The sequence below is a fragment of the Nycticebus coucang genome, chromosome 3, assembly GCF_027406575.1.
Source record: "Nycticebus coucang isolate mNycCou1 chromosome 3, mNycCou1.pri, whole genome shotgun sequence".
Classification (NCBI taxonomy): Eukaryota; Metazoa; Chordata; class Mammalia; order Primates; family Lorisidae; genus Nycticebus; species Nycticebus coucang.
Window position 1 is genome coordinate 75,282,697 of NC_069782.1, and position 144,179 is coordinate 75,426,875.

The following is a 144,179-nucleotide window of genomic DNA, read 5'->3' on the forward strand; positions in this document are numbered from 1 at the left end:
CTCCCTCACACCCCCTCCTGCTTCCCTATACCCTCTTACTAGACTATATCTGTGTCTTATTTTTCATATGAGCATGCAATTTTCTAAATATTGGTTTCATGTTAGTATGGAGTACATTGGATATTTATTTTTTCATTCTTGAGATACTTTACTAAGAAGAATGTATTTCAACTCCATCCAGGTAAATGTAAAAGATGTAAAGTGCCCATCTGTTTTAATGGCTGAATAATATTCCATGGTATACATATACCACAGTTTGTTGACCCATTCATGGATTGATGGGCACTCTTGCTTCCACGACTTGGCAATTATGAATTGAGCCAAAATAAATATTCCAGTGCAAATGTCTTTGTGGTAAAATGATTTTTATTCTTCTGGGTAGATGCCTAGTAATGGGATTCCAGGATCAAACAGAAGGTCTACTTTTAGATCTTTTGAGGATTCTCCATACTTCTCTCCAAAAAGGCTGTATTAGTTTGCAATCCCACCAGCAGTGTAGAAGTGTTCTCTTCTCACCACATCCATGCCAGCATCTGGCATTTGGGGACTTTGTGATGTGGGCTAATCTTGCTAGGGTTAGAGGATATTGTAGAGTGGTTTTGATTAAAGATAGTGAGCATTTTTTCACGTGTTTGCAGGCCATTGTCTGTCATCCTCAGAGAAGTTTATAGAGGGGGTTGTTGGCACTTTTCTTATTGTTTAATTTGAGTTCTCTGTAGATTCTAGTTATCAGGTCATTGTCATTTTATAACATGAAAAAATTTTCTTCCATTCTGAAGGCTGTTTGGTTGGTTTGTGGTACCCTTAGCTGTGTAAATGCTTTTTAGCTTGCAAATCCCAGTTATTTATTTTTAGTGTTGCTGCAATTGCCTGGCAATTGACATTTTTTTAGATACATATTTAATTTAACACATAAAATAGCTATCATAAGCAATGCAGAAAGAACCTTAAAAAATGAGTTGGGCAAAATTTGGAACAAAACGAAGAAAAATAAATGTAGATTCATACTTCATATCATATAGCAAAATAAAAATCAATATTGATAGAATAAAAAATAACTAAAATAAAATTATAAAATACATTTAATTGTAAGGCTATAAGAATGAGAGTTTTCAAAAGATTAAAACAATAGAAAAAATTTAAAGAAGTTAAGCAAACTTAGGATCACAAAAAAATTAAAAAGTTCTGTTCCACAAACACTAACAGAGTTAAAATAAAAAAAAGAATTGTGGCAACTATGACAGACATAATTCTGTTAAAATCTTATATAAAACTAGAAAACTCTATAAACTCAGAAATGGACAAGAATTTAAAGAAAATAACACAATGTTTTACTTAAAATAAATAAAATGTACTATTTAAAGTATACTAGAAATAGCACACATTAGAGAATACAAAAGTCAGTTCAATGTGCTTATTAATTAAACCAATGCAAAGTATAATTTTATTCAAAGGGATTATACGTTTAGTTCAAGTCTCTTATTTATCACACCACCTGGATTGATTCCATTTTAATTCTCCCATGCCTTCATTGAGTTATTCATTGATTCAAATGTGTATTCCAATTTTTCCCTTCCCGACGCAATCATGAAGATGCCAAAGGAAATATCAGAAGCTTGCCAAGGTAACCAAGAGAGCCTAGAGCTGATGTGTGATTGTATTGTCCTGAGAGATAGAAGAATAATATTCTCTTGTTCTTCCTCAAGAAAAGCAAAGCCTCAAGGACTCAGTAAATCAGAAGCAAATATATTTCAAATCCAAGTGCATTGCCTTAATATTGCTTCCCATTTGATCCCTATAAGAAGCTTAAACACAGATATAAGTGCATTTATGTACTTCATGTATACTATGATCCACTGGTGCAATTTTATTATGAAAATAGTTGTCACTGGGAGTGTGTCCAACTTCAGTGGTGGATGTGAGTCATTGAATTGTAGACTGTCAGGTGCTGGTTTCTGTCTGATCCAAACCTTTGCAGAGGACCTAGCTAGCTGCTTACCTGGTTAGGCACCCACAGCATTTCCTTGGGCATTTCATTTTCACGTCCTCCCCATAGATGTAAAGATTGTGAACAGCAGGTAGCAAGGCTCAATGGAAAGAATATACAGAGAAAAGAAGTACTGACAGTTATTTTAAGAGCAATGATGATGACCTCCATAAACGGCTGGCTATGAGTTTTGAGAGACAGGAACATGAAGTGAATTTCATGTTCTTTCTAGTTTCTGCATGGAGACACTTTCCAAACTGTGACGTACTCTCTATTTGGAGCCAAGTAGAGAATTGTGCCCTTGATAGTCAAGGGAAACAGTTTGCTGTTCAGGGCCATGGAGGGGGCTAGAGTTTGTGGGGCCTAAAACTGGAGAGGAGGGAACTATTTAGGTGAAGGGTACCAGTAGCCATCCCACAGGGTACCCATATTTCAAAATACCATGTCATGCACCATAATACAGAAAATTCTATTTGTTAATTTAAAGAAGATAAATAAACCATGAAAACTATAAGGGAAGCAGAAGAAAGAAAGAAAAAGGGAACTAAAAATCTTCACAGAGGTCCCTTGGAGTCTTTGGCCCAACACTAAACTTCACGTACATAAGGCAAGACTGGGAGACCTGCCAGCTATTGGGCAGGCTCTAAGATAAGAGAAGATTTCAGAGGTCATACAGTCTGAGGGATGCTGGAGTTTCAAGATTAGAATGACCTCTTTGAATGAGATCCTACATAGGGAATGCCTTAAGAGTAGATCTATTCAAGCCCTTGAGTAAGAGCTACTCTAGACATTCCTTAACAAAGCTTAGGAGCAATCCTTGACAGGGTGATGCCTATCTATCATCAAATAGACTGCCTGCCACAAGAAAAATCAACACTTTTTGAAGGAAGAAAACAAAATTCATTTTCTCAATAGTGTAATATATAATAAAAAATTACTAGGTGTGAGGAAAAAAACAGGTAAATGAGATTCATAATAAAAAGTCAAGACAAATGGACTCAATGATAAGACATACTTTTTTTTCTATTAGCAGGTAAGAACTTTAAAACAGCTAATATAAATGTTTTGAATGATTTCAATGAAAAGGTAGGCAGAATTATTGGACAAAAGGGGAACTTAATCACAAACATGGACACTAGAAAGTGAATCAAATATATATTCTAAAACTAATAAAAAAATTTATATTTAAAGTAAAAAGTTCTATAGACGCATTTAAGACAAGGCAGTATATATTACAAAAGAAAAAAAGGGTGAACTGGAAGACAGAGCTATATGAACTATTCAAACTGGAAAAGAGAATAACTTAAAAAAAAAAAAGCGCCTGTGGCTCAGCGGGTAGGGTGCCGACCCCATTTGCCGAGGGTGGCGTGTTCAGACCCAGCCCCGGCCAAACTGCAACAAAAAAATAGCTGGGCGTTGTGGTGGGCACCTGTAGTCCCAGCTGCTTGGGAGGCTGAGTCAAGAGAATTGCCTAAGCCCAAGGATTTGGAGGTTGCTGTGAGCTGTGTGACTCTGTCTCTACAAAAAAAAAAAAAAAGCAGAGGCTCCTTATTGAGAAATGGACAAGTATTGTGTTGTGAGAGAGTACAACGTTGAAGTTGATCGGGTTTTGAAACATGACTTTTTGTATGCCTAGACACAGGATTTAACCTTCACGATCTATTAGGTAGAGATGTAGAGGAGTGAGGAGAAGGCATATATTACATAAAATGTAAAGTAAGTGAGATGTAGAGAGATAAAAGGACTATCCCAAGATCATAGAAATGGTAAATTTAGAGTAGGAAATCAAACATTTGTCTTTGGTTTTCAGGCTAGTCCATTTTCCTATAGAAACGTCACAGGGCAGGGTAATGGAAGTGCTGATGCTTTTTGGCTGATTGGAACATTTTACAATTTTCAGACTGATGTGTGTGTACATAAAGAGACCAGTATTTCCTCCAGAAATGGGACTTAAAAATTGTGACATTCTAATTACAGGGCAATGCAAAGAGCCCCAAATCTTGCTACCAGTAAATAGTAGGTAGTTCTAGTCACTGGCTTTTCTGTAGCTCAGACTGCACATATGTAAAACAGACATTATGTGCTGTCTACACAGAATTTGATGCATATCAAGTTGAAGCACATAAGAACACCCAGCCTCCATTGAATATATTTTTCCATACTCTGGGTCAAGCGTATCTATTATCCATCATCACTCTGAGTTCTTGAAAGCCAGGGATAGATCTTCTGGATTCTTTGTTTATTATGTAAAATCAAGCCCAGTATCACTAAATAAGAGCTGAAGTGAATGTGGGTAAAAGAGCACTTTTATAGCAGTTTCCAGTCCCCTGGGCCTTTGGCACAGAAACACAAGTAAATCTGCCATGTTACCAGTCTTTCCAGGACTCTCAGAGTCAAGGTTCCCTGATCCCACAGGGCAGCATCCTCATGCCACACTGGTGCTGAAGCAGGGATACCAAGCTGATCGTCATTACACATCCAGAGAGAAATATGAACTATCCACCTTACCTAACAAGAAGTAATATGTGAAGGTGGAAAGACTTTACTTGTCAGATTCCAGATCCACCTGGAAAGGCCTGGGCAGGGCTAGCCACTTCAGTGTCTGCTGCCTGCTCCAAGACCAGCAAAAGGCAGGAGGCCGGTAAGTTTCCGTTCATCATTCAATCAGCTCACATTCACTGAGCACCAGTGCTGTGCTGGGCCCAGGAGATGGGAGTGGATAGAACAGACTTGCTCTCATGGTCCCATCTCACTGTGACTCAGTCATCATTCTAATAATCTGGGTACAGGAACAAGAACTCCAGACCTATTAAGCAAAGCTTGTTTCTGATATTATTTACTTCCTCCTGTCAGACCCAAGAGGTCTAGGGGTACAGAGAAGTTTCAGTGTCAAAGATTTTGGGGGGAGCTGGAGGTAGTATATATTTGAAGGTGGTGTATGTGGATGTAATGTACTTGGAGACAGTCAATTTGGAGGTGGTGCATTTGGAGATGGAGAATTCAGTCTCCACACCTGTCCTCTTTGGTCTCAGCAGAGCTCAGCCTCTCAGGGACACTTGTGGGGGCATTGGTTCTTGGACCCCTGTGGGAGCGCAGAGCACCGGGAGAAAGTCCCTTGGCAGAGCTGAGCGCCCTTCTGGCAGCTTCTGCGCTAATTCTGTCTTCTGGGCTCAGCGTGGCTTGGACCCAAGTCTGCACATCCCAGGTTCCCCACACACCCGGCGGGGCTCTAGAGACACAAATGAAGGAAACGTGCAGGAAAGGAAACATATGCCAAGGGTGAGACAGGCCCCTGCCGAGGGTTGGATGCAGCCAAGGAAAGGCTATTTGCGTTGGGGGTTTCCTGGCCGCGTCTGACTCACAGGGAAGGCTCCGCACCGCAGAGGCCCCTGACTCAACTCCATGTCCCTCCAGCTGTGCTGTCCACAGGCGCTTCAAGCTGCCTGCGGACTCAGTGAAACGCTCATCTTGGTGGCCAAGGGTCCGCAGTGATGCACTGGGCAAGAGGCAGATGCAGGGACCCGCCAGGCTCCTGCCCCCAGCCTTCCTCTTTCCCTGGGTGGGCCCGCGGCTGTGGCTTCTCCCGCCGGGGCCTAGTCCACTCTGCAGAAGGGAGCAGAACATACTCCGGGGCTGATGCTGCAAATCTGACAAAAACATGGCTTTTATTTGGGCCTCCTGCTCAGATCCCATTTTTAGCCCTTATTCTGGGTGAAAGAAACAAGAGCTTGCACCAGTCCAGCTGGCGCCCTCCGCGGTGCTGGTCGGCTGCTCCCCAGGGAGCAGCATTATGGGGCCCATTGCGTGCTGGGCCAGGTGCCAGGCGTCCGTTCCGCGCAGGGCTGTGCCACGGCCCCGCTTTCCTGGAATTCAAAGAGTAAGAATAAGACCCGCTCCTTATTCACTCAATTATTCTAGCCTCATTTTTCAGGCACCCCATAAGGCATTGTTTTCCCAGGAACTCTGAAGCAGTGAAACTATGAACCATTCAAACGCTATGCATGGACTGTTTATCAAGAAAACAATCATAGAAAAAAGATTTTGCCAGTTTGCCCAGTGAGAATTTCAGGTGGGGGCTGAGGAGATGGGAATGGGGAGGGTCAGATTTCCCTGGAACACCGACAGGCTGGACAAGTCGTGGGGTGGTGTCTGTAAACACACCCACATGCTCACATGCACACAGTGTCACACTGTGTGTTTCCTGCTGTCTTTGTGGGACTCTTCTAACAACTAGAAAGATTCATATTTCCTTGTAGATATTTTATGAAGTACTTCTTTTTTTTTTTTCAGTTTTTTGGCTGGGGCTGGGTTTGAACCCGCCACCTACGGCATTTGGGGCTGGTGCCCTACCCTTTTGAGCCATAGGCACCGCCCACAAAGTACTTTTAAACACACCCACTCCCTTGGGGGAAAGAATTTTCAAGCAACTATCTAACTATTGCTGATGGATTTTTGGCTATTAGGGGATATTAGTTCAGTTTGATATGTCTGGTGGTTTGAGAGGCAGAGGCCCAGCCTGGTTCAGTGGACAGAGCATTGGGCTGAGAGGGGCCTGGGCTGAAATCCCTTCCCCAGGCCCTCCCAAACTTCTTGGCCAGCCAAGCACAGGCCTGGCTAGTCCTCCCAAAGAGATGTCGTGTCAGTCGGTGTGGGGGGATTCTCTGCCTCACTCTTTCCCTGGTGTTTGTTCCTGCCATATTCTCACCCTAAGCTCCAGGCCAAGGTGGATAACAGGTCCCTGGGCCTTGCAGGCTACAGCATCTGATGCAACTTCCCTGTGAATGGCCCATGGATGTTGGGAGAGCTCAGGGCCTGGCTGCACCTAGTCACTGTCTACCTTGGGGTCTGAGCACCGCGAGAGTCAAAACTCTGGACGTGTTCCAGCTCCATCCATGCAAACATGAAAGAGGTAAAGTCTCCATCTGTATTTAAGGCCACATAATATTCCATGGTGTACATATACCACAATTTATTAATCCATTCATGGATCGATGGGCACTTGGGCTGGAACATATTCTTCTTAGTAAAGTATCTCAAGAATGGAAGAAAAAGTACCCAATGTACTCAGCCCTACTATGAAACTAATTTAGGGCTTTCACATGAAAGCTATAACCCAGTTACAACTTAAGAATAGGGGGAAGGGGGAAAGGGAGGGGAGGGAGAGGGGAAGTGGGTAGAGGGAGGGGGATTGGTGGGATTACACCTGCGGTGCATCTTACAAGGGTATATGTGAAACTTGGTAAATGTGGAATGTAAGTGTCTTGGCACAGAAACTGAGAGAATGCCAGGAAGGCTATGTTAACCAGTGTGATGAAAGTGTGTCAAACTGTCTGTGAAGCTAGTGTATGATGCCCCATGATCATACCAATGTACACAGCTATGATTTAATAAAAAAAAAAAAGAACTCTGGAGGTGGTTGGACTGGTCACTTGGATCCAGAAGAGGCAGAGGTTGGGTGGGATTTCCTCCACTGGATCATCCCTCTGCCCATCTGTGCTCAGTCTTTAATGATGCCGCCCTTGGTAGGCAGCTCAGCCACTGTAGTAAACGTATGTGCGGAAGATTTTTACCAACACATTCAGCAGGGGTCTAAGGGGCCCCCAAAGAAGAAAAGAAGGAAAGGAAAAAGAGGACATGCCCAGGAATATAATTAGGAGGATGCTAACACCCCCTCCCACCCCAATAGTCATTCCCATCTAGGCCCCAAGAGGTTAAGTGGGCGAGAGGAGGGCGCAGGACCACAGAAACACACATTTCCTCTGTGAGTCTCCTCAGTCACGTGGCTTTAGCCACTATAAGTCTTGGCCTCCTTCAGAGGCAAATCCAGATGGCCTGTGTGTTGTTCCCAGACCCTGGGGCAACACAGGGCTCCAGCTGCTGTTTCCTCATTTGGGAGAAGGAAAACATGGGCTTTGGAACCTTTCTGAGCTTTCTAATTGGGCCACAGCTGATCGTCTTGCCCTTTTTTCTTTTGACCAACTTGACCTTGTAACATGAATAGGGAAATGCCTATTTGTTTAAGCTTGTGTTTTCCATAGTTATATAGCAAAATCCCATTTTTATAAGTGGAGTTTAGCTTACAACATAATGAGGCCTGATTAAACTGTCCCCGAAAAGCCAGTTGGGCTTTCTCCCACTTTGAGGGCAAAGATTCTGGGAGGAATGGGGTCCTGGGATAGGGGTGGCTCCTCTGAAAAATGTGTAAGGCTCCGCTTCCACCCTGTAAAGAGGGGACATTCATCTCACATGGGTGAACCTGGGAACCATCGTGCTCAGCTAAATAAACCAGTCAGGAACGGGCAAGAGCTGTGTGACTCCACTTCTATGAGGTCCCTAGGGTGGAAAAGCATAGAGGCAGAAAGGAGATTGGGGTTTCCAAGACAGGGGGTGGGGTGTGGAGTTGTTTAATTGGGCAGAGTTTCAGCTTTTCTAGGTGGAAGCCCTTCTGGAGATGGCTTGCCCAGTAATGTGGATGAACCTGTCACTACTGAACTATACACTTAAACAGGGTTAAGATGGCAAATTCTAAATTATGTCATTTTTACCACAATAAAAAACATAAAGGGGGATTCAACCCAGCAATCCATTTTACTGAGGGGTGTGGAAAACGCCCACCAGGCTTTCTGAATTTGTAGCTCTGAAACCTTTGAGGAACCGACTGCTCTCTGCTTCTTCCCAGTGGGGATGCTGGTCTGGTAAATCATCGTTTCTTGGGAACACTCATTTCTCATTCTGGCATAAAATAAAGGCGAAGCATCACTGTGACCCTCATCCAGGGACTGGAAGTGGAGCCTGCTTGGTTTGGTCCATGTTTTGGCTTCAGCACAAGCTGCTGATCAGGAGCTAGTTGTATCTTCTAGTCACTTGTTCCTTCTTTCCTCCTCGGTCACAAGCTCTTACCGGGAACAGTTTCTGGACTAACATTGTACTAGGCCAGTGTTTTTCAACCTTTTTTTTTTTTTTTAATCTCACAACACACTTGAACCTATAGTTAAACTTCCATGGCACACTTAAAGTCTGTTGATCAAAAAAAAAAAAAAAAAAAGACTAACAGATCAAATATACTTATTGTGCTTTAGATGTCTTTTGAAAATAATTTAATTAATGGTCTTTAAAAATTTTTGCGGCACACCTAATATCCTCTCACCGCACACTGGTTAAAATCACTGTGCTAGGGGAGCTCAGCAAAATGTCTCAGTCCCAGATGGGAAGGTGGAGTCTGACATTCACTCACCCCGTACAAGGCTGTAAACATTTGACTTGTTTAACTTGTTCATGGAAGATAAATAGGACTTTACAGGAGGAGTCTGAAGAGTAGAGAGCATGTGCCAGTGGGTGCCTATGTCCCTGCAGGGAGACCTGTACATGAAAGTCCTTGCTACTTCATCTGCTCCCCTGCCCTGCTCTGGGGTGGTGCAGGGAGGCAGGGCAGTGAGGCTGAGCAGCCTGCAGGGCCTTGGTGCCTTTCCTGTCACAGGTGTCCAGGGAGAGAGAACAGGCAGGAATGCTTCAGGTACAGGCTGAGGAAGGGCATGCGAAGGGCTGGTTAACACATGTTCAGCATAAAACCTTACTAATCACTGTGAGCAAGACTTGGTTCAGCTAGCAGGAGCCAAAAAATCCCTGGCAGGCTCTCAGTTGGAGCTGGCATCTGCTCAAGTGGGAGAGTTGCTTCTTTGAACACACACGCATACACACGCACATGTGAATTGCGGGAGGCAGACCTGGCTCCCAACACCTTTATCAGGCTACAGCTCCTCTGGGTCCAGGCAGGAAGGGCAAGGAGTCGCAGGACTGTCTGAGCCAGTAGAATCTTGTCCTTTTGTGAGACTGGCTTTGCCAGCATGGAGCTATGCAGCCATCCCACAGACAAAATAGGAAACACACATTCTCTATAGCAGGAGGCAACAGTGCATTTCTGTTGGTTTCATCAAATGGACCTTAGTCGCTTCACCTTTTCAAACGTTAGAGAACAGGAACATTTATATACCATGTGAACCTTGCCTTCTCGGCACACAAAGGCCAACTCCAGAAGCTTAAAATACCCGCAAACCACTTTTGGCAGAAATCTCCGTTCAGAGCAGGAAGGCGGTGTTTATATTCTTCTATCTAGACCAAAGGCTCTTGTGGGGCTGCTGTTTATTTTTCTGGCTCAAAGAGCAGAGCCTCCAATATAATATAAAATAGGTAATATAATAAAAGTGCTTTATAAATCAGAAGCTCTGTCCGGCTGGGCCCATGCTCTGTTAACTCTGAAATAAACACAAGGAGCCCTTGCTGACTTCATTTCCTCTTGGTTTCTTCATCAGCTTGCTTGCCCGCGTCTCCCCTCTGCTTGTTTTCGTTAATTCCCGCGGCCCATCCCGCACCAGGTTGGTCCTGCTGCAATTACGAGTGAACCTTGTCTTGATCTGCAATGTGGTGCGGAGGGATGTGTTTTCCTTCCTTCTCCTGGTGGGGTGGAGGGCATGGGCCAGCACAGCAGACGGCACCACCGGCCAATCAAACACACATCCATCATCCCTGCTGGGGAAGGCCTGGTTCTCATAATAAGGCTTCACTTAGTAAAACTGGCCTCCCTACACTTTCCTTTAGAAAGTGGTACATGGCGTAAGGGACAATGTTGGCCAATAAAGGACACCTTGAGTGTGAAGCCTTCAGAGGAACCAGCCTGCCTATTTAACGGGAGGACAATGAGAGCCAGGAAGGGAAGTGATTTGTCCAGGGTCACTGAGCTGAAAAAACCTGGACTCCCACGTTTGAAAAAGAACTTTGAGAACATCTACCCTAATCTCCCAGGCACAGTGGGGCTCTCCCCAGTAATGCAGACTCTGGTTTCAAGTCTCTGCCATCTCCCTGACACTCCTGTGGTTTTGTTCTGCAGACAACCTGGTTGGAACTTCTGTGTTAATCTCAGATCTGTCCCATCTTTAGTTACCCGCTGCTACTTCTCGTTCTGTTGTTTGAATGGATTAGAATAAGTGCATTCTTCCTTCCCCGTGCTTGCTCTTCAAAAATCCAAGGACTTCTAGAATGTTCCTCCAAGTCTTCACTTTTCTAGGTCAACCACATTTCTTCAGTACTTGGTCAAACTCTCAAGACCCTTCTATCTTTTCCTCTAATGTGTTGGAGCCTGTTAGTCATCACTCTTAAAACTTTGTGTCTAGAATGGTCCACGGTATTCCTGACAGTGAACCTGACCAGTATTGTTAAAGACATCTGGTGCCGTCTGACTGGTATAGACACATCAAACTTACTTACACCCTCTTTAGTTTGCTGTATTATCTGTATTTATTTATTCAATTATCTGTTTCTTGTCTTTGTCATTCCTAAAAGGATTTAAGGTGACTTTTAAAAGTATAATACAACCATATGTAAAAATATTAATTGATGAAACTGGCAAAGGAATAGTATGAATAGGAAAATTAGAGAAAGATAAAAGTTACATTGGCAGGTAAGATGCATTCCAGGAGGTTTTACAACCCAGCTATAGGAAGCCACACATGTGGCTGAGTTTCCTAGCAACAAGGGGAAAGATGGTAACACTGTTTTCATGTAAGAATGCACAGAAAGGAAGCACCAGTCAGTGGCTTAGGACAAGCATCACTATTGGTGGTACTGAGACCTGAGAGAAATATTTCCCGTAATCCTGATAAAGGACACTGTGTAGCCCTCAGTGACATTCCTGTGTGCACTGCCAGGGAATTCGGATTGCTTTCAAAGTCCCCGTACTGCTATTAATCTATACCATTTCCCATACGATGCTCTTTGGCAACTGATATTTTTGTAACAATATCTCTGACACATTTTAAAAATGTAATTTGGGGGAATTCTAACTGAGAAAGGAAGATGAAGAAACTGCATAAGATTATCCATTTAACTTAGTCTCCTAACAGGGTGCCCCTTGATTTTGGAAATGCTGTGATAATTCAACCCTTTTGCAACTGGATTGCATTTTTGTAATATTTTCCTAGGGCCCTATTATTATTGTTGTATTTGTGAATAAAATGTGTTTTGAGGTCAGAGACATTTGCAAGAGCTGTTTGGTTCTGACGTTTTAATTCAAGGCAGGTCTAGCTGGGAAACCTGGGGCGATGCCGTGTATTGGTCCCTCCAGGGTGTGGAACAACCTCAACTCTCCCGAAGCCCCAGATCCCAGGTGTCTCCCTATCTAGGGGTAAAGAGGGGAGAAGGGAGGGGCTGTTTCCATGTGTTCGCCTGAGAGGCTCCAGTGACAGGGAGAAAAGGCTGTCTTGTGGATAGTCTTTCAGTCAAGTATGTGGGTAAGAATTCCCTCATGGACTGGAGGAATCCACTGGCCTGAGCGAATGATCACATGTCTGCCTGTGCTGGACTCCGGGCACCTCCCTCGGCTCCCCCAGCCAAGTCCACTGGCAGCGAGGCTGGGTCGCTCCACCTCTGTGGCCCACAAAAGCTACTCACATGCATTCACATCCCAATGTAGCTGAGTCACTCAAACAGCTTTTTTTTTTTTTAATCTTAGTCCATGTTATGGTTAATTTTATGTGTCACTTTGATTGGGCTATGAGGTGTCCAGACGTTTGGTCAAATATTCTTCTGGGTGTTTCTCTGAGGGTGTTTTGAGTTATGATTAGCATTTAAAGTGCTAGAGCCAGTAGAGCAGATTGACTTGTCTGGTCTGGGTGGGCCTTATCCAATCAGTTGAAGGCTAGAAAAGAAGAGAAAGGCTGACCCTCCCAGAATCAGAGAAGTCCTCCTGCCTGGCAGTCTTTGTCCTGGGCCAGTGGCTTTTTCTGCCTTCAGACTCACACGGAAGCATCAGGTCTTCCTGCATCTTAGGTCTGCCGACCTTCAGACCATAACGACATGCCAGCTCTCCTAGGTTCCAGCTCACAGATTGCAAACTCGGGACCTCTAAGCCTCCCTGTGGACCACTTCTCCGTAATAACTCTATGCGTACGTGCTAGGTATTCATACTGTTGGTTCTGTTTCTCTGGAGAACCCTGATTATACAGTTAGAACTGGTAAAACTGACTGCCTTTGTGGACTCCTTGACGCCCCCTCTCCCCGTCACATAATCCATCAACACCCTCCAGCATTGCTTGTGGTCAGCCAGTGCCGAGGGAGAGGTTGGGGTTGGGTTTTTTTTTTTTTTTTGGCCGTGGCTGGGTTTGAACCCGCCACCTTCGGCATATGGGACCGGCGCTCTACCCCTTTGAGCCACAGGTGCCGCCCCGTGGGGTTGGGTTTGGAAACATTTTTCTTTGTCATCCAGCACCTGATTGCTGTGCTTCTCTAACTTCCTCAATTTCTACTTGCAAGGGTCTTTCAAGGCCAATCCTAAAGCATTTCATCTTTCTTCTTAGTATTTATATTACCAACGCAGTAAGCATTTGCACTTTCTCTGGAAAGTTGCCACAGTTTAATTTGATAAATTCTAACTCTGACCGTCAGTATCTCTAGACCATTTTATTATATTGGTACATCTCTGTGATTTTCTGAATGCTTCACAAATATTTCATTTAATATAGGCCAATCAGGGCCTATGAGAGGAGTTCAGTTCCAGGGGCTGTCTTGAAGGAGGTGGGGGGACCTTTGACTTCTAGGGTTTTGGCTCCCTTGTGGTAAAGAAGTTAACACAAAAGGGTACATAGCATTTGAGTCCAGAACTTGGGGTGCTCTCCTCCAAACAACTTGCCCTTTTTCCAGTAAACATGGCCACAACTTTACATTCCATTCTGTAGATAGGGGCACTCAGGCACAAATCATTCAGGTGATTTTCCCCACTCAAGTTAAGGACAAAACAAAACTCTAATAGTGTCTGAGACAGGGGCATTGAATCGATTCAATTCCCAGTCAGCACAACTCCCAACCTGCAACAACAAAGGAACAGTGAGAGACTTTATTTTGTTTTCGTTTAATCATGACCCAAACCAGAGTCAAGAGTAGAGGACAAACGGTGTGCTTATTCTGATGGAAAAGGTTGGTGAGTTTGTCCCCGTGTGTCTAAGAAGCTTTCCTGGGATGAGTCCTTAGGCCCTGGAGAACTCTGTGTGCTGGGCAAGGGTGGCAGTTTCACGGATCTACTCTTCCTGCTGGAAGATGCTTTGCTTGGGTCTTGGACATGTACATGAACGATATGAGAAATTCGGGGGGCATCATTCATCTAAGAACATCACGCATGCACTAAGCACATAAACAGTAGTACCTATAATTGTAAACACATCAGCATGTAGTGTCTCAGCTAATCATATCACAACTCTGAGATGTAAGAATCATTATTAGTAGTAGCATGAACCCGGCTTCCCAGATGATGTAACAGAGGTTTGAAGGGTGTAAGTTATATTTGCAATAAGGAGCTTGAACCTGACCTGAGACCGTGTGGCCTCGTTTGCACAGAGAATCACCCCTGATGATTGTTCTCTGTCATTTCTAATACTCCAGGCCTCAGGCCAGGACCACCTGACATCCATTAATGGCATGTGGTGACCTTTACCGTGATGGTTGCCACATTCAGACACTACGAGGCTCTCAGAAGCAGCAGCCTCAGCTCTGAAGAATGGAGTCTGTGACCCGCTGATAGCTGTCTACCTAGAGGAATGGGGGTACAGTGGGAATTTTTAAAAGATGACAAAGATGACACATTCTTTATTATTTCAAGTGCTGAATTTGTTTCAGCTGAGTAAGCACAAGCGACTCAACTTTCAGGCACACCATATACTTCATCTCACCGGTGTGGAACATTTAAGGGTTATTGAGTGTTCTCTTCATGGCTCCTTCAGATCTGTGAAATAAATCTCTGTCCTTGGCAAATACACTGAGGACTTCCAGTGTCCACGCCCCATTGAAATGTCAAAGGTGTGACAAAAGGCATAGCTTCTCTTGTTTGGGAAGTTGGATCGAACAAACCAATGCTTTATGCAAACCAGCTGAAGCTTCACTGGGCATCTCTGAAAAAATACATAGACTTCTGTCTAGCATTGATTTTTACATGTTAGCAAGGAAACTGGCTTAGTTTATAAGTCTAAACATCTAAGCGGACATGTGGGGTCATTCACAGTGGGTCCCAAAATAGCAGACTGGGTTATAGTCTTCTCTCTGCATGAAAGGCCTACCCAGAACTCTTCTTCTCAAGGTGTGATCTGGGGTGGGCAGTGCATTTGGCTTCCTCCCTTGCAGACTTTAGAGCTGGGAAATACTGTGTCTGAGTTTACCCAGATCTTTTAAGTTGCTATTTTATAGATGAGAAAAATGGAGACCAGGAATGCATTTCTTGCTAAGACAGAATCCATATGGGAGGCATCCAAAGGGCACAGGTCACCTCCAAATAGGTATTGGGCCCGGGGACTGCGAGCCAAGTGAGCACAGGGCCGCTGGTTGTCATAGTGGTGTGGGGAGACATCTAAGAGAAGACGGTGCCTGCGGAGAGACATGGGCAGCCCCTCTTGTGCTTGGGTGTCCTCTGAGCCAGCATGGGTGGCAGATAAAGGTATGCAGTTGGCATCAGAAGGGCATAGGAGGCATTTGGAGAAGTGGGCATGACCGCTGACAGGGTAGAAGTCAGTAGTTCTCAACCAAAAATCAAGTGACTCCTTCCCCTTCAGGGACATTTGAACATGTCTGTTCTGGTTACCCAAACTGGGTAGAGGGTGCTGCTGGCATCTAGTGGGTAGGGACAGGGTGCTGCTGGACATGCTACAACCTTTAGGATGGCTTTCCGCAGCCATCCACAGGCAGAGGTTAGGAAACTCTGATTTAAGAGTTTGTGTCAGTGAATGGCTCCATTGATACACAATGTCAGTTTTCACTTATATTTATCTATCAATTCTATCATCTTGATTTGAGATTTATTCTGTCATGCTTTACAGAGTCATTTTCCAGAGAAGACAATAAGTCATGACAAACAAGGAGAGTGTTTAGAAATACTCAAGTGCATTCTTTTCATGAACCAACACGGGGAAAGGGAATGAAACAGAGTGGGGAAGGGGAACAAACCAGAGTGGAAGTGGCAGAGATTGAGGAAAATACAATATAAGAGAAGACACAGGGAGGAAAGAAGGGATCAGGAGGTCTGATCGAGCTGATGGCTACAGACAGCACCAAAACACAAAATCAGCTTTATTTTATGGTATCTGTATAGAGTTGTCTATGGAGAAGTAGCATAGACAAAAGACATTATCATTGGTCTTATAGCATGATTGGAAAATGTAAATGACTTTAATAAAGACAAATCATCCTGTTAATGGTTCCTACTTAACTTCATTAACATATGATAAGAAGTGAAAAGGGAAAGATCACAAGGATCTTTGCGTAGTTCTTAAACATTAACTAGACAAAGAAAGAGCTACATGACTTCTGGAAGAGGGAGCATGAAGAAAAGAATATGGTTGATTGGGGAAAGGAGAAGTAACAGTTGGGGGTTCATTCCCTGAATGTTCCCCAGGCTGTGGGGACCCCGCTGCTTTGCAGCCAGTTCTCCATACATTCTGCCCTAGTTCATGGCCCAGATCTTCCTCCCAAGCTGGTAGAAAGCTCCCCCTCCTAGCACTCTCTATTGTCTATCTTAGGGACAGTGACACTTTACCTTACCTGAGCTTGATTAATTCACCTCCTGCCATGGATGCCAATGGTTTGTTCATAGGGAGTATTTGATGGGTGCCTGCAGCCCACTTGTACCCGGGCCTTCCTGAGGCTGGAACTCAGGGCAATAATTCTACTGTGCTTCCCTTTGACTTGGGAAGAGTAGTCAAAGGAACTTTCAGGAGTTGTTCCATTGGAAAAACCAGAGGAAGAAGGGCCAGAGTCTTATTAGTAGCCATCCCCATCTCAGCTATTTGCCTCCCTGAAAGTCTGGTAACCTCTCACATTTATGGCCTTGAGACCCCACTGGGAACAGAAAATGACACACTGTTCACTCACCCACCCTCTGTGTCTCTTGCACAAATGCAAGTGTGTGCTGTATGCTTCTCACGCACTCAGTACATGGTTCTGGGTAAATGGGCATCTCTAATGCTGTTCTGAGAGGCCCTTTGTGGTGTAATGAGTAAGAAATCCCCAACTTAGGTAACGTGTGGTGGAAACACGACCAAATGTTCTCAACTGGGGCTGAGTTTGTCATGGCCATTCCCTGTTTGGAAAGCTTCCTTCTCCTTGGGTGATTTTTCTTCCTGTCAAAGTCATCTTCCATTGGAATGTCAAAGTCTACTTTTTCCATGCAGTGTTTCAGCCTGGTCTGGTCGGTGTCATTGCTTTTGTGATCTCATCCCACTCAGATTTTGCATCATGTCAGTGCTGAGAATGTTCAGCTCTGTCTCTTTCCCTCACGTGATCCTTGAGGCCATGCATGTTATTTTAAAAATATCTTTGTATATTCGTAATGAAAGACTTGGGGCAGGACCCCCCACTCTGCCCTGAGCTCTGACGACCCCAATCAACCGCAAGAGACAGCACTTGATGCAAATAGCAAGAGGATTTTATTCCAGCATGCTGGGGCTTGACTCACAACTCTTTTAGGAGCCGAGGAGTCAAGCCCTGAACAGCAGGTTTTACAAGCTTATAAAGGCAAAAACCATAAAGTAGGGAGGAGTAGCAGACATAGCAGGGGCTTTAGGGAGGGGTAGCAGACATAGCAGGGGCTTTAGGGAGGGGTAGCAGATATAGGAGCTTTTCCAGATAAGAAGAACGCTGGTTCATTACTCATCTGTCTTAAGACAAGATCAGCAGTTAAACATTTGCTTAGCTTTTTTCTTTCAGAACCAGTTACCGGTTATCTGCTTCAGCTCGGGGCTATTTCCTAGGACAGTTACAAAAGGTCACATTCTTATGGTAGGGGGCGAGGGGTGCTGCTACATATCTGGTCCTCCCCCCCCTTTTTGGATTTGGTAGTACTTTCCTTCAGTATCGCCTTGTCTGCATGGTGAACTTCAATGTTCACGTAGTAGTCACTGATTTAATGTTCATTATTGACGAAGATGATAAGTAGTACAAAAGTTTTATTATATTTTTCAGGAATGAGTATGCATTTACCAATAGGACTCCAGTGCATTAGTCAAAGAAATCTTGAATCTTTTCAATCTATTCAAACTCCACCATCATTCAGCTTTTAATGGTGTTCCTAAACACATTGACTCCCACAGTGCAGAGGGGATATTAAAGTACAAAGAGATACAGAATCAGGTTGAAGATGGTAAGTGATCAGACTCCTAAGAGAGTAGGAGCATTTCCTTATTTTTGGACTGGAGGAGAAATGCCTATAATCCAGATATTTAAAACTCGTCTGGGTGAAGAGGTGGGGGAGGCATCAAGGAATAGCTTGGAGTACAGTCCTCGAGGATGAAGTGGATGTGATTGTAAAGGTCATGTCTAACCCCAGTGCTTCGGATTCCATGATAGCACATCTGCTTTTGATTGCCGTGGGTTGTGAGCCCAGGGCTTAGGGCACGATGCCATCTGAAGGAGGTAATGCTAAGCCTGTCTGCAGGTCTGCTTGTTCCCACAATGGGAGACCAGCTAAGCCCTGTGGCTGCGGAAGAGACAGTGGCACTTTGTCTGGAGCTTGGGCTTGTTCTCTGAGGCCCCTCACATGGAGGCCTTTGCAGCCCATGTGGGCCTCCACCAGAACAAGTGAAACAGAGCAGCAGAGATGGGAAGCCAGGGAGAGTGAACCCAATAGAATAACTGATAATCGTGTAAAAAGTAGGACATCATGGTGGCTCAAAGGGAAGGTTCTGGAAGTATCCCCTCATAATCCTGACAACAGCACTCACGGGACCTAGAATGACCTAGGAGTTTCCCTGTTTGTAAAGTGGGAGTTTACTGAGATATTATATGAAAAGCGTTTAGCTCTGTACCCAGGCCTTACCATTCAGTCACGTCTGGCAATTGTTATTTTATGATTTAGCTCTGGCTCACTTCATCTGGGGGAACACAGTGACTCTCAATGCTTTCTTTTCTAAAAGAAAGAAGGAAAAAACTCCACCCCAGAGTACTGTTTAGAATAGCGGAGGCCTTCCTTGGGTGAGCAGTGCTAGCTCCCTGCTGGGCGCAGATGTGCAGACCCTGAGTACACTTGCTACTCAGCGAGAGCCAGGTCTACTGAGTCACATGAGCGGAGGCGGCCAAAGCTGCAAAAACACACGTGGCGGGAACAGGCACCAGGAAGTGATGCAGCCCCAGGAGGTCCCGAGGCTGCCTGGGACATGGATTCCTTGGAACGCTGCAGAGAGAAAGCCTATATAAACAAGAGATCAAAACAACAGCCTCTCTGGCCCTTCAGCATGATGAATGCTTGTCCTGAGTGTGCAACAGAAGTCAGACCACCACCGTCTTTTTGTAGTCTGAATTGTAAGAGGACCCTGGAGAAAACTCACTGGTGTGGGTTCTGGGGGGATCCTTTCAGCTGGTTGGTGCCCTTGGTGGCTGGACCTATCTTCCAGGCAGACAGCCCCCTGCGTTTTCAAAGCACGCAGCCTGTCTGCATGACCCCTCCTGAGTGAGGTGCAGGAGACAAACTGCTGGGGGTCTCTCACGGCCCCACCCCCATGGCATGGGAACCAGGGGGCTGCCTAGGCCAAACTATGCCCATTGTCTCAGGACCACTGATGGTCTGTGAGCTCAGCAGCTGGGAGTTTAATAATGGGCAGGAAAACAGCAAGGCCAGGTGTGCCCGGGGGTCATAAAACCCAAATACGTTTCCATGGCTCTTCCTTCATGTTTGCCACTGAGCATGGTCACAGTGTCACCAAAGCCTCTTCCCTTGGCTCTTCCTGAGTCAGCCTCATCTCAGGCATCTTCTTGTAAAAGCAGAATATGCAGAAGAGAATGTGTTCCTTGTTAAGTGTCTGAAAACGTGTGGCTTCTTTAGGGCCCACTGTAGAGAGGCACTGGCAGTTTGTTATGACTCAAGCAGTCTCCCTGGACAGATAGACGGACAGATGAATACACACACACACATACACACACACACACTGTGGGTCAGTTGGTTGATAACATATGGGATGAAGAGATCCCCGGGTGGATGGAAACGGTTCCCCGAGATCTGTCCCCTCCTGCTTCATCATGGACCTCAAATCTTACCCATCTCTCTCTGAGTATTTAGACTCCATCTTTTATTTCAGAGGCACCAAATTAAAGTTTGAGCCCTTGCTCACGTTTGGAAGGTATTAGTGACAAGGCCATTTGTCTGAGACAGTTTGACTTGCTATGCTTTGGTGTCTGACACCTCCATGGCAGTGTTAAGTTCAGAAGGTGACACCTGACATGGTGTCGGAGAGAAGGTGCTCAGACTGACCCAAACAAACAAGTGCCGAAAGGGGAGAGCAAGAGCTGTCCAGGGGGACCCCGGGGTGGGTCAAATTGAAGGTCTCAGGTGAGGGCTGTGGACTGGGAATGTCTGGGAGGATCTCAGAGATGTGTGTGTGCACCATGTGTGTGCACTATGTGTGTGTGCACTGTGCATGTGCACCGTGTGTGTGCACTGTGTATGTGTGCACGTTGTGCGTGTGCATTGTGCATGTGTGCTCTGTGTGTGTGCACTGTATGTATGCACTGTATGTTGTGCACTGTGTATGTGTGCACCATGTGCATGTTTACTGTGTATGCATGCACTGTGTGTGTGCACCGTGTGTGCATTGTGTATGTGTGCACTTTGTGCATGTGCACTGTGCATGTGTGCGCTGTGTGTGTGCACTGTGTGTGTATGCACTATATGTTGTGCACTGTGTATGTGTGCACTGTATGCATGTGTACTGTGTATGTGTGCTCTGTGTGTGCACTGTGCATGTGCACTGTGTGTGTGTGTACTGTGTGCGTATGCACTGTGTGTGCACTGTGTATGTGTGCACTTTGTGCATGTGCACTTTGTGCATGTGCACTGTGTGCGTATGCACTGTATGCTGTGCACTGTGTGTGTGCATGTGTACTGTGTATGTGTGCACTGTGTGTGCACTGTGTATGTGTGCACTTTGTGTGTGTGCACTGTGCATGTGTGTGCTGTGTGTGCACACTGTGCGTGCATGCACTGTATGCTGTGCACTGTGTATGTGTACATTGTGTGTGTGCACCATGTGTGTGCACTGTGTATGTGTGCACTTTGTGCATGTGCACTGTGCATGTGTGAGCTGTGTGTGTGCACTGTGTGTGTATGCACTGTATGTTGTGCACTGCGTGCATGTGCACTGTGCATGTGTGCACTGTGTGTGTGCACCTTGTGTGTGCACTGTGTGTGTGTGCACTGTGCACGTGTGTACTGTGTGTGCACCGTGTGTGCACCGTGCGTGTGTACTGTGCACGTGTGTACTGTGTGTGCACTGTGTGTGTGCACTATGTATGTGTTCACTGTGTGCATGTGCACTGTGCGTGTGCATTGTGTATGTGTGCACTGTGTGCATGTGCGCACTATGCGTGTGCACAGTGTGTGTATGCATGTGACAGAGCTGAGGCTCCCCGAGGGTGATGAAGCCCGGGACCAGGTTCACATGAGTATTTGTACAGGTGCCCATCTGTGGTCAATTCAGAGTGTCTGGGTGTGCCAAGGCCCCGGGATGCTGCCCACACACATTCTGGTTTCTTTGTGGTGCCTGGTTGGGCAGCACTGGGGACAGGATGCTTGAAGCTGGAGCTTCAGATCTTAGCTGGAGAAGGGGCTCGTTCAGCCCCAGGCCCCACCAGGCTACTGGTCACATCTGCTGAGTGCACTTTGTACAAGTCCTCCCTCCTCTCTGTGCCAGTTTACTCACCTACTTCTCAGAAATAAAATAATACATGCGACCCCTTTTCAGAAAGTAATAAACATTGTTCTGTATTGGGATTTGTAAAGGACAAAGGTACACATACTGAAATCCAGACTTCAAGAAGACACACCTGAATACTGGGGAGATGGGTGTCACTGCACGTTACTCTGCTCCCTCCTTCCAGGAATTTGTCTCTAACCCCCGCCTGAGGCTTGAAGGGTTCCAGTGTGAAGAAGGAGACCTGAGTCTCGGATTCCAAGGCATTTTGGTTTTAGTAAGCCAACAAACAAGGTCAGAAAACAGAAGATTTATGGCTATTCGTTGTGTTAGGGAATTGTTAGGGTTAAATTGTGCCCCCCTAGTAACTCCTATGTTGAAGCTCTAACCCCTAGAACTTCAGGATGTGACTGTATTTGGAGACAGAGTCTTTCAAGAGGGGATGGAGTTAAAGTCATTGAGGTGTCCCTAACCCAGTATGACTGGTGTCCTTATGAGAAGAAGAGATTGGAACTCAGACACACACAGAGGGAGGACCATGTGAGGACACAGGGAGAAGTTGGCTGTCTGCAGGCCAAGGAGGGAGGCTCAGAAGAACTCAACCCTGATGACAGCTGAACATACGGACACAGGGCTCCCCTCTCCTCTGGTCATGGCTCTGTCCTCACCCTAGCCAAGGTAGGGTAGGAAGGGTAGGAGCCAGCCTGGCTGGCAGTGTGCAGGGGCTGAGGGGCAGGTGTCTGATGTACAAGGATCACTTGTGCAGGGGCTGAGGGGCTGGTGTCTGATGTACAAGGATCACTTGTGCAGGGGCTGAGGGGCTGGTGTCTGATGTACAAGGATCACTTGTGCAGGGGCTGAGGGGCTGGTGTCTGATGTACAAGGATCACTTGTGCAGGGGCTGAGGGGCAGGTGTCTGATGTACAAGGATCACTTGTGCAGGGGCTGAGGGGCTGGTGTCTGATGTACAAGGATCACTTGTGCAGGGGCTGAGGGGCTGGTGTCTGATGTACAAGGATCACTTGTGCAGGGGCTGAGGGGCTGGTGTCTGATGTACAAGGATCACTTGTGCAGGGGCTGAGGGGCTGGTGTCTGATGTACAAGGATCACTTGTGCAGGGGCTGAGGGGCTGGTGTCTGATGTACAAGGATCACTTGTGCAGGGGCTGAGGGGCTGTTGTCTGATGTACAAGGATCACTTGTGCAGGGGCTGAGGGGCTGGTGTCTGATGTACAAGGATCACTTGTGCAGGGGCTGAGGGGCAGGTGTCTGATGTACAAGGATCACTTGTGCAGGGGCTGAGGGGCTGGTGTCTGATGTACAAGGATCACTTGTGCAGGGGCTGAGGGGCAGGTGTCTGATGTACAAGGATCACTTGTGCAGGGGCTGAGGGGCAGGTGTCTGATGTACAAGGATCACTTGTGCAGGGGCTGAGGGGCTGGTGTCTGATGTACAAGGATCACTTGTGCAGGGGCTGAGGGGCTGGTGTCTGATGTACAAGGATCACTTGTGCAGGGGCTGAGGGGCTGGTGTCTGATGTACAAGGATCACTTGTGCAGGGGCTGAGGGGCAGGTGTCTGATGTACAAGGATCACTTGTGCAGGGGCTGAGGGGCTGGTGTCTGATGTACAAGGATCACTTGTGCAGGGGCTGAGGGGCTGGTGTCTGATGTACAAGGATCACTTGTGCAGGGGCTGAGGGGCTGGTGTCTGATGTACAAGGATCACTTGTGCAGGGGCTGAGGGGCAGGTGTCTGATGTACAAGGATCACTTGTGCAGGGGCTGAGGGGCTGGTGTCTGATGTACAAGGATCACTCAGAGCAGAGAGGTCCGCTGCATCTGGATCTCCAGAGTCTCGAAAGGACAATGCATTTGGGTTTTACCATAATATAGGGAGTTGTCATCAAAACAAGCATGTTAGGCATGGGATGAAGTGACGGGTTTTGGATTCAGAAGGAACTCTGGCCGAAGCATATTCAACAGGGGACTCTGGGTTTGACCAACCAGGAAGGTGGGCTAGGTGGAGTCCAGGAACAGAGGCCTCGGATTTCCCCCCCATCTTCTCTTCTTCGATGGGCAGCTGTGGAAGCCCAGAGCCCAGTCTCATCCTCATGTCAGTTAAGCTCTCTGAGAGCCACTGACCTCTGGTGAAGACAGATTGGACCTGCCCTGGCCTCAGGACGCTCATGATTTTGTAAAAGGCTCGTGCTTCTTCAGAAATGTGGGGAAAGGGATCAAGGGAGAGAGGAACATAAAATATTTTTGTCTTCAATCATTCCCTCTCCAGAGAAGTCTTTGCTACTGTGCCACAGTCTTTGCCTGTGTCTCCTCAAAACACAGCCACCTTCAGATCTCACCACTACAGGTTGTTCTGTGGAGAAGCCCCTCCTCAGGGGCAGGATTCAGTGGCCTCCACGTCTTCCTCTGTGTAAAGACATGTGATCATCTATTTTCCAAAGATTTAGCTCCACCACCTGCTTGGATGAAGGGTCTTGGTCTGGTAAATAGATAAGAAAAAAGTCAAAGGTCATTTCTGAGCCTAGGATCCAGCAGGGAGGGCCCCGGGAGAAGGTGACTGAGGAAGGGCTGGATGTCTGGAGGCGTCCTAGAGGAGAAGAAGGGTGTTAAAGGCACTTGGGCTATAGCAGGACTTGCTCTGGGTGTCCGCAGTGGGCTGTGGGGTGCAGACCCCTGGGGAGTTCACAGTAGAGATGACCAGGCCCCCACACCCTGAGGGAGGCCTGAACCTGAGCATGGTCCAGCCATCCGGGCCTCCCTACCCTCCCACCCTCAGAGGTATCCAGTGGCAGGGTCCCACAGTGCTGTCCCACCAATTCAGAGCCAGGTCAATCTCCTTTCCTGATGTGCTGACTCCTGGACGCTGATGTCCAGTCCTAATGTCAGTGCTGCTGTGTCAACAGCTCAAGAGCCAGGCCAGGTGCAGACTTTGACACTGACCAGGAGCTGAGACGGCATCTGGTTCTGGAACTCAACACCCACCAATAGTCCAGAGGAGAAAGTTCAGGCTGCAACTGGGTCCCAACAGCACCGGGTTCCTGCTGCTGTCTGACTCTGCAGAGTTCCACAAAATCACAACAAAGTAACAACAACCCACAGCAAAGGAACCTTAGGCAGACCCCTTCCAAATACTGAGCCCTTGAGTTATTTAATTTGAATACAAAAGAATTTTGTTTGGGGGCTGTACTCGTGAACTTCTGGTTACTGAGTGGTGTCTAGGCTACGAAATCTGAAAGATGAAGGACAGACATCACGGTTAAGAGCACTAGAGTTGACTCCAGGCTGTGGCCTCCCAGCCGCAGGGCTGGGAAAGAAAAGTCATTATTCCAAGTTCTTGAGGTTTCCATCCTGCTAAGCACCATCCACTTGTCCAGAACTGGAAACCTATTACAATGTGTCCCTTGTTATTTTTAGAATTTAAGATGGTATTTTCCTATTTTAATTAATGGCTTGAGAATGAGATTTGGGTTATTTGTAATAAATTGCCTGATTTGGAAGTATTGGTGCAGAGGGACTCTATAATATTTTGGGGGCTTTTTATAGCGTTTTTTTTTTTTTTTTCTTTTCCTTGTCTGGAGAATTCCTTTAATCAGGTGGTGGAAGTGATTAATGACTCCCTGTGTCTGTGTGCACACGGGGGCTCACGCGTCCTCAGAATGAGGAGCTGAGGGATCACAGGCTAGGAGTCCTGCTGTAGAAAGGAAATCCCAGGACCCGCATTCTCCACCCTGAAAATGCCTGTATCCAATTAAAGCCCAGCCAAGTCCCACCCACATACAAATAGGGCTGAATAGATTAATTGATGGAATGTGCTCAAGGCCAAATCCTCAATTGTATTGGCCAGCCCAACATCCTGTCAGCCCCAGAAAAGCAGAGAGGGAGTGGAAAATTTATTCCTTTTTTTCTCTTTTTTTTCTACTGATTATTTCAAAAGGTACCATCTTCCACCAACTAAACCCTTCTTATGGGCCAGACAGGATAAATAGCAGAAGGATAAAAGACTTTAAAGAGAAGCCATAGTCCACATTGCTCTTGGGGAGTCCACAGTTTAATGGGAGAGACTTACAAACAATAATTCCAGCAGAAGGTGGAAAAAGCCACCCAGAGGGCCATTGTGTTGTTGGACTGCCAGTGGAGGCTGGAACTTGGCAGAGGAGTTCACCAGGCTGGAAAGGAGGGAAGATTATTCTCAGAAGAACTAGCAAAAATGCAATTGCATTGAAGTATGTAAAAAAAGAAGGGCAGAGCCTGGAGGGGCAGGGACTGGAGGGAGGGAGGGAGGCGGCTAAGAGGATGGAGGGGTAGGGCAGGGACAGGACAGGTGGGTGGGACCTGGAAATGGAATATTTAATTACTCCAATAAAGAGCTTTGATTTTTTTTTCTTTCAGCCAATCAGGAGCCATGGAGTTGAGATAGGATTGATGTGTGAGAGCTGTACACATCTCATTGTAAAGACGTGAGATCCAAGGCCAGAACTGAGATAGAATTGAAGGCACACGACTCATGGCTAGTACCTATTTGAGACCTCAGATCTCCTTGAAGAAACCTGTCATCCAAAAGACCAACAGGATGGCTAAATAGTGCAAAGGAGAACTTTATTGGCAATAAATAAATAAATAAATAAACCAATAAATAAATTGGTAATCCAGGAAGAGATAGTCTTTGACATATGTCAAAAGTTCTCTCTCTTCAAAGAGGGAAGGGCAGACTGGGTTTTTATACCTCAGAGGGTCTGTATCATACAAGAGAGCAGTATTTTTCAACCCCTTTTTTATCCAACAGCAGACTTGAACTTACAGTTAAACTTTCATGGCACACTTAAATTATGTTGATAAAAAAAAAAAAAGAGTAAAACACAGAATATCCTTACTGTGCTTTGAACTTCTTTTGGAAATAATCTAATTAATGATCTTTAAAATTTTTCATGGAATGCTTCAGATCCTTTCCTAAAGATTGGGTGAAAATCACTACATTAGTCATACAGATTCAGCAGTTTGAGGGAGAATGCTGTACTTATTTATGAGGGGAGTCTAGTGCTTGCACAATAGGTAAACATATATGTAACATACATCCCAAGTTCACTTTGGGACAAGGTTTAGAATTACAGTGAGGTGACATCTGGCCTTTGTGTCAAAATGTGAACTAAAGGACACAAAGACAGTGCGTGTAAGCCAGACTGAAACTGGCTTACGGTCTGCTGTTGCTCTTCAGGGAAAAGTGTTTATAAGGCGGGTCCTCTGTCCAATCAGAGTTGTGAGGTCTGGGTTATAAGTCAGTGTCAGGAGGGGTCTGATAATTGGATAGTTTCTATTCTTAGGAAGTTTAGTAAGAGTTTATTTTATCTTGTAGCTAGAGAAATGAAAAAACCTGCCATGCTAGCCCAGTCCTATATCTTCAGCCAGAAGGTAAATTTTGCTTCCTTAACCTTAAGGTCCATTTTCATTGATAAAGATGTGTTTTGGATCATAAGCCTATACTGAGGTTAAATCTGGAGTTTCTGCATCTTTTTACTTTGTATTAATTCATTTTCTCTCATTTTTAAAGAACTACTTTCTCATTGTGTTTATCATGGTTATGTGCTGGGTGCATTTTTCTTCCTTAAGTCTCACTTCTCAAATTGTTCCCACCTTTACCCTCCTGAGCACACTAATGTGGGCTCTGGTGTTATTTATGATAAAAATCTCAAGAAACTGAACAAAACAACAAAACAAACAAGCTCTCAGTAAGCCTAACTCATATTTTTTAATGAAAACTAAGAAACTAAAAAATATCCATCCAGGCTGGCACATTGTCTGGGACAACTCCACCCTTGAATGGTCCTGAAGGGGGTTAGGTCCTACTTGGACCTGCTGGAAGCTTCCGGGGTCTCCTGGAGGCCTAAGGAGAGCCCTGTCCACTGCTGGAGGGCAGCTCTCAGTTTTGGGCCCCTGCCCGTCTCTGCTCACCTGTGTCACTTGCTCAGAGCACTCAGAGCTCACTGTTACAGCTACCTACAGGCAGTCCTTCTTGTTTATACCCTACTGACATAAAACATGAAACACGTTCTTTCCCTGATGGAAAGCAGGGACATCTTCAAGTCTGAGATGGTTTGAGAAGGGTCTGGATTCCCCAAAGCCAATACAAACTCTTTGGGTTGCTTCTCCCCTCTTCCCGTAGCCTGGATGCTCAGCCCTAACTGCAGGCTCTCTCTCTCTCCCCTGGGCTTTTGCTCCAGCCTCACCTCTGTGCACCCACTCTCAGGCTCCATGGGGTTTCCTTGACCACAATTAGCTGTTAACCTTGAGCGAGTTGGAAACTGAATCTCAGAGAAGCTTTGTCTGCTGCCCTATGGGGCACCACCCCTCCCTCCATGCCCAGGCCTGGGAGTTCACTGCCCACCATACCAGCTGGTCCTCTGAGGGGACGTGCCCGAAGCATTGCCGGAATCTCACCAAGTGGAGCAGTGGGAAGCATAAGGTTTGGGATTAAACACAGCTGAATTCAAAACCTGGCCATTCATAAATCATCAGGGCATGCAAATTAAAGACACAGGATTATACCACCCCTTCCATCTAGCTACTGAGATTAGCAGGCCTGGTGACAGCAAGTGCTGGTGAGGATGAAGAGTGACTCCAGCGCTCATCCACTGGAGGGTTAAAGGGGACGAGCACTCTGAAGTCTGAAATTATTAATATCTCTAAAGTTAAATACATACACACAGCCCAGCCCGGAGGATTCACTCCCCGCTGCACCCCCAGCAGTAAGAAGTATGTGCCTCCCAGGGGCATGAGAGACATCTTCCTGCCAACCTTACTTAAAACAGTCAAAAATTAGGAAGAACCCTAAGGTCCAACAGCAGGAAAATGGATAAATGGATTATGGTGGGTCCATGTAATAAACTACGTGGTGGCAATAAGATACGGTAAGTTATTGCTGCATGCGTCACCCTGGCTGAGTCTCACAGATGCACACAACACAGGCAGCACGCGGGCCAGTTCCTGCTTGGTGCCACTTACCCGACACTAAGGAACAAGCAAATCTCATCTGGGGAGGCAGAATAGTGGTTCCCCTTGGGGCCCTGATGGGAGCAGAGCAGGGGAGGCCCAGGGGCCTCAGCATTTGGGCCTCCTCCTGCCGTCTCTGGCTGCTTCAAAAGGCTGAACTGGACAGGGCAGTTGGCTTCTTTCAGCATCCCACCATTAATGGAAATATCAGAGCCAGAGATTAAGTCAGGAGCTCTTGCTGAGACTCCCTTTCTGCTGCTCAGCATGCCTCCTTTCGCCCCAGGCAGCCCTTCCCTGCCACAGGCCTCTGTAGCTCAGTGCTGAAGTCTCCAGTTTCACTCTCTCTTCTGCTTATTTACGGCTCCCACAGAAGGCCCGAAACAGTCGGCAGCACCCACGTGCCACAGATGCCACCTGTGTGTTGGCCTGTGAATACACAGTGTCCATGTTTGCAGAGTTTCTATGTACCACTATGGCACCAGCATGAGAGACCCCAGATTTGAGGGGAGAGTTAGGACAATTCGGAGCTCCGATGCACGAACCCTCAGGGCCCTCCTGTCCAGCCTCCAGTGAAGCAGTTCACCCCGCAGCCTGGGTGGGGTTAGCATGTCCTGATGGCAGAGGCCCCCAGGGATGAGCCCAGGCAAAGAATGACTCTGTGGCTTCATCTGTCAGCAGAAGACCTTTGGAAGGCCCCATCATGTGCTGAGATAAATAACATGTTTGTTCCCAGAAGGCAAAAAGCAACTGATGGTTCTTTATCTGCCATACACTTTATGTAACTCAGGAAGCTGAGTGAGTTCCACCTGGTAAGTAGCAAGGGACATGTGTGTTAAACTTTTGTATCTCTTTATGTATATATTTCATGTATTAATTACAGTACTTAATTGTGTACCTGAATGCAGTCATGCAATCCTTTTGAAACGTACTCAGCAAACGGAAAGGAGTTGAGCCAGTGACTATTTGTCGAGTGTCTACCCTGTCCTGGATGCTTTATGTACAGCAGTGGTTTTCAACTGATGTGCCGTGGCACGCCGGGATGCCGTGAGAAGAGCTTAGGAGTGCTATGAAAAATTTTAAAGATCATTAATTAAATTATTTTTGAAAGAAGTTCAAAGTGCAGTAAGTATATTCTTTTTTTACTCTTTGCTTTGATCAACATAATTTAAGGGTGCCACAGAAGTTCAACTATAGGTTCAAATGTGCTGTGAGGTAATAATGGTTGAAAAATACCAATGTATATGATAGTGGTTCATTCTCACAGACCTGTGTCAAAGCAGGGTTCTCAAACCTGAGGGGCTCTTATGAATCACCTGGGCCCACCCCCGGCTCCTGATTCAGCAGGTGTGGATAGGGTCCCAGAAGCTGTGCTGTCGGTCCAGCTTTAAAATGTTATCTTCGACTTGAGATGAAGGATTTGAAGCTCAGAGACTCTAAGTCATACAGCTAGTGACAGATTCTGTCAGCTTGCACAGTGGGAGAAACTGCCTCATAACCCAGCGGCTGAAAATGCTGTTCATTCCTGCTAGCCCATCTCGGGCCCACTGGGCAGCCCTGCTCAGAGCCAGACTTAACCTGTGGGAAGCTGCTCACACAGGTCGGGGCAACTGGCAGGTGGGATGGAGTCTGCCACGCGGGGGGCCTCCCCATTCGACTGGAGATGGGCTTCATTTTGGCTGAGGAATAGAGGAGACCGCATGTGAGTGTCTTGTAATCCAGCAGGTGACCTCCCTTCCTCACGAGGTGACTACAAAATTCCAGAAATGTGGGCACAGCCATTACTTGTGGGCTAAGGGCCCAGCTCAGATCTGGCACACATCCTTCATGCCCTGGTCTGTTCACCAAAACGTTAGACCAGCCAAGATCCAAGGGGTGGATCCAGGAAAGGGAAGAACGTGTGACTATTTCTAAAAAGAACTCGGCTCCTCCCGCGCCTCTATTTCTCACCTGGCCTGAAGGCGGCAGAGAAAGCGTACAGCCCTGCCCCTCCCTTTTTGCTCCCTTTGGGGCTGTGGGGAAGACAAAAATCTGTCATTGACAACAACATGCATGAGGGTTTCCCCTTGAGAAATGCGTTTTTCATTTTCCATGCAAAGCTTTTAAAGTGACGTTTCTTTGGAACCATCAGTTATAAGCGTAAATATGGAGTACAAATGGAATGTCCAGTTTTCACAGCTGTATCTGCGCTAAATTGAAGAGAACAGAAAAACAAAGAGAGAGAAAAAAATGACCTCTGGCTTTTTGTAACAGGACGAGGGAGGGGAGGAGGGGTAAGGAATCATTCCAATACCGTGCGGCCTGCTCAGCGACTCCATCATTTCCAGATTGGACTCTTAATTAATCATGGCTGGACGTTTGCACTTTTACTCTGGGACTGGTGTTTTATTTTCTTCCTCTAGTGCCCACATGAGCATCCTCCGGCAATAAAACATCCAGGGAGAAGTTATAAAAACATGTCATCTCGGTTATAACATATGGCTAATTGATTTTTGAGAATCGCTTAATTGTGTGACTTTAGTTAACTAAACAACAATGCCTGTTTTCACACCCCTGATATTAGCTCATGCGATTTCATGACCTGCCCCTGCTGAGACACACTCCATATTTCTGACAGTAAATCTGGCCTCTGACTAGGCTTGCATATTTGTTCCAGCTTTGTTGTGGTGGTTTTACTACATTGGTAGCCTTTAAAAAACAAAGTTTATATTGGGCAATAAGGATGGAGAAAGGTTTCAGGGAGAAAGGTTCCCAATCTGTGTGAACTCAATTTTTAATTTCTTCCTTAAATAAAATAATAAAAGGAGGTTTTCTTCCCTGCTTGGCCCAACGTGGATCTCTGTAGGTTCCACTTAAATGGTGTGTGAGAGAAACATGAGCTTGTGGCCTTTTTTTACAGAGATTTCCAAAAGCTCTGCTGAGTTCGATTAATTGCCTGGAGTTTCACAGGGGTCCTTGGCAGTTACATAGGGGATTTAATGTGGAAAAGTGAAGATGATAGGCTTGTGGGGAGGGATAGGAGAGGCCTGGGACCATGCAGAGAGTCGGGGGTGGGGAGCAAAATAGAGGCATTTGAGACCAGCGTGGAAAACCCCATTGGGGGATGATAACAAAATGGGACTGGGGACTGGGACTATTTCCCTAGGTTATGATTCAAGCTACAAAGATGTGGGTGAGGAAGAGAAGATCGTATTCCAGTTTTACCCTTCTGTAAGTTGCCTGATCTATCCAAAGATGGCCTTCCATAGTTATTATACAGAATCAAGATGCCAGATCTCCATATAAACACAACCTGGCATGAGAGAAGCAATCTTCCACTTGTTTAGCTTTACTTGGGACTGCTGACTTTTATTATTATTATTCTTTTTTGTTATTAGTATTAGATCATAGCTGTGGACATTAATGCGATCATGGGGCACCATGCACTGGTTTTATAAACAGTTCGACATATTTTCATCACACTGGTTAACATAGCATTCCTGCTGACTTTTAATTTTCTTTCTTACCATAAAAGAAATCCAGGGTGACAATGAAAATCTGTAAGAATAGCTGACAATCGCACGGCCCTTACCATGTGGAAGGGCAGTGTTTTAGGTGCTCTGTGGATGTTAATTCCTTAATGTCTCCCAAGAACCTTATGATGCAGTTCTCCACCACTTCACAGAGGAGACTGCGGTGGTTCACTGAGTCCTGTCGCTCATACCCAGTCATGTAATTGCTACCCGGCAGAACTGGGATTGGCCCCAGGAACCTGGCTTCAGCCTCTACCTGGCCTTCTTGTTCGGATGATCCCTAGATAAAGGCACTGGGTGCTGGGCCCATGCAGCTGTTGGTGTTAGGAAAATACCCTGAGGCCAATTCCTGAGGTGGAAGGACAGGCGTCTTTTAATTCTTTTTCTTGCCCTATTGCACTGGCTAGAACATCCCATTAATGTTGAATATAGCAGTCCTTGCCTCATTACCAACACTGGGAGGAAGGCATTCAGCCTTTTGCCTAAGGTTTGTGATGCTGGCTGTAGGGTTTTTTTATTGATACTCTTTAGTAAATTGAGGAAATTCCCTTGAATTCCTCATTTTCTGAGTTGCTTTTTCTTTAATCATGAATGGGTGTTATATGCTGTGAAATGCTGTTTTTGCATCCACTCATATGATCATATTTTTTTCTTCCATTGCTGTGGTGAGTTTTATGAATTGATTTTTCAGTACTGAGCTTGCTTTGTGGTTGCTTGCTTTCTGGAATAAACTCTACTTGGTCATGGGGCATATGCTTTCTGTAGATTGCTGAATTCTATTTGCTGAAATTTTGTTAAGGATTTTTTTCAAGCAAGAGAAGGAAAGGAGTACTCAAAATGTGGACCTTTGCCTGGGAAGTGGAGGAGCCTGGGATGGCCTGAGGTTCCCAGCTCTCCGGCCTTACCCCCACCAGCTCCCACTGAGGAGCTCCACTGTGCCTCTGGGCCCACAGGCCTGGAGCACATGGTGAAAGAAAACACAGACAAACACCATCCGTTTCTATGAATTTGACTGTTTCAAGACCTCATGTAAGTAGAATCATGCAGTATTTGTCCTTCTGTGATTAGCTTATTTTACTTAGCATAATTTCCTCAAGGTTCATCCATGTTATCAAATATGGCAGGATTTCCTTCTTTTTAAGGCTGAATAATGTTTCACTGTATGCATGTACCACATTTTCTTTATCCATTCATCCATCTAGGACCATTCAGGTAGTTTTCACGTCTTGGCTCTTGTAAATAACGTTGCAATGAATACAGGAATAAAAATATCTCTTTGAGGTCCTGATTTCCATTATTTTGGATGAACGCACAAACATGAGATTGCTGGATCACACCGTAGTTCTATTTTTTTTTTTTTTTTTTGTAGAGACAGAGTCTCACTTTATGGCCCTTGGTAGAGTGCCGTGGCCTCACACAGCTCACAGCAACCTCCAACTCATGGGCTTAAGCGATTCTCTTGCCTCAGCCTCCCGAGTAGCTGGGACTACAGACGCCCGCCACAACGCCCGCCACAACGCCCGGCTATTTTTTTTTGGTTTTGCAGTTTGGCCGGGGCCGGGTTTGAACCTGCCACCCTCGGTATATGGGGCCGGCGCCTTACCGACTGAGCCACAGGTGCCGCCCCGTAGTTTTATTTTTACTTTTTTTAGGAACCTCCAAAGCAGCTGTATCATTTTGCATTTCCACTGACAGTGCACAAGAATTCCAATTTCTCTACATTTTTGACAACACTTATCATTCACCTTTTTGATAGTAGCTACTCTAATATTGACATCTCATTGCAGTTTTGGTTTGCATTTCCTTGATGATTCTTTTCATACACCTATTAGCCATTTGTATGTCTCCTTCGGAGAAATGTCTATTCGGGTCATCTGCCCATTTTTAAATTAGTTTCCTTTTAGTTTTGCTCTTGAGTTGCAGCAGTTCCTTATGTATTTTGGATTTTAATCCTCCTTACTATGTCTACAATTTAAAAGTATTTTCTCCCATTCCATAGCTTGCCTCTTCACTCTGCTGTTTCCTTTGCTGTAGTTTACTTTGTAGTTTGACATAACCGCCATCATCTATTTTTGCTTTTGGTGCCAGATCCAAGAAATCATAGCCAAGACCGAAGTCATAAAGATTTTCCTTTATGTTTTTCTCTAGGAGTTCAGGTGTTATGTTTAAGTCTTTAATCCATTTTAAGTTTATTTTATTATTTTTTGAGACAGAATAGCACTCTCTTGCCCCAAGTAGAGTGCTGTGGCATTATCATAGCTCACAGCAACCTCAAGCTCTTGGGTTTAAGTGATCCTCTTGCCTCAGCCTCCTGAGTAGCTGGGACTATAGGTGTCTGTCATGACACTTGGCTAGTTTTTCAATTTTTAGTAGAGTCAAGGTCTCCTTCTTGCTCAGGCTGAGCTCAAGCTGCTCCAGTTTCCCAGAGTGCTAGGATTACAGGTGTGAGCCGCTGTACCCAGCATGAGTTGATTTTTGTGTATAGCGAAAGATAGGGCTTCAATTTCATCTTTTGCCAGTGTATAGCCAGCTTTTCCAACATCATCTGTTGAAGAGAATAATATCCTTTCCCCATTGGGTAGTCTCGATGCCCTCATCAAAAGGCAGGTATGTATGGATTTATTTTATGTTTTCTGTTCTAGTACCCATGTAGTGATAGCTCAGTTCGATTTTAATTTGCATTTCTATAATGGCTAGGGATGTTGGACATCTTTTCCTGAGTCTATTTATCATCCCAGTATCCACTTCAACGAAATGTCTTTTCCTGCTGTTTGATCATTTTCTAATTGAAATTGTATTTTTTAATGTTAATTTTTGAGGCTCATATTCTAGATATAAGTCCTTTGTCAGATGTGTGGTTTGTAAACCATTTCTATTAGTCTATATCTTGTCTTTTCCTTCAACATGATTGGCAGAGCAGAAATTTTAGATTTCAATGAAATCTGGTTTATCATTTTTTTTTTAATGAACTATTCTTTTGGTGTCATGTGTAAGAACATTTCACCTAGCCCTTGTCTCAAAGATTTTTTCTTATGCTATCTGCTAAAAGTTTTGCATTTAAATGTATGTTGCATTTGGGGGTAATTTTGTATGAGGTGTGAAGCTTAGGCTGAGGTTTATTGTTTTCCCTGATCAACTGCTTCAGCACTATTTGTTGAAAAGACTATTCTTTCTCCAGGGAGCTCCCTTTGCCCCTTTGTCAAACACAGGGATGTATTTGTGTGGGTCTGTTTCTGGGTTCTGTACTCCGTTCCCCTGATCTGTGTGTCTGTCCCTGGAGCATGCTTCATAGTCTTGGTGACCTCAGCTGATCATAAGACCTGAAATCAGGAAGACGGTTCCTCTTCATTTTTCTTTTTCAGAATTGTTTTTAGTTACTTCACATAGATTTTTATGTAAATGTTTGGAATAATCTTGTCTATACGGACGTTTATATTGTCTATGTCCACAAAAAACTCTTGCTGGCATTTTGACAAACCTGTATATTAGTTTGGCAGAGAAATTATATCTTTACTGTGTTGGTTCTCTTGATCCACAAATATAGTATGTATCTTCATTTGTTTAGGTTTTATTTGAATTCTTTCATCAGCATTTGGTAGGTTTTGGCATAAAGTCCCATATAGGTCTTGTGAGATTTACACCTAAGTATTTAATTTTGTTGCGGCTTTGTAAATGATATTGCATTCATAGTTTGGTTTCCATATGTTTACTGGTAGCATATAAAAGTAAAATTGTTTTAAATACTTGTGTCTGTGAACCTGTACCTTGTTGAACTCATTTATTCTAGGATTTCTTTTTTTTTTTTTGCAGTTTTTGGCTGGGGCTGGGTTTGAACCCACTACCTCTGGCATATGGGGCCAGCACTCTACTCCTTTGAGCCACAAGCGCTGCCCTATTCTAGGATTTTTTTTTTAGTTTTTCAGGTATTCTGTGTTGACTATCACCTCATCTGTAAGCAGGGACAGTTTTATTTCTTCCTTTCTAATACATGTATGTTTGCCTTTTCTTTTCTTGGCTATTGTGCTGGCTGAAACTTTCAGTATTGAGTAATAGTAGGGGAATGAAATCCTTGCCTTATTCAGGATTTTAGGAGGAAAGCATTTAGTTTTTTACCATTAAGTACAACGTTAGCTGCAGGTTTTTTGTAGATATGCTTCATCAAGTTGAGAAAATTCTCCTCTACTCTGAATTTTCTGACAGTTTTTATCACAGATGGGTATTGAATTCTGTCGAACACTTTTTTTGCATTCATTGATGAGATCCTGTGATTTTTCTTTCATTAATATGGTGAATTACAGTGACTCATTTTTCATTACTTAACCAGACTTGCATAAGCCCTACTCGGTCCTGGTGTATATTCTTTTTATATATTGCTGAATTTTATTTGATGATATTTTGCTAATTTGTAAAATCTCTATTGACAAAACATATTTACTAGTATTTTTCTGTTTTTTCCCAATCTTTATCTGGTTTTGGCATCAGGATAATATTGGCTTCGTAGAATAGGTTAGAAAATGTTCTCTATTTTCTTGAAGAGATTGTATAGATTTGATACAATTCTTAAAATATATGGTAGAATTATCTGGAGATTTCTTTTATGGGAATTTTATCATTATGAATTCTTAATAGCTTACAGAATAATTCAAGATATGCATTTCATATTGAGTAGTGCTAATTTGTACTTTTTGAGTAATTTGTCTGTTTTATCTATTGTTGCCAAATTTAGGTGTACAGAATTGTTCATAGTGTTTCCTTATTACCCCTTTGATGCCTACAGGTCTGTAGTTATCTTTTTATTTCTGATATAGGTTGTGTGTCTCCAAGCCAAAAATTCAAAATCCCAAATGATTTAAAATCTGAAAGTTTTTGAGTGCCAACATTTAAAAGATACATTTATTACAGGTTTTGGATTTTCTGATTAAGGATATTGAACTGTAAGTATAATCCAAATAGTTCAAAATCTGAAAAACAATCCAAAATCATAAATATTTATGGTCTTGAGAATTTTGGATGAGGGATACTCAACCAGTATTGGTATATCAGCTTCCCTTCCCTTCCTTTCCCTTCCTTTCCCTTCCCTTCCCCTCCCCTCCCCTCCCCTCCCCTCCCCTTCCCTTCCCTTCTCCTTTCCGCGTTTTACTATCTTGCCCAAGCTGCCCTTGTACTCCTGGACTCAAGTGATTCTTCTGCCTCAGGCTCTTGAGTAGCTGGAACTACTAAGCCCAACTTCTTTTCTCTGCGTCTTCTTTTTTTTAATCTTTGAAAATTTTACTGGAGGTCAATCTATTTTATTTTTCTTTGTAAAGAACTGGCTTTTAGCTTCATTGAATTTCCAGACTTTTGTTGTTGCTATTGTTTTCAGTTCCAGTCATTTCTTGTCTTTGTTTCCCTCTTTCTACTTGTTTTGGGTTTATTCCTTTTATTAAGATGGGAATGCAGTTATTGATCTGAGACATTTTCTCTTGTCTAATGTGAACATTTAATGCTATTCAGGGGTCCTCAAACTCCGGCCCATGGGCCACATGAGGCAGTGTGATTGTCTTTGTTCCCATTTTATTTACTTTAAAATAAGATATGTGCAATGTGCATAGGAATTTGTTCATAGTTTTTTTTTTTTTTAAACCAATAGTCCGGCCCTCCAATGGTCTGAGGGACAGTGAACTGGTCCCCTGTTTAAAATGTTTGAGGACCTCTGCTGAGTCTTGCCACAACTTAATTGCATCCTATATGTTTTGATATGTTGTATTTTCATTTTCATGTTCAACGTTTTGTTTGTTTGTTTCCCTTCTCTTAGTTTTCCTTTGTTTGACAATGTCTTTGTTTCCCCTTTGTTATTCAATGTCTTTTGGATGGGTATTGAATTCTGCCTTGACAGTTCTTTTCTTACAGCCCTTGAAAACTGTTGTGTCCCTGCTTGGGCCTCTGTGGTTTCTGATAGGAAATCTACTATAATTTAAATCATTTCCCTCTTTAAGTAATTTTTTTTCTCCTGCTGTTTTCAAGATTCTTTCTTGTCTTTAGTTTTTAGAAGTTTGACTGTGACGTATTATGGTATGAATTTCTTTGAGTTTATCATGTTTGGGATACTATCAGCTTCTTGAATCTCTAGATTATTGGTGTTTTTTTTCGGCCACATTATGATAGGGCAGGAGTCGAGGCTCCTCCCTCAACCTTGGCTGGTGTGGGTGGAGGTGAGGCCACAGATTTTTCTGTGTTTGGCTGGAGTAGAACAGTTTTTCCTAAAAGTTTTTTGTCTCGCTAGGCTCCCCCTTGCCTGGTTCTTTGGCTACAGAGAACTGGATTTTCTTGGGTCTTTTTTCTCTGCACTTCATTGGCATCTCCAGATTGCTGGCTTCTTTCAAATACTCAAAGTGGGATATATGGGTCAATAAGAAAACTCAGGAAACTCAAACTTATTTCTCAAGTCCTGAGGTCCCTGGCTCATATGCTTTCTCTCCACCTTTAAGAGTCTTCTTAAATTTGTTTTATATATAGTGATCAGGGTTTTAATTGTACTTAGCTGCAGGAATAAGGAAACATTTTTCTACCTCATCTTCCTGGAAAATGGAAATCTTATTGTCATAGACTTATTAGGCCAAAGCCCATGATTGGGGCTCACTAATCATTGGGTGGTGGAGCATTCTATCCATCTATCCATCTTTCTGTCCATCCATCCATCCATTCCACAAAGGCTCCACTCAGCAGGTCTCTCTGTAGCATCTAGGAAAATGCCCCAGTCTGTGGGGAAGGGTCAGCACTCCTTCAAGCTCACAGGGAGGATGGAGCCACAGCTTTGCTCTACTTCTCTCCACTTATTTCCCCCTTCCCCTCCAGAAAAATCCTCCCCCTCCTTACGCCATTGGACATCATGCTTTGATCATGTGTCTGGACAGGTATCAATGTGCTGAACTTTAGATAGGGCTCCTCCCTCAGGAGGGTTAGATTCCTGGCAGGGCCCAGATGCGGGTTCTAGATAAGGATGTGGCCAGATGGGAGCAGTGTGGGGCTAGAGGGGACACTTGCCTTTCCAGGACACTAAGGTCAGATGCACAGGGCGCTTTTAAAAATTAAAAAAGGCCTGGGAATATAGACCACTTTGCATTCCTGGTAACCCGTGGTAGCCACACCCCTGTGTGCCTGCGTGCTGGGGTGGTGGCAGAAGTGGGGTATGCGCCAAACCTTCCTAATAACAGCGCCTCCTACTTTGCCTGTCTTTTCCAGTTTTCAGAGCACTCAGAAGGGGAGGCATGACCCCAATACCATAGTGGAGAAAACTGAAGTTCAAAGCAATTAAATGCCAAACTAGCCAACTCTTAGGCCAAGGGGTCAGTCCCAGGTTCTGACCAATCGGAAGGTCAGCTGGACAGTTTCTTCTTGTCAGATCTGCCCATCTTGGGCTGGAACACCAGGGCCTGGAGGAATGGGTGGGAGGTAAATGATTCATTCGCTTCTCAAAAAGCCTGATATGTGCAGAGCCAGGACACCTGCAGAGATTGTCCCCGGCATGCAAGGCTTAGGAGCAGGGTGAGGCTGAGGCTAGAGAATGGCTTAAGCCCGAGAATCACGTAAGTCCCAGTTCCCAGGCTCAGAGAGCCAGGCTGGCACGGCACGCTGTTCTCATGCCATCCAAGCCAGAAAAATAACTTCTACAATCTCATGCTTATCATTTGCAAAGTGGGCACAGGGAATACTTATCTCATTGGAACGTGAAAAGAATACTGAATTGAAATAATCACCAGGCATCGCCTCAAGTTTATAAAGTGCTATGTAGAACAAATACAGAAATAAATATGGAAGCACATGTCCTTTTCCCAGGAAGTTTCTTATTTTTGTGGACTAAGAAAAAACTTAGTAAAGACTTTTGGACAACGGGTCGTCTGATGTGCAGGGCACACTCCCCTTGCTGCCTTAATTTATATACAAACCTTTCTGACCAAAGAGGTTCCCTGAAACCCTGTCTGGTAACTGCAATGTATTTGCAATTAAATGTCTCAACAGAGTGAGTGGTATTTTCCCCCCTTTATGTATAACTTGTGCTCAGATTTTAATTCCCTCTGACCCGTGGGCCATTTTATCCCTTCTGGTTTTAATTACATCTGTCTCTGATTAATCCCTTGGTGTTCTTCGCCCGTTCCGCTGCAATGTGCAAATGCCTTTTGGTATGTTTACTAATTTAACTGATCCCAAATGTAGAGGAGAAATACCTTCTGGAATGTAGATTTGGAGAATTTCACCTGATGATTAGAATTTCACAATTTTTTTCCCCTCGCGTCTTCAATGATGACTTTGGAAAAGGGCTCTGGCATTTATTTTTTTAAACTTGATGTTTCTCCGTATTTCCTCTGTTTCCATAAATAAGATCTTATATTATTTGTCTTGCTCACCCATAGTACAAGTTGAAAGTTAATCTGCCTTTTCTTCTCATGAGGATTCTTGTTAATGTCTGGTCTCTCAATCCTGCACTGGCAGAAACAGCAGCGTCCAGCCTCTGGCTTCTAGTAACTGACAGGTGGAGCCCAGAGAGAACAGGCTGGGGGCGAAGGCCTGGTGTGAACTTTGCTCAGACACCAAGCCTCTATTTGATTCTAGAAAATGTTTCAATATTTTTCATCTATCAAACAGAATGATGCTATTTATGTAAAACATATGGAAAAGCGGAAAAGCACTGTCTTTAACAGGGATTTACATATATGCTCATATACACACGTAAGTTTGAGAACATAGAGTCAGCATGCATGTGTGGTTTTGTGAGGGTGGTGATGATGGAGACAGATTTAGATATTTTTTGAATTTATCAAGACTCTATCTCTGTGTGTCTCTGTTGTTCCCTCCTCCCCTCCCCACCTCTTGCCTTCACCACGCGCACATACACACACACCTGTGGAGAATTGGGAAAATGATATCAGAAGTTAAATTTTTAGTTGCTTTAGAGATTCAATTGTTTACAGGTGTTATGCTTTAGGGAATTTGATTTGATAATAATATTTGTTTGATTTTGCATCTGCTGAAGAGTCAATTTATGTGAAAATGTTGTACCAACATTATATCTGCCAGTGACTAAGAATTGCACTACAGCTGTTAAATAATCTTTTCATAATAGTTTATTTCTCAAATAATGTTACTGTTATAATTTTACAGATTATTTCTAAATTCAGACTTTCAGATGTTTTGCGTATCAACTGGTAATGATATTACAAATTGACTGTGTTTACAATGGATATCGTGGATGGCCCTTTTCTGGCCTTTTGTTTTGTTGGTAGTTAGTGATGATGTATGATTTACAATCAATAAAATGGAAAGGTCTAAATTTTTCAGTGCATATGGATTCTTGTACTTTTTTTTTTTGTAGATTCTATAGAGTTTTCTATGTATACAATTGTCATATATAAATAATGACAGTTTTATTTCTTTGTAATCTTTATGTCTTTTATTTATTTATTTATTTTCTTCCTTGACTTTCATTAGAATCATGTTGACTGGAAGAAGTTAAGAGTGAACATCCACATCTTGTTTCAGATCCTAGGGAGAAAAAGGGTTCAACTTTGCATCACAAAGTATGCTGTTAAATATAAGTTTTTCATAGACACCCTTTATCTGGTTGAAAGAGTTCCTCTTTACTCCTAGTTTTCTGAGAGATTTTTATCACGATCAGACATTGGCTGCATATATATTTTGAATTATTGACTCTTGTTTCTTGATCATAGCAGTTGTCAGCCCCTCTTTAATTTTTTTTTTTTTTGTGGTTTTTGGCCGGGGCTGGGTTTGAACCCGCCACCTACGGCATATGGGACCGGGGCCCTACTCCTTGAGCCACAGGCGCCGCCCCCCCTCTTTAATTTTTAATTAATTTAATTATTATTATTTTTTGAGACAGAATCTCACTCTGTTGCCCTGGATAGAGTGCTGTGGTGTCATAGCTCACAGCAATCTCAAACTCCTGGGCTCAAACCATCCTTTTACCTCAGCCTTCTGAGTACCTGGAACTACAAGTACCTACCACCCCTCACCCCCCTAATTTTTCTATTTTTAGTAGAGATGAGGTCTCATTCTTGTTCAGGCTGGTCTCAAACTCCTGAATTTAAGCAATTCACCTACCTTGGCCTCCCAGAGTACTAGGATTACAGACGTGAGTAACCATGGGGGGGGGGCCTGGCGCCCCTTTAGCAGGTGACTCTCTCATTTATGATGATTCTCTTCTCATTGGGCCCTAATCCTTCACCTTCACTGATGTCAGCAGAGTCTAAATACTCTCACGATATTTTTTTTTTTTTACATGACGCTAAACATGACCCATTCTATTGGTACAGTTATTTTTGGAAACTAGATGTCAGACTTTAGATTGTTTATTGTACAACTTGGTATTAATCATCTGAATTCTTTCACTCCATCCAGCTTTTGTTCTTTTCAGAAAGATATCATTGAAATTTCATAAAATATGTCCTTTTAATATTTCACATTATCTAAGCCAAAATTTAATAATCAAGATTAAAATAAAGGAAATTAGTTCCCTCTAGCCTATTGTCCAGCAGTATCCCAGGCTCCGTGGGATAGCCATTCTTTTTTCTAAGTGTATGTTAAAATCTTACTAGAGAATTTATTTTATGGTCCTACTTTTTTTTTTTTTTTCACTTTTGACATGTGGGGCCATAACAAGAAACCCTGTGATTTTAAATTTGTAAGACATACCAATAAGAATTTATGATGTATTTTTTTCTTTAAAAAGAAGATACATTTTCTAGCTCTCTCCACTGAAAACACACAGAAATAATGCCAACTCTATCATAATTAGTACCATTGGGACCCAGTTTGTGGACTCTAATTTTGACTAAAATAATTCAAAGCTTTTTGCGGAATTCCATGCTCAGAATAGAAAATGTAAAAGATGACCTTTTATGTGCTTTCAACCTACTGGCCTGAGAAGGGATGATTTGAACACCCAAAGTAATAATGTTGCAATGGATTAAAATCCAGTATTTAAGTTTAGCAGTACCCATTGTAATTACATTAAAAACACACATTATTGGGTGGTGCCTGTGGCTCAAGCTGTAGGGCGCCCGTCCCATATGCCGGAGGTGGCAGGTTCAAACCTAGCCCCAGCCAAAAAAAAAACAACAAAAAAACAAAACAAAAAAACACACATTATCATTGCTAAATCACCAATTTATTATTTGGAAAATGTGTAATTGAAGGCAAAGAGTTAAATATTTATCCTGCATTTCCAATATAACCAAATAATTGCTTCTTTATAGAAGATACTGGCTAAAGCAAGTATCATGTTGAAAGATTAAGGAGCCAAAGATGAAAGATTATTCTGAGGCGCAAGACTAAAGGAAAATGGAAGCCCAGTTGGTACAATTAAAATGGTTTTATTCCATCTGGGTGCAGGTGGGGTAAGATTTCTAACCAGGAAGAAATCTGCACGTGGGTAATGGCCAAGGTGGGATTTTAAAGGTCGGGAAGGCAGGGGGTCTCGACATTCCCTTTCCTGGGTTGGATATCTGTTGTAAGGGTGGGGGTTGACCCATTCACCTTTCTTAAGTGGGACATCTGGTAGGAGAGGGTAGGGGGTTGATCCTTTTAGGTCGGTCCGCCCTTTTGGCAGGGGTTTGATCCTATCACATGTCTTTGTAACCCTTCATAAAAAGAACAGATTTAGACAATGGTCTAATGGTGCCAGAAACCTTTAAATGCAATTTTGGTAGGGAGTCTTAGGGAGTCTTTCCACCTTTTCCAGAGGTGGAAAAATTCACTGAAAACTTTCCATGTACTTGATGTGTCCCTGAATGATTCTTTAGTTTTTAGAAGTTCTGGGGTTTTTCTTTTTTCTAACCATCTCTTTAGTGAATTTTTTGTTCATTTCTTGATTTTTTAATTTTTTTGGTTTTGTTGTTTTGGTTTCCAGATTTCTCATTGATTCCTTTGAGTTTGCTTGCATCCATATTTTGAATTCCATAGCTGACATTTTATAAATTGCCTTTTGGTTGGAGTCCATTGCTGGAGAGCTAGTATGGACATTTTGGGGGGTATCAAAACAGCCTGTTTTTTCCTTGTCAGAATTCTTATGCTGGTTTCTTTTCATCTGGAATCTCTTCCTTCAGTGCAAAACAAAGAGCTTTGCTGTGCAGTTGTTCTGTGCTGGCAAATCTGTTACTCAGTGAAGAGAGGTAATGGCACAATGCCTTTTGGTTCATGTCAGTAGAAATTGCCTAGATCTATCACATGAACCCAGTGTGGTGTGGGTGGCAATTAGCGTCATTTGGAACTCAGACCCCTGGGAGCATGTTCGGGTGCCAGTGATGGTGGACTAAATTGTGTAACGCTCCGTTCCCAGGCCCCTGGATGGCATGCAACTTTTTTCTTTTTGTTTTGCTCCTCCAGATGCTTAAGTCACATGGATGGCAAGCTTGAGTCCTGCTCTAGAAAATTGATCAGTCAGGGGAGGGGGATGAACCATGAGCCTGTAACACAGCTGCTCTCCTGCCTCTCCCTCCCCTCGTGGTTATCACAGTCCACTCAGGTGATGGGGGATGTTCTTGTGGAGAAGTGGACTGAAAGCTCAGGTGGTGAGGCTGAGTCTCTCTCTGTGGAGGCAGCTGGCCAAGGCTGTTTGCTCATCCTGAACTCCCCCAGCAGCAGTGGTAGCACTGGCTGGGCGGGGCTACTTAGGTGGTGGCAGTGGGTGTGGAGGCCATGGGCATTTGTTCCATCCAGGTCCCATGGTGGTGGTGGGAGGGCAGTGGTGATGACTTAAGCTAGAGGCAGTGGTACTTCTAGGCAGTTCTATTAAAATACAATGTCTGAGATTTGCTTTAAGTAGGGCGTCCTAAAACTTTTTAAACAGGGGGCCAATTCACTGTCCCTCAGACTGTTGGAGGGCTGGACTATAGCTAAAAAAAAAAAACTATGAACAAATTCCTGTGCACACTGCACACATCTTATTTTGGAGTAAAAAAACAAAACGGGAACAAATACAATCACGCTGCCTCATGTGTGTTTGAGGACCCCTGCTTTAAGTTATTCCAGAGCAAAATAGGGGTAATAAAAAATGTGTGAGAGGCATATAAGGTGGCCATATACTTTATCATCTAAACCGGAACTCTTGAGAATAATGTAGATGCTATTAATGATGACTCATGCATAGGCAGGTATACATAAGCTCTGGACCTGAGTGCAAGTGTGATCAGGGCCCTGGAATGAGGAGCTCTTGTCTGGACAGTTACACTCAAGTTTCTCATGGGACATTTCAGGAAACAGTGCTCCCACAGCCACATGGGCCCAGCCAAGGTGGAGAGGGCATCTGATGGAAAGAGATATGGGGTGGGATTTGCAGACTGTGCTGAGCATGGCCTCTCTTCCTGTGTGCTTAGCTGAATTAGGGAGACCTCCATCTCACTGAGAAGGCTTAATCAAGAAGGTCACACCATTAGTGATGACTTCTTGGTTTTCTCAAGCCCTGGGGAATCTGCTGTTGGCCACTGGTTCTTCTTTGGCAGGCAAGGACAGCAGTAGAGAATAGCTGAGGATAGCTGCCTCCTGGCCCCGAGGCGGGGGCAGAAGGAGCAGGGAGGTGCCCCCAGGGCTGGTCTAGGACCTGAGACTCCTCATCAAAGTGCCCCAGCACTGTCTCATTCATTCACTTTGTGTTTGCTCTGCAAATATTTATTGAGACTTTCTTGCATGGGAGATTCTGGGCTAGGCTGTGGGAAAACTGAGAAAAGAGACACAGTCCCTGTTCCCAAATTGTGCGTGGTCTGGTGGGGCAGATGGGCAAATATGCAGACTATTTCCTGCCAAGAGTCTAAGTTCAGAGACACCGACTTGGTTTGCTGGTCCTAAGAATGCTGCTGAGTGTGAAAGCTGGAGTGTTATTTCAGACACAGGAGAAACACTTCTGGTCAATAGGGTCAGTCCCCTTCCCTGAGGAAGGCTGGCAGCAGGCCAAGAAGGGGCTCACATGGGAGTAAATGCTGTGTAGCGTCTGGAGGGGAAAAACCTGGGGAGGGCAGGAGGCTGGCAGCCCAAACAGAGAGAGAACCATGGGCCAAGAGAGAAAAGTCAAATCTTCACTCCTGGATGGATTCTGGACTTTACGCAAACAACCACATGTGCTAATTGATTGCTTTATGAGCTGATTATCTCATGGACAACCACTTCTTTCATTGAGCAGAGTGTGGGTGTGGCTACCAACTCTGTGAAAGCTCATATCCCATTCTTATGCCTCCCATAGCCTGGGAAAGAAGTCAGAATGAGCGAGATGTGCCCAGGCAGCTCTGGGCTTTCTGTTACGTGGGACCAAACCTTATGGCTAGCATTGTCTTTAAGTGTTTGCTCTGGGCTATTTTTGGGCATCAGGGAAATCGAAACATCTTTATAGGAAATGGATTCTTACTAATGAGATAGGACTGGTTGCCAATAGCAGAGTCTTAAAGACCAGAACTCATCCAAAATTGTCAAGGGACTTCCTAGTTGGCTTTTTAATTCTAAAAACATTTTTTTGAAGCTATGTTTAAAGTATAGCTGGTAAAATTGTGAGTCAGGGCTCCAGTTTGATGACTGACTCTGCAGGTAATTAGAGATGACAGGCTCTAAATGAAAAGGAGCCTCCAGAATCCACTGCTTCCGCCACGTTTCTCCTCCCATGACTTCCTCTGCCACCATCTGTTCCCCAGGATCCCATCTATTGAATGATGGTCACAGGCTCCCTGAAGATTTAGAAACGGCAAAGCAAGGGACATAAAAAGGATGCTTCGTTTTATATCAAGAATGTGGAAAGGGAATATATAACCATTTTGCGTGTATATTAAGATCCAAGTAAATCTTATTGAACGTATAAGAAAAAAGTTTATAAGCATGACTTTGGACCAAAGTTTTACCTATTGTCACTTGAGGAATCATAAAAAATGGGGCAGAGTTCCACTTTTTGCTCTGACATGTAGAGAAGTCATCCTTCCCACCCTCACAAGAAAAAAGCTAAACAAACAAAATCACCATCTCTTTTTATCAATTAGTAGATTCATCAGAGAATTGAGCTCACAGGGCAGAATGATGTCTCCAAAATTGTGGAAACAAGTGAATATAAAAACATCACAGCTTTCTGAGAACAGAAGCTGCTAGAGCCAAAAGCAGGGATTCTGTGTAGTAATAGGATACAGTCAAAAGAGCTGCATCTCTGACTCTATTTAAGAAGAAATGTTTAGGGAACTCAAAGATAGCAGAAGAAACAAAAATCAGGACACTAGAAGAAACTGATGTCCCAGACATCTGGAGCTGAAATAAACAGTAAATACAGATACAATAACTACTAACCAGCTAGAAATAAACAATTACATTAAAGACCCATGAGCTTCGATTTCTGTTAAGTAATACACAACCAGTGTTTTTCAATGAAGAATTGCAAAGCATACTAAAAGACAAGGAAAAACACAGTATGGGGAGACTAAGCAAGGAACAGAGCCAGATTCAAGTATTACGCAGATTTTGAGATTATCAGGGCAGGAATTAAAAATAACAATGGTTAATATGCTAAGGGATCTAATGGAAAGAGTGGATGATATGCAAGAATAGACAGGTAACAAAAGCAGAGAAATGGAAACTTAAGAAGAGTCTACTGGAAATTGTAGATGTCAAAAGCATTGTAACAGGAAGATGAATACCTTTGACAGGCTCACTGGTAGACTGATCAGCAGAGGAAAGAATCGGTGAGCTTGCAGATGTGTCAATAGAGTCTTACCAAATGGAAATTCAAATAAGGGGAAAAGAATGAAATTTTTAAAAGGAACAGAATATCTAAAAATTGTGGGAAAGATATAAGAGCTATACTAGATACACACTGAGGAGGCCAGGATTTGAGAAAGATAGACCTGATCAGAAGAAATAGTTGAAGTAAAAATGGCTGAGAATTTTCTAAAATCAATGAAATACTCTAAACCACACACAGATCCAGGAAACTCAGAGAACACCAAGAAGGATAAATAACATAAAGCTGCACCTCAGGTATCAGATTCAAACCGTAGAATACTAAAGCCAAAGAGAAAATCTTGAAAGAAGCAAAAAAAAAAAAAAAAAAAAAAGAAGCTTTTATTGTGCTTGTTGAGGAGCAAATATGGACTTTTCTTCCATTAAAACAAGGAGAGAGAAAGCACTGTAAAATATTTAAAGTGGCTGAAAGAAAAAAGAAATCAACCTAGAAGTTTGTATCCAGCAAAATTACCCTTCAAATGTGAAGAAAAAGTAAAGACTTTTTTAGATAAGCAGAAATGGAGATAGTTTGTTCCCAGTAGACTTGCCTTAAATATCCTCAGACATACATCAACCTATAGTTAAACAAAATAATCTAACACATAGTGTATTTTGTAATAAAGTGTTGAGTGTCTCATGTAGCTTATTGAATACTGTACGGAAGTAAAAAACAATTTTTATGGGTGTATGAAGTATGGTTTATACTGAATTTATATAGATTTTGCTTCAACATAAAGTTGAAAAATTGTAAGTCAAGCAATCATAGGTCTGGGACCACCTGTACTTCATCTGACAACAGAAGAATACAAAATTTCTCAAGCTCGGATGGAATATTCACCAAGATAGATCCCATCGTAGGACATAAAACACACTGAACATATTTTTTAAAAATAGAATTTATACAGAACATGCTGTTAGACCATTGTGGAATGGACTAGAAATCAATAATAGAAAGAAAGCTGGAAAATCTCTAAGTATTTACAAATTAAACATATGGGTCAAAGATGAAATCTCAAGAGAAATTAAACATATTTTGAACTGAATGAAAATAAATGTGCAGCTTATCAAAATGTGTGGGTTCCAACAAAAGGAATACTTAGGGGGAAATTTATAGCATTGAATACATGTATTAGAAAAGAAGGAATAAATCAATATTCCACATCTCTAGCTTAGGGAAATAGAGAAACAAGAACAATACAAACCTAAAATGAGCAAAAGAAAAGAAGCAAGAAAAAGTAGAGCAGAAATAGTGAAGTTGAAGACAGGAAAATAATGGCGAAAATCAACAAACCTAAAATGAGCAAAAGAAAAGAAGCAAGAAAAACTAGAGCAGAAATCAGTGAAGTTGAAGACAGGAAAATAATGGGGAAAATCAACAAAACCTAAAAATCTAGAAAAATTAGAGCAGAAATCAGTGAAGTTGAAGACAGGAAAATAATGGGGAAAATCAACAAAACCTAAAATCTTTTTTGAAAAGATCAATAAAATTGGTAGACTTCTAGCTAGATTAACCAAGGGGGGAAAAATAGTGAGAGACACAAAATTCTAGGATGAGAAATGAAAGCAGGGCAATCCCTATTGAGCCCATGGACATATAAAAGATGATAAAGAAATATTGGGAACAACTCTTAGTTCATTTGCATCACTATAAAGGAATGCCTGAGGCTGAGTAACTTATTAAAATAAAACAGATTTATCTGGCTTGTGTTTCTGCAGGCTGTATAAGAAACACTGTACCAGCATCAGCTGCTGCTGAGGGCCTCAGAAACTGCCATCCACGGCAGGGGACGAAGGGGAGGCGGCATCATGTGGTAAAAGGAAGGAAGCAAAAGAGACGGACAGAGGTTCCAGTCAATTTTCCCCTAACAGAGCAAAGCACCAAGCCATTTATGAGGAGTCCACCCCCACCCCCAAACAGTTCCCACTAGGTCCCACGTCCATGATCAGAGATTGAATTTCAACATGAGACTTGGAGGGAACAAATATCCAAACCATAGCAAACTCTCCACCCACACATTTGGTAACTTAGATGAAATGGACCACTTCTTTGAAAGTCTGTAAAAGAATACAGAAGACAAGAGGTAAGGCAAGAACTCGGTTACGTTAAGTGGAAAAATGGACATATTCTTCAACCTTTAAGATGCAAATACTGTCACTGACACATGGAAAAAATGTTGGCACATGATTAAACACCTTATTAGTTATCCTCTGTAATAAAAATATGATGATTAAAAGGGGGGACAATGAGCTCAGTAAAAGTAAATAATGGCTGAATATCTCCAGTTGTTTTTTTTAATATAATATAACTACATAAGGGGAAAAAAGTACTAATGCCTTAGACTGTATGTCCCAGTTTTGTAAGTGATAAAATCTCCAAGAAATTTTACAGAACTGTAAAATAAAGTATGATCTTTTCAATTCTACTGATAAAAATATATGTAAATGGTTTTTCACTCTGCCCTTGTATTTTATTCATAGCTTAGACTCAAATAAGAGACACAATACTGTATTTTGACCCTCTTATTCAAAATTCTTATCAAGCCATACTATTAAAACCTTGAAGTAAGACTTACAGATAGAACTAGTTTTTTAAAAAAATAACTGGATTGAATGGATTCTAAATGATCTTATCAGGATTAAATTTAATAGGAAAAAGTATAAAGCACCATTGTTGGGGGCTTCTAAAAACAGTCCCAGCTTCAGTGGGGGAAAATTCTCATGGCTATGACTTATTACAGTGCAAACAAACATACTAGGCAAAATCAGAAAATAGAAAGGCATATGGAGTGAAATCTGGAAGAAACCAGGTACAGGCTTCCAGGAGTCCTGTCCCAGAGGAGTCACACAGGATGCACTCAATTCCTCCCTCCATGAGATGTGACAGTGTGTGTTTATTGTTTGCCAGGGAAGCTCATTAGAAACTCAGTGCCCTCAATGAATCCCCAACAATGAAAAAAAAAAAAGAAAGAAACTCAGTGCCCAGGACTGAGTGGACTAGTGCACTAGTCCTGTGGATCCCCCTCTGCCTAACACATACCCACATTCCACATACCAGGAAGGAAAGCACACATTCGACATAAACCGTATCATTTGAAGAAGCAGTTTAAGAACAGCAAGACAACCGTTTCAGAGAATGGTGGAAACCATCCCCAATTCCTAGGCCCCGGGTGCCTTTCAAGGACTAACCTTGAAAACAAGCCTTACTAAGGGTAGCAGTCTCAGGCTTGTTGTGTTAACCATTTTCTATACAGCCCACGATAAGATGAGCACTCTATTTTTGACTACAAAAATAGAGTGTGGATAAAGTAATGGCAGCAGTTCACATGAAACAGATCTTATTGTCCCAGATGATATCAACCATGGACTTGGACTAGGATGGGAAGAACTTGGTTTTGAAGTCAAATATATCTGAGTTCAAATATCAACTGGACCACTGACTTACTTTGAAACTTTTCAAGTTACCTTAACTGAGTTTCCATGTCTGTAAAATGAGATAGCAATAATAAACATAATTAATCTTCTGAGTTAATTTAGGGATTATAGATAAATTATGTGACGAATCTGGTACTACCTAAATAGTAGCTATTACTGTTCAGCTTAATATTAATCCATATTGTAATGTTACTGGTAAAAACAAACCCACTTTTGGGCTTACTATGGGAGTGAGAAGCAGATTTTAATCAATATTTGAACATTGTTACCAAGATTTGAGTCATCAAATTATGCTATAAACAGGAGGAAGCCCCTGGAGGAAGGTGAAGTCCAAAAGATCATTGGAGTCCATTGGGACTGAAAAGCATGAATACCTCTGGTCTGAGATGGAGATTGTATCAGGAATCTTCACAAAGCACCCTTTTAGGGAAGATAAGATTATAATTTTACTTTATGGAGTTCTGATGGGCAGAATTAAGACTACTCCTTAGAAATTCCAAAAAGATGCAGTTTGGCTAAAATAAAGGTTATTTTTCTTACATTACATTTGCCCAACATTGGAATGGAGGATGACTAACTGTAGGTGGTGAGTTCTCCATTCTGGGCTGTGTTCAAGGGAAAACCAGATGGAGTATTTGGCTAGAACATTGCAAAAGACAATGAGGTGAAGATGAGGTGTCTGTTCTTGAGGACTCTTTTCAGGTACATCAGAGAGAAAATCAGTGATTTTTTTTTTTTTTTCTGCTTGGCATTCTTTTCTATTCTTTTCATCAATAGCCTTGCAATATAGCCTCTCAATTTACAAACCCTGACTCCCAGTCTATGAGGTTTTTTTTTTATAAGTGTTTTTTATTTTATTTTACTTTAGAGACAGAGTCTCGCTTTGTCACTCTATAGAATGCCGTGGCATCATAGCTCACAGAAACCTCAAACTCTTGGGCTTAAGTGATCCTCTTGCCTCAGCCTCCCAAGTAGCTGGGAATACAGACATCTGCCACAATGCCTGGCTATATTTAGAGATGGGGGTCTCACTCTTGCTTAGGCTGGTCTCGAACTCCTAGCTCAAGCAATCCACCCTCCTCCACCTTCCAGAGTGCTGGGATTACAGGCGTGAGCCCGGCTCCTAGACTATGAGGTATATCATCATAACTCCCCATCATGGCAGTGATGGGACTCAGATGTGGCTACTCAGAATGCTGCCTCCTCCTGCTTTAGTGATTGTTCTGGGGGTGGGCACCTGGACCACGATAGGCCAGTGCTAGCCCCTGGGGTGTAGGGTGAAGCCACTAGGGAGGAGAAGCTCCTGGCCCACTGGGATTGTTGAGAAGATGGCCCACAAGTTGATCCTTCTGGGACCAATTTGCCACCTTATGGAAAAGCCTACTGAGGAGGCTGCCAGGACAGAGGCAACAACAGCTAGAGCCAGAGACAGGAAATGAGAGAACTGGCCCTGATGACATCTTCTGAGAGCCTGGATCCAGCCGTTCCTTTCAGTTTTATGAGCCAATAAAACACCAATTTGTATTTTAAGTAGTTTGAATCAGGTTTCTGTTAAATGTAACCAAATGACCTTTAATGACATATATGTTCTTCTACTTGTCAAAGGTGTAGAGATATTTTAAGAAATGAAGTCCATGTGCAAACCTCATTCCAAAGAGTATGGATGCCACTTATAAATAGAAGCGGGCTTTCTAAGTTGGAACTTGAAAAGATATGCCAGAAAGTCCCATGCAGTTGTGAGATCAGGGCTGCATATTTACCTGGCAGTCTCCCAGCAGTCAACTGAAACAGGTAAAGAGCATTAGTTAAGGGATCAGCAAGGAGGATCAGTTTTGGTGGTCATGAAATACTGACAGTGTCTGGTGATGGTGTTTGTTCCCAGGCACTGACATTAGAGAGAAGTTTTTCCTGTAGGTCAGGTTGAGGAGACTCACATGCTTCCTCTGTAGTTAGTATCATTTACAAATGCAGCTAGTGGCCCCACAGCACCTCTCAGCATAAGCTGGGAGCCACTGAAAAGTAGAGAGAAATCAAAACCAACTCATACAACATCAAAGCAACTTGTACTGCAGTGTCTAATTGCAGTGCAAAAAAAAATTCTGACAATCTGGCTTCATTCAGGGAGAAAATGATCAAAGTTAGAAGAACCAATGGGTCCTGTGTCCCTCAAGTGGTGTTCTCTATCTGGAAGAGCAGGCTGATCCTTGCACATGTTTCTTGGGGAGGGTCCAGCGCTGCTCAGTGTGCTTAAAGCCCTGGCTGTATCCGAAAGGGGAAGGTGTCACCCAGTCTCAGCCACTCAAAGTTCAGTCTTCCCCTAAATGACAAAACAATCTTGGAAAAGAACAAAATTGGAGGTTTACACACTTCCTGATTTTCAAACTTATTACAAAGCTACAGTAATCAAATGGTCTGGTACTGAAAAAAAGACTCACATGTAGACCAATGGACTGGAATAGAAGGCCCAGAAATAAACACTCACATATGTGTTCAAATAACCTTTGACCAGGGAGACAGGAATATCCAATGGGGGGAAAGAGCAGTCTTTTCCACAAATGGTGCCAAGGACCTGCGGCACCCAAAAGAATGAGACTGTACCCATACCATATATAAAATTAACTCTAAATGGATTAAAAGCCTGAACATAAAGCTGAAGCTATAAAACTCTTAAAAGAAGAAGAGCAAAAGCATCATGATATTGGGTTTTATGATAATTTCTTAGGTATAACACCAAAGCCACGGATGACAAAAGCAAAAAGAGATAAATTAGACTACATCAAAATTAAAAAACAAAACAAAACAAAACAAAACTGTGCATCAAAGGACCCAATGAACAGAGTAAAAAAGCAACCTATGGAATGGGAGAAAATATGTGTAAATCATGTACCTAATAAGGGGTTAAAATCCAGAGTCTGTAAAGAATACCTTCAACTCAACCATAAACCCTGTCCCCCCAAGAAAGTTGATCAAGAAGTGGGTGAACTTGAATAGACAATTCTTCCAAAAAGATATAAAATGGCCAACAAGCATATGGAAAGAGGTTCAATTTTACTGATCATTAGGATAATGCAAATCGAAACCACAACGAAATGTCACCTCACGCCCATTAGGATGACTGTTGTCAAAAACAGCAATAAAAAATACAGAAATTAAGAAGTATTGGTGAGGATGTGGTGAAATCAGAGGGAATGTATAATAAAATGATGGAACTGCTGTGGAAAGCAGTGCGGTGGTTTATCAAAAAAACTAAAACCAGAATTACTGTATGACTCAGCGCTACCACTTCTGAATATACATAGCCAAAAGATTAGAAAGCAGGATCTCAAAGAGATATTTGTACTCCTGTGTTCATAATAGCATTATTCACAATAGCCAAAGGGTGGACGTAATCGGCAGATAAGTAGAAAAACAAAATGTGGTATACACACCCAATGGAATATTATTTTTCCTTAAAAAGGAAGGAAATTCCGACACATGCTACAATGTGGATGAAAGTCAAGGATATTATGCTAAGTAAAATAAGACACAAAAAGGTAAATACTATATGAGCCCACTTATACTGAGATAGCCAAAGCAACCAAATTCATAGAAAATAGAAGAGTTATTGCCAGGTGCTGGTGGGGGAGGGGTGGGGAGTTATTTAATGGCTACAGAGTTTCAGTTTTGCAAGACGAAACATATTTGGAGATTGGTTGCACAACAATGTGATTATACTTACCACTGCTGAACGGTACACTTAAAAATGATTAAGATGGGGTGCCTGTGGCTCAATGGGGTAGGGCACTGGCCCCATATGCTAGAGGTGGTGGGTTCAAACCCAGCCCCAGCCGAAAAAAAAAAAACAAAACAACTGCAAAAAAAAAAAAAATGATTAAGATGGTAAATGTTATGTAATGGGTATTTTGCCATATATATATATATTTTTTAATATAGTCTCCTTGCCAAGCCATGCTTCTGTGGAGCTGTCTCCATTCCAGGGATTCACTATGTCTAATTTGCATAGAGGTCTCGTGTAAGATGACAGTGATCCCGAGAACATATCATACCATGGTATTCTGGATGCATTTTGAAGAACAGGTTGATGTTATAATATGGAAAAACCTGGAGAAAATTGATGTGTGTCTCAAAGGAAATCAGGTCCAAATGTTCAAAACACAAATGGTGGGTTGTTGTATCATGAGGAAAATCATAGTGTGTGACAAGACTTGTTCCTGGAAAGAAGACCATTCAGTTCTTACTCAGCAGTGGAACAAAGGACTGCATTTGAGCAGCACTAAGAAAACAGTTCCGACATGCTGGAAACACAGAACAAATAGGGGCCACGGCTCCAGACTTCCGAACCCTAACATGCAGCCACAGTGATTCTGCACATGTTCTGAGAAAGTATTCACTGTCACCCACCGGGACCATAACACCTCCCAATAATTCACTCAGAAAATGATGAATTTTGAGCAATGCCATTTCCTTATGAAATTTCCAAGATAAATTAGTTGCAAAAATGTACCTTCTGGTAATTAAATGAGTGGACTCCACAGAGCACAGATATTAGCTCTAAGCCAGTTAAATGTTGGCAGGTGGCTAATTTGAAGTTTAGAGAAGTTGTCACTGGTCTGTTTGGCTCACTTCAAATTTATGACAATTAACGAGAAAATAGTTTCAGTTTCTATAAAAAGAGGCCTAGGTAATATTTAAGAAGGAGAATGTACAGAACACACTTCTCCTTTACTACTAGATAAAATATTATCTCATTGGTAATATTCCTATAGAATATGTTTGCTTGAGGGATGGTGCAGGATGGACAGTTTTATGTGCAAGCATCTGTGACTCAAGGACTTGCTAGTCAGTGTTTCAGTGGAAACACATTATTGAAGGATGTTGATTCTCCTTATTTTGCCATACATTTAAAACAATTCTGAGAAAATGTGCCTATGACTATTTTTCAAAAAGTAGCAAAAAGCTAAAAATGCAAATGCTACCATCTAAGAGATTATTATATGAGAATACTGGGGGAGAATTTTATTAATAGATATGAAAATGTTATGTGGTTCAGAAATAGATAGAAGGGCATTGAAAGGATTTATTCTAGTATGAAGCTGGTTGGGAGGTGAAGATGGCTTGATAATTTAGAATTCAAGGTTAACTGGATAACTATTTGGAAACAAATAGATGTAGACACCTATGCATGCTAGGTTTAATTCAAAATTGATTAAAAATTTAAACATAAAACCTGAAACACATTATATTCCAAAATAACAAGATGAGTCTTCATATAATCTTGAGGAGGTGGCATTTCTAAACATGGTCCCAAAGCAGGACCCGCAAAAGGAAGATGTTGCAGCTTTCATGGGAAATATCCAGGTCAGAACATTCTCTTCAGATGCCCCAGGAACAGTCCTGAAACAGACTAGGACTGGGGTACAAGGGACATCCCCATAAATCTCCAAGGTAGAGAACTTTGGTTCACATCCTTTGACTCTAAAACAATTATGTAATTTTACAAAAAATGCATAGACATATCTACTCTAATCTCCCCATTCCCTTCCAAAGCAAACAAACAAACAAAAAAACCCAATTCTTACCATGTAGAAACTTAAAATTAAATCAACTTTATAAAAACTGAAATTGAGGAAGAATCAGCGATTACATCCCTTAAGTGCTACGCTATGACTGTGGCTGGGGCCAGAGCATCGCAGGGGTATGTGGCAGCTTTCAAAGCTTTTAGTAAGTCATGAGGAATGATGGAAGCCAGAGCACATTCTTGGGTTCACTTTGCACATCATTAATGAAATCTCCAGGAGGACAAACCTCCCAAGGTGAAGAGGACAGAGCAGGTTTGGTTAGAGTAACTGCTGTGGGGCTTTAGAAATTTCCAGGTGAAGGAAAGAAAAAGAAGTATTTAAGCTCAGAAAAGGAGGGGAAGCCACAAACTAGAATCTGGTCCCAAGGGGGGCTGCTGCAGAGGTGGCCTCGTCCTAACATCTGCCCCAGGGCCTGAAGCTTGCAGCACCACGTTCTTCTAGAGAGACCTGGTCAGTAGCATATCCCCAACCCACCCAGCAAACACGATTTTCATTTCTCCTCCACTTCCAGTCACAGAATGAACAACTTCCCAGCATTTGGCCACCAGTCAACAAGACCAAAAGTCAGATCAGGAAGAGTGCTGGTGAAGAAAATGTAACCCAGAAGGCTGGTCCGTCCGTACACGGGACCTGGCACCACAAACCAAAGCCATCTGCATTTAAGGACCTCTGTGCCCATACCATACCTCCTATTCCCAGGTGGTGTCTCCGGGAATGAAGAAAGCTTAGCTCCCCCTCCCCATAAACACTAAAGGAAAAGATCAGAATAAACTCTTGGTTACTGTGAACACGTGAACACATGGATTCTCATTTTCCTCACTCGCTGGCAGCAAGGCTAAAAGGAGAGGCTCAATACCTGCCCTCAGTGAAGTAAAAGTCTACCAAGAAAGACAGGACTTCAATACATCATTATATTGAGAGTTAATGAAGCACAATTGCGTCAGAGGCTCTGCACATGTGTGAACAGCAAAGCTGACCCAGTAGTGATAGGCAGAGCTCAGGAAGACCTCCCTTACGAAATCACACTTTGGCTGCTGCTGACATGTTGGCAGGTGCTCTTCAGGAGAAAAGAGACGTGTAGTCTGAGAAAGGAAATCACATTCAGGAGGGCTTGGAAAGACCAGCGTAGCAGGAGGCACAGGCTGGTCACACAGTGTGGAGCACACCCTAGGACTTTGCCACCTTGCCCTAAGGGATTTTCAGTGGACATTTCCCCAGAAAACCTTCACGTACCCTACAGGCCTGCTGAGCCCCCCTCTGAAAGGCACACTCACTTCAGCTCTAGAAGGGATGATGGCAAGGTTGTCCTACTATATAGTGGAACAGCAGTCAGTGATGTCCGTCTGTCCTGGCCAACTCTGACACCAAAAGTGATTTTTAATTCTACAGAGCCTGCTTTACTCAGGGTTGCCATGAAGTCTTGTCCCCATGATGTCCCCCCCATGATCATCATGACACAGCAAACAGTACTGGGGCTTTTTAAGGGCACACGGGTGACAAAAGAACACAAGCTTGTAGTGAAGGCTTTGCCACAAGTAATCCACCTGGAAGTGTCCCCACATTCAAACCACCTCTGACTGAACAGAGGAAACATCCAACCATCTTGTGTTTACCAAAGTTGGAAGAGCCAGGGGCACTTAATCCTACGTTTATCCCGCTTCCTGGACATCTGCCTTAGTTCTTCACAATGCTGGAAGTTTCCATATTCTGGACTCCACATCTACTCTGTGGTTTTGTGAAGAAACCAGAAACCTTGGTATCTGCTCTGTTCCCCAGGGCTGGCACAGATAGAGTTGTTTCAGCCTGTTGTCACTGGGTGCCCAGCTCAATTTGCAATTCAGGTAAATGACAAACCACTTTGTAGCTTAAGTATGTCATATTGCATGAGACAGATTTATATTAATAGCAGCAAAATTTCTTGCAGTTTTTCCAAAATGCAAATTTAACTGGACAGTCTATATTTTATCTGGCAACCCTATGTGTGGGTAACATCTTATCATGGATGGGTGTGGAAAGGCTTCTGGGAAGGTTTGGAAACAGGGCCAGCATTGTGGCTCATGCCTGCAATCCTTGCCCTCTGGGAGGCCGAGGCAGATAAATTGCTTGAGCTCCAGAGTTCGAGACCAGCCTGAGCAAAAATAGCCAGGTGTTGTGGCAGGCACCTGTAGTCCCAGCTACTCAGGGGGCTGAGGCAAGAGAAAGTGTTGAGTCCAAGAGTTTGAGGTTGGTATGAGCTATGATTCCATAGCACTGTACTGAGGGTGACAGAGTGAGTCTCTGTCTCAAGCAAAAAAAGAAAGAAAGATCTGGAAGAACTGGTACAGCTGGGGATAATCCCTGCAGAAAGATCACAGGGATCTCTCAGGTCTGAAATTCTCCTGGGCAAAGAGAAGGTCTATCAGAAAACCAAAGGCCAGGTGAAGCCAGCCAGGCAGCTGCAGGGGAACACAGGAGGGTCATGTCAGTCCTGCTCGCCTGGCCCAGTGGCTTTGGAAGCTGCCTCTAGTCTGTTGCTGTGGATTTGCACCGTCCAGCAGCCCCTCATCTCTCAGGACGTTGCATAGTTGGTCTTTGCGCTACACAGATTTGAACTGCATCTTCCCTTACAAGAGATCTTTCTCAATAATCATATTGGAAAAATTTTGGAGATACGTGATAATTTGAAAAAACTTAAAGTTGAATCCCATAGCCTAGAAATATCAAAACATTAAGAAAAAGTTAGGTGATGAAATACATGTAGACACTATTTTGTCATGTACTACCATAAAATGCATACATTATGTATTATAAGAAATGAAAATGCATCAAAACTTACACATAAGCACTTATAGACTGCTGCCACTCTCAACCGAGAGAAATGTACAGCTACAGGATTAAATTAGAACTGCATAGAATCAACACTCTAATAATTTCATAGCCACCTCCTGTTGCTTTTGCAGTGAGCTCTTGTGTAGGAAGCGTCTGCATAAGACGTCATGTGACACTGATTTTCTCCATGTGGGCAGTTTGTCTTTCCAGTAAATTGCATATCACAGTAAAAAATGATCTCTCTTGGTTGTCACATAGTTTTCATCATGTTCAGCACCTCTAGGGATGCTGGAAGTGCTCCTGAGAAGCAAAGTCATGACGTTACTTAAGTAAGTTGAATTGTTTGTTATGTACCATGAATTGAATACCAGAAATTGAAATCTCTGCGGTTGCTGCCATTTCACACGGTTCATCTTGTAAACATATGATGTAAACTTAGGGTGTCTATAAATACAGTGCGGTACTGTAAATGCATTTTTTTCCTTCCTTATGCTTTTATTGATAACATTTATTTTCTCTAGCTTATTTCATTGTAAGAATATAGTATATTATACAAGGTGGATATATATATATAAAAAACCACAGAAAATATGTGCACTCTGGGAGGCTGAGGCAGGCCTCAAGGATTGGTTGAGCTCAGGAGTTCAAAAATAGCTTGAGCAAGAGTAAGACTCTGTCCTTAAAAATAGCCAGGCCTTGTAGCAGGCACCTGTGGTCCCAGTTACTTGAGAGGTGGAGGCAAGAGAATCACTTAAGCCTGAGAGTTTGAGGTTGCTGTGAGCTAGGATGCCACAGCACTCTAGGGCCGACGAAGTGAGACTTGGTCTTAAAAAACAAAACAAAACAAACAAAAACCAGACAAAATATGTGTTGATTGACTGTTTTTGGCAAGACTTCAGTTCACCAGTTAGCTATTAGTAGTTAAGATTTAGGGGAGTCAAAAGTTGTAGGTGGATTTTTGACGCAGAGGGGATTAATACTCCTAAACTTCATGCTGTTCAAGGGTCAACTATAAATGGTTCTTGACTAAAATAAAAAGAAATTGAGTGATATATACTGAAAGGAATTGGAACTTGGCTTGGTTTAAAGAATTTGAAAGTGCTAAAGCCATCAATCTCCTACCTCCTTTAACATACAATTAGAACCAATCGACATTTACTATGGGCAACCCGTGATGATGAAGATGGTCTGGATTTGTAGGAATCGCATAAGGTTTACCAAAGGCATCCCAGTTAGTGAACATTCTGGAATGCCTTCTACTGAATGGCATTTTTCATGAAAGAGAGGAAAGTGGGGACATGTTCTCATAGTCAGGCACCGTGAGTGAATTGTCCGTCTGCATCTGTGTGGTGTTTTATAATATATCCACAAACTCTTCAACACTCTTCCAAAAGCAGACCCTGATTCTCCTCTTAAATGAAAGCAGGACTCTGTGACTTTTCACAGATTTGGGCAGAAGTGACGGTGTATGACTTTTAAAACAAGGTCATATGCAGCATTGCATCTGCCTCGTCTCTCCCTTTCCCTGGAATCACTTGCTCCAGGGGGAGCTGGACGTCATGTTGTGAAGACACTCCCAAACAGCACTGCAGAGAAGCCCACAGGATAAGGAGTGGAGGCCTCCTGCCAAGAGCGATGTGAGTGCACCATCTTGAAGGCAGATTGTCCAGCCTCAGTCAAGCTTCCAGATGCCTGCAGCCTGGACTAGCATCTTGACCAGCATCAGAAGAGACTCTGATACTTGGACCACCCAGTTTAGCTGCTTTGGGAGACACGATGCTCAGATCTGTGAATGATAACAAATGCTTATTGTTTTAAGCTGCTAATTTTTGTGGTCATTTGTTATGCAACAATGAAAAATCAATACAAACAACAAAAAAAGCTATGAAGATGTTGAGTGCTAATACACGTACTATGTATGTGCCAAGGATTTTTCTAAGTATTTTATACAATTCATTTTTTTTAATTTAACTGAGGAAATCTTAGGCAGGCAAGGTTACATAATTTTCCTGAGGCAAATACATTAAGTGGTCCATATATAGCTAAATTCTTCTTTTATATGAACTTTCTCTCATCTGTTTTACTGATATACTATTTTCCCTACTAGATCATAAGTTCTGTAATGCAGGGGAAAATACACAGTCTTCTGTCCCTATCACTGAACTCTAAAAGAGTGCTTAGAGCACCGCAAGCCTGCAATAATATTTAGATAAGCACATGGGTGATGAAGAAGAAAATTAAAAAAGGATTACATACAAACTCTTCACCCGTGAGACTTGAGATTTTGGTCCTAACATAAAGCCATATTTGGAAACCTCACTACGGGGTGATAATAGTCTCTTTTCATTCAGAATCTGAAAAATTGAACTTTATTGTCTCGCCAATTTTAGATGCCCTAATGTAGCCTAGAAAGCCAATGTTTTAAAAGTTGCATTTAAATCCAAGAAAAATTGGAAATAACCTAAATACCCCAAATTGAATTTTAATAAATTATGGTGCTTTGCTGTGAACACTAATTTGTAAAACTATGTTGAATTAAGGAAATGTTTCAAACAATATTTAATGGAAAATAGCAGACATGAATTAAATTTCAGGCAAATGAATACTAGATTTATTTATAGTTATTACAAATAATAAAGTGTATTTATACTCAATGGAGTGATTTCAAAGACATATTTCTAAGTTCTAATGCTAATAACATATGGGGAGTATTGCATAAAATGATATTTTTTATTAAAAAACAAAGAAAAAATACTTCCAAGAATGATTTCTACCCTAAGTGTTAATAAACACTGAAAGAAAATTTTATGAGAAGCTTTGCTTCCATGTGCAAAGCTTCAAGCAAGCCGGGCATGTTAGTGAACATGGTATGTCGTGCAAATGGTGTGACACGTCAACCAGCCTGAGACCCAATAGGAACCAAACAACCGGCTGTTAGCAGATTTAGACCAGGAGGCTCAGCACAGGGATGTCTGGGGCACAGTGGAAAGGGGCCTCTCATACTGCTTTTACCCTACTGTCTGGTTGAACTTTTCACCTTACAAATACAGAACCCAAGGCACAGAGGGGTAAAGGGTTGGGCATCAGGAAAAACTGCTGTGGTGCGCAAGATCTGAGGCTAATACCAGGTCTGTGGAGTTTGCATAGACTGGTAGAGCACGCCCCACATCCGTGTCATACGTGCTGAATGCCATGATGACAACGTGTCCTAGTACACCTGCTTTACAGAGGGAAAAATTGACAGCCAGAGAATTGGAGTGATATAACGTGGTGTCTCACGCAACTGCCTAAGTTTCACACTTTGAACAAGTCCATGATTTGGAAAAATTGCCTAGTTTCTCTAATACTTGGAAGCGAGGGCAAAAATAACCCTAAGTGATGGGGAGGATGAAATGAGGCTGCTTACCCAGCACTCGTGGGGGAGCAACTACACATGATGGTAATTTAATCAATGTTAACTGGTGATTTTATTGGTTATATGTCAATCACAAAGATTCAGAGCTGGGATTCCAAAGAGGAATGTCCAAGGTGGACATTCTGTGTCAGTAACTCAGCTGCCATCTGATGCTAACACTGCCATAAATAAGGGTGTGACCTTGAGAGACATGTTTCCTTTCTCTGAGGGCCTTCCTCAACTTTGCAATGACCTATGGGTACTTGGGGCTGGGTTTGATGAGTTCTGAGCTTCTTCTGGGTCCAGGACACCTTCATTCATTTGTGCTTCCTTCGTTCACACATTCCTCCCTCTGTGAATTGAGTGTCCTCAGGACCCTATAGGATGCAGAGATGGGCCTGCCCCCAAATCACACTACAGAATACCGTCAGATAGAAAATGAAATGCACTGTGAGAAGGGGAGAGAAGTTCAGGGCCATGGTGCTACAGAGGGGAGTAATCTACTTGGAGCATATGCAGTTGGGGAAGATAAGTGGAAAGAGGAGCTTTTGGGAAGGGCCCTGACAAGCAAGTAGATGCAATCTCCAGAACTTCAGGTAGAAGGTATGCAGGCACAAAGGAATCAAAATACAGTCTGGACGCCCGTAGCTCAGGTTAGAGTGCTGGCCCTGTGCAGTGGGGCAGGTGGGTTCGAACCTGGCCTGGGCCTGCTAAGCAAGATATAGGATGCTCAGTAAAATTTAGATTTCTAATAAATAATTAATTAAACAAAAAAGGAAAAGAAATAGAGCCTGTGGCTCATGCAGCAGAGTTGTGAGGAGGCCAGGTGAGCAGGAGGAAGCCTGGAGAACAGGCCTGGAAAGGGAGGCAGGCCCACACCTTGGGGACTTCAAATGCAGGTAAGGGAGAAGCACATGAAATGAAAAGGGCAGTGCCTGGCCTGGGCTAGCATCCTTCTGTGAAAAGGGATGATCGGAAGAAGGAAAGAAGAATGAACCAGAGAATACTCTGTCCGTCTAACTGTGAGTCTGGGGCCTGGGGAAGTTGCTGACATGGAGTGTGAGCCCCAAGCAGGAGCAGGCTGGGGAAGAGGGGCTGCCCGAGCCCTGCTGGGGGGCTGCTGAGGGTGGGTGTGCACAGGGTGTCCACTGTGGCAGGGAGAAGAGCAGAGACGAGAAGGTGAGTCTGTATAGGGAGGCCAGGGCCGACTGCACATCTGCTCAGTAATTTAAAATTAGTACAGTTTTTGATTTACAAAAATGTTATGAACGTGGTGTAGAGAGTCCCCATTTACTCCACACCTAGTTTTCCTGTTATTGATAGCATGTATTAATGTCACATCTGTTACAATTAGTCTTTCCTGTTTTCATTAATATGATGTGTTTGCCATAATTGGTGAAATAAATTTGGTTCATTATTGTTGACTAAAGCCCATATTTACTCAGATTTCCTCCATTTTTCCTGGTTGTCCTTTTTCTGTTTCAGGATCCCATCCAGGACCCTGTAATACATCAGGTCATCATGTCTCCTTGGGCTCTTGTCGTCTGTGACAGTTTCCAGGGCTTTCTTTGGTTTTGATGACCTTGGCCATGTTGAGGAGTGCTGCTCAGGTATATTGTAGACTGGTCCTCTCTTGGTGTTTGTCTGATGCTCTTCTCATGGTTAGACTGGCGTGATGGATTTCTGGAAGGACGACCACAGGGGGAAGTGCCGCCTTTACCATATGGTGTCCATGGTCCACCCTATCAACACAGCTCATCACTGTTACCGTTGACATTGATCACCTGGAAGAAGTAATATTTGTCGGATTTCTCTGATGTAAAACTACCCGTGTCTCCCCTCTGATACCATAGTTTGGAAGGAAGTCACTATAGGCGGACACACTTAAGATGTGGAAGTCACCTTGCACCTGCTCCAGAGTCGAGTACCCACATACGTTACTTGGAATTCTTCAGAATAGTGGATTTCTTTCTTCTCTCCCATTTACTTTTTTATTCAATATGAACTTAAGGAATATTTATTTTTTGCTTTTGGTTATAATCCAATTCTACTTTATTTTAAGGCTTGACTTGTTCTAGCTGTGGCCTCTGTGTGGTCTCTTAGTTGGCCCCGTGCCCCTTTGACACACCCCATAGTCATGATTTTGTTTGTGTGCTTTCTAACTTTCTGGCACTGCAAGAAGCTATGGGCTCATCTTGTATATTTCCTGCCCTACTATTAGAATCAACCAACTATTTCCCTAAGGAATCTTAAATCCTTTTATTGGAGCATGGTTTTAGAACCCAAGATGTGACACTAGGGGTCCTTTTTTTTTTCTGAGTCAGAGTCTCACTTTGTCACCCTGGAGGAGTGCTGTGCAGTCATAGCTCACAGCAACCTCTTGGGCTTAAATAATTCCCTTGCCTCAGCCTCCCAAGTAGCTGGGCCCACAGGCGCCCACCACAATGCCTGGCTATTTTTAGAGACAAGGTCTTGATCTGGCTCAGGCTGGTCTCGAACCTGTGAACTCAGGCAATCCACCCACCTTGGTTTCCCAAGTGTTGGAATTACAGGCTCAAGCCACCTTGCCCCTGCCCCGTAGGGGTGCTTTTTGAACCTGAGATGTCCTTGTTTCTCAGTCCTTTTAGCTGACAGAGCAAGGAAATACATGTCTGATACTAATGTGTTAATATATGTGTGCGCACACATGTTCCTAAATGTTTTTATATTCTCCATTTTTATCTATTTTAAGCTCAACATTAATTCATACTGATTTCCCGAACTCTACTCCATTACTAGATGGGCCATTTGAGCTTCCTCTCCAGCTTATCTGTAAATTCTCAGTCCAACAGTGAAGCATAGGTCATCTACCCTCTATTCAGCAAAATTAGCCTTCAAAAGTTAAGGAGAAAGAAACACTTTCTCAGTAAAACAAAAGCTGAAGGAATCAACCATGGGTAGCTCTGTCCTGTAAGAAATGTTTAAAACATTCTTCAGGCGGAAGGAAAATAATATAGGTTAGAAACCCAGATATACATTTTTTAAAAAAGGAAGAGTTGGAGAAGGAATAAAGGTAAAATACAACTTTTATTTTTCTTATTCTCAATTGATCTAAAAATAGCTGTTTAAAGTAGCAAAGTCACAGTTATTGAGTGGTTGTGCACCCAAACAGGGAAAATAAATGAGCGGCAGAGCACCTCATGTTGAGAACCAGGATCTCCTGGAGTGGGGCTTGGAACACTCTTGCTCTCTGCAGAGAACTGTGTCCACTGAAGTCTGTACACCATTAGATAGCATCTGAGGTGGCACTGTACAGGAACTTCCCTCTGCTGCAGCTCTGCCCTGTGTGCAAAATGGATGTTCTGGGACCCCGGCTGAATTCGCTTCAGTTATGGGTGCCATGGTACCCTCAACTCCCTGCCATTGAGTGATGCAGGGTATCCAAGCTCCAATGTGGGAGTTGGCTGAAGGAAGCCCCCAGTTTAACCCAGTTAAAGGCATGTGAATGAGTGGTCCAAGGATGTTGTACTGCACGAGTTGGGGAGGAAGGCACTAGCTTGGCCTGCCCCCCACACAACCCACAGAGTACACGTGTTCTTAGTAGATGGAGGAGTGACCACCAGGAAGCCCACCAATCTATTAGAAGTAACAGCATTTCCAACAAATTCCTCACTTGTGAATTTTACTGTGTGGGGCTTTCGCCTCTGGTAGAACACTGAGGTCTAGAGAGACATGTCCCTGGAACTCAGGAACAAATGTTCCTTCTGAGACTCAAATGAATCAGAATAAATAAGTTGAAGAAATGTCTTCACTTTTTAGCAGTTGTTACAAGAATTCTTTACTCAGAAGGGACGTGGCTTTTTTGGGAAATGGTTTAATAAGCCCATCGGGGGATTAGAAACAAGCTTCTAAGACATGGGTTTTGGGTCAATGCCTAGTTTTCATGATGAAGAGAAAATCTTCTCTGCCTAATGAGTGGGAGGGGAGGAATCTGATTTTTCTGCAGAGACAAACCCAGGAGGGGAGGGCTGGGTCAAGAACAGGAGGAGGAAAGAAAGCAGAGCAACAAAGGACAATGAGAAATGCCTGATTGCTTTTTTAAAATCATGATGGGACTGGACTATGTAAAACCCCTTTGCCATCTCCTTCACACAATTGCTCAAGGTATGTGGTTTGGGGCTGGGGAATTATGAAGCCAAGAGATGGCTCCAAACTATAGGTTTCACCTGTGCCATTGATGCGACAAGCTCTCTGCAGAAATCATGAGGGGAAGCAAGTTGGTTTCTCTTTTGTTCCTTGATCAAAGCAGGATGAGTGAAGCTAAAAATCCTTTATGTCTTAGAGTGAAAAAGGGCTGCAACCATCATTAACTTATCTGTGCCAACTGAAGTGTGGAACCCTCGCAGTACCAGCAGGCCTCTGCCTTTAGGAGGACTGGTTAAATATTCTCTGACTTCAAGGAGAAGAATAATGATTGGCTAATTTGCCCATTCTGGAAGGCTGTTTTCGTGATCCTCTACATGAAATAGACTCACTCCCGAAAGGGCTTGGATGGAGAAGTGAGAGCTGGAGAAAGCCGAGATTTCAGAATAGAATGGTCTCCTTTCCATGGCAAATGAAGGTTAAATATGATTTCCTCTCACCTTTCCTTAGGGGAGTGGTTTTGAAGTGTATATTCTTTTTTTCTTTTTTTGAGACAGAGTCTCACTTTGTTGTCCTCTGTAGAGTGCTATGTTATCACAGCTCACAGCTACCTCCAGCTCTTGGGGTTAAGTGATTCTCTTGCCTCAGCCTCCTGAGTAGCTGGGACCACAGACACTGGCCACAACGCCCAGCTATTTTTTGTTGCAGTTTGGCTGAGGCCGGGTTCGAACCTGCCACCCTCAGTATATGGGACTGGTGCCCTACTCACTGAGCCACAGGCGCCACCCATTGAAGTGTGTACTTTTAACAGAAGCACCAGCAGTGCCTGGAACCTGTTGGCAATACAAACTGTTGGGCTCCACTCCACATCTGGTGAATCAGAAAGTCTGGGTCCCTGTCCGGGTGGGGTGGCTCACTCCCATAATCCTAGCACTCCTTTGAGTCACAGGCGCCACCCTTAATAGAAACATTTTTATAGAAGTTTATTTATAAAGGATGGTGCATGAACTTTAAATTGCACATGAACTTTATGGCTACCCTGTATATAGTTTGCATATCATACAATTCACCTATTTAAAATGTACAATTTAATAGTTTTTAGTAGAGTCCCAGAATTATCCACTGAGCACCTATGATAGTTAATTTTAGGTGTCCACGTGACTGGCCAAAGGGGTGCCCAGAGAGCTGGTGAAATATTATTTCTGGGTGTGTCTGTGAAGGTGCTTCTAGAAAAGATTAGCTGTTGAACTGGCAGACCGAACAAAGATGTACCCTAATCCTGAGCAACCACTTATCTACCTTCTGTCTTTTTAGAATTGAAGATTCTGAATACTTCATATAAATGGAATTTATAATGGTATTTTAGAAATGGTTTTTCTACTTAGCATAATGTTTTCTAGTTTCACCCATGTTGTTGCAGGAAACTGGTAAGTAAGTACATCATTGATTTTTATTGCCAAGTAATATTCCATTGAATGGTTATATCAAATTTTATGTGCCCATTCATTAATTGATGCAAATCTGTGTTGTTTCTACATTTTGGATACTATGAATAATGCTGCTAAGAAAACTCTTGTACAAGTTTTTGTATAGACGTAAGTTTCTATTAATATTTTTCCTGATTATACCTCTAGGAGTGGAATTGCTAGATCATATGGTAACTCTATGTTTAGCTGTTTGAGAAAGTTCTAGACCATTTAGCAATGTGGCTGTGCTGTTTTACATTCCTACCAGTGGTGAGGTAAAACTTCTTCACATCTTTGCCAATTATTTTCTGGCTTTTTAATTACAATCATCCTGATATGTGTAGTAGTATCTCATTATGGTTTTAATTTGCATTTCCTTGATTACTAATGCTTAGCATCCTTTCACAAGCTTATTAGCCACTTGCATATATCTTCTTTGAATAAATGTCTATTCAGGTTCTTCACCCATTTTTAATTGGGTTATTTGTCTTTTCATTATTGAGTTGTGAGAGTTACAAATAAGCTATTGTATATATAATTTGCAAATATTTTCTCCTATTCCGTGGGTTTGCATTTTGACTTTTTTTTTTTTTGCTACTTTGCCACCCTCGGTAGAGCGCCATGGTAGAGCAACCTCCAACTTCTGGTCTTAGGCAATTCTCTTGCCTCAGCCTCCCAAGTAGCTGGGACTACAGGCACCCACCACAATGCCCATCTTTTTTTTTGTTGTTGTTGCAGTTTGGCCAGGGCCAGGTTTGAACCTGCCACCCTTGGCATATGGGGCCGGCACCTTACTCACTGAGCCACAGGTGCCGCCCCATTTTGACTTTTTTATGTTACCCTTTGAAGCACAAATGTTTTTAGTTTTGTTAGAGTTCAATATACTTATTTTTCTTTGTTGATTTTGCTTTTGGTTCTGGTATCTTAGCTAAGAAATCATTTCCTAATCTAACATCAGAAAGATATACACCTATGTTTTCTTCTACAATTTTATAGGATTTTGCTTTACATTTAGATCTTTGATTTTTTTTTTTTTTTTGATACAGAGTCTTACTCTGTTCTGTTGGCCAGGCTGAGTGCGCTGGTGTCAGCTTTACTCACAGCAACCTCAAACTCCTGGGTCAAGCAATCCTCCTGCCTCAGGCTCCTCTGTAGCTGGGACTACAGGTGCCTGTCACAGGGCCTGGCTAATTTTTCTACTTTTGCAGTAAACTAGCCCACTCTTGCTTGGGCTAGTCTAAAACTCCTGAGCTCAAGCAGTTTTCCTGCCTCAAGTTCCCACAGTGCTAGGTTTACAGGAATGAGCCATTGGGCTCAGCTTCTTTGGCCTATTTTGAGTTAATTTGTTGCATATTGTGTTAGGTCGGGGTCCACATTCATTCTTTTGCATGTGGATATTCAGTTGTGTCAGTACCATGTGTGGAAAAGACTATTATTTCCCTAACGTATTCTTTTAGCATGCTTGTTGAGAAACATTTCTTGTCTCTCAACTCTGCCTTGTTCATTTCTACGTCTATCCTTATGTTAGTACAAAACTATCTGGATTATTGTAGTTTTTTTTGTTTAATGTGTAGTCTAAACATTTTTTTTACAAGATAGATATTATAATTATCAATGCTTTGTGTGAGGAAATTAAAAAAGAATTTTTTTTTGAGATAGAGTCTTAAGCTGTCACCCTGGGTAGAGTGCCATGGTGTCACATAGCCCACAGCAACCTCCAAATCTTAGGCTCAAGGGATCCTCTTGCCTCAGTTTTTCTATTTTTAGTAGAGACGAGGTCTTGTTCTTGCTCAGGGTGGTCTGAAACTCCTGAACTTAAACAATCCACCTGTCTCGGCCTCTGAGAGTCCTAGGATTAGGGGTATGAGCCACCATGCCTGGCCAGGAAGTTAAATATATATATATATATATATTTTCCTATTTTATTTTATTTTATTTATGTTAAATCATAGCTGTGTACATTAGTGCAATTAAGAGGTACAATGTGCTGGTTTCATATACAATCTGAAATATTCTCATCAAACTGTTCAACGTAGCCTTCATGGCATTTTCTTAGTTATTGTATGTAGACATTTGTATTCTGCTTTTAGTAAGTTTCACCTGTACCCATTCTAAGATGCACTGTAGGTGTGGCCCCACCCATTACCCTCCTTCCACACTAACCTCCCCCCTCCCTTCCCCTTCCTTGGCCCTTTCCCCATATTCTTGTGCTATAGTTGGGTTATAGCTTTCATGTGAAAGCTATAAATTAGCTTCATAGTAGGGCTGAGTACATTAGATACTTTTTCTTCCATTCCTGAGATACTTTGCTAAGAAGAATATGTTCCAGCTCCATCCATGTAAACATGAAAGAGGTAAAATCTCCATCCTTCTTTAAGGCTGCATAATATTCCATGGTATACATGTACCACAATTTACTAGTCCATTCGTGGGTCGATGGGCACTTGGGCTTCTTCCATGACTTAGCAATTATGAATTGGGCTGCAATAAACATTCTAGTACAGACGTCTTTGTTATATTGTGATTTTTGGTCTTCTGGGTATACACCTAGTAAAGGAATTATAGGATCGAATGGCAGGTCTATTTTTAGGTCTCTAAGTAGTCTCCAAACATCCTTCCCAAAGGAACGTATTAGTGTGCATTCCCACCAGCAGTGTAGAAGTGTGCCCTTTTCTCCACATCTACGCCAACATCTCTGGTTTTGGGATTTTGTTATGTGGGCTACTCTTACTGGGGTTAGGTGATATCTCAAAGTAGTTTTGATTTGCATTTCTCTGATGATTAAGGATGATGAGCTTTTTTTCATGTGTTTGTAGATCGTGTGTCTGTCTTCTTTAGAGAAGTTTCTCTTCAAGTCTCTTGCCCACCCTGAGATGTGATCACTTGTTCTTTTCTTGCTAATATGTTTGAGTTCTCTGTGGATTCTTGTTATTAGACCTTTATCGGAGGTATAACCTGCAAATATTTTCTCCCATTCTGAGGGCTGTCTTCTTGCTTTACTTACTATGTTCTTGGCTGTGCAGAAGCTTTTTAGTTTGATCAGGTCCCAGGAATGTATTTTTGATACTGCTTCAATTGCCTGGGGAGTCCTCCTCATAAAATATTCACCCAGGCCGATTCCTTCGAGAGTTTTCCCTACACTTTCTTCAAGTATTTTTGTAGTTTCATGTCTTAAGTTTAAATCTTTTATCCAGTGAGAGTCTATCTTAGTTAATGGTGAAATGTGTGGGTCCAGTTTCAGTCTTTTCAGATCGCCAGCCAGTGAACCCAGCACCATTTGTTAAATAGGGAATCTTTTCCCCACTGAATGTTTTTAATTGGCTTGTCAAAGATCAAATAATGGTAAGTAGCTGCATTCATCTCTTGGTTCTCTATTCTGTTCCAGGCATCTACTTCTCTATTTTTGTGCCAGTACCATGCTGTTTTGATCACTATCGATTTATAGTACAGTCTCAGGTCTGGTAGCGTGATTCCTCCTGCTGTGTTTTTATTGCTGAGTAATGTTTTGGCTATTCGAGTTTTTTTCTGATTCCATATGAAACGAAGAATTATTTTTTCAAGACCTTTAAAATATGACAATGGAGCTTTAATAGGAATTGCATTAAAGTTATATATTGCTTTGGGTAGTATAGACACTTTAACAATGTTGATACTTCCCCGCCATGAGCATGGTATGTTTTTTCCATTTGTTAACATCTTCAGCTATTTCTTTTCTTAAAGTTTCATAGTTCCTTTTGTAGAGATCTTTCACATCCTTTGTTAAGTATACTCCCAAAGATTTCATCTTCTTTGGCACTACCGCGAAAGGAATAGAGTCCTTGACTGTTTTTTCAGCTTGGTTATGGTTGGTATATATAAAGGTTACAGATTTATGGGTGTTAATTTTGTAGCCTGAGACATTGCTGTATTCCTTGATCACTTCTAAAAGTTTTGTAGTAGAATCCCTAGTGTTTTCCATATATACAATCATATCATCTGCCAAGAGTGAAAGTTTGATCTCTTCTGACCCTATGTGGATACCCTTGATTGCCTTTTCTTCCCTAATTGCCATGGCTAAAACTTCCATTACAATGTTAAAGAGCAATGGAGACAATGGGCAACCTTGCCTGGTTCCTGATCTAAGTGGAAATGATTTCAATTTAACTCCATTCAATATGATATTGGCTGTGGGTTTGCTGTAGATGGCCTCTATTAGTTTAAGAAATGTCCCTTCTGTACTAATTTTCTTTCTTTCTTTTTTTTTTTTTTGTAGAGACAGAGTCTCACTGTACCGCCCTCGGGTAGAGTGCCATGGCATCACACGGCTCACAGCAACCTCCAACTCCTGGGCTTACGCGATTCTCTTGCCTCAGCCTCCCGAGTAGCTGGGACTACAGGCGCCCGCCACAACGCCCGGCTATTTTTTGTTACAGTTTGGCTGGGGCTGGGTTTGAACCCGCCACCCTCGGCATATGGGGCCAGCGCCCTACTCACTGAGCCACAGGCGCCGCCCTGTACTAATTTTCTTAAGTGTTCTGATCATGAAGGGATGGTGGATATTATTGAAAGCTTTTTCTGTGCCAATTGAGTGAATCATATGGTCTTTATTTTTTAGTTTGTTTATGTGCTGAATTACATGTATAGATTCATGTATATTGAACCAGCCTTGAGACCCTGGGATAAATCCCACTTGGTCACGGTGTATAATTTTTTTGATGTGTTTTTTGATTCTGTTCGTTAGGATCTTATTGAGTATTTTTGCATCAATATTCATGAGTGATATTGGTCTATAATTTTTTTTTCTTGTTGGGTCTTTCCCTGGTTTGGGGATCAAGGTGATGTTTGCTTTGTAGAATGTGTTGGGTAATATTCCTTCTTTTTCTATATTTTGGAAGAGGTTTAGTAATATAGGTACTAGTTCTTCTTAAAGGTTTGGTAGAATTCTGATGTAAAGCCATCTGGTCCTGGGCTTTTCTTTTTAGGGAGATTTTGTATAGTTGATGCTATTTCAGAACTTGATATTGGCCTGTTCAACATTTCCACTTCATTCTGGCTAAGTCTTGGTAGGTGGCGTACTTCTAGGTGTTGGTCGATTTCTTTCAGATTTTCATATTTCTGAGAGTAGAGTTTCTTGCAGTATTCGTTAGGATTTTTTTTAATTTCTGAGGGGTCTGTTGTTATTTCATTGTTACCATTTCTGATTGATGAAATTAGGGATTTTACTCTTTTTTTCCTGGTTAGGTTGGCCAAAGGTTTATCTATTTTATTGATCTTTTCAAAAAACCAACTTTTGGATTTATTGATCTGTTGTATAATTCTTTTGTTTTCAATTTCATTTAATTCTGCTCTGATTTTGGTTATTTCTTTTCTTCTGCTGGATTTGGGTTTGGAATGTTCTTCCTTCTCCAGTTGCTTGAGATGTCCCATTAAGTTATTAACTTCCTTTCTTTCCGTTTTCTTGAGGACGGCTTGCATTGCTATAAATTTTCCTCTTCGGACCGCCTTTGCAGTATCCCAGAGGTTCTGATAATTTGTGTCTTGATTTTTGTTTTGTTCCATAAATTTGGTGATTTCCTTCTTAATCTCATCTATAACCCATCTATCCTTCAGCATAAGGTTGTTTAGCGTCTATGTTTTTGTATTGGTATGCAGGTTCCTGTTGTTATTGAGTTCAACTTTTATTCCATGATGATCTGAGAAGATGCAAGGAATAATTTCTATCTTTTTAAATTTGCTGAGGTTAGATTTGTGGCCTAGGATGTGGTCGATTTTGGAGTATGTTCCTTGGGCTGATGAGAAGAATGTGTATTCAGTTTTGTTGGGATGAAATGGTCTATAGATGTCTGTTAAGTCAAGATGTTGAATGGTTAAGTTTAAATCTAAAATTTCTTTGCTTAGCTTCTTTTTGGAGGATCTATCCAGCACTGCTAAAGGGGTGTTAAAATCTCCAACTAGAATGGAACTGGAGGAAATCAAGTTGCTCATGTCTGTTAGAGGTTCCCTTATAAATTGAGGTGCATTCTGGTTGGGTGCATTAATATTAATAATTGAAATTTCATCATATTGAGTATTACCTTTAACTAATATGAAGTGTCCATCCTTATCCTTAATTATTCTGGTTGGTTTAAAGCCTATTGTGTCTGCGAATAGGATTGCAATGCCTGTTTTTTCTGCTTTCCATTTGCCTAGAGTATAGATGACCATCCCTTCACCTTGAGTCTATATTTGTCTTTTAATGTAAGATGCGATTCGTGTATGTAGCAGATATCTGGCTTGAGTTTTTGTATCCAGTGAGCCAACCTGTGCCTCTTTAGAGGACAATTTAAACCATTCACATTAACTGAGAATATTGATAAGCTGTTTGAGAGTCTGTTGGACATTTTTAATCCTTCTGCGACTGTGGAAGTTGAAATTTGATCCAAATTTTCTGGGTGGGTTTACTTTTGTGGTGGAGGATTACACTGGTCTTTATGGAAGATGAGTATGAGAATATCCTGGAGAGCTGGTTTAGTTATGGCAAATTTTTTCAACATGTGAATGTCATTAAAGTATTTAATTTTTCTGTCATAAATGAAATTCAGTTTAGCTGGGTACAGGATCCTGGGTTGAAAGTTATTTTGTTTTAGGAGATTAATCATCCTCTTCTAGCTTGAAAGGTTTCAGCAGAGAGATCTGCAGTTATTCTAATATTCTTCCCCTTGTAGGTGATGGTTTTCTTTCGTCTGGCTGCTTTCAGAATTTTCTCCTTCATATTAACTTTAGTGAAATTGATTATGATGTGTCTGGGGGATGTCTTATTTGGGTTGAGTCGTGCTGGAGTTGTGAAACTGTCTGCTACCTGAATTTCAGAATCTTTTGGCATGTCTTGAAAGCTCTCCTTCATAATCTCATAGAGAAGAGACTCTGTGCCTTCTTAAGCCACTTTGTTGCTCTCGGAGATCCCTATAAGATGAATATTGGTTTTCTTTGAATTATCCCAGTGCTCTCAGAGAGAGTAATCTGTTTTTGCCCTCCATTTATTTTCCTCTTTGAGAGTTTGGGAGCCTTTGAAAGCTTTGTCTTCAATGTCAGAAATCCTTTCTTCTGCTTGCTCCATTCTGTTACTGCGGGATTCTACCATGTTTCTCAGATCTTTGAGGGCTGCAACTTCTTGTCTCGATGTGTCAAAAATCTTAGGTCATTTGGTCTTTGAATTCATTGAATTCTTGAGATATCTTTTGGGTTACTGCTTGGAATTCTAATTCAATCTTATTTCTATCCAGATTCTGAATTTGATTTCTGACATCTTAGTTATTTGTTTGTGCACAGGATCTTGTCTGCCCCATTGATCCTTGGGGGAGTTGATCTACTCTGATTATTCATATTGCCAGAGTTTTTCTGTTGATTTAACCTCATTATTGACTTTCACCATTGCCTCTGGCTGTCCTCAGAGTTGGGGAGGTATCTCTCGAAGATTAGACCCCAGCCGGATCACTCTATTGTTGCTGGATCTTTGTAGGGAGTGACCCTGTGTAGTTCCTCTGGGGCTGCCCCAGCAGGGGAGTTCTGGTTGTGGAAACAGCTCTGGAGTGTGACACACCCAGATCCAGCAACACGGCGAGGGGTGGTGCACACGTTTCTGGGAGTACCTGGCGTCCAGTGACTTTGGCACAGACAGCCCAAGGCTCCAGCAGTCTCTGACCAGTAGAAGGGCTCTGCAGAGAGGCAGGGAGGGCTCTGGAGGGCACGCGGCTACCAGAGTCCCTGGCCAGACAAGCGGCCCGGTGTTGGGGCAGGGAGGGTACAGGAGGGAGGATGAGGTATTGCGTGGCTCCTGCAGTTCCTGGTCAGGGCGTGTAGAGGCCTGGTAGGCGGGGGTCGTTGTGCAGCTCTTACAGAGCTCTGGACTGGTGCTGATCACCTATTGGTTAGCAGAGCCCACGATTCCTGGGGATGGCTGTGGGGACTCAGCTCTGACCTTGTTTTTTTTTTTGGTACTCTTGCCCCAATTCTTTTCTAAGAGCTGTGGTGAGTTAACCCGTAAGAATGTTTGTTAGATCACCTTCAGGCTTTGTATTAGTTAATCAGAGATACTGGGACATTTCTGGATTATTGTAGCTTTGCAAGAAGTTTTGAAGTTGGGAAGTATGAGTGTTTCAACTTTTGTCTTTTTGAAAATTGTTTTGGCTATCCTGTATCCCATATATTTTGATATAAATTTTACAATGAGCTTGTCAATTTCTGAAAAACAAGTGGCTGGAATTTTGGTAAGATTTGCATTGAACTCTATAGATTAATTTTTATAGTATTGTCATCTTTACAATAGTAAATCTTGCAATCCATGAAGATGGAATGTCTTTCCATTTTATTAAGAACTTGGTTAATTTCTTTCACTAATGTTTATTGTTTTCAGACTATAAGGATGTACTTGTTTTGTTAAATTTATTCCTAAGTATTTTATCCTATTTGATAACCTCAGTAGTACAATAAAAACCATAATGATGTAATAAAACTAAGTAAAGTAAATAAAATTATTAACTTCATTTTCTGATTGTTCATTGCATGTGTGTAGATATACATTGCATGTGTGTAGATATACATTGACATTCTTATGCTTTTTTCCTGCAGCTTTGCTGACTCATTTATTAGTTCAAAATTTTCAATGAGATTTTATCTTTTCAGAGAAGTTTTAGGTTCACAGCAAAAATAGGAGGGAGGTACAGAGATTTCTCATGTGCCTTTTGCTTCCACACATGTGTAGTCTGCCCCATTTCAAAATCCTCCAGCATAACAGTCCATTTGTTAAAATTAAAGAACCTACATTGACACATCATAATACCTCTAAGTCCATAGTTTATTTTAGAACCCATTGTTGGTGTTGTACATTCAGTGGGTATTAACCAATAGATTATGACATGTATCTACCATTACAGTATCATGTGTAGCATTTTCACTGCCCAAAAAATTCTGTTTTCTGCCTATTCATCCTTCTACTCCAACCCCTAACCCCTGGTAACCACTAATCTTTTTCCTGTCTCCACAGTCTTGCCTGGCAAGACTGAAACTGGCATCTTTCACTTAATAATAGGAATTACGTTTCTTCTGTGTCTTGTCATGGACTGATGGCTCATTTCTTTTTAGTGCTAGATAATATTCCATGTCTGAAAGTATCATAGTTTATTTGTCCACTCACCTACTGAAGGATATGGTGGTTGTTCACAAGTTTTGAAAATTATAAATAAACCTGCTGTAAACATCTGCATAGGTTTCTGTGTGGCTATACCCGCTCACATTTGGCTTTCATTTATGTGGAATATTTTTTTCCCTACCCCTTTACTTTGCATTTGTGTGAGTCCTTGCAAGTCAGATGTGTTTCTTGGAGATTGCATATACTTGGGTTGTGTTTCTTCATCCATTCATCCAGTCTGTGTCTTTGTAGTGGAGCATTAAGACAATTCATGTTCAGTGTTAGTATTGGGATACTGAACATGTGCATCATGTTGGAGGCTACCTAGCTGTTGTTGAGTTTTTTCCCCTCTCATGCTATTGTTTTATAAGCATGATGAGCCTTAACTTTCAGGTCTTTCCACACTAGTTGGTGTCTACACTGCTATTCCATGTATAAAGCAGTCCTGAGTGTTTCCCATTGTGCAGGTCTACTAGTGAAAAATTCCCTTAGTGTTTGCTTGTCTGGAAAAGTATTTCCTCATCATTTATGAAACTACGTTTTGCAGGATACAAAATTATTGGCTGGAATTTACTCTGTTTAAAAAGACGAAAAATGGGGCTACAATCCCTTCTGGTAATGCTTCTTTTCTGACTGGCTTCTCTTTGTTGTAGGTCAGTTGCAGCTTTCATCTCACTCTTGGTAGGATTTTCTCCTTCACTTTGACTTTGGCTGATTTGATGACTACATGTCTTATAGACTTCCTGTTTTTACGGGTCTTCCTGGTGTTTGATGGCCATCTTGTATCTGGATATCTGAATCTTCAGTGATACCAGGTTAAAAACTCCCTTGAACATATCTCCCATACTTTTTGCCTTTTCTTTTACTCCATCTGGGATACCTATAAATCATACCCAGTGGTTCATATTCTGGTTTGCTTTACATAGTCCCATATTTCTCGGACTGATTGTTTATTCTTCGTTATTTATTTTTCTGCCTCTTTCACTGACTGGGCTGATTTGAGAGCCTTGTCTTCAAGTTGTGAGAGTCTTTCTTCTGCTTGGTCTAGTCTGTTGCTGAAGCTTTCTGATGTATCTCAAAATTCCCTAAATGTCTCTTTCATTCCTGTAAGTTGTATTGCATCCTTTATTATTTTTTCTAGTACATTACTGAATTTTTCACTTTTTCCATTTATATCTTGAAATATTTTTTTTTGCTTATGTTGGTTTTCAACTTTCTCTTCAATCTCATGCATCTTATTTGCCATCCATAGTTTGAATTTCATTTCTGACATTTTGACACATTCCTTTTGGTTAGTGTCCATTTCTGTAGATTCATTTTGATCCCTTGAGGGTGTTGATCTAGCTTGTTTTTTCATGTTGCTAAAGTTCTTTTGTTTGTTTCTTCTTATCTGAAACCTCTTTTCTTAGCTCAGGGCAGATAGGTTTGTAGGGTGCCTGTTCTTTTCTGCTGGGTGATCTCTTACTTAGTGAGGTGGAGGAAAGGTGCTAGATGGCACTTTTTTGATCTACTCTAGTTGGGGGTGGGGGGATACTGATGCACTGAAAGCCAAGCTGCTCCTTGATGATCATGCAGAGTGATGCATTGTTCCCTGGCCACTGTTGGAAGTTCTGATTGGAAGCTGGGGGAGTCAATATCCACAGAGGTGGATATTGTGGGAGTCTGCTTTTCCCATGTTTCCTCTCAGTGGTGAGAGTGGCAGCTAATCAAGGCTATCTAGGTAGTGATCTTGGGTGTCAGGGATGCAGGCATTCACTCTAGCTAGGTCCAGGTGTGATGGCAGGAAGTATCAGATCCTGGTGGAGTTTTGCACCATCGAGGAAATTTCTATCAAGTAGCCAGTGGGAGCAATGTGGGTAAGACCACAGCTTCCAATATCAGTGTGGGAAGATAGGGGGCTACAGTGCTGGGACAACAGCAGAGGACCCTCAGGACCATGGCCATGAGACCAGATAGCAGCAGTGGAGCCTCACTGGGACCCAGCAGTGGCACTGGTGTGTTAGAGCTAGGGCTAGGGGGCCTGACAGCACCACTGGAGCCTTAGGGGCAGAGCTGTCTAGGTCCCTGTGTCTAAGTCTTAGGGCTCCTCAGGTAGTGTCCATGGCTTCTGTTTGATTCATATCCCACGTTAGGAGAGAGGTATGTGAGAGCATCTAGTCATCCTGCTCCCTTCTCAGCCTGGCCAGGGCAATGCAGAAAAGGGCTGCAGAAAAATGAAACCCTGTGTAAGCCTGGAGTTCTGGATCTGATAACTCAGAATGGTGTCAGTTGCCGCAACCCTGGAATGGGAGCTACCAGGCCCCTCCTGTGCCCACTCTCTGGCGCATTGTCACTTCTCAGACTCTAAGCAGCTCCCTGATCAGTGGTGTTGGGAAACCTCTCACAGCTTGGGCCACAGTGCATGCGGGGGCAGCATGGAGCTCAGTGGTTCTCTCCCCCATCCTTACTCACATGTGGATGCTTCCCTCACGTAAGCATCCTTTCCTTCCCTTCCTTTCAATCAGGCTAAATGGATTGCCTGGTCAGATTTTCATTCTCGCTGAATGTCCCTTGTCATTTATCCAGTGATTCCCAAAACTCTTTCGAAGAAGCCTATCTATAGATGGGCATCCATCCACCTGCAATGTTTCATCCAATCCTTAAGAGCAGTGTTCCTACTTTTTTTTTTAATTATTTATTTATTTTTTTAGTTTATCTTGATCTGTCTTGTTTTTTTTTTTTAATTTTTTTAATTATTATTAAATCATAGCTGTCACATTAGTGCAATCAAGGGGTACAATGTGCTGGTTTCATATACAATCTGAAATATTCTCATCAAACTATTCAATATAGCCTTCATGGCATTTTCTTAGTTATTGTATGTAGACATTTGTATTCTGCATTTAGTAAGTTTCACCGTAGGTGTGGCCCCACCTATTACCCTCCCTCCACCTTAACCTCCCTCTCCTTTCCCCTTCCTTGGCCCTTTCCCCACATTCTTGTGCTGTATAGTTGGGTTGTAGCCTTCATATGAAAGCTATAAATTAGCTTCATAGTAGAGCTGAGTACATTGGATACTTTTTCTTCCATTCTTGAGATACTTAACCCAGCAGAAGAAAGAAATAACCAAAATCAGAGCAGAATTAAATGAAATTGAAAACAAAAGAATTATACAACAGATCAATAAATCCAAAAGTTGGTTCTTTGAAAAGATCAATAAAATAGATAAACCTTTGGCCAACCTAACCAGGAAAAAAAGAGTAAAATCTCTAATTTCATCAATCAGAAATAGTAAAGATGAAATAACAACAGACCCTTCAGAAATTAAAAAAATCCTCAATGAATATTACAAGAAACTTTACTCTCAGAAATATGAAAATCTGAAGGAAATCGACAATACTTGGAAGTATGGCACCTACCAAGACTTAGCCAGAACGAAGTGGAAATGTTGAACAGGCCTATGTCAAGTTCTGAAATAGCATCAACTATACAAAATCTCCCTAAAAAGAAAAGCTCAGGACCAGATGGCTTTACACCAGAATTCTACCAAACCTTTAAAGAAGAACTAGTACCTATATTACCAAACCTCTTCCAAAATATAGAAAAAGAAGGAATATTACCCAACACATTCTATGAACCTACTTTGGTTTTAATTTGCTCTTTTCCCCCTAGTTTCCTAAGGTGGAAACTTAGATGAGTAATTCTTAGATATTTATTCTTTTTCTAATATATACGTTCAATATTCAATGCTATACATTTTCCTCTTGGCACTGCTTTTACTACATTCCACAAAATTTAATAAGTTTTGCTATCATTTTTATTTTGTTGAAAATATTTTAAATATTTCTCTGAAGATTTATTTTTTGACCCTTTTTTATTTAGAAGTGTGGTTTTTTAATCCTAGTTATTAATATTTTGTATTTTTCTGTTATCTTTCTGATATTTGTTTCTAGTTAACTCCTTTGTAGTAAATGTAGACATTATATAATTTCTATCCATTTGAATTTGTTAAAGTATTTTTGTTACCCAGTATATAAGCTATCCTGGTGAATGTTTCACGTGAACTTGGGAATAGAATGTATGCTACTTTTTTCTGGATGAAATGGTTTGTAGATGCCAATTCTATATGGTTCTTTGAGGGTGTTATTGAGTTCGACTGCATCCTTACTGAACTTCTACCTGCTGGATCTGTCCATTTATGATAGAGGGGTATTGAGTTCTCCAGCTATGATAGTGGATTTCTCTATTTCTCCTTGCAATTCTATAAAATTTTGCCTCATGTATTTTGATATTCTGTTGCTAGATGCATACACATTAAGAATTGTTATGTCAGAGGCGGAGCAAGATGGCAGCCGAGTAACAGCTTCCTTGCATCTGGGCACCGTGAGTCTGGGGAGATAGGACTCCAGGCATCTCTGGCTGGTGGGAACTGCCTATCATCACTCCTATGAAGATACAGGGAGTCAGCGAGAGACTTCTGGACCCCAAGAGGAGGACTAAAACAGTGGAAAACCGGCAAGTGTCGCATGTGTTCAATCCGTCTAAACCCGCCCACAACTGTAAGTTCAGTAGCAGCGAGACTGCAAACCAGAAAGGCCTTACCTGTGAACTGTTTTGATGTCCTTGGACTTGGCACTGAGTTGAACTGCCTTGGGGAAGGCCTGAGCGGGAGTGCGGAGAACTTTGGCCGTTGTCTAGGGCCCCAGTCTGAGCCGCTGAGCCAGACGGAGCTAATAGTGTTTGGCGGTGGGTCACACGGATCCATTGTCAGTGATCTGCCCCGGCAAGCTCCGCCCTCAGGGTCGCAGAGCTAGAAACGGGTGGGAGCTGGTAACCCAGCAACCAAGTAGCCTAAGGGTGGGGTTTGAGCCGCCTTGCAGCCCTAACCCTCAGGGGCAGAGTGAGACCAGTTTTGGCACACTGAGTAAGTGGATAGCCACTTCAGCAGCGATTCCAGCGAGAAAGCTGGGAAAGCTTCTGCTCAGCAAGTTTATAAGTTCAAAGTGCCTTTTAAGTAGGCTGAAGAGAGATTTAGGGTGTCTACCTGCTGGGGTTTGAGAAATCAGCAGCCTCCAGTCGTATCAGAACTGTGACTAACATCTCATACCCCAGAAGACCACGTGTTGCCCAGACAATATTCAATAACATATACAAACTGCTTTGTTTTTGATTGTGTATTTTTTTCTTCTTTTTTTTTTGGTTTGGTTGTTTTTTTTGTTTGTTTATTTTGACGTTGCTGATGTTCTTTTGTTTTTTTAATTTCAATCTTTTCCACACAGATCCCTTTTTCTTTCTCAATTTTCCTAGTTTAATTATAATTTCCCATTGCTGCCTTTTTTAATAAGTTCAACTTCATTTTTGCTAGTGTTTCTACCGATATAATTTGGTTTTTCACCCAATTTTATCCCCGTAAAGTTTTCTGTTTGCTTCTTTTGGTTTGATTTATAGCATTTTTGTCTTTCCTCTCTACTTGGTGGAGGTGGGGTACTGTGTCTGATCAGGTTAGCAAAGAGCTGCTGACCTCAAGGGAACCACACAACTGGGCACCCCCAGAAGGTGGGGTTTTTTAAGGTTGTGTCAAAGTACCCTACTGTACACCTATATTGCCCTGTCTCCCTCTTTCTGTGCCTCTCTTCTTTTTGTCAATATTCCTTATACCCACCCCCTCTCCTTTCTCTATCTTTCTTTTTTTCTTATCATTCGGTCCTCCTTTCTTTCATCCCCTTTTTTTGATCTTCAACCTTCTCACCCTTCTGGTCCTGTAACCATTAGTCCACAGGCACAAGAACTTAAAGAGCAAGAGGAAGTGAAAGGAAAATTAGGGCAAGGAAACAGATAAAAGAAATCACCCATGAGGAAGAATCAGCAGAAAACTCCAGGCAACATGAAGAACCAGTCTAGAACAACCCCACCAAGGGACCATGAGGTAGCTACTGCAGATGATTCCACCAGTATAGAAATGTTAGGAATGACAGAAAGGGAATTTAGAATACACATGTTGAAAACAATGAAAGAAATGATGGAAACAATGAAGGAAATTGCTAATAAAGTGGAAAATAACCAAAAGGAAATCCAAAAACAGAATCAAATAAGAGATGAACGATATGAAGAATATAAAAAGGATATAGCAGAGCTGAAGGAACTGAAACAGTCAATTAGGGAACTTAAAGATGCAATGGAAAGTATCAGCAACAGGTTAGACCATGCAGAAGAAAGAATTTCAGAGGTAGAAGACAAAGTTCTTGAGATAACTCAGACAGTAAAAGAGGCAGAAAAGAAGAGAGAGAAAGCAGAACGTTCACTGTCAGAATTATGGGACTTTATGAAGCGTTCCAACATACGAGTTATAGGAATTCCAGAAGGGGAAGAAGAATGCCCCAGAGGAATGGAAGCCATACTAGAGAATATTATAAAAGAAAATTTCCCAAACATCACCAAAGAGTCTGACAAACTGCTTTCAGAGGGATATCAGACCCCAGGTCGCCTCAACTTTAACCGAGCTTCTCCAAGACACATTATGATGAACCTGTCCAAAGTCAAGACAAAAGAAAAGATTCTGCAAGCTGCCAGGAGTAAGCGCCAGTTGACCTACAGGGGCAAATCCATCAGAGTTACCGCAGACTTCTCTAATGAAACTTTCCAAGCAAAAAGACAATGGTCATCTACCTTTAACCTACTTAAACAGAACAATTTTCAGCCCAGAATTCTGTACCCTGCTAAACTAAGATTCAGAATTGACGGAGAAATCAAATCATTTACGGATATACAAACATTGAGGAAATTCGCCACAACAAGACCAGCTTTACAGGAAATACTTCAACCTGTTCTGCACACTGACCACCACAATGGATCAGCAGCAAAGTAAGAACTCAGAAATCAAAGGACAAAACCTAACCTCCACACTGATGCAAAAGATAAAAATAAGCAATGGACTCTTACCAAATAAGACGAATAGAATACTACCACACTTATCAATTATCTCAATAAATGTTAATGGCTTGAATTCCCCACTGAAGAGACATAGATTGGCTGACTGGATTAAAAAACACAAGCCATCCATTTGCTGTCTGCAAGAAACACACCTGGCCTCAAAAGACAAATTAAAGCTCCGAGTCAAGGGTTGGAAGACAATTTTTCAGGCAAACGGAATTCAGAAGAAAAGAGGAGTTGCAATCTTATTTTCAGATACATGTGGATTTAAAGCAACTAAAGTCAAAAAAGACAAAGATGGTCACTTTATATTGGTCAAGGGAAAACTACAACAAGAAGACATTTCCATTCTAAATATTTATGCACCCAATTTAAATGCTCCCAGATTCTTGAAGCAGACCTTACTCAGTCTGAGCAATATGATATCTGATAATACCATCATAACAGGGGACTTTAACACACCTCTTACAGAGCTGGACAGATCCTCTAAACAGAAATTAAACAAAGATGTAAGAGATTTAAATGAGACCCTAGAACAACTATGCTTGATAGATGCATATAGAACACTCCACCCCAAAGATAAAGAATATACATTCTTCTCATCACCCCATGGAACATTCTCCAAAATTGATCATATCCTGGGACACAAAACAAATATCAACAGAATCAAAAGAATTGAAATTTTACCTTGTATCTTTTCAGACCATAAGGCACTAAAGGTGGAACTCAACTCTAACAAAAATGCTCAACCCCACCCAAAGGCATGGAAATTAAACAATCTTCTGTTGAATAACAGATGGGTGAAGGAAGAAATAAAACAGGAAATCATTAACTTCCTTGAGCATAACAACAATGAAGACACAAGCTACCAAAACCTGTGGGATACTGCAAAAGCAGTTTTGAGAGGAAAATTCATCGCTTTAGATGCCTACATTCGAAAAACAGAAAGAGAGCACATCAACAATCTCACAAGAGATCTTATGGAATTGGAAAAAGAAGAACAATCTAAGCCTAAACTCAGTAGAAGAAAAGAAATATCCAAAATCAAATCAGAGATCAATGAAATTGAAAACAAAAGAATCATTCAGAAAGTTAATGAAACAAGGAGTTGGATTTTTGAAAAAATAAATAAAATAGATAAACCATTAGCCAGACTAACTAGAAATAGGAAAGTAAAATCTCTAATAACCTCAATCAGAAACGATAAAGGGGAAATAACAACTGATCCCACAGAGATACAAGAGATCATCTCTGAATACTACCAGAAACTCTATGCCCAGAAATTTGACAATGTGAAGGAAATGGATCAATATTTGGAATCACACCCTCTCCCTAGACTTAGCCAGGAAGAAATAGACCTCCTGAACAGACCAATTTCAAGCACTGAGATCAAAGAAACAATAAAAAAGCTTCCAACTAAAAAATGCCCTGGTCCAGATGGCTTCACTACAGAATTCTATCAAACCTTCAATGAAGAGCTTCTTCCTGTACTGCAGAAATTATTCCAAAAAACTGAGGAAGAAGGAATCTTCCCCAACACATTCTATGAAGCAAACATCACCCTGATACCAAGACCAGGAAAAGACCCAAACAAAGAGGAGAATTTCAGACCAATCTCACTCATGAACATAGACGCAAAAATTCTCAACAAAATCCTAGCCAATAGATTACAGCTTATCATCAAAAAAGTCATTCATCATGATCAAGTAGGCTTCATCCCAGGGATGCAAGGCTGGTTTAACATGCGCAACTCTATAAACGTTATCCACCATATTAACAGAGGCAAAAATAAAGATCACATGATCCTCTCAATAGATGCAGAAAAAGCATTTGATAAAATCCAGCATCCTTTTCTAATTAGAACTCTGAAGAGTATAGGCATAGGTGGCACATTTCTAAAACTGATTGACGCTATCTATGACAAACCCACAGCCAATATTTTACTGAATGGAGTAAAACTGAAAGCTTTTCCTCTTAGAACTGGAACCAGACAAGGTTGTCCTCTGTCACCTTTACTATTCAACGTAGTGCTGGAAGTTCTAGCCAATACAATTAGGCAAGACAAGGAAATAAAGGGAATCCAAATGGGAGCAGAGGAGGTCAAACTCTCCCTCTTTGCTGACGACATGATCTTATACTTAGAGAACCCCAAAGACTCAACCACAAGACTCCTAGAAGTCATCAAAAAATACAGTAATGTTTCAGGATATAAAATCAATGTCCACAAGTCAGTAGCCTTTGTATACACCAATAACAGTCAAGATGAGAAGCTAATTAAGGACACAACTCCCTTCACCATAGTTTCAAAGAAAATGAAATACCTAGGAATATACCTAACGAAGGAGGTGAAGGACCTCTATAAAGAAAACTATGAAATCCTCAGAAAGGAAATAGCAGAGGATATTAACAAATGGAAGAACATACCATGCTCATGGATGGGAAGAATCAACATTGTTAAAATGTCTATACTTCCCAAAGCTATCTACCTATTCAATGCCATTCCTATCAAAGTACCTACATTGTACTTTCAAGATTTGGAAAAAATGATTCTGCGTTTTGTATGGAACCGGAAAAAACCCCATATAGGTAAGGCAGTTCTTAGTAACAAAAATAAAGCTGGGGGTGTCAGCATACCAGATTTTAGTCTGTACTACAAAGCCATAATGGTCAAGACAGCATGGTACTGGCACAAAAACAGAGACATAGACACTTGGAATCTAATTGAACACCAAGAAATGAAACTAACATCTTACAACCACCTAATCTTTGATAAACCAAACAAGAACATACCTTGGGGGAAAGACTCCCTATTCAATAAATGGTGTTGGGAGAACTGGATGTCTACATGTAAAAGACTGAAACTGGACCCACACCTTTCCCCACTCACAAAAATTGATTCAAGATGGATAAAGGACTTAAATGTAAGGCATGAAACAATAAAAATCCTCCAAGAAAGCATAGGAAAAACACTGGAAGATATTGGCCTGGGGGAAGACTTCATGAAGAAGACTGCCATGGCAATTGCAACAACATCAAAAATAAACAAATGGGACTTCATTAAACTGAAAAGCTTCTGTACAGCTAAGGACACAATAACCAAAGCAAAGAGACAACCTACACAATGGGAAAGGATATTTGCATATTTTCAATCAGACAAAAGCTTGATAACCAGGATCTATAGAGAACTCAAATTAATCCACATGAAAAAAGCCAACAATCCCTTATATCAATGGGCAAGAGACATGAATAGAACTTTCTCTAAAGATGACAGACGAATGGCTAACAAACATATGAAAAAATGTTCATCATCTCTATATATTAGAGAAATGCAAATCAAAACAACCCTGAGATATCATCTAACCCCAGTGAGAATGGCCCACATCACAAAATCTCAAAACTGCAGATGCTGGCATGGATGTGTAGAGAAGGGAACACTTTTACACTGCTGGTGGGACTGCAAACTAGTACAACCTTTCTGGAAGGAAGTATGGAGAAACCTCAAAGCACTCAACCTAGACCTCCCATTCGATCCTGCAATCCCATTACTGGGCATCTACCCAGAAGGAAAAAAATCCTTTTATCATAAGGACACTTGTACTAGACTGTTTATGGCAGCTCAATTTACCATTGCCAAAATGTGGAAACAGCCTAAATGCCCACCAACCCAGGAATGGATTAACAAGCTGTGGTATATGTATACCATGGAATACTATTCAGCTATTAAAAAAAATGGAGACTTTACATCCTTCGTATTAACCTGGATGGAAGTGGAAGACATTATTCTTAGTAAAGCATCACAAAAATGGAGAAGCATGAATCCTATGTGCTCAATCTTGATATGAGGACAATTAATGACAATTAAGTTTATGGGGGGGGGAAGCAGAAAGAGGGATGGAGGGAGGAGGGTGGGGCCTTAGTGTGTGTCACACTTTATGGGGGCAAGACATGATTGCAAGAGGGACTTTACCTAACAATTGCAATCAGTGTAACTGGCTTATTGTACCCTCAATGAATCTCCAACAATAAAAAAAAAAAAAAAAAAAGAATTGTTATGTCTTTTTGGAGAATTGACCTCTTTATCATTATGTAATGCCCTTCTTTATCCCTGACAACTTCTTTTGCTTTGATGCATGTTTTGTTTAAAACTAATACAGTGGCTTCTGCCTTCTTTTGATTATTATAGGTAGGTTACATTTTCCTCTATTCACTTACTATCATTGTCTATACTTAAAGTGGGTTTCTTGTGGACAATGTATAATTAGGTCTTAAATTTTGATCCACCCTGACTGCTATGGTTTGAATATTTGTGTGCCCTCCAAAATTCATGCTGGAACTTAATCTTAAGTGCAACAGTATTAAAAGGTGGGGCTTTTAGGAAGTGACTGGGCTGTGAAAGCTCTGCCTGCATGAGTGGATTAATTCCCATATAAATGGCATACGGTAAGGGAAGCTAGCAAGGCCCCTTTGCTCTTCTTTCCCTTCCACCACGTGAGGACACAGCATTAGTCCCCTATGGAGGAGGCAGCAACAAGACATCATTTTGGAAGCAGAGGCTAGTCCTTCATCAGACATCATACCTACCACTCCCTTGATCTTGGGTCCTTAGCCTACAGACCTGTGAAAAATATATTTTTCTATTCTTCATAAATTAACTGGCCTCAGTTATTTTATTATAGCAGCAGTACTGGGCTAAGACACTGCAATCTCTGCCTTTTAATTGGTACTTGACGTTCAAGGTGATTATTGATATGTTGAATGATATCTGCCATATTATTGTCTTCTGATGGTTGCCCTTATTCTTTGTTTCTCTTTTTCTGTCTTCCATACTTTTTGTTATTTTTACTATAAATTTGACATATTTTAATTTTCTCTACTTTTTTTAGCATGAGTTACATTCGTTTTAGTGTTTTTAGTGGTTGCCCTAGAACTTGCAATAAATATTTACAACTAATCTGAGTCCACTTTCAAATAACATTATACCACTTCAAGAGTAGTATACGTACCTTATAATAAAAAATCCTTAATTTCTTCCTCTTTTCCCTTGTATTATTGTCATTTATTTCACTTATATACAACCATGTATATGATATTAGTATATGTGTGATATATTCACAAATTTAATACATTGTGGTTATTACTATTTTGATAAAACTATTATTTATTAGATCAATTAAGAATAAGATCCTTTTTTTGATGCTCCTTCTCTATGTAGATCTAAGTTTCTGATCTGTATTATTTTTCTTCTCTCTAAAGATCTTCTTTTATCATTTCTTTCAAGGTAGGTCTACTGGCAAGGAATTTCCTAAAGTTTTGTTATCTGAGAAAATCTTTATTTCTTTTTCACTTCTAAAGGATAAATCCACAGTATACAGAAGGCTAGGTTAGTGAATTTTCTCTCTTAACACTTTATATACTTCGCTTCTCTTTTTTGTTAGTTTACATGGCTTCTGAGAATAGAAGTCAGATAATTCTTATATTTTTTTCTTTATAGGTTAGGTATTCTCTCTCTCTCTGGCTTCCTTAAGAATTTTTTTCTTTATATTTGATTTTCTTTAGTTTGAAAGTGATATGCCTACCTATAATTTTTTTTGCAGGGGCCATTTATCATGGTTGGTTTTCTCTGTGATTTTTGTATCTGTCTGTTAGTATCTGATTAACTTAGGAAAATTCTTAGTAATATGGTTTAAAATATTTTTGCTGTTCTTTTTCATCTCATTCTATTCCACCCATTATGCATATGCTATACTTTTTGTAGTTGTTTCATTGTCCCTAAGTACTTGTTTTTTAAAAATCTTTTTCAAGCTCAAAAATTATTTTCCTCAGCTGTGTCCAGTCTACTAATAAGTCCATAAAAGGCATTCTTGATTTCCATTGACGTGTTTTTGATCTCTAACATTTCTTTTAGGTTATGCTTTAGAATTTCCATGTCTTTGCTTACCTTGCCCATCTGTTCTAAGAAGTAATGACAAATGTTTTTTGAAAAGACAGAGACAAGTCTCATCAATGAAATAGAATACATAAAAATATCTAATTCCAGAGAGGCATCATATGCTGTCACTTCCTTCTCCTTACCTCCTCTGTGAGTCTCAGGGGACCTTTGTCCCCTGTCAGTAAGTCTCAGGCAGAGTTTGAGAAAGCTACAGAGGAGGTTGAATGCCTCAAGACCAGGCTGGTGGATGATGAGATGCTGTTCATCTTCAGCCACTGCAAACATGTGACTATGAGTGATGTAAATGCAGAAAGGCCTGGGGTGTTGAACTTCAAAGGGAAGGCCAAGTGGGATGCCTGGAATGACTGAAAGGGACTACCAAGGAAGATGCCAGGAAAGCTTACATCAACCAAGTAGAAGAGCTAGAGAAAAAAAAACACAGAATATAAGATACTGGATTTTGTTGCCAGCCACGCATTTAACCTAAACTGATACAATGCCTTGTTTTTTCTAATACTATGGATAATGTGAAATAAGGAAAATAACCAGTTAACCCAGTTCTGCAAGGCTGTTCAGGATATAGCTCCAACATGTGAGAGGCTAAGATGATTAGTGACCTTCGCCAAGTAGTTTTTACCTGCAGTCAACTAGAAGTGCATTTGTTACATAAAAAAAGAAAAGAAAATTATCTAATTCCACATATTAAGATGAACAATATATTCTATCCAATAAATATTCTTGAACTAAAAATTACAGCAACTTGTTAGATGGGCTTCATAACAGTATGAAGATGACAGAGGAAAAGAGTCAATAAATCTAAAGATAGATCAGTACAATTTATATAATAAATAAATAATAGAGGAAAAAATTTTTATCAGGGATTTATGGAGCAGCAATAAATATTCTAACATTTATGCTGTTAAAGTTTCATACAAAGAGGAAAAAGAGCATGGTGGAAAAAAATAGAAGAGATAATGGCTGAAATGTTCCAAATTTGGTAAAGATATAAATGCATAATAAGCTTGGTGAACTATAACCAGGATAAACCAAGAGAAACTCATGCTGAACACAACACAACAAAACTACTGAAAAAGACTAAAAAGACAAAAAAAAATCTTCAAAGTAATAAGAGAAAAAAATTAACAAGTGACAATGATTTGAATGAGGGTAGATTTCTAATCACAAACAGTGGAAACAAAAAGGAAGCGGCATAACAGTTTAAAACTGATGAAAACAAAAAAAAAGTGTCAACACAAAATTCTATATTCAACACTCATCTTTCAGGAAGTTAAGACTGAAGGAAAATTAAAAGAAGTGGTTGCCATCAGATCTGCTCTAAAAGAATGGCTACAGAAAGTTTATTTGATAGAGTAGAAATTTATCAGAGGGAAACCTAAAATATCAGGGAGAGAAAACTTCCAAATTCTTTTTGTAAATGGTGGCAACCATTATAAAGCAACCCAAAGGTGCTGGGACAGGAACAAGAAATAGGTGTATCCACATGTACGTGTATGTATGTTTATATGTATATATACACACGCATATACATATATGTGTCCATGTGTATGTCCTTTCAAACCTTTGGGGGGGATTTGATTTTTAATTATGTACATGCATTACTTTAATTATAATTGTAATTAAATATAAATAACTTGGTCGTAGGTATAAGAAACAGCCAGCACAAACTCACCAGATGTATTACTCTATGGGCTCCCCCCCAGTGGAAGCCAGGCCATTTTCTCCCTCTAAAATGTGTTCATCTCTTAGCAGCTATAGAGCTATCTCAGAGTATTCAATTTTAGGTCATCTGACCAATCTCATCTCAGCTCTTTTATTGCTAATTTCTTCTAAATTAGAAAGGCCCTAGTCCACCCCCCAAATAGTGTGAGTTCAGAGTTTTTTTCCACAACTAGCCTCAGGAGAACAATCCAATGAGGTCCTCAGAAAAGAATGCATGTTGAGGAAATCCCCTTTGAGCTGACTGTCCATGAACTCCAGTTCTGTCTGTGGTTTCATATTTGCTAAGCATCCCAAGTGTATCAGGGGACTCAGAGGGAGAGAGCATTGGGGTACTCATGGGAGATCATGAGACCATGGATTGGGAAACTGTGTTGGCTGGCGGTATGGCTGACCTTGGGAAAACATCCACTTTGGGTTGGTGAGAGGGGCTGGGCCATGCAATGCAACCCACTTGGGAGAATTATGATGGACTGAGGGGCAGCATGGGGTTAAAAGTTTGTGGATGTGAAACAATCCCATAACTCTTGCACAACTTCAATGGAGCCCAGAAAAAAGAAGTCAGAACCATATGGAATGGACCTAGGGGCTTAACAAAGGGAGAATTGGTTGGCAGAAGCCTGGTCTCTGTCAAGAACAAGTTGCTTTAAAAAGCACCCTTAGCTATTTGTTCCAGCCAGATGTCTCTGGATGGACCTCAGCCTTCCCCCTAGCCTACTGCAGAGGTTTATCAGATCATTCAGAGTGACTGAGATTGTTGATTATTTCTGATAATCTGAAATGTGTAGAGTTAGTAGTGGTGGCAGGGAGTGGGGATCTAGTTGGTTTCACATCTGGGACTCAATTTCACCAGTTTTGGCACCAAAGTCAGCTGTTGGTCATGATCCAAGGTACATCAGACATTTCTTTTCGAAAATCCAGCATCTGCTACTTACCTAGACATCCCCACAGAGAAGCTATAAGACAAGTGGACAGAGCCTCTCTTGAGGGTCTGCTGTGAGCCCTGGGCCTTCTGTTGACTGAGCATCAGGAAGGGAAAGCACAGAGAGCGGCATGGGCAGGGCAAAGCTTCTTTCCAAAGGACCTTTCTTGCCCACACCCTGCAGTGGATGCAAGGCCATCACGTTAGAGCAGTAGACAGGCTGGGACAGAGCAGCAAAGACCCACAGAGCCAACCACTCTCTACTCCCTGAAGTATGGACAGACTTGAATATTCTTTATGCCAAAGGACCTCATTTAGGGGAAATTAGCAAGGAAAAAGCTGAGATAGGTCATAACCTGAAATTGAAAGCACTCCAAGACAGCTTTGTGCATAGTTATAACTGCAGTGCATAAGCAGCACTCGCTGTGAGCAAGGCACTTTCTGAGAGCTGTGTGTACCCTAACCCATGACCTTAGTAACTCTCACAGCCACCCCTAGTTATCCTTATCACTATCTGCTAGATAAGAGGACCATGGAGCACAGGGGCTCAACTCCCAAGTGGTAAATCCAGGATTCAAACATGGGCAGGCTTGTCTCAGGGTATGAGCATCCTCCCCACTTCCACAAAGCAGTACCCTCTGGATGTGCCAAGGCCCCTCCCTGAATTCTCTGTTGTGTAGAATTATCATGTCTCAACTCAAGCAGTGTGGCGGCCTTTGGAGAATAACTTTTTAAAAAGTATGTATTTCTGATGATGCCCACGCATATAGATAAAACTCGAGTCCCAAGTAGCATTGAACACCTTCGTTCTATATCCTCATTTTTAAGTCTTGCCTGGGTATGTCTTTCCATCAGGGGACTGCCTTGGGAGTGAAGGTCACAAAGCAGGACACTGAAACCTAAGTGTTCAGGAGAAGATCCCCAATTTGGTGGAGTGTAACCCAGGAGAAAGACAAATGCTTGAGTTGAAATACAAAGGCAAACCTGTGATCAGGAGAGCAGAGAGTGCCAGGGCTACAGATACGAGCAGGGCTGAAGTGGAGGAACAGACAGACAATGGGCTAGTAAACCCAGAAATCAAAAGACAAGAATAAGGAGTTACAGATAGAAGAGATGGGTGGTTCTCCAGGCCGGGCTCAGATTGGGCAGTCCTTGGGGACAGACTTCCTAACTTTTGTAGTGAGATGGACATGACCACAGCAAACAGAAACAAAATTAGAATGTTGTCTCCTTCTTTTACATAATAATCTGCAGCTTTTTTCCCCACTGAGTTGATGCTCCTCATTGTCTGTCTCTCTGCCTCCCAGTGTCTCAGTCTCTCTACACATCTGTCTATCCCTCTATCCAGCCCTTCCTTCACCTCAAGGGTGCAACATAATTTTTGATTCTTTACACTATCATCATTGGTGAATGCATGGCCCTCTTTTATTTATATTCACACAATTAGTTGGTCATATATTTTTTGTAATGTAATAAACACCCATGAGACATTAGCCAACACAAAAACTACTACCTTGCCCATAGTCTAATCGATCATTCACCTGTCCTTTCCCTCATCTCATTCAGACTTTGGTATGCTCTAAGCACTTTGCTTTTGTGGGTTTCTTCCTCTGTTAAAAATTGTATATTTTTATACATACAGGGTGGCCATAAAGTTTGTGTGTGATTTAAAATTAAATATTATATTAATATACACACATACATATATACACACATATAATATATAAATATTTATGTATTCATTATTTTATTTTACAAATGCATTGTGAGTAAATTCAAGCTGGGTTCATTATTACATCATTATTATTACTATCATTAATTTTTTTTCTTCTTGTTATAGAAGAAACTAAAATTAAAACTTTTTTGTGGGCCTAACATTATCATTGGCCCTATGTCTTATTGTTCTTACTGTGTTCAATATGTATGTTGACCCTATACTTACCCAATTTAAACCATCTTCCTGCACCTGGTAATTTAATCTCTTTCTTTCCCTTTAATATGACTTTATTTACTCATCTGGAGATAGGAGTGTGTGTGTGCATTGCAAATTGACAACTTTTCTTTTTTTTTTTTTTTAGTTTTTTGGCCGGAGCCAGGTTTGAACCTGCCACCTCCGGTATATAGGGCCTGTGCCCTACTTCTTTGAGCCACAGATGCTTCCCAAATTGACAACTTTCCTTGAATCTATCAGAGAATAGGGGTTACAAGGCAAATTGCCATCCTGAAATCTGGAGGGACCCGTGAATCTAGAGTCATAGCCAAGATCTGCTCACACAGAGCAGAAGCTCCTGGATCCATCGTCTGGTGGCAATACTGAAATGGTAATTCTGGTGAATTGCTAGAAACAGTGTGGGATGGGATGAGTGAGAAACTCCTAGAGGCACAGTCTTTTGTGTGTGTGTGTGTGTGTGTGTGTGTAGTCTCCCCACTTTTGTTGACTTTACCTTTCCTACTATCACCATATTTATATGGTAAAAGCGCAAGAAAAATCCTCTCCTGCTCTGACAGAGGGAGAGGAAGGGTAACCTTTTAGAACTGTGCCCAAAGCGTTCTCTAAAACAAAGGTCTTCTCTAGGACAAAAAACTTTACCAGAGTCTTACCCTATCTGGAAAAAGGACATTTCTCTAATTTTAGTCACCCCCCTCCTATAAGCAGCTTTACTGTCTTACCGGGAAGAGGGAACCTAAGAAACACCAGGCCAGGGACAAGCCCACAAAATGCTTACATTGCACTGGTTAATATATACCTTTATTATCTTTTCCCTTAAGGCAAAAACGTGTATTCTAGTTCTTGGATAAATTGGTACAACAATGAAATTACATGACTTGGCACTCTTCATTTAGGGAAATCTGTGAACAAGTTCCTGTACTCAAGTCTGTAAATAGCAAAGCTGATTGGACCTTGATTTCTACTGTCTGGTTCGGAACCATCCAGAGTGGGTTTTCTCCCTGCCCACTTATTCAGACAAGTGGGATCCTCTTCCTGAAGGAATCACCTACTTTGCCACTATCCCCTATGTCATCTTATTCCGAGCATCTCCAATTAAGTTTGACTATCTGGGGGAGGACTCTGGGAAAATGAGAGCTGTGTGTGTCACTTATAGCAAGAACCACATTGTATCCTGTATTTCTGTCTAATTGATTAAAAAAAGACGTTGTAAATGCTGCTGTAATCTTGGTAAATCCCTCTAAATCAGTGGTTCTCAATCTTCCTAATGTCACGACCCTTTAATACAGTTCCTCACGTTGTGGTGACCCCCAGCCATAAAATTATTTTCATTGCTACTTCATAACTGTAATTTTGCTACTGCTACGAATCGTAAGGTAAATACGTGATATGCAGGATGTATTTAGGCGACCTCTGTGAAAGAGTTGTTCGATTCCCAAAGGGGTCACGACCCACAGGTTGAGACCCACTGCTCTAAATAGAACTTGTGCCTGGGTTTGCACCAATATGTTGATGAGAAATGCCATTGAGACAATGGCCAGCTTTTATGTTTATTACCAGGAATTGTGAAAAAGATCTCTCTCACAATGCCCAGTCTCTTACAGAAACTTCAAATCCTCACTTCTCAGGTAAAGAAACAAATACTTTGCCTAAGGAAATGCAAGGTTCAGTGCATACCCACATCAATTAGCTGGATCAAGAGGAAACATTAAGCATCCAGATGGTCCCATCCCTGCCCTCATCAAGGTCACAACTGGTGCAAAAGTTGAGGCACATTTTAGGAGAAAATCCAAGGGATGCATGAAATGGATTTCAGCCAAACCAACAGTTCATGGATTGGGAAATTAACAGGGCATTATGAACGCAGGTTGGATTAATTCAAGGTGAGCCATGTAATATAGGAGGACAAGATTTGAAATAAAAATGTAGTGACCTGCTAAGAGAGGTAAAAGGAAACCAACTGCCAACAATTATAAGTTGGAGTCTTGATTGCAAACAAGAGAGTTTTTACACTTTGCTTAGAGCCTGGGACGCGATCAGTGTTCAGAAGTCACTTGCTGATTTCATTAATTCAGCCCATCATTTTGGAACACATAGAGCCACATACCCTTTATGTGCTTGTTTGTCATCTGTTACAGTTCGTGCGTGTCATTTCAGCCTTATGTTAGATTGTAGGCAGCCAGAAGGCAGGGCTTGGGTCTTGCCTATCATATTGACCTGAAGGGTGTTCTCATTAGTGGAGAGCTATTGCTCTTAAGATGACTTACAAAGGGACTTCCACAATCACAAATGTCACCAGATGGAGGACTTTTGAATTCTAATTCTGAATAATCAATCTGGCTAATCAATCTTTTTGGTTAGCTGACTGGATTAATTCATAAACATAAAATACTTGTGACTCTGGGTGGTTGGAACAACAATCTTTTGTTGTTTCGGTCACAGGATACTCGCAACCTTGCTTAGTACATAAAATAAAAACCACATTCTAAGAAAATGGGTTATTCCAGTGGGTTGCATTCATTTTAAGTAATGATTCATCATTATAAAATGAAATTTAAGGGAAAGTATCATTATAATCACAAAAATTAATATACTTTGTGCATGAACTATATGCCATGGATACTATAATAAGTATTTTTTAAAATTTGTAAGTATTTATACTTTTTTAAAGAGATAGAGTCTTGCTCTGTCAGCTAGGCTGAAGTGCAGTGGCACAATTATAACTCACTGCAGCCTCTAACTTCTGGGTTCAAGTGATCCTCCCACCTCAGCCTCCTGAGTAGTAATAGGTTTTTTTTATTAATTAACTAAATTCATCTTTGCAACAACTCCATGAAATAGGGTACTGTTGTCATTCCCAACTTATAGGAGAGGAAACCAATAAGGCAAAGTGAAGAGCCCTGGCTTGCCCTACGACCCCTGAAGAGTGGTCTGCGATGGAGCCGTGATGCAAACATGGGCAGTCTCACTCTGAGCCTGCACTGATGGTCATTACATGCTACTCACTCCTTCTTGGGTCAGGTGTGTGAGTCAGGGTTTTCCAGAGATGCTAAATTGATTTCGTGTGTTTGTGTGTGCATTTGCATATTATTATTATAAGGATTCAGCTCAAGCAATTACGGAGACTGACAAATCACAAGTCTGCAGTGTGGGTCATCAGCCTGGAGACTCAGGATAGCCAACAATGTAGGTGCAGAGACTGTCTACTGATCAATTCCTGCTTGCGTGGGGATGTCAAGTTTTGTTCTATTCAGATTTCAGCTGATTAGGTGAGGGCAACCCATATCATGGAGGGCAGTCTGCTGTATACAAAGTTCACAGATTTAAATGTTAATCTCATCCCCAAACACCCTCCAAGTCGACACATAAAGTTGACCATCACACAAGGTCACAGTAGTAAAGGAATCACCCAGGTTGTTCAAATTCTGTTCAGTAGAAAGCATTTCATTGTATGCAGAGATCCAGAAGACCTTCTGAAACAGAATTGGGTGCAACATAGGCTGGTCCACAAAGCAGACCTCATTGTCGCTTTCCTTACTCCCAGTCCCCTCAGGCTGACTGTCTTCTCTGAATGCCTTTATTACCTTTATTTATTCTAAAGTGCTTGCTTTTCTGTGCTGTACTCCCAAGGCCATTTAGATCCATGGTCTCCAAACTCTCTGATCCCTTATCAATAGTAAAAACGAACAAACAAACAAATACCCCTCCCCACAAACAAACCAAATGTTTGGAACAAATACTCCTAATATTTATAAATTTATAAATTATACCCCAACATAACGCATACATAAAATAGAAAATAGCGAGGTAAGAGACAGTCATTTTTAATGTCTTGTGATAGCTTTTTCTCAGGCTAACACATACTTGGTTGAAAGTTTATTGCTAATGACAGCATATTTTAAATCCACATCTTGATGAATTTTTGGCTAACTTTCCAACACTTAGAATTATATCTTTATGGTTTTATTTATTAATATAGCCCACAATGATCTCTTCTGAGAAGTATAAGAAATGTCAGCGCTGACATTTTCTTGTTCCTTGCTTGGTATCTTCAATCCGCAGGGTTTTAATCTTATAAGCATCTGTTCATTGAATACTAGATAATTTAGTATATAATTTTACTTGCCAGGAAAAATTGTGAAAGACTTTGAAATGGGCAGGAAAAGGTTATTGAGTGTCTTGCCTCGTGCAAAGCTTCATTATCCTTGCGCTATTTTACAACTCCGTGTGTTGTAAAAAGCTGGTAAAGTTACAAAGGGTTCTATTCTACAGAAATGCAAAATGGTTATGTCCAGTGAAATGTAATTTATTATTGCCCCGTGGACAAAGACTGCATCTAATTGGAAATCCATTTCAGCCAAATTTCCTGATGGCCTGTATGTGTGTGTTCTTTGAATGCTCCTTGAACCAGTTCTAACATCTCACGGACAGGCTTCGTTGACTTAGGAGTTAAGCAAAATTTTTGATATGTGTTTATTTTATACTTGCATAAGCATAATGAGGTTATCCTATAAAAAATATCTTTTAACACTCTGAACCATGTGGACGTAAGGTCAGTGTGAGATCCCTGCTGTGAGCACATGAACAATGGGAGCATTGGCGCCACACTCTGCTCAGTATGGAGCATCCTCCTCAGCGTGGAGCACCCTGTGGCTTTCCTCAGAAGGCCCAGATATGCCATCTGGCAGGGGACACGTGACTGTCCTTATACTGAGAGAGGATGCCAGGCCAATCCATAAAATATCAGTCAACTTTTATTTCCTTCTTTAAAAAAATATAGAATTTTATTTCTTTTAGTTGATTCTCATGTGTACTCTCCCCGTGAGAGCACTGTACTAGAACAGTGGTCCCAGGATTCTTCCCTGTAAACATCTGCAGAGTAAATATTTCTAGAAGACCCATTAATAGGTAGCCCTGGATCTGTTCTTGATTATGAAATCATGTGGCTTGTAGGCCAAGGTACTGATGAAGGATTGAGAGACACCAAAGACAGTAAAGTGTGCAGTGAGGATCTGCCTTCGGAGTTTGGATCGTAAGAGTTCTTCCTATGTCCCAGGGTGGTGGGGAAAGGCCTATTAAGCCTTCAAGCTGGGTTATGATTATTTGGTGCTGAGGTTTGACATCCACGCCATAATTTGTAACCATTCACACAAGATAATTGTGTGACAGTTATGCCAATGATAACATAAAAAAATAGCCTAAGGCATTTCTATATTTAGCCTCCCCAAGGCAGGCATACCTCTCTGTGTCCAACAAAATCTAAATAATAGCGTGTCTTACAGAAAGTCAAGAAACCTCAGCAAATCTCCTAAATGATAAGAAAGGCAGAGGAAGAGAGGGGGTAGACATTGGTGGTGGAAGAAAACCATAATGAAAACCATCAAGAAAACTCAAAATAGAAATGAAAATCGACTCTAAAGGTAACCAAGGCTAGATTTTGGATCTGTTCAAGATGAAGTAGACTTTCCTCTTCTTGCTCCTCCTGGCCAAGCACAACTATAAAGCCCAAGAAACAACCAATGAGACTCTGAGAGATGGAAATAGAAAGCAAGCTGGTTTGGGGCCTGGGCCTGGGGGAGCAGCACAGTATGGGGCGTCCTGCATTCCTGACCAGCAGAGGAAGGCCACCCAGACCCACAGATCACTTATCCCTCTCCCGTATCTAATGGGAGTCCCTCTAGAAACATTAGGCAAGAGTAATGCTACTATCAAGGAAGACTGATTTGGACACTGTAGGAGATCAGTGGCCAGGGGAGGTCCTCTCCTTTCCTGCCAGGCCTGAGGCCCTCCTTTCCAGCAGAGATGTGTGGCCGCTAGAGGCCAAAGCCATGTGAGGAACCTGCCTCAGTAGACTCCTTTCCCTCTCAGAGACACCCAGTTGACAGATTGAGCTAAAGAAAGGTACACAGGCATGGCAAGCATCCATCTCAGGAAGACTTTTTATATCTGAGAACCTGAGACTCTCAAACCCTCCCCGCCCTGCCAGAGACAACAGGCCAGGTGGGCAATGGACCCAGACACAGCAGGCAGCCTGATCCAGGCACCAGACTCTCTTCCCTCTGTCAGAAATAGCAGGGAGGGGGATGGTAGGTGGATCCTACCATACTTCTCCCTACCAAACAACTCCCAGGGACTGGCCTAAGGAAAACCCTTTCCACTTTCTCAAACAGCATCTATAGGAGCCAGCAGGAGCCCTGAGGGCATAGATAACCAAGCAGACCAAACAAACACTCATGGGCTCTGAAAATTAAACTGCTTTTGGAACCACAGTACCCTAAAGAAGGCTAGAGCCTGGGTGCTAACCTAAACAGCATGCCTGCCAGCTAAAATAAAAAAATAAAAAAATAAATAAATAAATAGAACCCAGAGTCTCTTAACATAATAGATATAATTCTTCAGAAAACATTTTAAAAAAATCACTCATAGTATCAAAAGCCAAAAAACAATCACAGCTTGAATGAGAAAAGAAATCTTATGCCGAGATGATGTTCTGGAATTATCTGGATGTTCTGGAATTATCTGACAATAATTTTAAAGCACTGATTACAAAAATCTTCAATAATCAGCAATAAATTTTCTTGAAACAAAAGAAACGCTTTGCAATCTCAATAAAAAACTAGAAGTTGTAAAAAGATTTAACTTTTTATAAGGTACCAAATAGAATTTATAGATTTCCATGACATTTATAATATATGAATATTTCTATATTATAAACATATGTAAATTGAAAATTTCAATAGCAGAAATCTAAAGGATAGCTTGTGGAATGGGCTGCCTAGTAGAGTTAAGATGGCAAAGTAAAAAAAAAAAAAAAAAAAATCAATGGATTTGAGAACAGAACAATAGAATTTACCTAATCTGAATAGGAAAGAGAAAATAGACTGGAAAAAAATGAATAGAACCTTAGGGACTGATGGGACAATAATTAAAGATCACAAATTTGTATCACTAAAGTGCAAAAAGTGCAAATTTGTATCACTAAAGTGTGGAAAGAGCCTAAATGCCCACCAACCCAGGAATGGATTAACAAGCTGTGGTATATGTACACCAAGCTGTGGTATATGTACACCAATACTATTCAGCCATTAAAAAAAATGGAGACTTTACATCCTTCGTATTAACCTGGTTGGAAGTGGAAGACATTATTCTTAGTAAAGCATCACAAGAATGGAGAAGCATGAATCCTATGTACTCAATCTTGATATGAGGACAATTAATGACAATTAAGGTTATGGGGGTGAGAAGCAGAAAGAGGGATGGAGGGAGGGGGTGGGGCCTTAGTGTGTGTCACACTTTATGGGGGCAAGACACGATTGCAAGAGGGACTTTACCTAACAATTGTAATCAGTGTAACTGGCTTATTGTACCCTAAATGAATCCCCAACAATAAAAAAAAAAAAAAAAAAAGTTAAAGTGCAAAAAGGAGAGAGTAGGCTTGAAAAAGCGTTTGGAGAAATAATGGCTGAAAACCTGCCAACCTTGGTGAAGACACAAAGTTACAGATCCAAGAATCTGTGCAAACATGGAACAAGACAAACTCACAGAAATCTATGCCAAGATATATCATACTTAGACTTTCAAAAACTAAACATAAAGGAAAAAATCTTGAAAGCAGCCAGACGTGAACAACACATTATATACAGGAAAACACCAATTTGAAATGGCATAGTATGGATGAAAAGGCGAAATATTTTCCATATCTTTAAAGAAAAGAAATATCCTCCATAAATTTGGTATTAGCAAAACCATCCTTCAGGAATAAAGAGTAAATGGAGCATTCTTATATGGAGAAAAGCTAAAAGAATTTTTTTCTTGCCAGACCCAATTGTAAATACTGGCTAAAGAAAGCTATTTAAACAGAAAGAAAAATATTTTAAAAAGGAATCTTGATACATCAGTTAGGAAGAAGAAATGACAGAAAAGGTAAGAATATATGTGTATAATATGGGTATTTATATAATAAAATAGACCTTTTTTCTTATGAGATTTATAAATCACATTTGTTGATGAAAAAAATGATAAGTCACCATCTGATACCTAAGTGATGGTGGAAGATAAAGAAACCTAAATGGAAGTAAGGTTTCCATATTTTATTTGAACTGGTAAGATTCACATAAATACAATTCCCAGAGAAAGAACAAAAACTACACAAAGATACACTGAAAATTGCTATAGATAACTCAAGATGGAATCCTAAAAAGTGTTCAAGCCATCCACAGAAAGGCAAGAAAAGGGAAATAAGAACTCGAAGAAGTGAATAGAAAACAAAAGATAAAATGGCAGAACTATGTGTTACCATATCAATAATCATCTGAGTTATAAATGGTCTAAATATATCAATCAAATGACAGTTTGCCATAACGGATCATACAATATCACCCAAGTATGTGCTACTTGAAAAAAAAAACTCGCTTAAAATTTGGCTTGGTGCCCATTGCTCCATGTTTAGGGCATTGGTCACATGCACCGGGGTTGGTGGGTTTGAATCTGGCCATGGCCTGCTAAACAACAATGACAACAATAACAACAACAACAACAACAAAAAGGAATAGCTGGGCATTGTAGTGGGCACCTGTAGTCCCAGTTACTGGGAGGCTGAGGCAAGAGAATCGCTGAAGTCCAAGAGTTTGAGGTTATTGTGAGCTGTGACGCCATGGCACTCTACTGAGGGGGACATAGTGATACTCTGTCTCAAAAAAAGAAAAAGATTCAGTAACATAGGTAGGTTGAAAATAATAGGATAAAAAAAGATATACCATACATATAATAATTTTTTAAAAGCAGAAGTAGTTATATTAATATCTAATAAAATAGCTTTAAGAGACAAAGAAAAAAATTACCAGAGACAAAGAGAAACATCACATAATGATAAATAGTCCACCAGGAAGATATAACAATCCTAAATGTGTATGCATTAAAAAATACAGCCCCCAAATACATAAAACAAAAACTAATGAGCTGAAATGGAAATTAAACAAATTCACACTTAAAGTTGAGTACTTCAACATCTCCCTCTCAGCAAGACAGAAAATCAATAAGCATACAGAAAATCTGAACAACTCAATCAATAGATCCAATTGACAGTCCATAGGATCTGACTAACAACAACAGAATACACATTTTTTTGGAAGGGCCTATGAAATGGTCACTAAGATAAATCATATGCTGGCTCACAAAACAAACCTTACAAACTTAAATGAAATAAAATTACACAGTGTGTTGATGATAATGAAATCAAAATAGAGAATATCAATAAAACAAAAAGCTGATTCTTCAAAGATATTAATAAAATAAATAGACCTTCAGCAATACTGACAAAAACAAAAAGAGAGAGAATGAAAATTGTCAATATCAGGAAAAAAATTGAGAATATTCTTATCAATCTGCAGTCATTAGAAAGACAGTAAAATAAGACTTCAAACATTCTTACATTTATAAATATGAAGGCTTAAAAGACATGAACAAATTCTTCAAAACCCCCAAACAACCAAAACATGTACAAATTTAAAAAAAGAATTCTACAATCATGATGAAGGTGTGTATACCCAAAATGTTTGACATTGAAAAATCAACCAACATAACCTGCCACATCAGTAAGCTGAAGAGGAAAAGTCAGATGATCATATTAATTGATGGTGATAATTATAGTGTCTGCCTCATTACATAAGTTAGCTCACGCCTGTGATCCCAACACTTTGGGAGGGTGAGGAGGGAGTATTACTCGAGTTCAGGAGTTTAAGACTTGCCTGAGTGAGAGTGAGACCCCAACTCATAAAAAAAAAAAAGAAAAGAAAAACCCAGCTGGGAGCCGCGGCGAGCGCCTGTAATCCCAATAGGCTTCTGGAGGCTGAGGCAGCAGGATGCCCATAGCCCAAGTGTGAGGTTGCAGTGAGCTATGATGCCATCGCACTCTGCTCAGGGCCTAGGATGGGACTGTGGGACTCTGCCTCAAAAACAAACAAACAAACAAACAAAAAAGCAAGGAAATGAAAAGAAAAGAAAAAATTAAAAAGATTGAAAAAATCAAATAAGATTATTAATATGCCTTTGCACTTAATGAGGGCTTTGTAAATATTCATGTATGTCAGCCATTATTACTTACCCTTTAGGACAACTCCCATATGGGGCTGATTATGTTCTCCAGAGAGGGAGGTTTGAATAAAAGAGATATTAAAGAGATGCTTTCATAGAGATATTTCTGACAGAGGAAGGGAAAAGCCACCACCAAATTCCCGGCTCGAACTAGCTTGTTAGGGCATCCAAAAAGCATACAGCGCAGTGTGGCCCATCTGGCCCATCTGTAGCACGTCAGTAAGACGCATAGTGATGCCATCTAGTGTGAAAAATCCCAGAGCTTCATTGCAGCAGAGGGTGTTTCCTGCAGATTTGAAAGCAATAGAAGTGGTTATCTTGGCAGTCATTTAACACCAGCTGTCTTCTAAGGGATGGCATTTATATTGATAGTTGTAAAGCAGGTTTTGGGGCCTTGGAGAAAGACCTTGCCAGGGAGAGCTGAAACTGTTCAGAGAATTAAAATGTACCAAGCACTATGTTGGCACTTAGAGGCTGTGCTGAAGCCACATTTCAGACACCCCCAGGGGTGTTTGGAAATGGGCTCAGGGGAGGTGTCGCTGGCAGTAGGAACCGGAGACAGAGAGGAATGCTTTATTTTTGTAAATGCAGACTCAGTTTTACCTAGAGCTAGACTGGCCTTCAGGACTGAAGGTGACACTTGAATTTTGTAATGCAGAATTATGTAGAAAAAGTAAAGCTGTTTTCCTCTGCTTTCACACCACGGCAATGACCACAGAAGGCGACACTGATAAAATGTGTGGGGATTTCTCTCCACCAGCAAGCACACAGTCAACTCCGCACAGACCCCTGCTAGATGTCCTCCAGTCGGATTCAGGGCTGGCACTATCTACCCGAAGAGAGGGTCAGGTCCCACAGGCTGAGAGACTGTCTCCACCTCAGGGTCTCAAGTCCAGGCCTCTATCACTTCTGGTCGACTGGCATCAGGTTGGGCTTCTCAGGACCTCCGCTGAAGGCTCAATTAATTTGCTGGAGTGGCTCACAAACTCAGGGAAACACTTAGGTTTACTGATTTATTATAAAGGACATTTTAAAGGATTCAGGTAAACAGCTGGATGAAGAGATACGCAAGGCAAGGTCTGGAAAGGTTCTGAGGGCAGAAGCTTTCATTTTCACTGAGTTCGGGTGTGCCACCCTCCCTGAGCTCAGCTGTCCAGGAGCTCTCTGTATCCCATCTTCCTGGAGACTTTATTGATCAGCACGATTAAAGTATGGGCAGCTTGGATAGAAATGTGAATGGACAAAGAGGGTGTGACCTAATCCTGATAGACCCAGTGGGAAGCCCAGAAAGACCTGCGTATTCAGATTCTCCTTGAGATTTCTGTGTTGCAGTCCTTCCTCCTGGGTCAGGAATTTTTTTATTATCAGCTTCAAGACAGAAAGGTGGGAGAAGATTATAATTTTAGTTTCGACGGCCTGCCTTGGGGAGAAAAAGGAGGAGGGGGGAAAGAGAGAGATTGGTTCTGTTTCCTGAGGCCTGAAGTAGCCCAACATTATAACAAAAGACTGGCTTTCACCTTTGCTGCTCTGAAGAGGTTCGGTAGCTAGTTCAGGAATCAAGGATCAAACAGACAAATAATTTAACGAGAGAAATGTTTATCGTTTTAGTTACTTAGGAAATAACAAGGGCTGTGGGAGTTATGAGCCAGGAGCTGTAACTAACCTGGCTCTTCTCCGCTTTTCTAATCACCTCTCTGTTTCTGTTAACTTCTTTCTCTTTGTACAATCTTTCCTTCATTCTCCTTTTCTCCTTATAGGGCCAATCAAATTGTTTTCTTAATTTCATTTTGAGACTTTTCATTGCTAGTATATACACATCAATTTTTATATTCTGATCTCGTATTCTGCAACTTTGATGAGTTTGTCTATTAATTCTAATAATTTTTGTGTGGAATTCTTGGTACACTGTGTATATAAGATCATGTCATTTGGGCATAGAGATACTTTTACGTCTTCCTTTCCCATCTCGGTGTGTTTTATTTCATTTCCTTGCCTAATTGTCATGGCCAGCACAGCCTTACTTTACTCCCCAAATCCTCCACTCTTTCACCATTACGATATTGGCTGTGGGTTTTACATAGGCACCCCGTTTTTGGAAGAGGAAACTATCCTTCTGGTCTCAGTTTAGTCTGTTGAGTGTTCTTTTTTTTGTTTTGGCCAGGGCTAGGTTTGAACCCGCCACCTCCGGCATATGTGACCAGCATTCTACCCCTTTGAGCCACAGGTGCCGCCCTGAGTGTTCTTTTTTTATACCCATGAAAAGTTGTTAAGTTACGTCAAAAGTTTTTTCTGTGTTTGTTGACATAAAACATATGATTTTTCTATGTTCTTTATTCTATTCTATTACATTGATTTTTCACATATTAAAGATACCTTGCATTTCATGAACAAGTCCCACTATATCATGGTGTCTAATTCTTTTTTATATGTTGCTAGATTTGCCTGTCCAGTATTTTGTTGAGAATTGCTGTGCCTATATTCATAAGAATATATTGGTGTGTACTATTCTTTTGATGTCTTGGTCTGATTCTAATGCCATGGTAATATTGGCCTCATACACTGAATTGGAAAGTATATATATTTTGGAAGAGTTTGTGAACTCTGAGTTTTCTTTTTCTTTTTAGAGACAGAGTCTCACTTTGTTGCCCTCGGTAGAGCACTTTGGTGTCACAGCTCACAGCAACCTCCAACTCTTGGGCTTAAGCGATTCTCTTGCCTCAACCTCCCGAGTACAGGCTGACTACAGGCGCCTGCCACAACGCCTGGCTATTTTTTGTTGCGGTTGCCACTGCTGTTTTAGCTGGCTGGGGCCGGGTTCAAACCTGCCACCCTCAGTATATGAGGCCGGTGTATTACCTACTGAGCCATAGGTGCCGCCCCGTGATTAATTCTTTCGATGTTTGGTACAGCTCCCTAGTTAAAACGTCTTGTTCTTGTCTTTTCTTTGGGGAAAATTAATTTTGAATTCCATCTCTTTATATGTTAAGGAGCTATTTAGATATTCTGTTTCTTCTTGAGTCATTGTCAGTAGTGTGTATCTTGCTGAGATGTTACTATTTTATCAAGGTTAACTAATTCATGGGTATAGAGTTATCACAGCGTAATCTTTGTAGCTTTTAAAATTTTCTATATGACTGGTAATGTTCTCTCTTTCATCCCTGATATTTGGCAACTTGAGTCTTATTTATTTATTTATACTTAATTTTTATTAAATCAACTATGCATTTTGGGGTATAATGTGATGATTTGACATACAGTGTGGAAAGCTTAAATCAAAATAATTAACCATTACCTCACTTACTTATTTTTGTGGTAAGACATAATATGCTGTTAGTTGTTTTGAAATGTACACTTGCATCGTATACATTAGGTGAGATCCTGTCAAATACCCTCCCACCACTTGCCCTCCCCCATCCCCTTCCCTCTCTCTCTCTTCTCCCCTCTTTTTTTCTGGACTATCTTTGTATTTTATCATTTGTATGAATATGTAACTGTTTCTGTGTTGGATTCATAATAGTATTGAGTACACTGGATGCTTTTTTTCCCTATTCTTGAGATACTTTACTAAGAAAAATGTGTTCCAGCTCCACCCAAGTAAATACAAAAGATGGAAAGTTTCCCTTTAAATTTTGGTTGGGGTAACTGAAGTTTTCTCCATTTTATTGATCTTTTCAAAGAGTCAACTTTTGATTCCATTGATTTTTCTCTAATTATTTTTTATTCTTTGTTTCATTTATTTTCATTCTCATCATTATTTTCTTTCTTTTTATGTTTCTTGGGTTTAGTTTATTCTTTTAATTTCTTAAGGCGTAAGGTCATGGGTTACCCAATTGAGATTTCTAAGGTTTTTTCAGCTTCATCTCATCAATTTTGATATATTGTAATTCACTTTCATCTATCTCAACTTAACTTCTAATTTCTCTGTGATTCCTCCTTTGATTCATTGGCTATTCAGGAAAGTGTCATTTAATTACCACATTATTGTGAATTTACCTAATTTCCTTTTGCTGTTGATTTCTAGTTTTATGACATTGTGGTTGTAGAACTACTTTGTGTAATTTCATTCTTAGCAATTACTGAGGCTTTTTCATGGCCTAACATATTGTCTATTCTGGAGAATGCTTCATGTGCATTTGAGAAGAATAAGATATATTCCTCCCTCCCTTAATGGGGCAGTCTGTAGCTATCTGTTACACCTAGTTGGTTTAGAGTGTTGCAGAAGCCTCCTGTTTCCTTGTTGATCTATTCACTATGTCCTTTACTGAAAGTGGAGAGTCAGCATCTCTGTCTAGTATTGTTGAACTAGCTATTTCTCCTTCAATTCTTTTAGACTTTGCTTCACAGATTTGGGAGTTCAGTTGTTAGGTGCATATACAAAGGGTGCCAAAAAATGTGTACAATTATTAAGAAAAGAAAAAAAACTGTATTAAAATGTAATACTCAATATGTGTAATACCAATAACAAAAGATGAATACAAGCCATGTTTGACTACTGACATTACAAGAGGTGCTCTGAGTGGTTACCCCAGCACCCAAACACTTCTGAGTATGGCCAAGGAAAGGCAATACATAGATAACTGTTAAAATGTATGTATATATATTTTTGGCACCCCTGGTGTGTTTATAATTTTTATATCTTCTTGATGGAATGCTACTTTTATAATTATAAAATGCTCTTCTTTCTTTTTCTGATTCCATAGAAAACGAAGTATCATTTTTTCAAGATCTTTAAAATATGACAATGGAGCTTTAATAGGAATTGCATTAAAATTATATATTGCTTTGGGTAGTATAAACATTTTAACAATGTTGATTCTTCCCAGCCATGAGCGTGGTATGTTTTTCCATTTGTTAACATCTTCAGCTATTTCTTTTCTTAAAGTTTCATAACTCTCTTTGTAGAGATCTTTCATGTCCTTTGTTAAGTATACTCCCAAATATTTCATCTTCTTTGGCACTACTGTGAAAGGAATAGAGTCCTTGACTGTTTTTTCGGCTTGGTTATTGTTGGTATATATAAAGGCTACAGATTTATGGGTGTTGATTTTGCAGCCTGAGACATTGCTGTGTTCCTTGATCACTTCTAAAAGTTTTGTAGTAGAATCCCTGGTGTTTTCCAGATATACGATCATATCATCTGCTAAGAGTGAAAGTTTGATCTCTTCTGACCCTATGTGGATACCCCTGATTGCCTTTTCTTCCCTAATTGCAATGGCTAAAACTTCCATTACAATGTTAAAGAGCAATGGAGACAATGGGCAACCTTGCCTGGTTCCTGATCTAAGTGGAAATGATTTCAATTTAACTCCATTCAATACGATATTGGCTGTGGGTTTGCTGTAGATGGCCTCTATTAGTTTAAGAAATGTCCCTTCTATACCAATTTTCTTAGGTGTTCTGATCACGAAGGGATGATAGATATTATCCAAAGGTTTTTCTGCGTCAATTGAGAGAATCATATGGTCTTTATTTTTTAGTTTGTTTATGTCTGAATTACATTTATAGATTTACGTACATTGAACCAGCCTTGAGACCCTGGGATAAATCCTACTTAGTCAAGGTGTATAATTTTTTTGATGTGTTGTTGGATTCTGTTCGTTAGGATCTTATTGAGTATTTTTGCATCAATATTCATTAGTGATATTGGTCTATAATTTTCTTTTCCTGTTGGGTCTTTCCCCGGTTTGGGGATCAAGGTGATGTTTGCTTTGTAGAATGTGTTAGGTAGTATTCCTTCTTTTTCTATATTTTGGAAGAGGTTTAGTAATATAGGAACTAGTTCTTCTTTAAAGGTTTGATAGAATTCTGACATAAAGCCATCTGGTCCTGGGCTTTTCTTTTTAGGGAGATTTTGTATAGTTGATGCTATTTCAGAACTTGATATAGGCCTGTTCAACATTTCCACTTCATTCTGGCTAAGTCTCGGTAGGTGGCGTACTTCCAGGTATTGGTCGATTTCTTTCAGATTTTCATATTTCTGAGAGTAGAGTTTCTTGTCGTATTCGTTAAGGATTTTTTGAATTTCTGAGGGGTCTGTTGTTATTTCATCTTTACCATTTCTGATTGATGAAATCAGAAATTTTACTCTTTTTTTCCTGGTTAGGTGGGCCAAAGGTTTATCTATTTTATTGATCTTTTCAAAAAACCAACTTTTGCATTTATCGATCTGTTGTATGATTCTTTTGTTTTCAATTTCTTTTAATTGTGCTCTGATTTTGGTTATTTCTTTTCTTCTGCTGGATTTGGGGTGGAATGTTCTTCCTTCTGCAGTTGCTTGAGATGTCCCATTAAGTTATTAACTTCCTTTCTTTCCATTTTCTTGAGGAAGGCTTGCAGTGCTATAAATTTCCCTCTTCGGACTGCCTTTGCAGTATCCCAGAGGTTCTGGTATTCATGTCTTCATTGTTGTTTTGTTCCAAAAATTTGGTGATTTCCTTCTTAATCTCATCTATAACCCATCTATCCTTCAGCATAAGGTTGTTTAGCTTCCATGTTTTTGTATGGGTATGCAGGTTCCTGTTGTTATTGAGTTCAACATTTATTCCATGATGGTCTGAGAAAATGCAAGGAATAATTTCTATTTTTTTAAATTTGCTGAGGTTAAATTTGTGGCCTAGGATGTGGTCAATTTTGGAGTATGCTCTGTGGGCTGATGAGAAGAATGTGTATTCAGTTTTGTTGGGATGAAATGTTCTGTAGATGTCTGTTAAGTCCAGATGTTGAATGCTTATGTTTAAATCTAAAATTTCTTTATTTAGCTTCTTTTTGGAGGATCTTTCCAGCACTGCTAAAGGTGTGTTAAAATCTCCAACTAGTATGGAACTGGAGGAAATCAAGTTGCTCATGTCTGTTAGAGTTTTTCTTATAAATTGAGGTGCGTTCTGGTTGGATGCATAAATATTAATAATTGAAATCTCATCATATTGAGTATTACCTTTACCAAATATGAAACGGAGATTAGGAGCAAGATGGCGGCCGAGTAACAGCTTCCTTCCATCTGGGCACCATGTGTCTGGGGAGAAAGGACTCCAGGCATCTCTGGCTGGTGGGATCTGCCTATCATCACCCCTGCGAGGATACAGGGAGTCAGCAAGAGACTTCTGGACCCCAAGAGGAGGACTAAAACAGTGGAAAAACAGCAAGTGGTCGCGTGTGTTCAATCCATCTAAACCTGCCCACAACTGTAAGTTCAGTAGCAGCAAGACTGCAAACCAGAAAGGCCTTTCCTGTGAACTGTTTTGGTGTCTTTGGACTTGGCACTCAGTTGAACTGCCCTGGGGAGAGCCTGAGCGGGAGTGTGGAGAACTTTGGCCGTTGTCTAGGGCCCTAGTTTGAGCCGCTGAGCCAGATAGAGCTAATAGTGTTTGTCTGTGGGTCACAGGGAGACATTGTGAGCGATCTGCCCCAGCAAGCTCCGCCCTCAGGGTCACAGACCTAGAATTGGGTGGGAGCTGGTAACCCAGTGACCAAGTAGCCTAAGGGCGGGGTCTGAGCCTCCTTGCAGCCCTAACCCTCAGGGGCAGAGTGAGACCAGTTTTGGCACACTGGGTAAGTGGATAGCCACTTCAGCAGTGATTCCAGAGACAAGCACTTTCCTGGGAAAGCTTCTGCTCAGCAAATGAACAAGTTCAAAGTGCCTTTTAAGTGGGCTAAAGAGAGATTTAGGGTGTCTACCTGCTGGGGTTTGAGAAAGTAGCAGCCTCCAGTCGTATCAGAACTGTGATTAACATCTCATACCCCAGAAGACCACGTGTTGCCCAGACAATGTTCAATAACATATACATACTGCTTTGTTTTTGGTTGTGTTTTTTTTTTTCTTTTGGTTTGGTTGTTTTTTTTGTATATTTTGATGTTGTTCATGTTGTTTTGTTTTTTAAGTTCAACCTTTTCCATACAGATCCTTTTTCTTTCTCAATTTTTCTAGTTTAATTATAATTTCCCATTGCTGCCTTTTTCAATAATTAGAACTTAATTTTTGCTAGTGTTTCTACTGCTATTATTTGGTGTTTCACCCAATTTTATCCCGTAAAGTTTTCTGTTTCCTTCTTTTGGTTTGATTTATAGCATTTTTGTCTTTCCTCTGTATTTGGTGGAGGTGGGGTACTGCGTCTGATCAGGTTAGCAAAGAGCTGCTGACCTCAAGGGAACCACCCAACTGGGCACCCCCAGGAGGTGGGGATTTTTAAGGTTGTGTCAAAGTACCCTACTGTACACCTATATTGCTCTGTCTCCCTCTTTCTGTGCCTCTCGTCTATTTGTCAATATTCCTTTTACACACCCCCTCTCCTTTCTCTATTTTTCTTTTATTTTCTTATCAATTGGTCCTCCTTTCTTTCATCCCTTTTTTGCTCTTCAACCTTCTCACCCTTCTGGTCCTGTAACCCTTAGTCCACAGGCACGAGAACTTAAAGAGCAAGAGGAAGTGAAAGGAAAATTAGGGCAAGGAAACAGATAAAAGAAATCACTCACGAGGAAGAATCAGCAGAAAACTCCAGGCAACATGAAGAACCAGTCCAGAACAACACTGCCAAGGGACCATGGGGTAGCTATTGCAGATGATTCCACCTATAAAGAATGTTAGAAATGACAGAAAGGGAATTTAGAATACACATGTTGAAAACAATGAAAGAAATGATGGAAACAATGAAGGAAACTGCTAATAAAGTGGAAAATAACCAAAAGGAAATCCAAAAACAGAATCAAATAAGAGATGAACGATATGAAGAATATAAAAAGGATATAGCAGAGCTGAAGGAACTGAAAAAGTCAATTAGGGAACTCAAAGATGCAATAGAAAGTATCAGCAACAGGTTAGACCATGCAGAAGAAAGAATTTCAGAGGTAGAAGACAAAGTTCTTGAGACAACTCAGATAGTAAAAGAGGCAGAAAAGAAGAGAGAGAAAGCAGAACGTTCACTGTCAGAATTATGGGACTTTATGAAGCGTTCCAACATAGGAGTTATAGGAATTCCAGAAGGGGAAGAAGAATGCCCCAGAGGAATGGAAGCCATATTAGAGAATATTATAAAAGAAAATTTCCCAAATATCACCAAAGATTCTGACACACTGCTTTCAGAGGGCAATCGAACCCCAGGTCGCCTCAACTCTAACCAAGCTTCTCCAAGACACATTGTGATGTCATTGTCCAAAGTCAAGACAAAAGAAAAGATTCTGCAAGCTGCCAGGAGTAAGTGCCAGTTGACCTACAGGGGCAAATCCATCAGAGTGACCGCAGACTTCTCTAATGAAACTTTCCAAGCAAGAAGACAATGCTCATCTACCTTTAATCTACTTAAACAGAACAATTTCCAGCCCAGAATTCTGTACCCTGCTAAGCTAAGCTTCAAAATTGACGGAGAAATCAAATCATTTACGGATATACAAACATTGAGGAAATCTACCACAACAAGATCAGCTCTACAGGAAATACTTCAACCTGTTCTGCACACTGACCACCACAATGGATCAGCAGCAAAGTAAAAACTCAGAAATTAAAGGACAGAACCTAACCTCCACACTGATGCAAAGGATAAAAATAAGCAATGGACTCTCCCAAAACAAGACGAATAGAATACTACCACACTTATCAATTATCTCAATAAATGTTAATGGCTTGAATTCCCCACTGAAGAGACATAGATTGGTTGACTGGATTAAAAAACACAAGCCATCCATTTGCTGTCTGCAAGAAACACACTTGGCTTCAAAAGACAAATTAAAGCTCCAAGTCAAGGGTTGGAAGACAATTTTTTAGGCAAATGGAATTCAGAAGAAAAGAGGAGTTGCAATCTTATTTTCAGATACATGTGGATTTAAAGCAACTAAAGTCAAAAAAGACAAAGATGGTCACTTTATATTGGTCAAGGGAAAAATACAGCAAGAAGACATTTCAATTTTAAACATTTATGCACCCAATTTAAATGCTCCCAGATTCTTGAAACAGACCTTACTCAGTCTGAGCAATATGATATCTGATAATACCATAATGACAGGGGACTTTAACGCTCCTCTTACAGAGCTGGACAGATCCTCTGAACAGAAATTAAACAAAGATATAAGAGATTTAAATGAGACCCTAGAACAACTGTGCTTGATAGATGCGTATAGAACACTCCACCCCAAAGATAAAGAATATACATTCTTCTCATCACCCCATGGAACATTCTCCAAAATTGATCATATCCTGGGACACAAAACAAATATCAATAGTATCGAAAGAATTGAAATTTTACCTTGTATCTTCTCAGACCATAAGGCACTAAAGGTGAAACTCAACTCTAAGAAAAATGCTCCACCCCACACAAAGGCATGGAAATTAAACAATCTTCTGTTGAATAACAGATGGGTGCAGGAAGAAATAAAACAGGAAATCATTAACTTCCTTGAGCATAACAACAATGAAGACACAAGCTACCAAAACCTGTGGGATACTGCAAAAGCAGTTTTGAGAGGAAAATTCATCGCTTTAGATGCCTACATTCAAAAAACAGAAAGAGAGCGCATCAACAATCTCACAAGCCATCTTATGGAATTGGAAAAAGAAGAACAATCTAAGCCTAGACGCAGTAGAAGAAAAGAAATCTCCAAAATCAAATCAGATATCAATGAAATTGAAAACAAAAGAATCATTCAGAAAATTGATGAAATAAGAAGTTGGTTTTTTGAAAAAATTAATAAAATGGATAAACCGTTGGCAGACTAATGAGGAATAGAAAAGTAAAATCTCTAGTAACCTCAATCAGAAATGATAAAGGGGAAATAACAACTGATCCCACAGAGATACAAGAGATCATCTCTGAATACTACCAGAAACTCTATGCCCAGAAATTTGACAATGTGAAGGAAATGGATAAATATTTGGAATCACCCCCTCTCCCTAGACTCAGCCAGGAAGAAATAGAGCTCCTGAACAGACCAATTTCAAGCACTGAGATTAATGAAACGATAAAAAATCTTCCAACCAAAAAATGCCCTGGTCCAGATGGCTTCACTCCAGAATTCTATCGAACCTTCAAGGAAGAGCTTATTCCTGTACTGCAGAAATTATTCCAAAAAATTGAGGAAGAAGGAATCTTCCCCAACACATTCTATGAAGCAAACATCACCCTGATACCAAAACCAGGAATAGACCCAAACAAAAAGGAGAATTTCAGACCAATCTCACTCATGAATATAGTTGCAAAAATTCTCAACAAAATCCTAGCCAATAGATTACAGCTTATCATCAAAAAAGTCATTCATCATGATCAAGTAGGCTTCATCCCAGGGATGCAAGGCTGGTTGAACATATGCAAGTCCATAAACGTTATCCACCATATTAACAGAGGCAAAAATAAAGATCGCATGATCCTCTCAATAGATGCAGAAAAAGCATTTGATAAAATCCAGCATCCTTTTCTAATTAGAACACTGAAGAGTATAGGCATAGGTGGCACATTTCTAAAATTGATTGAAGCTATCTATGACAAACCTACAGACAATATTTTACTGAATGGAGTAAAACTGAAAGCTTTTCCTCTTAGAACTGGAACCAGACAAGGTTGTCCTCTGTCACGTTTACCATTCAACATAGTGCTGGAAGTTCTAGCCAATACAATTAGGCAAGACAAGGAAATCAAGGGAATCCAAATGGGAGCAGAGGAGGTCAAACTCTCCCTCTTTGCTGACGACATGATCTTATACTTAGAGAACCCCAAAGACTCAACCACAAGACTCCTAGAAGTCATCCAAAAATACAGTAATGTTTCAGGATATAAAATCAATGTCCACAAGTCAGTAGCCTTTGTATACACCAATAACAGTCAAGATGAGAAGCTAATTAAGGACACAACTCCCTTCACCATAGTTTCAAAGAAAATGAAATACCTAGGAATGTACCTAACGAAGGAGGTGAAGGACCTCTATGAAGAAAACTATGAAATCCTCAAAAAGGAAATAGCAGAGGATATTAACAAATGGAAGAACATACCATGCTCATGGATGGGAAGAATCAACATTGTTAAAATGTCTATACTCCCCAAAGCAATCTACCTATTCAATGCCATTCCTATCAAAATACCAACATCGTACTTTCAAGAGTTGGAAAAAGTGATTCTGCGTTTTGTATGGAACCGGAAAAAACCCCGTATAGCTAAGGCAGTTCTTTGTAACAAAAATAAAGCTGGGGGCATCAGCATACCAGATTTTAGTCTGTACTATAAAACCATAGTGGTCAAACAGCATGGTACTGGCACAAAAACAGAGACATAGACACTTGGAATCTAATTGAAAACCAAGAAATGAAACTAACATCTTACAACAACCTAATCTTCAATAAACCAAACAAGAACATACCTTGGGGGAAAGACTCCCTATTCAATAAATGGTGTTGGGAAAACTGGATGTCTACATGTAAAAGACTGAAACTGGACCCACACCTTTCCCCACTCACAAAAATTGATTCAAGATGGATAAAGGACTTAAATTTAAGGCATGAAACAATAAAAATCCTCAAAGATAGCATAGGAACAACACTGGAAGATATTGGCCTGGGGAAAGACTTCATGAAGAAGACTGCCATGGCAATTGCAACAACAACAAAAATAAACAAATGGGACTTCATTAAACTGAAAAGCTTCTGTACAGCTAAGGAGACAATAACCAAAGCAAAGAGACAACCCACACAATGGGAAAGGATATTTGCATATTTTCAATCAGACAAAAGCTTGATAACCAGGATCTATAGAGAACTCAAATTAATCCACATGAAAAAAGCCAACAATCCCTTATATCAATGGGCAAGAGACATGAATAGAACTTTCTCTAAAGACGACAGACGAATGGCTAACAAACACATGAAAAAATGTTCATCATCTCTATATATTAGAGAAATGCAAATCAAAACATCCCTGAGATATCATCTAACCCCAGTGAGAATGGCCCACATCACAAAATCTCAAAACTGCAGATGCTGGCGTGGATGTGGAGAGAAGGGAACACTTTTACACTGCTGGTGGGACTGCAAACTAGTACAACCTTTCTGGAAGGAAGTATGGAGAAACCTCAAAGCACTCAAGCTGGACCTCCCATTTGATCCTGCAATCCCATTACTGGCATCTTCCCAGAAGGAAAAAAATGCTTTTATCATAAGGACACTTGTACTAGACTGTTTATTGCAGCTCAATTTACAATCGTAAAAATGTGGAAACAGCCTAAATGCCCACCAACCCAGGAATGGATTAACAAGCTGTGGTATATGTATACCATGGAATACTATTCAGCCATTAAAAAAAATGGAGACTTTACATCCTTCGTATTAACCTGGATGGAAGTGGAAGACATTATTCTTAATAAAGCATCACAAGAATGGAGAAGCATGAATCCTATGTACTCAATTTTGATATGAGGACAATTAATGACAATTAAGGTTATTGGGGGTGAAGCAGAAAGAGGGACGGAGGGAGGGGGGTAGGGCCTTGGTGTGTGTCACACTTTATGGGGGCAAGACATGATTGCAAGAGGGACTTTACCTAACAATTGCAATCAGTGTAACCTGGCTTATTTTACCCTCAATGAATCCCCAACAATAAAAAAAAAATATATATGAAATGTCCATTCTTATCCTTCCTTTCTTTGGTTGGTTTAAAACCTATTGTGTCTGGAATAGATTGCAATGCCTGCTTTTTTCTGCTTTCCGTTTGCCTAGAGTATACATGACCGTCACTTCACCTTGAGTCTATATTTGTCCTTAATGGAAGATGAGATTCTTGTATGCAGGAGATATCTCGCTTGAGTTTTTGTATCCAGTGAGCCAACCTGTGCCTTTTTAGAGGACAATTTGAACCATTCACATTAGTTGAGAATATTGATAAGCCTTTTGAGAGTCCGGTGGACAGTTTTAATTTTTTTGCGACTGTGGAAGTTTAAATTTGATCAAAATTTTCTGTGTGGGTTTACTTTTGTGTTGGAGGGTTACGCTGGTCTTTATGAAGGATGGGTCTGAGAATACCTGAGAGCTGGTTTAGTTGTGGCAAATTTTTTCAACATGTGAATGTCTTTAAAGGATTTAATTTTTCTGTCATAAATGAAATTCAGTTTAGCTGGGTACAGTATCCTGGGTTGAAAGTTATTTTTTTTTAGGAGATTAAAAGTCAATGATCATCCTCTTCTAGCTTGAAAGCTTTCAGCAGAGAGATCTGTAGTTATTCTAATATTCTTGCCCTTGTAGATGATGGTTTTCTTTTGTCTGGATGCTCTCAGAATTTTCTCCTTCATATTAACTTTAGTCATATTGATTATGATGTGTCTGGGGGATGTCTTATTTTGGTTAAGTCATGCTGGAGTTCTGAAACTGTCTGCTATCTGAATTTCAGAATCTCTTGGCATGTATGGAAAGTTCTCTTTCATAATCTCATAGAGAAGAGACTCTGTGCCTTGTGAAGCCACTTTGTCACTTTTGGGGATCCCTATAAGACAAATATTGGTTTTCATTGAGTTATCCCAGAGCTCTCTGAGAGAGTGATCTGTTTTTGCCCTCCATTTCTCTTCCTCTTTGAGAGTTTGGGAGCGTTCTAAAGCTTTGTCTTCAATGTCAGAAATCCTTTCTTCTGCTTGCTCCATTCTGTTACTGAGCGATTCTACTGTGTTTCTCAGATCTTTGAGGGCTGCAACTTTTTGTCTCAATGTGTCAAAATCTTTGGTCATTTGGTCTTTGAATTCGTTGAATTCTTGATATGTCTTTTGGGTTACTCCTTGGATCTAATTCAATCTTATTTGCTATCTAGATTCTGAATTGGATTTCTGACATCTCAGCTATTTTTGCATGGGATCTTGTGCTGTGTCTGCCCTATTGATCCTTGTGAGAGTTGATCTACTCTGATTATTTATATTGCCAGAGTTTTTCTGTTGATTTCGCCTCATAATTGTTTTTCACCATTGCCTCTGGCCATCCTCAGATTTGGGGAGGTGTCTCTCCAAGATTAGACCCCAGTGGGATCACTCATTTGTTGCTGGATGTTTGTAAGGAGTGACCCTGTGTAGTTTGTCTGGGGCTGCACCAGCCAGGAAGTTCTGGTTGTGGAAGCAGCTCCCCTGGATCCAGCAACAGGGCAGGGGTTGGTGCACACGGTTCTGGGAGTGCCTGGCACCCAGTGACTTTGGCACAGAGAACCCAAGGCTCTAGCAGTCTCTGGCCAGGAGTAGGCCTCTGCACAGAGGCAGGGAAGGCTCAGGAGGGCTCAGGGGGGCACACGGCTACCAGGGTCCCTGGCCAGACAAGTGAGCCGGTGTGGAGGCCAGGAGTATACAGGAGGGAGGACGTGGGGTTGCCGGCTCCTGCAGTTCCTGGTTGGGGCTTGTAGAAGCCCTGTGGGCGCGGGTTGCCAGTTGGGGGTTGCAGGGCAGCTCTTACTGAGGTCTGGGCAGGAGCTGATCACAGTCGCAGCCCCAGTTCAGTAACTTGATCAAGTCACTTCCTTTACTGGGAATTCATCTTTACACCAGGAAAAACAGGATGAAAGATGGCTCTGGGGTCTCAGTGCCTGCGACTCCTCCTCAGACTGCAGCCTAGGCTCGCGAGCTATGTTTGGTTTCCAGGGTTCCCCTTGGCGTGGGCTTTAAAGCTACGAACATGACTCGTTTGGAGCTAAGGCCTGAGTGCACCCTGCCCAGCCACCTGCCGGCCCCCTCCTCCTAGTGTCAATTTTTGTCTTAAGGTTTATTATAAGTTATTAGTGTAGTACTTTGGCTCTCTTTTAATTACTGCTGACATAGCATAACATTCCCTATACATTTATTTTTAACCTTTTTTTGGTCTTTGTACCTAAAGCAAGTTTCTTCTAGATAGCATACAATTGGCTTAATTTTAAAAAATGTATTGTATCAATCTTTGACTTTTAATTGGAGCTTCCAATGTTCATGTAATTACTGATAAATCAGAATTTACATGCCATTTTCCTATTTGTGGCATATGTCTTTTTTCTTTATTTCTCTATTCCTCCATTACCACCTTCTTTTGTGTTTAAGGGATATTTTTCTGTTATGTGATTTTTAGTCTCTTGTATTTTATTTTGCTAATTTTTTTGAGTTATTTTCTTAGTGGTTATCCTAGGATGTATAATTAATATGCAAACTTAAAACAATATAATTTGAGGCCGAATGCAGTGGCTTATGCCTATAATCCTAGCACTCTAGGAGGCTGAGATGGGTAGATTGCCTGAGCTCAGGAGTTCAAGACCAGCCTGAGCAAGAGGGAGAAAAATAGCAAAACTAGCTGCGTGTGGTGGTGGATGCCTATAATCCTAGCTATACGGGCTTGGGGGTTGGAGGCACGAGGATGACTCTAACCCAGGAGTTTGAGGTTGCTGTGAAGTATGATGCCACAGCATTCTAGTCTGGGCAACAGAGTGAGACTCTGTCTCAAAAAAAAAAATTAATTTTAAAAAAGATACAACAAGAGCTTAAAACAATTAAAATAAAACAATATAATTTGAGTTTGGGAAGATGAAATAGTTCTGGAGATGGATGACAGTAATAGTCATACAACAATGTGAACATACCTAATGCGTCTGCATTGAACTAATTTTAACTAATCTGATATAGCAACTTGGCAAATCAGATCATGCTTCCTCTCCTTGCCTTTGTTACTGTCGTTTGTTGTTGATGCTGTTTGTTTGTTAAGGGATTTTTCTATACAGTGTGTGTTCCACATGTGGAGACCAAAATCTCTATTCAGTTAACATATTGGTGAGCTAATGACTGGATGTACATTTCCTTAAATGTCTTGAATCAATGAAATCTTCTACCTTTTGTCAAAGTATGTTGGGGCATGCCTTCAGAGCTCCAGGAGTTAATGACTCTCCCTTGACTTTCACTTCTTGATTGCCCAGTATCTCAAGGTCAGCTGGAGGTAAGACTTTAGGTCCTTTTCAGGTCTTTCCTGGGCATGCAGATAGCCTTATTCATGCCTTCTAGATTGAATTTTTCAAAGCCACTTATGGACATCTCATTCACCAGATTTTCTTTTCACATATTTTGGCTAGCTCTGCAGTTTCCTTTCTCAGGCAGCTTGAGGGTTAAATAATTACAATTAATGTTTTCCAATAAATGCTCTGGAGATAGGATTCTACCTACTCACCAAATGAGTTCTAAGTGAAGTCAAAGAAAGATAGGCTCCATTATTAGGACTTTTCCAGGGAGCTGCCAGACAGATCCAATTGTAACAGTTCTCTCAGAATGGGCGTTTTAGCGGGAGCTTCAAAACCATTCTTTTCCCTGTGTCTGCTAAGCTTCTATTTTACACATCTGCCATGATCCTGAGGCTTCTCATTTTCAAGGACAACACAAACCTGAATATAGGAGGATGGTAATAGGGAAAATTAAAATGTCCCCAAACCTGCTGTTTTTATTGCAATTCAGACATTTTGTTTTTCCTTGCTCCTTGAATAGTTACAACTCTTCGGTTAATTTCAAAGTTTCTAAAAAAGTTAAGTATGACATAGAAATTCTAACTTTCTAGTTGTTTTTTAGGGAAGAACATATTTTAGGAGATCCTTACTCCACCATTCTGGATGCACTTCTCATGAGGGATATTTTATAATAATAAAATTATTAATCTATCAAGAAGACATTATTATTATTAATGTTTGTGTACCTAATACAAGTTTCAAAAATATATGCAGCAAAATGGAAAGAATTAAGAGAGTAATAGGCAGATTTACAGTAACACTTGAGGTTTTCCGATGTTGTACTCTTAGTAATTGATAAAACAAAAAGACAAATTTTCATTAAGGATAATTTGAGCAAACTAAAAAACACAATCAAGACACTTGATTGAATCAGCCTTCATAGGATGATACATCTAACACTTGCAGAATCGATATGCTTTTATTTTATTATTTTATTTTTATTTTTTAAATTTCAGAATATTATAGTGGCACACTCATTTTGGTTACATAGTTTGTTTTGTACTTTCAAGTCAAGTTATAAGTCTGCCCTTCACCCAGAATGTGTGCATTATACCTGTTAGGTGTGAATTAACCCCACCCCTCTCCCCCACCTACTTGATTCCCCTTGAGTTTCACTTCCCTATCTGCACATAAGTGTTGCTCAACTAGTTCCGATTTAGTATTGAGAGTACGTGGTATTTGCTTTTCTTTTAAATCACAGATGAAACATTCATCAAGAAAGCCCATTTGTTGGGCCACAAGTAACAATAAATTTATAAGAATTGAAAGAACAAATGTATCAGATCACAACAAAATTAAATCAGAAAAAATTTGGAAGAAGTCTGAATACTTTATAATTAAACAACACTATTGTAAATAACTTATAGATTAAAGAAGAAATAATAAGGAAAATTATAAAATATATTAACTTTTTTTTTTTGTAGAGACAGAGTTTCACTTTATTGCCCTCGGTAGAGTGCCATGGCATCACACGGCTCACAGCAACCTCCAACTCCTGGGCTTAGGCGATTCTCCTGCCTCAGCCTCCCGAGTAGCTGGGACTACAGGCGCCCGCCACAACGCCTGGCTATTTTTTTGTTGCAGTTTGGCCGGGGCTGGGTTTGAACCCACCACCCTCGATATATGGGGCCGGTGCCCTACTCACTGAGCCACAGGAGCTGCCCCCAAAATATATTAACTTTTATAACACGGAAATGCAACATCAAATTTATTGGATGTGGTAAGAGCAGAGACTAGAGGTAAATTTATAGCTTTAAATGTTTATATTGAAAAGAAAAAAAGGTAGAAAACCAATTATCTAAACTTCCACTTTACTGAGCTAGAAAAAGGAGAAGAGCATAATAAAACCAAGAAAAAATAAGTAGCAGAAATCAAAGAAATATAAAATGGGTGAACAACAGAGAAAATTAACAAAGCCAAAGTTTGTCCTTCAACAAAGTTAATAAATTTGGTAAATTCCTGACAAGACTTGAAGAAAAAAAAGAGAAAAACATAAATTATCAATACTAGGAATAATAAAAAGGCTATCGCTATAAATCTTAAAAGCATCGAAAGGATAATATTAGAACTTAATTATAATATTATACTATTAAATTTGCTAACTTGATAAAACCGACAAATTCTCTAAAAAAATATAACTCATCAAAACTGAGAAGAGATAAAGTAAGAAATCTGAACACTCCTTTTTGTGCTATATTAAAGAAATTTAATTTATCATAAAAAATCCATAAAGAAATCTTTGAGTAGAAATAAATTCACTGATAATTCACTGATAACTCTATAATATATTTGAAAAAATATCAGTGTTATCCAAACATTTTTAGAAAATCAGTCTAGGAACAATTCCACAATTGTTGAGGCCTGTATAATCCTGAAACCAAAACTAAACAAAGATATTACAAGAAAAGGGAACTGCAATGTCCCTTAAGAGCGTAGACGCCAAATTCTTAGCAAAATTGAACAAAATGAATCCGACAATACATAAAACATAGAATCATCATGATCAAGTAGGGTTTATTCCAGGATTGTGGATTGGTTTAGTATTTAAAAATCAATCAACATAATTCACCATATTAACATAATAAAAGAAAAACATAAAATTATCCCAATAGGTGCAGGAAAAACACTTGGCAGAATTTAACACTCACTTATGACTCTTAGCAATCTTGAAATACAAGGGAACTTTGTCAATGTGAAAAGGGGCTAACATGATACTTAGTGATGAAATATTTCTGCTCTCACCAGTTGTATTCAATACTGCTCAAAAGGTCCTATCAAGTGCCACAAGGCTATTAAAAGAAATGATTAGCAAAAAATTGGCAAAAGAAAGAAATTATAACAATCCATTATGACTCACAGTAGGTAGTAAACAGATATTGTTTAAAAACTAGATGATCATATACAGTTTCTATAGAGGAGAATTTGGAAATATCTATCAAAATTTTAAATATTTAATAACATACATCATTTATCTTTGAAATTCCACTTCTGAGAATTCTTCCTAAAGATATACCTGGCACATGTGTGTAATAATTTATGTACAAGAATGTCACTGCCCTCTCTCTCTCTCTCATTATAAATTTAGTATACATTTGAAACAACCGAAATGTTTATCATCGTGGGACAGCTAGAATATATTACGAGACATTCTGTGTCTATATAAAGAATATTAATGGGCACCTCAGTATGTTCTGATATGAGACAATCTGTAAGATATTTTTATAGTAAAACAAAAAGCCAGTTGCAAAGTAGTGACTAGAGTCTGGCCCCCTCCTCACCGAATTGTGAACAACTAGTTAAATTTTACTAAGGTGGTCCAAAGACTGCCTGGGACTCTCTAAGGACCTTGTTAGAAATGCCTATTCCCTATCCATCCCTGCCCTCCCCCCATAAATTTTAATGCATACCAAATACTTGAGAGCCGATGAATGAATTAATGTACACTTTCTCTCAATCTCATGTTATTTCCTCTCCCACACAGACCTAGTAGTACTGAAATCCCTCACTGTTCACGGTGGGCTAGGAACTGTGATTTCTGTGCTTCACGGCTCATGACAATCAATGCTGTGCGAAGGCAGGGTGAGCCACTGGCCAAAGGGCAAGGTGAAAATGCCTCTGTTCTATTTCTGGCTGTGGCTGTGACATGGGAATGTGTGTATCCTCTGTGACATTTCCTTTCCTGTGCTTTGATTTGTGCATCTGTTCCGTTGGTAAAATGATATGGCAGGGAGAGAGAATGGGGTCCAATGAGAAATTTTCTTAGAACCCTGGGTTCAAAGTAATGGGCTAAGGACTTTCTAAAGCATTCTCATGATTCAGAAATGCTCTTTAAAGAAACAAATAGACACTTATCAGTTTATGGTATTGATTAATCCACAATTTTAATTTGATTGACCTTTATTGCCTGCAGTTTTGTTGTGAAACAAGAGCGAATGCCTATCCCTCTGCACTGAAAACTCACCACATATTCGTCCAGATTAAACCAACATCTGGACACATTTACTAGGCACTAATCAGAAGTCAGGGAGAAAACTACTGCTGAGTGCCATATGATGAGACTCACAAGGTCACCACCATTGGGATTCGTGCTTCTCCCAGCACTAGACAAAGTCAGGCCTAGTAGCAGAGCCAAGTTCAGCATAAGAAGTTGAGCTTGACTAGATGGAGTATCTGAATACAGCAGAGAAGGGTCTGGGTCTGAGGGAAATGCACTGAGCATCCTAGAGCTCTCTGCACTGCCTCACTGAGCTCACTTTGGGAGCTTGACGCCCATTGGCTGGCAGAGGACACCGGCCTCAGTCCTCCCTCGTCCTCCTCTGGACCCTGGTGAGAAAGAGATGAGTAATCACCTGACGGAGCATCATTTTTCCTGGTTATAAGAATAATCTCAGGATCTTTCATGTAACTAGAGCTTTATGACTTTTTGAAGTTCTTTTGTAACGTTATTTCAATAATTTTCACAATCGTTCTTTGTGTGAAGCAACAGGGGAGGGATCATTTTCGTTTGCATTGACAATAAAAAATGAGGCTTAGAGGAATTGCACGGCTTTCCTAAGATCTGGCTGCTGAGTGGAGAAGATGAGCGTCATTTCAGGTCTTTATTTATTCAGTAGTTAAAAGTCTATCTTCAATGTTGCAGGCACTTGCTGAAGAGCCAAATAAATCTCTTGTCCTAATTCAAGGTCTGAAGAGCCCAGTGGGAAGATTCTAGTTCCAATAGGAGGACAGATCCACTGGCTGGTACTTTCCAGTTACAAAAGCAGGAAAATACAGAATAAGTGAAACCAAAATAAAGTCTTTTTTAGACACATAGCTGAGCTTAGTAGAAAGAAGAGAAATCCCCACATGCCAAAAGCGAAAAGGAACTTAAAGCCAACACAGTAAGCTTGTGGGCAGATGCTTCAGCCGGCAAAGGAGCAGAATCTGAACATAGGTGAGGGATGGGGCTCAAATGCCCTTGATGGGATGAAAAGTGGGGGAAAGGACTTACTGGCGCCAAGATGCTGGGCTCAGGGAAGGAAATCTGAAAGGGCTGTTCTTTCATAAAGAGAAACTCAAAACATAGAAGCAATAATGAAGCTTGTTGTCAGCCTGGGGCTCTGAGTGGAAAGAAAGTAAAAGGCAACTTGCAAAGTGTCAAAGCAAAAAGCTTCTTCCACCTCCAGGGGTGGCTTGGAGGCTGAGTGCAAAGTCCTACGTGGTATGGGGATCCCAAAGAGGTGGGCATGAGGCTGGACTGAGGCAGTTGCCCTGCAGAAACAAGGGTCTCTATGGAGCTGCAACAGTCCAGGGGACCCAGAGTACCCGCAGAGAAATAAGTCCCCTGGAAGATGAACTTTAAGACAAGAATAACAAAACATAAGAACACTATCAGCTGTGAGAAAGAATCAGCACACAATACGCATGAAAACAGCACCTAAGATTACGTGAGATATTCGAGCTATGTGAAAGAGACTAAAAATAAGCCTGTTTTCATGTATTAAGAGAGGATATAAAAGAAGGACTAGAAATACAAATGAAATAACAGAGCCTGTGTGGAAAAACAAAACAAACAAGAGAAAGTGAAGCAACTTGCATTTCCAGAAAAAAAAAAAAAAATCCAGTCCTGGAGGTAAACAAGAGGATAACGTACCAACAGATTGGTAATTAGCTGAAGAAAAAAATGATTGCCTGGGGGATCAAACTGAGGAAAGATCTGGAGATACAGACCAGGAAGCAAAGTTGAAAGAGCTATGGAGTAGAGGGTAAGAAGGGCCCGGGCACACCCAGCAGCAGGAGTTCTGAAAGTAGACAAGAGAGGGGAAGTGGGAGAGGCCGTGCCAAAGTCCTGACGCCCAAGACCTCTCCAGACACGGTAACCCCCCCGCTGACATTGTGTGCCTCACCCCTGGAGGATGAGAGTCAAGGCTGTCCAAGCTGGGGAGCACTATAAACTGGCATGTAGAGGACTCACAGCTCAGGAGGGGCTCAGAGCAAGGACAGGGCAGTCCTCAGGGGATATCAGAAACAGGCTCAGTGAGGCCACCAGTCAGAAGTACAAGGAGGCGATGTGGGGACCAACAGAGCCGGTGGACCGGGCACTGAAGACCTGTGGGCTCAGGGTGGCTGGGGCGTCATGGCAGGAAGGGAGGACTGGCTCTGGACCATCGGTGCCTGTGCGTCCTTCCTGCCGCCCAGGGAGGGTCTCCAGGAATTTTCAGGAGAGCAAAGACAGGGTAAAATTTGTATTTTAGAAGTGACTCTGGCTGCTGTGTGGAGGGTGGACAAGATGGGTAAAAACGGAAGCAAGGTCAGGAGCTGGAAGCTTGTTCCCCCAGTCCAGATGGGTGCTGTGGGCCGGCATGCAGAGAGGGGTGGTGATGAGGGGGAGGTAGCCCTGGAAGGGACAGAGGGGCGTGCAGATGCGGGATGCGGTGCCTGTAAGAAGAGGGACGAGGGGCTGAGGATGAATCCCAAGCATCTGGCTGGAGAACCCAGAGCCTGTTTCCCCTGACACAGCCACTCAAGCCTCCTGACCTTATCAGACACCTGAGTTTCATATCTCACTATCTCTTCACTGGTCACTGTTTCACCATCTCTCTTTTAATAGCCAACAGCAAACATCATTAATTCATGGTTATTAATTCACTCTTATAAATAATCTTGAAAGGAAATTCATGTTTAGTCTGGGATCAATGGCAAATGTTCTTTGCCAGGTAATGTTACGTAGATGAGTGACAGAAGAATGCTTGAACGTACGTACTCAATTTTACAATCCTACGTACTCAATTTTGATATGAGGACAATTAATGACAATTAAGGTTATGGGGGGGAGGAAAAGCAGAAAGAGGGATGGAGGGAGGGGGGTGGGGCCTTGGTGTGTGACACACTTTATGGGGTCAAGACATGATTGCAAGAGGGACTTTACCTAACAATTGCAATCAGTGTAACCCAGCTTATTGTACCCTCAATGAATCCCCAACAATTAAAAAAAAAAAAAAAAAAAAAGAATGCTTGAACGGTATCCTCTGTATAGGAAAGCCTCTTTAGAAGGGCAGAAAACACTTCTCTTTGTTTTTGGTAGAGACGGGGCCTCACTCTGGCTCACTCCGACTCATGCTGGTCTCCAACCTCTGAGCTCAGGCAATTTACCCGCCTTGGCCTCCCACAGTGCTAGGACTACAGGTGTGAGCCACCACGCTCGGCCCAGAAAATACTTCTTATAAATACAGGGAGGCTCAGAGCATGTAAGTAACAAGGATTTTTGGGTGGGGGGCTTGGAGATAGGTGATGTTTATAATCACAGTGATATCTTAGCATCGTAAAAGGAGGGATAACAGCCCAGGTGATAGGATATGGCTGAAATTCCACCTGGCTTTGGAGAATGTAGGCTGGCCCTGCCTGTTCTCTCCAGGCTTCCTGATGGGTGCACGGTGGACACAGGGCTTCTTAGTCCAGACTAAGAGGAGTTGATGGTTTTCTGCCTGAGAACAAGTTTCAGCACCAACATTACTGAACAACTCTAGGGTGCTAGAGATTCTTTGTAGGTGAAGTCTCATGAGCCTCACAACTGTGTTACCATAATTATTTTAAAGGTGAGAAAACAGGAGTCAGAGAAGCGCCTTAGCCAAAATCTGGAGTGGAGAAAGATATTTCATAGGCAAGCCTGGGGGGTTCCTGCTGTAGCCCCACCCGAAGCCCAGTGCCTTCCTACTGGGGGATGCCATGTGTGGCTGAGTCAGGGCTGAGGGGTCTCATGGAGATGGCCAGGGTCTCAGGGTGGGGGCAGGGTGGGCACTTCCACACTCCGGCTGTGTGGTCTCCAGAATTCACTTAACCTCTGGCTGCCTTGGCCCTCTTCACCCCATGAAATGAGGATCAAATTACATGGCTGCCCATCTGTCTGCCCAGAGAAGCTGATGATTAATGAGATCACGGAAGGGGTGTGTGGTGCCCCAGGGCAGGCTCATTTGTTTCAGAGCAGAGTCCTTGTTTTTTCCTCCTTCCACACTCTGCCAAAAACTGAGAAAAATAATTTTTTAAAAAGATGAAATAAGCTAACAGGAACATTTACCAGAGTTTTGTCATACACATTTAATAATTACAAACTAACTTAAGCTAAAAGTATTGGTTTTAGTTAATGATGTCAAGTTACTACATGAGAGAATGGCTTTGGTTTTGATGCTGGCATAATTTTCATGGGTTTAATCAGACTTAGCTTTTTCATTCCCTAAGTAAAATGGATTATTCACAAAGTGACATTTCAAATTACCACAGTTTCCAAACACCTGTAGGGCTTTGAATTTTCATCTTTCTCTAGGGAGAGTCTGGAGAATAGTTTAATTCCAAACCAACTCTCAGCCTGTTATGATTTTTCCAAACACTGAGACTGAATGAATATTTGTTTTTCTCTCAAAAGTTAAAGCTAAGAGTTAAGGATAGAATAGGGTTATTAGTCCTTAAAAATATCATCAACAAGTCATTGATGGGATACTTGGTCACTGTTCTGCGGGGAGTGCGGTAGATAGTGTCTGCCTCGGGGTGGTTCAGACCTAAAGGGACATCTATATATGCACACAGGTCATTTTATTACAAGGTGGACTGAGCCTTGGTGACACTGACAACTACCAGGCCTCCAGGGAAAGCTGCTTTAAGATGAGCACACGTGATTAGAATTCAGAGGGAACCCACAGTGCTTCCTGGTGTCAGTCTGAGAACCTCTCTTTGCAAGTTTCTGCTACTCTTCTGGGCACTACAGATCCTGCCATTCATGACTGTGTGCCAGGGTGTGTAACAAGGGGACTGTGAAGATTGATAGGCCTGAAGTTTGTTTGAGATTCAAATGCCCACAGGGAGGAAGACAGCAAGTAAGGGCGGGGCAGCCCCGAGACAGTTCACCTCTGCCCTGGGGTCAGGCACAAGGAAAGCTGGGCATCCTTCCAAGAGGCGGGAGAGTTAGGGTTTCGCTGTGAGGCGTCCTCATTTTTAAATATTGGTAATTAGTTGCAAAACTATATTTCTTTCAACACGGGCACTGCGTCAGTCCACACAAAACTAGGCCGCAGCCCCGGTTCTGAATGTTCCCTCTGCCCCCACACTCTCCGCTCCCGTCCCCAGCACCATCCTGCCTCTGTGTCTTGGGTGGGAATGTTACACGCACGTCTGACATGTGTGTGACAACTCAGCTGTGGTTCTTATTTGGTGGCACAGCTACCTCATTCCTTAAAGACAGCAATTCTGTTATTAAGTCAGAGAAGCAGTTCTAACCTCCACATTCGTATTTCTTGGGGGACCTGTATTCACAATGCCTGTCCCGCTATGTAGCCAGCCCAGCCTAGTCCTTCACGGTATCTTTTACTCGTTCATTCTTCCTTACACAGAAGTGCAGTGTGCATTGTTTAAACTCTCACTCTGTTTATTCCCAAGACCTTTTACTTAAAAAAAGTGAGAACAGTCAGGTGGCACCTGTGGCTCAAAGGAGTAGGCCCCATATGCCAGAGATGGTGGGTTTAAACCCAGCCCTGGCCAGAAACTGCAAAAAAAAAAAAAAAAAAGGTGAGAAAAGTCTGGAGCCACTTTTAGAGTCTATTTCTATGCAATCATTTTGTGAGCGAAGCCTTTATAGATAAGAGTGAAGCACCCACGTGCCCCATCAGCAACCTCATTCATCGAGAATTAGATGTCTGTCCTGTAAACGGCTGTGGCCATCCTGGGCTTCTGGTGTCCTGGTACCCCACCTTCCAGTGGCTTTGCCAGGACAGAGTGGCCAAAGTGGACAAACTTGCCTGAGGACACCAGGCATATCTGCCCAGCCCCCCATTAAGGCAATTGTTGTCTTTGAGACTATTTTCGGTGAGGCAGAGAAGCAAAAGATTCATGACGTTATAAGGAAAACATATCCTTCTCATTCTAGTGCACCTATTTGGACACACTGGGTAGGATGGCCGGGGGATTGTGGTAATCTTTATAAGCTGCAGGTGCCTTTGAAGTCCTCCTCCATGTATACATATCCTGTGGGAGGCCCAGGGAAACAGACGACGCTGGCTGTGTCTCCTTTGAGATCGAAAGGCCACTCTGGTGCCACCAAAATCACCTTGAGCATCTTTCTCAGCCACTGTTTGGTGTCTGCATTTGGGGTGAAGAAGAACAGTTTGTAAGACAGCAGCAGCTTAATGTTTGCAATTCTGTTGAGGACAAATATTAGCTGAATTCATTCTGTTTTTCTTCCTGAGTAACACCATCCCCTGCCTTAAAGAGAAATTGTGAGTGTAAGAAAGAGTTCAGAAATATTTTCAGGCCATGAGAGCTGGGCTTGGTCTGTGTGTGAGACACAAGGGTACTCACATGAAAGACCAGGGGCTTGATTGGTTAGCCTTATTTTGAATTTCTCTGTGATCTGGGGCATTCATGATACCCAGCTGCAATGGAATGTTGACAGAGACGTCTGAGGGGAGCACACAAGACATTTTACCCTGAATGTGTAACCTGACTGATGATGATTCAGGTGTCTAGGTAAGTGAATGGGGCTAACACAAGCAGTAATAGCACACTGTCTAACATGACAGTTTCTCTAAGAAACTGAGATTTACTGAAATGGGGTCCAGATAGTTCTGTATTCTTTATGTTGCTCAGATAGCCTGGCTTTTTCGTTTTAACAGCTATGATTATTCTGTGGAAAATCTCATAATATTGACATTGGATTTACCAAATACCTTCAGCTCTATTATGGGGAATTGATAGCAGATTGACTCACAAACCCAACTATAATTGTAATTCTAGCCTTTGCTTAAAGAATAGACTTCCCATAGGGGAAGGCTTTCAAGATCTTTGGAGGACGGGTTGCAGGAACAGAATTTAGAAAGATATGAGCTCATTGGAATATTCCTAAGCATGCTTTCAAGAGCAAACACCTTGTCTTTGGAAAAAGCTCTGTGGTTTCTGTCTCACATTCTACTTGCCTGTATTCTCATTAGGGTCTCAAGTTTCTCAGTAACCACACAGCTACCCTTGCTCAGATTTAATCAGCAACAGACATCCATCAGGGGGAAGGAAGGACCATCCCTGCCTCCACGTAGCCTCCCATTAATGAAATATTCACCAAGAAAACAGAGCTGGAATGCAAACAAACAGCATTGACCATGTCCTTGCCCCACTTCTAACCTCCTGTGATCTTTGGCTTCTGTTCACTAATGGCATTTATTTTGACTTCATTAAAAAATGTAAGAGATGAAATTTCACTCAAGTCTGAAGTTCAAAGATTTACAGCCCAGATACAGCAGAGAGAGTGGTCTTATCAGTTTGGGATTAGAGCCCTGTTCTATTTAGGACGGTTTCCTGTGAAGGAGGTAACTAATGTTCACCATATTTTTCTCAGCAGTTTACAAAAGACATAGAACATACTATCATAATCATCTTTCTCACCTGATCTTTTCAATCACCCTGTGAGTTAGGAGCTGTAGTTATTCCCATTTTGTAGACTCCGAGTCCCCGCATTTTCCCAGACTTTGAGAGATTACAAATAAAGTGCCTCAGAGATGCACCAGATTGAGATAAGCATTTCTTCCACCCATAGATGTCGGTGTACTCCAAGTGCCCCTTCCCCATGCCATGCCCGCTGCGCCAGGCAAGCACGAAGATGACCCTGAAATCACGCAGAGCTGCCTGCGGTGGACACTCAGAGAAGCACTCACACATTTACAATTTTACTATTGCTAATTACATACAAATCCAGCTTGATGATAGCAACTCACAGGTCTGCATCACTAGACATTACTTACAAACACTTGTATGCTCAGAATCTCCATTGCCCCGCATGCCCTTCTGTATGGAGTCCCTAAACCCCAACGTCTGCACATGTTGAAACAGTGTCTTGCTAGGGCTCCCTGGCTGAGTGGACAGCGCCTCCCCACCCCGAGTCTTACCTGGCAGGGCTCTAGCAATTGAGGGAGCCACACCTTTGTGCCTGGCAGTATGACATCCTAAAAAATACTGTGCCATAAAGCCACATACAATGCACAGCAATTTTTCAAAGAGAGGTCAGAACACTAAAATTTAGAAAGGTTAAGCGCCTGAACCAACTTTGGATTACTATATATGACAACAACGGAGGGGGTCAGGATGATGTGACTGAGTGACTGGGGGTCCCCTCTCAGCTGGACAATGAGCTGATTTTGCTAATCCATCAGAGTATCGTAGAGAACCACGATGGGAGGGGTCCATGTGTCTTCTGGGGACAGGAGCAAGACAGGTGCTGACCACAGCAGGTGTAGACTAAGGATGTGGAGTCCAGCAAACATACATAGCAAATGGGGACACTCCGGGGACGCACTCTGCGCCCCAAAGGGACCAGGGGAATATCGTGAGCTTGGGTTTGGTGCATCTTGACCCTGTCAGCTTCCCAGAGAGTGCCTGGCTTTCGAGGATGCTTGATAACAGACACTAGGAGATAATGTTCTTCTAGGGCAGCAGAGTGCCAGGACATGTGGGTCAGATTGCTCTCTATGGAAGCGATGCATTTATTTTTAGTTCTTTCCCCATTGCAGTGCTCTGACTGACACACCAGATGATGTTGGGTCAGTACTGAAGCTATTATGGTGATAGCGTACTCTTCTTTAAAATGTTTGCCTTTGCTTCTTACTAGGAGTTGAAAGCAAAGTCTTTCACTGTCAGTCTAAGTGATTTTCTTTTTCCTCTTTCACATTTACTGCTTTCAAAAATGGCTCTGAAGTTCAATGTGATGGGATTATTTTTCATTTTTTTTCTGCTTATTTGCGTCAGAGGAAGTCAATGAAAAGAACTGTCTTCATTGTCCAGATGTGGTAGCATATTAACGCCCATTTACAGCTTTCTTTTAATGGGTCCCATATTTAAAGTGACACACTTTGAAATATGGGATTGTGCGATACATAAACAATGGTGTCTAAATAATTTTTGGAAATTGTCAATGTCTGCACCCCACGAAGCTTCACCAAGTTAAACCCATTGACTGGGTTTAAAAAGCCATTGAGCCTTTTAGCTAGAGAGAAGTGGCCTTGTGGTTTCTTTCCTATTCATACGAACTATTCTTTCACCATCTTTCCCAGGTAAGAACATCATAACAACTTAGATAGATGTTAGGAGCTGGCATTTTAGGAAAAAATAATCAACTGCAATTATACGAACAGACTTGGCCAGTATAAAGGAAGGAAAAAAAAAAGAGAGAGAGAGAGAGGAGGCATAAATATGAAAAATGAAGAAAGAGGAAGTGCCTAACTACAGATGTGGGCATTTTACAAGAAAATATTATGAAGAGATCCATGTAAGTTTTTAAATATTGTGAAATTAACTATTTCTCAGGCAAAGCGAAATTACCAAGATTAGCTAAAGAAACCTGAATAGAATCATAATTATAGGGATAAGGGTGACAGGAACATGGCAAGAATGTCTCTGTGGTGGTAATATTGATAATTTTTTAAGAGCTTATAAGGTTTGGATAATCTTTACATTATCTAAACTGTTCTAGAGAATATATAAATACGAAAAGTTTCCCAGATCTCTTTTTATATTAGCATAACAGTGGTATCTAAATCTGAAAATACTAAATCAAAGGAAAAAACCTTAGGCTTATCTCACTTATGAATAGCAAGGGCAAAATTCTAGATTGAAGACTAGCAAATGGCACTGGGCTGCATACTTAAGAAATGACAGTCTGTGTCTAAATTATTCTGAGGAATGCATTGCTGATATATTAAAAATAAACCCATTAGCAGGCTACCTAAAATAAATTGGCCAGAGAGGAAAAAACACAGGTTCATTTCAGAAACTATCAAATGGGCATTCTTTACATTTCAACATATATTCTTATAAAAACTGTAGTAAATCAACAATGATAATGACAAGAAAAATCAAATAAAATTCAACAGTGGGTGCCCACGATGGCGAAATTTCTGAGGCATTGCTTTTAAAAACAGATGCAAGGAAGGACGTGTATTATTATTTCCTATCTTTCTGGAGGTTTCAGGCACTATACTGAGCTCAGGAGACAGAAATAATGGATACAACAATTACTTAGTAAGTGAAAGTGAAGGTGTTTGCCTAAGTTACCTTGTTGATCTCAATGGCTTTTTGGTATTCTATTCAAATATGATACCTAACACCGTGAGATAAAGCTGATAATCCTACCCCTTTCTTTCTTTCTTTTCTTTTCGTTCTCTTTTCTTTTTTTTTTTTTTTTTTTTGAGACAGAGTCTCACTTTGTCACAGTTGGTAGAGTGCTATAGTGTCACAGCTCACAGCAACCTCAAACTCTTGGGTTCAAGTGATCTTCTTGCCTTAGACTCCCAAGTAGCTGGGACTACAGGCCCCCACCACAATACCTGGCTATTTTTAGAGGTGGGGGTCTTGCTCTTGTTCAGGCTGGTCTCGAACTTGTGAGCTCAAGCAAATCTATCTGCCTCAGCCTTCAGAGTCCTAGGATTACACAAGTGAGCCACTGTGCCCAGTCTATCCCATCCCTTTCCTTATAACTGGATGGGAACAAGGAAGAGCAAGTGGTGTCAAATTCTTCATTACCCTTTGTTATGGGCTTAATTGGGTTTCTCCCAAATTCTTAGGTTGAATTCCTTCCTAATGCTCTGAATGCGACTGTGTTTGGAAATAGGGACTTTAAAGAGGTAATTAAGTGAAAATGGGGTTGTTAGGGTGAGACCTAATCCAATGTGAATGGTGTCCTTAGAAGAAGAGATTAGTACACAAAGGGAAGACCATGTGAAGACATGAGGAAAAGTCAGCCATCTGCAAGACAAGGGAAGAAGTGCCCAAAGAAACCAAATCTGTGGACACCTTGACCCTGGACTTCCAGCCTTCAGACTGTGAGACATAAACCTGGTTGTCTAAGCTGCCCTGTCTGTGGCACTTTGTCATGGTAGCCCTAGTAGACTAGTAACACCTCCCTTTTTGTTCTCATTATGTTCTTGCATTTGAGTTGACGTCCAGTGATCTTGGCTGAATTTGCACAGCTCTCAGTAGTAATGCTGACACTGTATGACCCATGGTGCACAAATACCCAGTGGCACAGAACTAGTGGGACATTGTGAATGTCAGTGTCCCCAGGCCAGCTTGTTTCTGAGGCAGAACTGCTGTTGCAAACACCTTAAATGGTATTGATACTGCTTGGCTGAGACCACAACAGGGATTCCAATAAGATGGTGGGATCAGGCTGCTCCTTAACAAACTCACACTAACCTCTGTGCTCAGAGCCATTTGTCTGTGGTGACTCATGTTGTGGTATGGCAAGCAGTTGATGCTTGGAGCACAGTTGATTCTCTTTCCAAAAGTCCATGTGATTTAGTCATGGGAACTGGTGTCTTGGCAAACTCCAGGTACTCTATCCACTCCCATCCCATAAAGTGGGCCTTGTCATCTCTCAGAGAGTCTGACCCTCCTTCATTTTTTTCAACAGATCTGGGAAGGTATATTAGTGATGCCAGAAAAAAAGTATTACTTAGCTCTGACTAAGGCACCAAAAACTCCTGTCCAAAAGAGAGACAACGCTGTTCTAATGAGGAGCAGATGCAGGGCGTGGATGCCCTAGCCAGAAAATCTGAGAAAGTTGAGAAAGAAAGAGGAAAACACCAATACTGCCAAATCCTACAAGTTAGAAAACATGTTTCATTCAGCTATGGTTCGCACTTTGGTAATTCAATACTAGCAGCATTGCCCCATTGAGGAATTCAGAATTACTTAGAGTTAAATAATGAATGTGAATTAAGAAGCTCCCCCTCTTGAACACATTCAACAGAAGAGTTATCTTCATTTGTCTTTAGAGCTCCAGTCTCACTCTTAAGCTGCAATGATCAGTGACCACATTTTAGCTGAGTAGAGAAAGTATGATGTAGCAAGAACCAGTGGAGACTTGATGTCTTTGTTCCTGTGATGTCACAAGATGTCACACATAGTTGCCTTGCTGTGAGGGCTGAGCCACGCGTTGTGCATCCAATAGAGGGACCATGTGGATTCTTTCAGGTTTCTCTTCATTTGGTTCTACTTTCACAGCCACAAATCCTTGAAGGGCTCCGAGGGGAGCAACTCTCAGCTGTGTGTTGCTTTTAGAAAAACTCTGGTGACAACTACAAGAAACAGCAAAAGCGATGAAGTTTCTTTCTCTCATCTCTTCTCTACCAGGGACACAAAGGTGTCCCCCTGGACTGGAATGATGAAAAGGCATGCACATAAATCTTTATAACAAAAAGCCAAATCTCTGCATATGCAGCAATAACAGGACTTTTACCAAATGACCCTGGAGGAAGGGGTGTATCAGACACCTGAATTTGCCTTTTTTTTTTTTTTTTACTATTTACCAAATGTTTATCCATCCTTCTTCACTAGTTCCTCCACCTGAATTCCCTGACCCTGAATTCTGGAATTTATCCCTAGAAATCATATAATGTTGGCTTAAAATGAACTGAAAATATTCTTTTAAAAAATTCTTTAAAAATCTCTGACTGTTCCAGATATTTTTCTCTATTATTGGGTCTTCTTTTTCTATTACAAGAGGAAATAAAGTTCATTAAAAAAAATTTTTTTTAAATACAGAAAAGCAAAAGAACAATAAACCCCACAGTCCCATCCACCTTGAGACAACCAGTCAGCCTCACTTGGAGTATATCCAAAGATACCTTTCTTAAGAAAATTAAATTAAATTAATTTCTATTACTTGACTGAGAAATTGTCTCAGAAAATCTTTTACTGGTGGACATTATTCTACCTTTCACTACTTAAAGTTCTATGGAGCAGAAATAGCACCCTGAGATTTAATCACATCTATGAAGATTAAGAACATTTTCTGAAAAACTGATAACATGTCTTAGAGATAGATCAAGGTTTACAAAACGACCCACTAGGATACATCCAAAAAGACCGCATAATCAGATGTTTGCTTTGCCCAGATGTTATTTGACTAAGTCGTCTAATTTTTCAACTGGAATGTAAGCCAACTTATGTCACATCGATGTATCTTATGGCCAAAAAACACTGCTGGAATTGTACGCAATGAATCCCAGAGACTTTTCTCCATTTTTATCTCAGCATTCTTTTCTGTAGAATTCAATCCTTTTCATCCCTGTCCTCATATTGTGTCTTTTCCGTCAGCTCCTTTTGAGCACTCCCTGGTTCTCCATCTGGCTCACTGCCTAATTTTTTGTTTTCTTAAAGTTCCTGCCCCTGAAAAGTCCAAAATCTGTGGGGGGAAAAAGCTATGGATGCAGGCAAAGTATGTAGAACCTAGTAAGTACCTCCTCCCCCGCCAAAAACCAGTATCTACTGTTACCTTGTCAGTCTTTTATTCAAGAACAGGTATAGCATGTACATTTTAAGACTCTTTTAGTGTTCATAAAATACACCGTGGAAGAACTGGAGGCACCGAGGTGGTGGGAATGTTGATGATTTGCTTGAGTGCGGAGATTTTAAACACAGATCTGACCATTAGAAAGTTATTTTCTGTGCAGAACTAGTTGCAATATTTGGGCATGAGAGTTTGCTTTGTTTGAAATTGAGGGACATTTTAGAAGTGGAAAAACTGGGCACAAAACTAAAAACTTGCTGAGTTTTCAAATTCTATTATGGCAAATTCTTTCACAAACCTTAAATTTGGGAATGTAAATAACATTCCTCCAGGCAAAGCAAAGCTATTATTTAGAAGTTAAGAAAACAGACTCCCCAAAGCAATTGCTTTTGTGAACTTGGTTGGCACTGCAATATGTGTTTTGCAAAACGTCAAAGCAAAATTATTTACAGGGGGTCCTGTTGCTCAATGTGGCTTCAAGTGTGTTTGATTGCGATGCTTTTCACAGAACATGGAAAAAGTGCCCAGATAAGGATTGGAAGGAGTCACTGTGGCTCTGATGGATGCCAGTAGCTTTGGATATGATCTGACAGAATGGTGATCAGTACTTAGAGAGGGTTTCCTCCAGGGCAGGCATCACTCTGAGTATTTACATATTTGCTTGTTTGCTTCTCACAACGAATCTACAGGGTGTACATTCTTGTGATTTTACAGATGACAAGACTGAGACACTGAAAAGATAAGAACTTTGCCCAAGATCACCAGCCAGTCATGGAAGAACTTGGAGGTGGGCCCAGGCACACTTCTTGGAGCTACCCAGTTTACTGCCTCAATGTGGTTTAGTGCTATCAGATCCAATGCCTTTGGCATTGGGTGGGAAAAGCAATCCATGTAATTCTTATATATGAAAGAAAACAATTTTGGCTACTATGAAATATATTGTATTTATTCCTTGTCCACAAGAATTCATTGCCAGACCCCGATGCCCTTGTCCAATGTCATGGCAGGTAGAGGAGGATGGTGCAATCCGCACCTCTTCTCTGCAAGTCTCGTGGTGTACCTCATGTGCTCCCACCACACCAGAGCCCACCCCATACCCCAGAGCAGGGTCTTTACTGTCTTTGAATCAGAGCAGATGACACTGGGGAGTGTTGCTGTGATTCTGGAAGGAATTGCAGACCCCCTGGAGGGAAGAGTGCTCAGGGGAGGAAGGGTCTGGAGCCTGGAGCTTGGGTGGGACTCCCATCAGGTGGAAATGCATGAGTAAAGTTTACTTCGGGAAAGGAGAAAACTCTCATGAGCACAAATACAGACAGGCCAAGACTTGGTGGGCAGGGGAAGTCAGGAGCAGAGCACTGGGATCACAGTTTCCCAGGAAGGGAGGGAGGAAGGAGGACAAGGGGCCAGGAAATGGGGGTGTGCAGCCTGCCTCTGCATCCTGTGTTCGCCACCCCTCCCCACTTTGTATGATGCATCTATAGGCTCTGTCATGGAGAGACCCTCACTGCCCAGCTCCCTGCTGAAGGGCAGTGAGTGGAGATTACATGGTGGAAGGACCACGATGGAATAGACCACAGAATACAGTGTGTGTGTATGTGTGTGGCTGGGGGGGACGTGGGGGGGCAGGGATTCTCTCTAAAGGTCTCTGTGCAAGAAAGGGCCATGGCACAGCGAGACCTTGGGATGGATGGTAAAGCTGATGTGACCAAATGAATTGGGGGAAGAAGAGAGGAGAGAGGGAAAGGGAAGAAGGGAGAAAAACAGGAATGAAGAAATAAAGAAAGATGGGAAGGAGGCAGGAATACAGCATGGAGGCAAAGGGTGCCTTCTCAAGGCAGTGGGGATGGAATGGAAGGAACTGGAATCTCTCCCTAGACCCTCCCCTCCAGGGGGCCCATCCTGGGTGAGACTCTCTCTGCTACGCATCAGCAAAACCGCCTCCCATGCTCCTCTCCACGTTCCGCAGGGGAAAGGGGAGATCTCTGTTTTACAAAAGAAGAAACTGTCTCATGGGAAGACGGCAAAAATGAAAGTGCTGAGGTTGGTGCCAGATGGATAACTTCTGGTACCCGGGAAATGCTTAGAAGAAAAATAACGAGAGGATACCTTTAGTATTTAGGCTCCGTTATGAATGTAGTGACTTCAGCTCACCTGAGATTAATTGTCATGTTTTGTTTGTCTCAATGTAAAAGAGAAAAAAACCCAATTAATCCATTTAACCTGTACTCAGCCCTGACTGTGTGGTGGGTGCTGCCCTGGACATGGAGGGGACATCCACTGGTGGGAGAATAGCCTCCTCAAAGTCCAACCCTTTTTAATCCCTGCTCAACTCGTTCCTTCACTGTGGTGTTATTTATTTGTGGGTGGGAAGAGACCAGGGAGAGAGAACATTTTGGCATGTTTACATGAGAAACTTCGTGGCTTCAGACCCTTCACCTACACATATTTGTTAGTGCTGGTCTGATCCTCTTGTTAAACTAATTGCATATCAGGTCTCTGACAAGACATTCAGGATTCAATGTCAACTGTTGGCAACACAAATGGAAACCTTAGCAAAAACATTGCCTTTTTTTTTTTTTTTGCAGTTTCTGGCCAGGGCTGGGTCTGAACCAGTGCCCTACTCCCTTGAGCCATAGGCGCTGCTCAAACATTGCATTCTTTTTTTGTCTGTGTGAAGAGGTACTTCAAGAGAATTTAGTGGCCAAATCAGGGGTGTGTGTTGCAAGACAGGAAAGTATCTGCAAATCCAGCTGGGGATCCCATGACCTTGTCCAAGGATCATTTTGGTTTCCCATTTCAAACCCTGGCTCTGGGTCTGTGGCTTTTGTTTTGTAACAAGAATGTCCAATGGGCTGCCAAGGTGACTGTGAAAAGCAGAGCTGCTTAGGAAATGGAAAGACCTGACTAGGTCTCCTGGGGGTGGGGTGGAAATGGTGTGAAGTGGATCTTGCAACTTGTGCCCGTAGCACCATTTATTTTTATTTTGAAGTAATATCTCAGTAGAGAGCTGTTTTTAAAATTTTCTTTTCTCCATGCATGCTATAAAAGGAAACATTTGGCTTTGTTTTTTTTAACCAAAAATTGGTTGTAACCATATCAGAAACCCATTATGAAGCTGTTTTTGTAAACAATGATAATTGTGATCATTGTGCATCTCAAGGTTACAGGCTCTAACCAGTTCCAATCCAGTGGAACAGGAAACCTTCCTGCTTTACAAGGACCTGACACCAAGGAGACGCATAGATGCAGGCTGAAGTGACTTGTGATTTGTTGGCTCCTTGGATTGTAAGAGAGCCCTTCACTGTCACTGCACACATCCCTCACTGGGTCTGCACACCACATTGCACCTGGGCATCAGGGAAGCATCTCACCGTAGGGACAGAGGCAAACACAACCTTGGTTGTTTCATTCTGGGAATCTCTAACTGTATTACCTATCAACTGACGTTTCATCTTGGAAGGAAACTTATTAGGGAAGTGGCAAGTGAATAGGGGGAGCTGATTGGCTTTGCAGAGAGAGAGGGTGTGGGTAAAGGGTGGAGAGGCTGACAACCTCATAGGGGCATCATTCATATGAGACCCTTGGTCCTTGTGGCTTGGGTACCAGGTGAGTGTCCCTTTTAATTAAGAAGCATCCTGCACCTCTGTCTGCTAGTGGATTCAGGGTTCCTACAAAATGGGACACTTCCAACCATGACCCTAGCAGACCCCACACAGTAGGCACCAGCTTCTCCAATTCAGAGGACACCTGCATCTGGGAGATTTATTTTCCCATCTTAGGATTCTTTACCACTTTGGCCCAAATCAGTCTCTCCAAGCAGTGAGCCACTTGTTTATTGCTCCATTCATTCACCCAATCTTCCTTACATTTAAATCTTCATAGAGCATAATACTGAACCAACTTTAAAGCTTCCTTAGAAGGAAACGGGTAATTCAAAGAATGTTGGATCTAATAAAGAGATTGAATTTGTGGTGAAAAACCTTCCCACAAAGAAAACTCCAGTGCCAGATGGCTTCCCTAGTGAACTCTACCAAAGAAGAAATAATACCCATTCTACACAAATACTTCCAGAAAATTGAAGAGATGGAATTCTTCCTAACTCATTCTTTGAGCCATCATTATCCTGATGTCAACCCAGACAAAGACATGACCAGAAAAGAAAACTGTAGACTAATATCCCCCCTGAAATAAGATACAAAGATTCTAAATACAACTTGCCAAATCAAATTCAGCAATATACAAAAAGGATAACACATTATGGCCTGATAAAGTTTATCCTAGGAATGCAAGGTTGGTTTAACATCTGAAAATTTATCATTGTACTTTGTTATGCTAATAAACTAGAAAGCAAGCACCATGTGATTATTTAAATTGATGTAATTTTTTTTAACAAAAGCTAACTTCTATTCTTAATAAACTTTCAGTAGAATGAAATAGAAGGAAACTTCTCAACCTAATAAAGGACATCTGTGAGTAATCTATAGCTAGTATAGCTATACTGATTAGTAAA